At 44.4% G+C, this 125,884-nt stretch overlaps 1 protein-coding gene and 1 long non-coding RNA gene across 5 annotated transcripts; one reads left to right on the top strand and one right to left on the bottom strand.

The window, feature by feature from the left end:
• Positions 1–18,739: 18,739 nt before the first annotated feature.
• dacha (dachshund a) lies at positions 18,740–121,909 on the bottom strand. Of its 4 annotated transcripts, none has more exons than XM_028984622.1 (12): positions 121,260–121,909; positions 75,497–75,612; positions 57,821–57,952; positions 41,153–41,308; positions 39,900–40,072; positions 39,020–39,161; positions 38,838–38,912; positions 28,745–28,890; positions 28,376–28,523; positions 27,043–27,189; positions 24,732–24,797; positions 18,740–20,074 (listed from the first exon to the last, which is right to left on the bottom strand). In XM_028984622.1, the coding sequence occupies exons 1-12, from the start codon at positions 121,736–121,738 to the stop codon at positions 20,037–20,039; spliced, it is 1,818 nt and encodes a 605-aa protein (XP_028840455.1). In that variant the 5' UTR covers positions 121,739–121,909; the 3' UTR covers positions 18,740–20,036. The 4 variants fall into 4 exon arrangements, with proteins under 4 accessions (XP_028840455.1, XP_028840457.1, XP_028840458.1 ...); XM_028984624.1 differs by having other exon boundaries at positions 28,745–28,887; XM_028984625.1 differs by having other exon boundaries at positions 39,909–40,072.
• Positions 104,783–110,931, top strand: LOC114793030 (uncharacterized). The gene is made up of 3 exons (XR_003750187.1): positions 104,783–104,913; positions 107,804–107,909; positions 110,338–110,931. It is a non-coding gene; the product is annotated as an uncharacterized LOC114793030 (long non-coding RNA).
• Positions 121,910–125,884: the final 3,975 nt, after the last annotated feature.

Genomic DNA, 125,884 nt, shown 5'->3' with positions numbered 1-125,884 from the left:
CTGATGGCCCGTACAAGCCGTACGGTGGCCTGGCCCGTACAAGCCGTCTGATGGTCCTCATGCTGGAACTCTTAATACACGACCTCATAATGGATAACCTCCATATGCAGTCACTTCCTGGCACTTCCGCGCTGTATATATAAAAATTGATTGACGTGCAGGGAAAGATGAGAAATTGGCAGCGGAAGCTTCTGTTTTTATGTAACGAACATCTTCTGCTTAACGTGGCCAGCTGAATATGTTGAGCCAGTTTTCTGCATCTTCTAGCAGGAATGACTAATAAAGAGTGGCTCTAGCCAGTCCAAAATCAGTCCTGCTTTATCTTCTGTGTAACACTCGTAAGTAATGTATGTATTAAAACATTCTCGGCTGTTTCATGTTTCTTTTGTCTGTTCTAAGTGTTCCTTTTCTCCTAGTCTTCATGACTGCTCCTAGTCTTCATCTTTAGGAAGATAAGCAGCACAATGTCTAAGCCATGTGAGTAGAATGCTGTAATGGATCATTTTACCTACAACTCTTGGCTAATACGTGACTCATGTGGCTATGAAGGCTTCCAGGTCTTCTGCAACATGACCACAGTTTTCAGTTGACTAACTAACCATAGGTGAAGATCATCTAATTGCGGTTGAGGAAACCTTCCTGGTGGGCGGCAATATGGAGATCGTGCCTCCGCTTGTCTGAATGTGAGGTTTTATTAGCATGTTAATGTAATTCTGTAGGCACAGCTTTGTTGTGAGCCTGTGCTGTTTTCCGCTTCTCTTCTGCATGTGTATTGGAGTGGCATGTGTTTGTGCTGATGATATAGGAGGCATCCAGAGAACTAACAAGCTCTGTGAATACGGCTTCATTAATTAGACCTATTTGCATATCACACCAGTGCTTCCACATGTACCATATTTCGCTTAACTAATGTGAAAAGGGAGGCGTATGGTCTCATTAAAGATCAAAAATGATTATAAGTTTTGCACAACAACAGTTTCAACTCCCGCTGAACACTAATTTATTATGCCAAAAGTGAATTTGTTTTACATAAGCGACGAAGGTCTCAGTGTACCTGTCAGTGGCTCTTGTTCATACTCGCTGATTAAAGGGACATGTTTGTGTTAAAAATAAAACCGGTGTCTTTTGAATTAAGAAGATTTTTTTTTTTTTTATAGCAGGCTGGTGTTTGTCCGAACTGATTTGAAGGTTTCACGTCTCTCCACAAGGTGGAAGCAAAACACAAGAATAGTCCCAAAACCTCGAGACTGAACAACGAATGTTGTGCTGGGTAAAATTCAGATTAAATACATCTCCAAAATGTATGTTTAGAGCAATAGTTTCTATCTGTCTGCCTGTTTATTTATCTATCGCTCTGTTTTTTTTTATTTGAGTCAGTCTTATAAATAATATTCTTTTCTATGGCAAAAATAAACAAAACTTATTGCTTGTGAAAGTTTCTTCTAAGAAGACATAAAATTAAACATATTTTCTGCACCTGTCATGCGTGCTGTTAATTTGACTAATGGCAGAATCCGTTTTCTACTTGTTGGTAACAATCAGTTTCATTAATGAGTAGAGACACTAGTGATCAACTTGGGTTTGTTTTCATGAACCTGGTTTCCCTTTTTCCCTCTTGTAAGATCTGGCCTCTGCTGCTCTGCAGATTCAGTAGACTTTTGGCTATTCCGTAAATAAGGCCCATATATTTTTCTCTGTTGTTTTACTCCCATCTTCTCATTTCCGACAGCGGTAAATGGAACATTTACATTTTGATCCCGCTGAGTGAACCACTCTTTTCAACTCGGTCATAATGAACATCTGGCAACAAGGTGCTCTGTGAGGGTGTGTGTGGGGGTAGACAGAACAAAACTGAGCAAAAATGACCATTTTTAATCTGAATGTATTTGTATTTGTTTTGTTTTTTTATTCCTACAGACGATTTGAGATCTAAAATATGAGGTTTAATAATCGTGAAGCAGGAGGGGGAGGTGCCTTTAATAAATGATGTAGTTCAATTGTTAAATGGAGTGGAACATAATGTATTTATCATACAATTCATTTGCTTAATTAAAAGCGGCGCTTTGATCTTGGTTAAAAAGGTTTAATCATTAAGTTTATTGGGCGAAAGGGTTTGCGTTCTATTGCGTTAAGTCCTTCCTGAAGAGGGGAAACAAACAGTCCCTTTTTGCAGTGAAGGTCCACAATACTGAACAATTAAAATGGGCAAATTGCAAGATTTTTTTTATGTAAAAACACTGCCACATTGCTGCTCTACCATACAGTGTACAGGCCAGAGTACTGTCACAATATGATACCATTATAATCATATCAACTGAAATATGACAATGCAATGCAAACATCAGGAAGAATCCAAATTAAGTAAATAAAACATATCCTCATTTCATAGTGAAATTTCATGTACAAAGGATGTAATGCATTAATGAAATGTGACATACAATTCACAGGGAAAAAATTGCCAGACTAAACTATCTAGTTCAAAAAGATATATTTATATTTAATACATATATTTATATATATATATAAAAAAATATATATTTTAAAGATCTCCCCCTCATTCAATTATTTCATTGCAAATTTACAGATTAATAAGATAACATTTGTAATTGATTGATAGCCATGCCTTTCTTAATTGTGCAGTTCTTAGCCTCTTCTCTAGTTAGAATATTAGAATCTAGTTAGAATGGCTGCACAACATGAGTCAACCTGGAAAATGAAGCTTTCCATTCACTTCACATAGCTCTGCTGAGCCAGGCCATGGTGTGATCTTGTGTATTTGCCTAAAAGAATCGTGCTTCGGCTGTTTCCCATCCCCCCCTCACCTAGGCCTAATGGATAGTGAAACACCCGGGCACTCAATCCTTCTAATGAAAATACTGCGTTAATTTTATTTTGTGATGTGTCATTGTAATTCAAGAGATGTTTTTAATCTTCAGATGGTCTCAGTACAACAAGCCATTTCAAAAATATTTGGCAGCGGCCCATCTCTCCTGCTCGACCGACAGCAGCTTTTATTGAATGCCGTTTGTCAGACACGGACATTAAAAGCCCTTCTTTATTTGAATAAAGTATTCAGGTTTTTCATAAAGGCATGAAGCATGTAAATTGATACACAAGAAGCATGTCCATATTTAGTGGTTTTCCATCGCGGGAAGTGGTCCGTTTTAGCATGAATAAAAGCCCCCCGTTATCCCTGCACGCTGCCGCATCGTTTCTGGGCTCGTGTGCAGCTTAAAACTCGTAATATTCTTTATGTTCTCAGACAGGATTGGCTAAAAAGGCGAACAATGATGCAAAGCAGTTGCATTTTGAATCCTGCATTTCACTACTCAGCAAATATGACATATGTGCTTGTACACATGTCTTATTTCATGACTGCTTTGGCCAAAAAAAAAACGGCACAATGTGAATTTTGGGTTAAAGGGATAATACAGACTTATAATATACATAGCCAGACAGCACTGAGTAGATGTTACTCTAATGCCAGGCATTTCTTTTATTTCAGTTATGCTCACAATCAAGATTATGGATTGTTCAGTTTGACCTTTTCATGATGAGTCTGAACGATCCTGCAGGAAAAAATGGTGACCAGATCAAATTACCGAACGGTGTTTTCTGAAGCATGCTGTACTACGTTGTAAATTCTTGATAACACAAGACGTTCTCGGGTTTCAAGCTATGCAAGCTCTCCTGTGACTGGCACACCGTGAGAGGCTGGACATAGCGAAACATCGTTGCCATGGGTCAACACTTGGACATCCGCTGCACCGCAGGTGATGGGGCGTAATTTGAGTCCAGGCGGGCAGTGCTGGCGCACTCAGGAATTGTCGCTGCCTCTGTGATATTGAAGAGCTGCGGTCAGGATGAGAGTTGCCGGTGCTGGACCAGGGCCAGGCGGACGAGCTGGAGTTTATTTCACAGAGAGCTCGAGAGTCTCACTGCAGCTCCATCACCTGCTCGGCCACCTTCATCCACACCGTCTCCATGCACACTTCCTCTGGGGTTTCCAAGACCTCCGTGATTAAGATGTCGGATATGTTTCCTGGAGGACAGTGGACAGCGGGGCAGTTTACTGCATCGCATGGCTTTCATGTACCCGATTCAACCAATCAGCTAATTGTCAAACCAGCCATAAGCTAAATCAGGGGAGCCTGAGCGGAGACAACACTAAACTGCACCATCCATGCTGCAGCTCTCATGGGGATAGAGTTTGAGATTCTTGCTCTAAGAGAAGTGATGAATAATTTAGAAAAACAGCATCTGTAAGAAGAAAGCAAGAGGTACAACAATGTTATCTCCACTCAGAGAAGTAAAACAGGGTTTCTCTTAGTGAGGATTACGATGGCAGAAATAAAATAACTATACGCTCCTTTTATCAGGTTAAAATGAAACTGAGCAGAGTTTAAAAAGTGAACATGAAATGACATGTTGTTTTCAGAACACTCTTAAAGGGTAAAATTTTTTAACCCACGATCTCTAACCATTTTTTTCTTAATCAGGGTGGGGCTGCCAGAGTCCATCCTAGGACATTTGGTGCCATGCAACTCATTCGTACTATTATACACACTCACACTTATGGGCAAGTTTGCCTAGAACCAGAAACCGGAGGACCTGGAGGGATCCCTGGCAACATGGGGAGAGCATACACACACACACAAGCATAACTGACATGCAGATACCCATGCGTGTGTTTGTGGGGAAGTGGTGGCCTAGTGGGTAAGGAAGTGCACCCTATATTAGAAGTTTGTGGGTTCAAATCCTGAACCGCCCAGCTACCACTGAGATGCCACTGAACAATGTACCATCCTCACACACACCGCGCCTCGGGTGCCACTCAAACCGGCACCCTTCTGATTACGGGGCCGCTTCCTTAACCGCTAGGTCTCCACTGCCTCGATGTGGACCAATTCTCTTGACCCACACAGACACCCGAAAAACACACCCATGATCTCCTTTTTTTATATTGCATGCATCTGCGTGCACTTTTGCTCCAAGACATGAACCCTCCTCCAATCCTGCAGGAGTGCAGATGGAGTGTCGTCTGCAGGAGCTTTTTTTCCTTCTTTTTTTTTGGATGCTGAACAATATAACTTATTTAAGGTGAACTCATCAGTGCCATTTGGAGTTAACCTCCTGCCTCCTGCCGCTAGAGCCAGTGGCATGTGTTCCCGTTGCTTTTATCTTGTCCCCCAACTCGCTGCTGAACAGACAGTTTCTGAGCTGGCGCTGGTGAATTTTTTAAAAGAGCGCAGCGTCTCCTTTCCACAAAAACAAAGAGGTGGACTGAGGTAGAATGTCAAATGGAAATTGTGTGGGAATTTTATTTTGAGGTTGTAGAAAGTGAGCAAAACACAAAAAGCTCTTTATAGGAAGCATTGCAGACATGCATATTTCATTGAACGCTTCTGTTTTTCTTCTTCTTTCTTTCTCCTAATTCATGGACACTTTTTCATTGTTTTAAATTTAAGGATGTCAGTCTGTGTCTGTGATGTTTGACAAACTATTAGACCATGATGAAATTTAGGATCTGTGAACAATTTCTTTATTTAAAAACAAATGGCATTCTAATCAGTTTCAAGGTCACTAATAGCATTTAACAAATTAGTGACAGCGATAACATTATGCTCATTGGGGAAAAGGTCAGATTTTCACTTTCATAGTGCTTTTGTGTAACCAAATATAATTTTTTTCTTGTATCCTTTATTCATTCTTTCCATTTTGTTGAAAAACGGCCTTTTCCATTGAGGTTTTGACTTATAAACTTTGCTGTATATTCACTATTGTGATAGAAAGTAGAAGGCCCTCATAAACCCAAATGAGACAAAAACTTGTGTGAAACGAGGGCTTAGGATCATGTAATTAGCTGAAATGAGGAGGAGGCTGGCTGAGCTGTGACATAAAGCCTGTTTGGGGGTGGGACAGGCATGTGCCCCTGAGTCCCTCTTCTGGACTGTTATTAATGAATGACCTTTTCTGGTTTAAAGGGTCATCTGGTAAATGAACCGCCCTCCTTTCATTTGTTGCTGTCACTTTCTCTATAATACCAGGGCTGAAAGGCTTTTTTTTTCCTGTGAAGGAGTTTCCAGAACTTTATCAAATAAGGCATCAGCAGCATATGTGTTGGACTGGCATTTTTAGGACATTGACCTGATCCTGTATCATCCCTAATGGAAAACAGCACACACAAGTAATCAATAAGTACTTTTTGTGTGTGTGTGTGTGTGTGTGTGTGTGTGTGTGTGTGTGTGTAATTTGAAATTATTAAAATGCTTTAAACCAGAAATCATTTTTATTTTAACATCACGTCACTATACACAGTTAAAGTGCATGTAAGTGAATTTCTTGTGTGCAAATCTGCTCATGCAAGGCTGTTATGACAGATACATGGCAATAGCATATCTATATATATTTAACATGTATACACATATACACACATACACAAATATTTAAGTTTAATTTAAATAATGTGTAAAGTGGTGAATGAATCAGTGTCAGCCTGTGCCGACACATTGGACAGTGGCCGCCATTGGCTGCCATCATGATACTGTTTCAGTGTATATATATATATAAAATATGTGTGTTAGTTTAAGAGATATAGGCCCAAATGCTTATGTGGATATTGACTGGTGTTGTTTACAATGAGTTCTGAAAGGGTAAGCAAGTTAACCAACCCGCACAGAAGCCCCTGGACTGCATTCCGGACAGGCCTCACCCTACTCCCCACTTCAAAGGGTTTCAAAAAAATGAATAATTAAGAGGTTTAAACTGCATTTTCCTACGGAGCCTTGTTAAACTAGTGAGCGTGCTAGAAATGAACACTTCAAAGCGGCCGGTGGTGCTGACTGCTGGATTGTTCTGTTTCGCCGCCCTTACTCTGGCTTATTAAACCTCAACGCACCTCACTAAAACCTAATTAGTCTGGTGATTAGAAATGAGCCAAAACAAACCAACATCTTAAGTGTAATCTCATCAGAAAACTTGTTAAAATAACTGTGTGTGATGCCCGCTGGGTTTGGAGCTGCCAACGTCTGGCACCCGAGTTACAGACAGGAACATTTTCATTAAAACACACAATGGGCCTTTCAATGCTACCGTCTCTGTCTCTTGTTTTCTCAGTTAGAGCCAGGAATGCTGAAGCAGTGAAAATACTGACAAAGTCCCGCTTTTGGAATATTGGCGAACGGCTGATAAAGGAACACTTGCCTGTATTGATTTGTGTTTATCCCTCATTCAGTCTAACAATGTGCAAACACAACAAAAATATCATGGCACAGTCCTACTTTATACAACTGGTTCACTGCTTCTCCAATCCCTTCCTTTTAGGGTTCCTTCAAGAACGTGGTTAAACGGTCAAAAGATCTTGTTTTAGTGAGTTCCCTGTCATCACTACAGTGATAGTAGTTCACTTCCAGCACTCCTCAAGTTGGCTGAAGGAAGTGTGTTGAGCTTGTGTTCATCCGTCTGGAGTGACGTACTTGAGTGTGTCAAGACAGGAAAATAAACCGAATAAGTGACCAGTTTTAACTTGGAGAGGGGGGAGAGTAAATGTCTCTCATGCCTTTGGAAATGTAGTGGGAGTGAAACACAGTTACAGGGACTTTTTTTTTTATCTTAAGACAAACTATGCTTTTTTTTTTGGTTTCCTGTGCTGAACTGCTCGTGGAGGCTAACTGAGGGTGTGGAAAGGGCTTCTAAAACTGCCTGAGTGGGTGTGGCATCGCTACCAGTTTTCTGAATATAGATTCTGATGCTGCTTCATGGAAACATTTACGCTAATTTGATGTGGCCCCTGTTTATGGTCTCACTTGCTGGTTTTGTCCCATTTCATGGAATGCAACCTTCTATGGTCATGTTCTTTACAGAATCCCTGAATGCTTTGGGCAAACAGGATGCTTTTCTGTAATGTTCTTCATCTTTCTGCTGAGCCTTTTAAAACGAGACAGAATGAGTCACTAGTCAATAGTTCTTATTTTGTTCCAGTGAATATTCATTCAATTACAAATGTTATGCTAGCCACAAGGAAGCCTTTTATGTTGATGGAACAGTTTCATAAAAGGAGTAATATAAAAGCACAGAAATTTTTATATTTTAAAAATACAGTGCACCAAGAAACGCATCACTTTTCCCACATTTTGTTATGTTACAGCCTTATTCCAAAATTGATTAAATTTATTTCCCCCCCCCGAATTCTACACATAACCCTGCATAATGACAACCTGAGAAAGTTTTTGCCAAATTTATTTACAATAAAAAAAAAGAAATCTCATTCATAGGTTTCATAAGTACATACGTTTCAGGATATGGTCTGGAAGGAGTTACTGAGGGTCTGAGGTCAGACTCAGAAAGGGTGACAAGGTGGCCCCAAGAACAGCGAGGACCAAACTGTCTCGAGCCATTAGAGCAGAAAAGCATGTGACAGGGCATCCAGTCCGTCACAAACTACAGGACCAAAACCTCTGCCTGTGACAGTGACCTCTCCCTACCTGATGTACTTCCTGACTTAGAGACCTCAGTCTGTCTGGATCGAGAACAGCATCTCCAGCACCACCACACTGAGCACTGGAGCTCCTCAGGACTGTGTGCTCAGTCCAATGCTGTTCACTGAACATTGAAAGATCTTGTGTGGAGAACAGAAAGTTCCTCTGTGCTCATCTAGAGGAGAACCTCTCCTGGATGCTCAACACCAGCTCAACAGTCAAAAAAGCCAAGCAGCATCTCTACTTCCTGCGGAGGCAGAGGAAAGCCCATCTCCCACCACCCATCCTCACTACCTTCTATAGAGGGACTATTGAGAACATTTTGACCAGCTGTGTCACTTCCTGGTTTGGGAACCGCGTCAGACCGCAAGACCCTACAGCTGAGAGTGAGGACAGCTGAGAAAATCATCTGTCTCTCTTCCCTCCATAAAGGACATTTACAACACATGCTGCATCAGGAACACAACCAGCATTGTAAAGGACTCTACAAACCCCTCACAAGCATATGCACCCTCACTGCCAGACTATGCAGTAGCTTCTGTCCACAGGCCATCAGACAAATGAACATTCTGGGACTTTCCCCTTTGGACTGACACACATAGACACACACACACACACACACACACACACACACACACACTCACACTACCTCTGTTATATTGCGTAATGTTATAGGGATGGTATTAGCCTGGTGATGAGCATGCCTGGTCTCATCAGACCAGGGAATTTTGTTTCTCATGATCAGAGAGTCCTTCAGTCTTTTGGCAAACTGTGCCATGTGGCTTTTTTTCACTAAGGAGAGGCTTCTGTCTGGCCACTCTACCATACAGGTCTGATTGGTTGATTGCTGAAGAGATTTTTGTCCTTCTAGAAGGTTCTCCTCTGTCCACAGAGGACCTCTGGAGCTCTGACAGAGTAACCATCGGGTTCTTGGTCACCTGCCTGACTTAGTTTAGGTGGCTGGCCAGCTCTAGGAAGAGTCCTGCTTGTTTTGAACTTTTCATCCACTTACGGATGATGATGCCACTTTGATCATTGGGACTTTCAAAGCCGTAATCTTCCCCAGATGCCTGTCCTGGAGGTCTACAGACATTTCTTTTGATTTCATGCTTGGTTTGTGCTCTGACATGAATGGTCAACTGTGGGACCTTAAATAGATGGTGTGTGCCTTTCCAAATCTTATCCAATAAACAGTTTTTTATAGGGTGGTAGTAGCCTAGTGGGTAAAAGTGATGTTCTGTGAATACTTTCCAGATACACTGTATAAAATAACCAACATTCTGTGATTTTAATGATTAATATTGCCGTTTTATGGAACTACATCCTCATAAAACGTAGTGGGATTACTGTCCTTTTAACAAAACAAAAACAAAAACTGAGCTTTATGGGGGGAAAATATATATATATATATATATATGGGGGAAAAAAAGCTCTGTTTTTGTTTTGTGTGTGTGTGTGTGTGTGTGTGTGTGTATATATCTGCATTTGCACTGCGCACAATGGTTTCATACCCTTATTTCAGACAGGAAGTTTTCTTAATCCCAAATAAAACCAACATCACCCCCCCTTCCCCACTTACTAACATGTCTTTTAATATTGTCTCGTGGGAACACTGCTGCACCCGTAATGCCTTTTCCATTATTAGGTCGATGACAGGAAAAGTCTTTGGAAATAATTAAGCATTTGGATATGGAGGTCTAATAGGGAAATGATTATGTCAAACGGGACCAGCGGCTGGCGCAGTCCTGCTGCGGAGGGGGAGTCTTAACAAATGTGTTTGAAAAAGTGCCAGTAGACCAGACCTTTAACTGCAAACAGAAAGTTATCTCTTGAGAATTGTTTCCTCTGTAACAATTTTGTAAGAAAATTATACTAAATCACTTTAAAAATGCTTTTGAAATGCATGAGAACACTCGTTTTGAATGAAATTTGATAAAGCGCTGGCTGATAGGGCAAGGATAAAGCAGATTAATTTGCTGTGACTTTGTGCTGAACAGCTGATGGCTAAAACCCAGCCGAGTTCTCTCTGCTGCTAGATTTTCAATTCTGATGAAGGGAATATTGTGAATGAACGTGTGTCCCATTCTGGGGCCTGCTACCTTCTAAAGACATATTACTTGGCCACATTTGAAGGAACCTTTGAAACCTTACAAGAGTAATCTCTTGGGTATTGTTTACTCTGCACCATTTTGTCTCACATAACATAAAAGATTTGCTCCATTCCTTTGGTGACACTCAAGGTATGGCTTCTACAACAAACCTGTGGAGGGGTTCATAATGCCAGTTCTTCTGCTGCTAAAGATGTCATCTAAGAGCATTCAGCTAAACCAAGAAGGTGAGCTACTTTGACTCTGGAATGAGAGCTTATTGTGCTTTTACAGCACTGCATATTACATTTTGTGTTACATGAAGAATTGCTCCAATTCTGTGTGTAGCTTTAAATGCTAATGAGGAGGAGAGAGGATGGACGAGGAGGAGAGCGGCCTATAGAAGTGAGTGGGCATTCACGGAAATGACATCATCAACACAATGTACCAACCACATTGTTTGGTGCAAACAGGAAGTCATGACAGCGTTTTTACAGAAAAAAAAAATTCTTGTGTGTCTTGAGTGTCTTGTGTGACGGAAATAAAAAAACAAGTTGTTTTCATTTTTACATCCAATCACCAAGCATCTGCAATGCTTCACATGTTTTCAAGCCATGACAGTTGGTGGAGTTCATTTTTTAGGAGAGGGGTGGGAAACTCTCTAGGCGGACAAAGCATTAGAAAGGGGAGGTAACCTTTCCCCTTATTACAACATAAGGGGACAAATTCCACATCTGACCGTCTCAACTGCCATGCTCTGAACGGCAAAGCAGAATGACCAAAGCACTCTTTACAAATATCACCATTTTTAGCCACTACAGGACCATAGACAGGCAAGGGGAACACATATTAATATTAAATAATCTCACAAAGTTAAAATTTTCATAGTATGGGACCTTTAAATGTCACAATAAAAACCATCTCTGAATATAGTTCTCTCCGTGCACCTCCATCATCACATTACAAACATATTTAACAAGTTTACACAGGAGGCAGGAATATTCCTAATATAAATACTAGTTTATCACTGTCATCCAATGGCAACACTGCAGTTAAACACACAGTAAGTGAGGATATTAACTGTACCATTATAGGGAATCACAGTTTGAGAACCAAGGCTCCAAGGACTCAAATTCATTTTGAATTCACTTATTAATGGTTTAAACATGTCTGTCACGCTAGCTGGAAATGGCAGGGAAGACGGACGCATACGCACAACGTCACGCAATTTAATACATGTTGAACAGGACTGAGGAAACATCACCAAACAATGACCCGGTGCCGAACAGACACGAACACGGCAGCTTTATACAATCAGACACAGGTGAAAACAATCAGGAAACATAATAACACAGGAGCAACGTTAAGCTCCGGTCCAAAAATCGGATCCGGAGCAGCCCCTGCCGGACCGGATCATGACAATGTCATTTGGATTAACTAACTGTAACATTATAAGCTTGCTTTTGAGTCAATCTTTGACCTTGCACCAGAAACCCAATCAGCACTGCAGCACGGTAAGATCTACTGCATTTAAACATCTCCCACCAGCAAGTTTCCTCCAGCACTCGGCCATTAGAGGGATTTTCACTCATTTGCTCAATGATTTTTCCATTACGTGTGTGATTATGGACTCAGCTCCCACTGACAGTCTGCTGGGCTTTTCCCATTTCATCTCATTCAGCCGTACAGTGTCCATATTAGGTCATTAGATGTAGATTTGATTTTGTTAAGACTATTTTTCACTTCTACCTTATTACAAGACATGCTCACCTTTTAAAAAAATGTGTTCCAAAATGAAGTAAAAACATGATAAGAAAACTAACCAAAAAAAATATTAAATAAACAATGGCCTATGTACCTACATGTATTAGATATTACTGTCACTGCTAAGTCCCTGTAACCGTGTTTCACCCCCACTACATTGGCAATGTGATTGTGACACTTTTTTTCCCAGATGTGATTCTATTACGCTTGGGCCAAAAGTAAAACATTCAACACCAACAGCAGCTTTTGGAAACTGTGTACAGCTGTGTGTGCTGACTGGCCAGAAGCTCCCATCTCTCCGAGCTGGAGGTTCAGATGGGTGCCGACCAGAGCTTTTGGTAGGGCGGGGCTCCACCGCTGCATGGATGGCAGACGGCAGGGCCATGTTAGCGCACCACTGAAACTCTTCCTGACAGCTGTGGCATATGCCACCCGCTAATTAAGGTTCCAGCCCCCAGCTCTCCAGGCCTTTCTGTTTACTCGTCCTTCAGAGCATTTCTTTATTCCTCTCTGACGCCCCCTCCCCATACCCTCCACACCTCCATCTGCGAAGGCATAAACACTTTCATCCCTCCTTCACAAGGTGTTCATGCTTCTGCCCCACCTGGCCTAAATGGGGCTGAGCATTCTGTGAAACAGCAGCAAAATACTTCAAACGGGCCAGAAGTTTTCTTAAGAGACTTCACTTTGTGAATGATGTGATAGAGGTCGACTCCTAGGTTCAGATTTACAGTATACAGTACATTAAAGCACTGCAAGGAGGCAGGGATGTAGTGTGGACATGTGGTATAATATTGTTTCTTGCCATTATGATGCCATATTATATGATAAACCTAAATTCAGAAACTTTCATTAGCAAACAGAACCATTAAATAATATAAATATACATAGACTACTCACAATTAGTTAGGGATAGTCATACATATGGTGTTTGTTACACCAAGACATTTTTGGGATAGGGGGGCAGTTGTATTAGGGACACATCTCATTTTGTGTTTTTCATGCAATGGTCTCATTGTGTACATGTGTGCCTTATATTGGGGCCAATACCAAGAGACAACCTTTCTCAATGCGGCATCAGTTTCAACATTCTGTGGGTATAAAAAGCTGGTATTGTCAGTAAGTAATTTCAGTCACTCAAACAGCCATGAACACAAAACGTCACTTAACGGACGAGCAACGTCACCTGACCATGGTGTGCCTTCGGGTCGGAGACTGGCAGTCAGATGTTGATCGTGAACTCGTGTGTTTGAATGCCAGATGACCAGTGCAGGTGACTCCACGGACACCAAGACACCGCCATGAACGTTTGCAGTGGGCACCAGACAATTTGACCTGGACAATGCAGCAGTGGTCTACCGTCCTGTTAGCTGATGAGAGTCGGCTCACCTTGCACAGGGTTGCTGGAGAAGGCGAGGTGAGCGATATGCCATATCTCAACTTCTGGAAGTTGGAGTTCCTCATATGGTATGGCCATCAATGTCCCCTGACCTGAACCCCATAGAGCATGTCTGGGACCAATTGAAGCTAATAATGTTCAACAACTAATCAAACAGCCACTGTGAACATTAAAAACAGGATGAAACTGGAGGGTTAACAGCGGTTCACAGACCTTTCTGCATTTATTGAGATTTGGCTGATTTGCTCATCATGTTGAAGGTATGCTGGTTCTGAAATTCCACAATGCTGTTTGACTTTGCACAATGACTTTGTTGACACAATCACCTCCATATGCCAAGTGAGTCCACCACGGAGGCATATGCTGCTGCGAGTATCCTCTGTTGCCAGCTACCCCTTGCTGTTAATGTCCATCGACAGGCCTGTTGTTAGTGCCGCTTGATGAGAAGGTTTATTTGTTGCTCTGCCATTTTCAGTCCTTTCAGTTCTGCTTCACTTGGAATGGAAAACGAAGACGATCCATCAGTTGTCAAGGATTCAGCCGTTAAGGCAACAGCATTTTTTTGTCCCGTCACCCCCATTAGCCCAGTTGCATGCATTTTTGCATATTTATACTAAAATTACAAGTAGTATATTGTTGTCTGTAAGCAGACACGGTGAGAGCATTGATCATAAACACGTGCAACGTATTTAAAGTGAACTGTGTTTGCTGTCTACACAAATTTCTCTGTTCACAATAAAAACAGGCCAAACAATGAACCTGGGTCAGAAAACAAAGAAAGAAAAAAACAAGAGCAGATTTCTATTGTCTCCAGAGCTGCTGACCAGTGCGCAATCGGCAGATGACATTTGGGTCGGGGCACCCGGGATCGTTTTGCTGTTTACTGTGTTTACCGCGCGGCGGAGCAGAAATAAATAAATGTGTTAATATGGCGGGAAGGCTTGCTCGCGGAGTCGCGGCGCTGTTTGGTTTTGCCGTGATGATGCCATTCATCACTGAGTGACAGCCCAACTCAGAAAGTGCTGCTAGCGAGCCGATGGCCCCGGAGTCCAACTCACCAAGACGCAGGATCAGCAGCTCTGTGTGTGCAAATGCAGAGAGAGAGCGAGCGAGCGAGCGAGCGAGAGAGAAGATCAACACAGGGCCCCCTCTCTCTCTCCCAGGAGCTCTGCTCTAATATACTTGTAACTGAATGTTCCCGCTACCACAAACAGTGAGTAAATGCTTGAATATATATCCCAGCATTACAGGCAAATATATTCACCAGAGGCCCATCCAGCTGACATTTACACAGAAACACAGACGAAGGAGCCAAAGCGTATTTACATACAAACGGTGCGCCTGTCAGCTGCGGCTTCACCGCAGCTCCATTATGCACGCGCACTGAAACACACAAATACGTTAACACCCAGTGGTGTGTAACAGATTTAAACTATCTCATCTCTTACACGCTCAGAGGTAAAGCACCCCCCAGGTAAAGATGCAATGTGAAAAGGTCAAATTATTGCTAGTAATAATCCTACAATGTGCTCTTCCCAAAAGGTTGCAAGGTAGACTCAGATTTAAAAGGTTCATAAATCTTTATTTGTGTTTGTATACATTGATAATTGTTAACTATAATGGATATTTAGTGTGACTATACAGTATACAGTAAGTGTGCTTGTGTGTGTTTTGTATTGATGGGCCTACTTTTCATGGTGCTTATGCCACATGAAGTATATTTTTGAGAAAAAATTCTTGTTTCAGATGGAAACTGTGGACATCACAACCTTGATATCACACACTGTGCACAATCCATGGACATCACAAACATGATCTCTGTTCAGGACCTTTTGGGAACACACCCACTGTCAAATATGCTGATAGGTTATCACAATTTAATTTAAGTGTTCACATTGGTGAATGTGACGTGGCAGAAAAATTATTCCCCCATATCTTATTGGGTATAAAAAAATTGGTGGGCATATTTTGTTGTTTCCCCACCTACTATATAAGAGATAATGTAAGTTTTATGTAGAAGATTTATGTAAATATAATAAAAACTGGAAAGTTTGGTTAGGTCGTTGATGTTTAGTTTAGTTGTAGGGCTTCTTTACAGTCGTTACACATTCATTGGTCCCATATTTATTATCCCAGGTCCTGTGTGTGCGTATGTGCACCTACCTGTACGTTTCCAAGTGAAAGAGCAGCTGGTGATTTATGCGCTGGAGAGCAGCAGAAAGAGACTTGGCATTTTCCTGCTGTGCTGTAGCCCAGTTCCAGCGCCATGCTTCATTACGTGGCATTCCCAACACAATTCCCAATCCGGTAAAAATAACCGGGACTCTCCAGCACAGAGGGGTGCCCTTTGCTAATCTCAGCTCAAACCCCTTACACTCCCATTTTCCCATCGCAGCGGCTACACACACAGGGTTCCTTGTAGAGATGGGTAACTCGACTTTTCCTCGATGTGTGGTGTATGTGTGGGGTATGTCTGCACATTTCGGGGCGTCGCTCCTCTGCCCGATCTGCTCTTGAGGTGAGAAGCTGCTGCAGAGAAAGAACAGTCAAGATGAAAAACAGGAAATGCTGCACCTCCATTACATTTAAGAGAGAAATTTACTGATGTTTGTCAGACTTTTAATGGTGCCTGAAGGTGGCACCCCATCACGCCGTCCCAGACAGGCCAGGGAAAACCTTTAACAGCCCCTTCTTTTTATTTATCAGTTTATTCCTTTTACTGTCTTGTTTTGCACTTACAAACACAGCATCATTGTTTATTACAGAACGGTGAGGGCGTTGCCTTCTCAGGTACGGAGGAACATGGGAAATTCGTACAACCTGTGCACAAATAGAAGCAAAATGACTCTAAAAGGCAAACAGACAGATGCCAAGTTCTTTTAAGCCACATATAACATAAATCCAGGCTGTAAAGACCTCCATCTGGGAGTGATTTTGAGGATTTGGGGGATTAGCAGGAATACAGGATTATGAACAGGTTAATCTGTGTCCTTCTGAGGGGAGCAGTCACATCCATAAACGACATGTGGTCTGCCTCACCATCTTCATAGACTCAGGCTTATGTAAATGCACAATGTAATAGATGAATGTGTATTAAACAGGGTTGTCAAAATTATTGCTGTGATTAATTAATAAATATGTAACATTATATGTAACAAAACAAAGGATCACAGCCGTGTTTTATATACTTCCTATGACATGGATGCAAAATCCATCCTATCCCTACATAAAGATGGAGACAGACAGTGAAGGAGTTTTAGATGATTCAGATGAGGCATCTTTTGCATTGACCAATGGATCACACTTGTCTCTGTTAGTTTTAAATATGCAGTGTAGCAAGCTTTGGTTTTAAGGATTTATTTCAAAATGTCTGATTAATAAGTTATCTATTTAAATCAATTGAGAACCATAATACAATGTAAAAAAAAAAAAGATTTTCCATATTACTGCAGTCACAAACTACATAACATTATTTATATGTTTGTATTGACTAAGTGATTAAAAGCAAATCATATCTAATGCTGTACATTGAAGAATTTAGCAATGGCTGCTGGGTTTATGGATTTGATGCAGAGGACATCATAAAATCCCGTCTCGGATTGCAGATGCCTGATGAAGAGGAGTCCACAACCCCAGGACCTCGGCTGATGTCCAGTTGTGAGTATCAATGACTGAATCACCGAGATCCATGCTGGCATCTTCTGTCCAAACAATTCTGCAGCAAAGAGGTTTACTGACACCGACCCACCGCTCTGCTTATATTTCATATACAGCAATGATTTTTTTTAAACTGACAGGGATTCATCGTTACTGATAATGTTCTCAGGAACAAAGGAAAGTAAGAAAGAAAGGAAGGAAAAACCAACACCTGGCTTAAGTGTCAAGGTCGCAGCCCCTCCTTCCATCTACTCGCCGACCGATTCCTCCTCCCCTTATTAAATCTTAATCAAATTTGATTCTGCTTTTAATGAAAGTCATGCAAATTCAGGAGTTTTTAATTCCAGTGATCAAATAGTCCACCGCAACAATTGCCTCCTGAAAAAAAAAGAAAGGAAATTAACCATAAATGAGGGTGCTTTAGCTACTTTCCATGCAGCACGTAGATGAGGAGGGGCGGCCTGCACACATCAAACGGCTTCATCTTTAATTGAAGTGCAAAAATGCCCCTATGGCAGAGGGGCGGACGGCAGCTCTGCAGGCGTCTTCTCCGCCGCAGCAGACGGACTCTTCCTCTCGCATTTACTCCTACGCTACTCCTCTCGCATTTACTCCCACCGCAGTGCGGACAGCGCAGGGTGAGTTGTGTGTGTGACAGCGAATGGGTAGGAATCACTGTTGGGACCTCCTGCCTCATGCCTCAAAGCTTTCCAGAGGAAGTAATTAATTAGGTCACTTCCTCCGGGGGGCTCTTTTTGTGGCTGAGTGGAGATTTTCTGCGGAAGACCCTCTTCCCTCCCCCTGCAGCAAGGTCCTCCTCAGACTAGAGGAGAAGCTGAGATGATTGCAGCTGCCAGACTCCTCAAACATTTTACTCAGCTCCACCCTGAGCTTTTGTAAAAGCATCGGTCTAATAATAAGGGCCACTTATTAAATGACGGCACTAGACTAGACAAGTCTTGTTTTACGTTGTTTTCTGGTTCCAGCGATGTTCCGGCTAGTACCTGTTTCTGGAGGCAGGTCATTGTGGTTGGGCCCAACAGGAGGCTTTGTTTGATGTTGGCTGCTGATTGCAATGCAATCCCTACCAACAGCATTTACACAGATACATACAGCAATTATTAATATTAACAGAGCAAATTCCATAAAAATGGACATACATACATATTTTTGTTAATTCCTGCTCATTCCAATTGTCTCTGAGCCTTAAGTACCATTAGTTCCTGTTTATGCTTTCAAATGCATAGAAAATCACATACATACAAAAAGTTGGACAAAACAAAAACAGTTCTAAAAGTTTTATTATTAAAAAAAAAAAAAGACCTAAAATAAAATAAAGAAATCTAACAAAGATGCCCATAAAGTATTTTTATTTGAGTGGTATGTGCAGCACTGTGATCAGTGGTTACGTCATCATCTTTAAAACATCACAGATTAGCTGCCCAGATGTGATTTAGAGAGTAATGAGTTTCCCAAAAAATGTTTCAAAAATAGATTTAAACTGGCAGCTTTTTTTTTTTTTTTAAACCTGCATGTGATTTCATCGTCAGTGTCATATCTACAAGCATGCGCGCATCAGATGTGCATTAGGGTAAGTCTTTATCGTTTCTTTTATCCTGTTTTTTTTTTTTAGATTCTTTTTCAAATCTCACTAAAAATGTATTCACTTCGTTACGACATCAGAGTAGCAAACGCTAAAGCATTTTTACAAGTCTTTATAAACAAGGATAGAAACATGAGGACACTTACTGTAATACTGCAGTTAGCAACAACTCAACAGTGAGCGACAGAGGAAACGGGGTAATAAGGGGCCAATGAGGGTGGGGTGAGTGGGCGGGGCAGAAAGTTTGACCTCACTTCCAGCGCATCAATTCAAATACACAAAGAGAACAAATAAAACACTGGAATGAACAACAACGTAGTAGAAGAAGAAGAAGAAGAAGCCGACGACATCCGAATGATGCTGTGAGACGGTGAGTTTACTTTCTTTTTCTACGTTGATTTTGCCCCAAATAAAGATTGAGTCCACAGAAAAATGGTCCTTTGTCCTGTCCTGTAAAGATGGAACAGCAGCACTAATGCTGGCTGAGAGGGATCTGCAGTTGTGGAGTCATCATAAGTTTTTTTTTTTTTTTAATGTCCATTTCATCCATCCTTCATGTCCTCATGTTTAAGAGGACATTGTTTTGTAAGGAAGTTACAAACATGTTATTCAAATATGCTGATGCAATGGAGAGTCAATTCAAAATAATAATATTAATAATAATTATAATAACAATATAACAATAATAAATGTCAAATCAGTGTGAATAGAGAACTGCTTTATGTGCTTCACAGAGTCAAGAACAATCAGGGAAAGAAATGGTCCTTCTGGAAAATAAGGTACAGGAACGTTGTCTCAAGTTACGGGAAGTTTCTTGTTTTTCTTTTTAAGATGATGCACTTCCTCCATTGAATACATACTAGAACCTCTGTCATTCTCTCTCTCTCCAACACACACACACACACACACACATACACACTCTCTCTCTGGCCATATACGGAGTTTCGGGTAATGGTGGCTGACCCCACCGAGAAGCTCCATTCCTGCCCATTTCGGACCCGTCGTGTGATGTCCACCCTGGAGGACTCGCCCAGTCCAGGAAGTCCTCCTCAGTACATTATGGGAGGTTTGGAGTAGGTTCTGTTCTCTACAAAAAAAAAGGCACAGAGAGAAAGAGAGACAAAAAGAAAGTGTCAGCGACAATAATACAGCAAAGACGGGAACATGAGGAAGCTGCAGATAAAAGGAGCTCCGTAATACTTTAAAGTCGGAAAAATCGGAGCTACACACTTCAGTAAGGGCAGTGATGAGCATGGATAAGCACAGAGTGTTTTAATCAGACGTGTGGTGGAAACGATTTGGGGTTTAATCACCGTGTGGCGGCAGACTGAGGGAGGAGAGAATAAAACAGGAACAGCTGTCGACGGAGGAGAACACACACGGCAAAAAAAAAAACCTAGAGCTGAGCGCAGGAAGCAGTTCATTAGGGCACCGGTGCGTTCCTGTCCAACAATCTAAACAACGATACGGTTCTGATGCTTAATGCAAACAGATCAAGGCACTGGGGCCACAGCAGAGAGACTGCAGGCCTTTTTGATTTCATTTAAGATCAAAAATTATTAGTACCGTCTTGTTTTATATATTTTAGAGTGTTATTATCTTTGCAAATAATTATAAGAAGCACATTTCTTTTAGAGATGAACCAAAAGAGGGTTTTTGCTTTACTTTTCATAAACTTTGGGACTGGTGTTCACTGTTTGGTCATGAAAAGATTGTTTATTGCTGTAAAATGGGAGGGGCTTTCTATTTATACATTTGGAAGAATTTCTGCCGGAACAAATGTTAGACACACTCCAAGTGTGCTCACGATCAGAAGATCAGATGACATGTAAATATCCTTTAAAAATATTTGGGGTCAGTAAAGAAGGGCATAAGGCTGGAACAGTTCAGCAGCTTCTGAGATGTTTAAAAAAAACATAGTAGGGCTTCTAAAGCACCACTTAGATGGAATGAAAGCTTTTCAGTATCACAGTCAACTGCACAGAAAGCTCATTTAAAACTCGAGCACAGAGAGTTCATTCAAACATCATTTCACTAAAGTCAATGTAACAGGTCAAGGGGTTATTACTGCCCAATACAAAGAGCTTGCAATATCCTCAAACCCAGACAGCCTGGAACCCGGATCCCAGATCATGCCTGGAGACAGGATGCAGCACAACTGAAAGACCACCCTCACACACATGCACAGGGACTCACCACACAAACACACACAAGAGCACCAGTTCTGACAAAATCTAACCTGTTTAAATATAAATCAGTCGTTTTTTTCTCTCTTTATGTATTGCATGAAACAAAAATTGTCTGAATATTTTTGTTTTTCATTTTGCCTGCCTGACAGTCGTATGTCGTCATATTAATATGCCTGCCTCTGAGATTGGTGTCTCTGCATTATTGATCAGGCGCAGACTGGGCAGCCCTATTTAAGATTGAGGTGAGCAAGGGTCCCATCCCTCTGGGAGGCTTTCTTGCTCCGTATTTAGTTTCACCTTGCTCTCCACCCCCCGCACTCTCGTTTTTATTTATTTATCTTTCGCCTCGTGTGCCAATTAGTGTTGCCAAAAACTTTGGAAATGAACGGCACCCAGGGGTCTCATTTGGAGTTTGTGGGAGCAGCTTTCCAAGCAGGACTAGGTCACTTTTTTCCCCCCACAACACCATTTTTTCTTTAATCTCAGTTCTGTGTGTAATTACCTGCACTGTCGATGTTTGCAGGAGAGAAACAGGTGAAAGAAGCCAAGCCAACAAGCGTCAAAATAAGAGCGTCAGGGGGGAGAACTGACTAAAAAGTCCAGGATTCCTCTAAAAACACACATTTTTATTGTTATTATCATTATTACTCATAATTAACTCACTAACCCACCTTCCTTCCCTGTTTGTCTCACTCCCATCCCCTTGTAATTGGCCGGTAAAATGATGTCACCTTGTTGTGTTCAGCAGTTTCTGTTACCGCCACTTGTCTTGATTAATAAAAAAAGTGTGGATCTGCGTAATGGCTGCGTGCAGGAGGGAACCTGAGAAAGCGCAAAAAGCTTTTAGCTCCCGGAGCGGGATCTCAGCAAGGACAATCAAACCTAATGAAATCAGCTGTCAGTGCTAAGCTTGCAAAACTGTGAAGTTGCAATTGGGAGGTGAGTGCGGGGCTAATCACATTTCTCCCGATATAACAGATAACGGTGCCGAGGCGCAGGAGAGTGTCCGGAGCGATGGAAAAACTCCTGCCGGAATCTCTGCAGAGTGGTGAGGTGAGCTGCTAAATGGTCTCCTGCATTCAGTCACCTGCCTGAATTCAGCTCTCAATTCTGGGCCTGAAATCCGCTCCTTGGGATCCACAGGGACCAAGGGAATCTGATTGGTTCCAGTCACCAGATTTGAAACGGGCACAAGTGATACGAATGGTATCTGGCCAATTCTCCTCAGAATACATCATATTCATTCCAGCAGCTTGGAGTTAAACGGAATATCTTTATACAAACCGGGATTTCAACCTACCGACTTTGTCAACAAAAACAATATTTACTGTTTAACTGATTTTCATTCAAATTTTAACTTGTATTTTATTGCTGCCATAAATTAAGCACCAAAATGTTGGAAGAGGCTCTCTTCGGCATGTATATGATGGTTGCAATAAAACACATATGTTTAACTAATATAATTTTTTTTCGTCTTTTGAATTATTCTGCCTCTTCACTCTTCAAACACGATGCACGTGGTCAGTTCTTGAGTTTCATGACTTGATTTGTAATGATCATGTCACGGGCAAATGCATTTTTAAACCATAACTCACCAGTTGCTACCCCTTAAACATGCCCAACAGAGGAGGCCGCTGGATACGGTCATATGTCATTCTGCTTGGTACCCATGAACCCCGAAGCTGATATGACTGCTGACACCCGACCCCCCTGCAGTCTTTGGGGAAAGGCCTTATGCCGTAATGTGAGCCCTTTTTCTGCTGTCGCTGTGGTTGTAGCACAACTTCATGCCCATCAGCACTTTGTGTTTGTGTGAAACCTGAACGGGAAGGAAGCACAAGCGTCTCTCAACGACCGTAAGTCTGCGACAGAGGAGTGAAAGGCTCCTCTTTCTGATCTTACGGGTGGCTGTAGACAACAGTGAGACCCTGCTGAGATGTCTGGTCGTTGGGGAAGATGCGGGGATGACTGAACTGTTTTCCGAACGGTAACGGTTCTGGAATCTAATTGTCTGTGCCAAGCAGTTATAAATTACTCAATGACCTCACTTTTTTCAGCACGGGAAAATAAAACAATGAATCAACAGCAACTTCAGGTTTGAGTAACCTCAGAAACATCATACTGAAGGTGTAGATATCAAAGTTTCTGCTTATTATTACTTAAGTATTGGTATGTCTACATTTTACATTACTGCATTCATGTGTTACTCCATCTGAAGCAGAAAAGTCCCACACATTTGATTTTTTTTTTAATGTATTTATTGTTTGTCACTGAATAGCAACAGACAAAGGCTAATTCTATCAAATTAAAAATATTATCCCAAATGTGTCTTTTGATCATTAAAAACATAATTAATTAATTTTAAACAATTAAAATATATTATAAAGAAAGTTATGGAAGTAGTATTAATAAAATATAAACAATTCCTCTCCCTCAAATTGTGTTAATTACTTAAAACAAATACATTTATTTATCTGCTTCTGTAGATTGGAATTTTGGCCTGTCATCATGTTTGGGGGTTTTACAGGGAAATCTCAAGTTATGAGTGCGAAACATGAGAGTGCCTGACGATTTAGGAAATTCCACACTGTTTCCCCACTGATGGCCCCCTCACACAGAGCATGAACTCATGGGGTAAAAAAGAAAACCCCCCACCAGAAAACAGAAGAGCCCGAACAAAAAAGGATCTCTGGATACCTTGTCTCCTTGCTTGATGCTGCTGTCAGTGACAAGAAAAATGGCCAGTCCTTTATTTTCAGAGTGTGAAATTGGTTATGAGAAAACAATCTCCAACCCTTGCAGGAAAAGCGGGCCGTTTCCACCCCGCGCGCTCTAAACATATGTATTTATTCAGCCCTTCCATGCTAACAGTTCAATAAGAGATACGGGAGAGTGTGTCGGACTTGTCTTCGGATGTTCCTGATAATAAAGCCCATCTATCAAACAAACACAGCACGGCTTCAGGCCAGCTCCACGCAGGACAAAAGCAGAACAAGTGGAGTATCTAATGTGTGTGTTCGTGTGTTTATACAAGGCTGTGCTCAAACCCTTAAGAAGTTTGTAGGAGAAAAAAAAGAGGATTAAGGAAGGAAGCATCACAGAAGACACAGAGCAGCGAGGGCTGAGTTTAAGTCCAGGTCTGCATGTTCCCACTGTGCTCACATGTGTTTCCTGGTCGAACTAAACTGGCCATGGCTTGTGTGTAAGTAAGTAAGTAATTAAGTAAGTAGAGCTTTATTGTCATCTCATCAATACACAGTACGTATACAGTGAGGTGAAATATCGCTCTCCAAGGACCAATAAGTGCAACGTAGGACACAACAGCACGTGAGACAGATACATTGGGGATGGGGTAATAATTTACACTAAACCAGGATACACCAGGGACACAACAATGCAAGATTAAGTGTGTGTGTGTGTGTGTGTGTGGGCTCAGCCCTTATTGAGGGGTAGCTCCTGCATTACACTGTATGGCGCCCCAGCCACTTTGACCCCGTCACCAAGTGGCTACTTAGGTGTGTGTTGATCGGCTAAGTGTGTGTGTGTGAACCTCACCCTGTACAGTCGAGTTCTCCTGCTGGCTGCTGTTATGTTCAGACTCCACTTCTGGTATCACAGCCTCTGAAACCAAAACATTAACATGTCAACGGTACATTTACAATACAGAAATTAAAATATACAACAAATTATATACATGTACAGCTTAAAATGTCTTTCATATAAATGAGAAGCTCTACTCTGAGAAATCAGCACCACAGACAGCTCTTCATTATTCAACTGCTACTTTTTTTGCTTATTAAATGTAATTATGTGTTGTTGTGTGATAAATGTATTATTAATGTACATGGGAAAAAATTGAGGTATTGTTACAGGCTCTTTCCCACTCCTCCTCTTTATTACAAGAAATACTGTGTTAGGAAGCCCTCTTCTGCAGCCTTACCTGAAAACATCAAACTGCTGATGGCTTTAAATGTGCTAATGTACAGACTTAGAACAACACAACTACGACAAACAAACCAGGAAATAACACTTGGTTTTTGAAGTCATTTCAGTAAGAATTGTCAACTTTTTGATTATGAGTCTGCTTCCTTACCCGCTTGGACACCGCTGTATTTCTCACAAATGGTTTAATTTAAAACAGATTTGCCTTTAACTACTGATGTTAGATTTGTGGGTAGGGTTCCATTTCGGCTAACAACCATCTTGGTACACCAGTTATGCTTTTCTCTTATATAGATCTGTACAGCATTTAAGTTTTACTTTTACTTAGTATAGTTTAGTGTGTGTGTGTGTGTGTGTGTGTGTATATGTATATATATGTATATATGTGTGTGTGTGTATATATGTGTGTGTGTGTGTATGTGTTTTTATATACACACACACACACACACACACACACACACACACACACACACATATATATATATATATATATATATATATATATAAACATTATATCAATACACGGTATACGGTGTACTGACAATAAACCAATCTTGAATCTAGAGTATGACCTCATTTCAGCTTCCACCCATCTCCCCTCACCACCCTATGAAACAGGGAATAACTGAAAGTGCATATTTGTGTTAATAAATTTGTGCTGCCAGAACGCCCGAAACACTTGCAGATGTGTTCTGCCATCTTGACCAATCACTTTCATCTCCTGCTTCTTCCATTGTCCCACAGACTCAGAAGCCAAAGATGAAGGAAAAAAAACACACACACGTGGACAGTTATGAAAACAGCTTGTGCTGTAAGTGTGCGCATTTAAAGCCACCGTGATCCTATCTGTGTCCATTTCCTCTGCGGTTCAGCCACTAATGCAGGGATAAAAGAAACGGCCATGATGAGTACGGAAATGCCAATACTGCAGAACTGACCACTGATATGGAAATATGAGAAAGAGCTCTGTGTGTGTGTGTGTGTGTGTGTGTGTGTGTGTGGGTGTGTGGGTGTTATGTATATCTTATTGTGTAATATATCTGGGTGGGCACCTGAGATTTTGTGAAAGTGAAGCGATTTTGAATTGCTCTGCTGTGTATCACAGCGACAAAACAGAGTATCCTCTGCATTTAACCCATCACACTTAGTGAACAGTGGGCAGCTATGAAAGGCGCCCGGGGAGTGGTGTGTGAGAAGGGTACCTTGCTGAGGACCTCAGTGGCACATATGCAGTTATGAGTCCGCTTCCTTACCCGCTAGGCCACCGCTGTATTTCTCTCACAGTTAGTTAGTTTAATTTAAAACAGATTTGCCTTTAACTACTGATGTTAGATTTGTGGGTAGGGTTCCATTTTGGCTAATAAACAGTTTTGACCCTAGGTGTACAGACAAAATAAAACAAAAATAAATCAAACCAAATGTGTGTGTGCTTAGGGCTGATAAAAGGTCCATATTCACAATGTTCACACTTGAATCTGAAAAAATGCTAATGAATCTAATACGCTGATCACACCATCCTCACATACGTGTAGTGTGTGTTCTTTCACTGTAGTATGAAATTAGTGAAAAACAAGGCTGAAACAACTTAGGAGACGTCCCCTTGTGTGATTTGTGGCAAACAAAATGCATTTTGGTTAGCAGCTGGTCAGTATCACGGTTAGTGTACTGTTGTTATAGAGTTGTTTTGGTCCATTTTACAATTAAGAGGGGGGAACAAAGCTCAGAAAAGAATTGTATGTGTTAACAGGTCAACAGCACTTTTAAAATTAATTTCCCACAAAAACATCAGGCCATAAGACACTAAAGGGGTTGTGTGTGTGTGTGTGTTTGTGTATGTATACAGTATAAATGTGAAAGAATTGGCAGGTTTCTTTGAGTGACTGTGGGCTTGTGTAAATGTATCAGTGAGCCCGTGTATGCGTACCGTTGAGGCTCATCCGCAGGTTTTCAGGAGTGGTGGCCTGTTTGAGCGCCAGCTCCACCTGCTCCCGACGTTTGGACTCGAACTCCAGCGCTTCCTGCAGTTTTCTCTTCGCCTTCTTCTCCTTCTTCAGGCGCTTCTGAATGGTGGCTGAGAGACAGAAGGAAATCCTGTTTACAGATCAGACATTCCTGTCCAGTAAAATTCACTTCATTATGTCTCTTTAAGGGGGTTACATATGTTATTCCTAGATTACATATACATATTTCCTTATTATTTCTTGGATGTTTTTTCTTTGTTTAAACTGCCTTTTTTTTTATGGTCTGTTCTAAATCAGTAAAAAGCGGTTGATGGTGAAGGAAGCATAGCGGTTAAGGAAGCTGCCCGGTAATCAGAAGGTTGCCGGTTCGAATCCCGATACGCCAAGGTGCACACTGAGCAAAGCACTGTCCCCACACACTGCTCCCCGGGCGCCTGTCATGGCTGCCCACTGGTTAAAAGCAGAGGACACATTTTGTTGTGTCACTGTGTGCTGTGTATCACAATGACAATCACTTCAACAGAGGGAACCCCTCCTTCTCTGGTCAGTACATGTGCAAATGCATTCAGAAGATCAGTTTTAAGAAATAATACTTAAGAACTGTTTCCAATTCTGCCCATAAAATAACAGAGAGATATATTTACATATCTATAAGGGCCGTTCTGGTCTAGGGTATATGCTGTATGCATTAGTACCCTGTACTGTTATTATTCTGTCGGTTTCACATCGTCTCATACTTGCTTTAGCAATATAGAATGTAAAGCAGTTTTGCCAATAAAGCCCACTGAACTGAAGTGAATTGAGAGAGGGGGGAGGATTCTCCACTGCCACTGGTTTTCTCTCTCTCTCCATCTCTCTCACACGCACGCACGCACACACACACACACACACACACATCTCCATAACGCATCCAATTACTGCCGTTTGATTTGCCAAATCATTCCGTACTCCCCTCTATTAGAGAGAGCGAATTTGAATAAGATGCAGTGCACTAACAGCCATGGCTAATAAATTATTAAAGTGTTTGTACATACCGTCTGAGTTGTTACCCAAGCAGCTAATTGCCTTAATTTCTTGGCTGTGAGTAAGGAGAGGCAGGCTGGCTCCTAAATCCTGCTCTCGCGCACAGCGGCGTGTGCCAAACACTGAACAGCTCGCCGAGGCCGTTTCACTGAGAGCTTAGGCGCCCCTAATCATTCGTTCATTCATTCATCTGTTCCCTGCATACCTTTTAAACATTAATGTTAAAGAGTCATATGCTTAAACGCTCACGCACACTAAGACACGCACACACACCTCGGCTGTGTAGCTCGCTGGTCAGCTGTCTCTCCAGACTCTCCCTCAGTTCTCTCTCTCTGTAAAGCTCCATCTTCAGTTCCTTACGTTCCTGCTGGACCTGTTTATCCTGGACTCGAGTGTTATCCACTGCAACCTTCAGCAGACCCTACACACACACACACACACACACACTTTATAAATTTACCCATAAACATGCGTGGAAACATATTTCTCAGGTATGGATGAGCTTTATAGAGACACCAAACCATTTGAAAAATGAATTCATCTTTTACAAATTTATTTAAACAATTTAAAACTTTATATTTTATTAAACATAAAATCTTTCACACATGCATATAGCCTCAGAGACACACGGCTGTGTGGTACCTGTATGTTGGTGAGCAGAGTCTCCACAGATGAGAGGCCATCAGCAAACAGGAACGGGGCGGGGAAACCAGGGGGGAGGGTCTGCCCTCCTAGGGGCAACTTTTCAAAACCTGGTTTCATCATGGGCAAAACCAGCTGAGCCCCTTCTGAATCACACACATAGGACAGAGGAGAGAAAAGAGACAAAATTCAAAATCTCTCTCACACACACACTCCACACATGAAACGATAAAATCTCCAGTTACTTATTATTGATTTATCTTTGTGCAACGCTCTTGTTTAATGCACAGAGCAACAGCAGAAAACAGGCGTGGTGATTTAGAGTGTGCGCGCACACATACACACACACACAGTGTGGAATTAACACCAAAAGCAGAGAACATTTACTAGATGAGATCAGTCTGGAAAGTGTGACCTTCCTCACATGGAGCAGTTTAACATCAGCAGATCACTTAAATCACACAAACAGGCACACTGAATACAAGCAGATTCACTCCTACACTCAAGAGGATCAGGAGGATTTGCAAATGCACAATAGTTCACTTTTGATTGGTTATTTATTTAATTGAATAGATTCACATTAATTCACACCGGATGTGAATGCCCCCTCCATCTCTCCTCCGTCATGCTCATTCTCCATCCAAGACAGATGGGGTGGTGTAGAGGAGATGGCGGGGCGGGTGAAGACATTGATTTCCCTTCTGCTGGATCCAGAGCAGAGACACAATAACCTGCAGCCCCGATCAGCACATGCTTGTCCCACAGCTATATATCTGTTCACCCCCCTATCAGACACACAGTGAGAGAGACAGAGCGAGAGAGACAGAGGGGGGTAGAAATAACTCCTCTTCTAGCCTTCCTCTCTCTGCTCTAACAGCGTGTCACTGTGTGATTAAGTTTTTGTGGCGCCAGAAAGCGCTTTGCCGACCAAGGTCAGGCAGACGGAGCATGGAACTGTTATAGTGAGAAAACGAGGGAGGGAGAGAGAGAGAGAGAAGATAGGGGTGTGTGTGCACTGAAGGTGACAGATGGAGGGAGTGATAGGGTGAGAAAAGGGGTAGAGAGAGAAGTGCAAGGTGAGCTGTTAGATAAACATGGCATGAAAAGGCCACTTCGGTGTGTGTGCGGGTGTGTGTTTGCGCGTGTACTTTGCGTGCGCTTTTCATTGGCCTAATAAAAAGTAATCTCCTTCATTTCTACAGTGTGTATCTCCAGCACGTTCTGAACTACAAATCCGGGCTGAGGTTGAGTGGGAGGGGCTAATGCAGTCATGGGCCGCGCCTTTAAACCCCCCCACCTGCCCCATCCTCTCGGCTCCTTAATTGCGAGTCCATTTGAAAATGACAGATTTATCTTGCTGCTGGCGCAGATAGTGTGTACTTCAATTTATTTAGGGAGAGGAGAGAGAGAGAAAGAGAGAGAGGGGGGGGGGGGGGGGGATAAGAGGCTGCCCAGTGACATTTACAAAGTGCCCCCGTTCTGTCGACGGTCACCATAATGCACACAAGTAATGATACAGTGTCAGGCCTGGCTTTTGTGTGTGTGTGTGTATGCGCACAGCACAGTGTCTTCTGCTGCTTTCTAATTCTCAGTTATAGTTTACACCGCACACATGACCACCATGTAACATCACACGGCGTGCAGTTACCACTGCAACCCCCCAACACACACACACACACACACAGCCGAAAAATAAAGGACTGAGAGAGAAACGTAAATAAGTAATACAGAAACAAACAAAACATTGGGCCAAGGAAGTGGCTTTTCCCCCCTTTTATCCGGCCGTGAGACCCCATCAATAATTTATCCACCACACGTTTTTCTCGCTCCCCTAAAAATAAAGACAATAACCCATCTAGTGAAAAAATGTCAAATGTAAAAAACTTTTACATTTGAGTTTGCAACAAAACATGACTGGAGCGAGGGTCCATCAGCGCAGGCCGCAGAGCTCTCAGAGACCTCTGCTGTGTTTTAGCAGCAGCAGCCACTTGCCCTGTGTGACCCGCAGGGTGACACTGACTTGCAACGCTGCTGTGCATTTCTGTCACCGCTCTGACTGGACCGTGCTGTGAGCTATGATGGTCAGCACCACTTTAAATATAAAACAGTAAGGCAACGTAGAAAGGGTTTTAGAACACAGTTCTAAAAAACAATGTGTCTGGGTTTTATCAGCAGCTTCAGCCTGGTTGTGTGGGATCGTGATGGCGCCATTTCTCCAAATTCAAGTGTTTTTATGTCCCCCATTTTATCATGCGGTTCGCTGATGTCCAAACATGCACATGGGGATTAATCACTCTTTCACCCCAACTCTTGCTGGTAACCACTGAACCTCTGTCAATGTGCGTGACTTCACACCTTAAATTGGTACAATCATCATTGGTCACTGTGCAAAAGCAACGTGATCAGACTGCTGCTCGTCATATTGCTGAAAATGCTGTAGTTGGAAGTGAAGTTGATTAACTATTTCATTGTGGATCAGACGGGCTGGAGTGGGTTAGAATTGGGTAGATTCAGAACTCCACACCATTAAGAAAAACACCATCACTGATAAGAAACAGACCGTTACCCCACTGTACAGATTAATTTGTAACTTCTATAATAATCCCCGAGGGTCACACGTCTGCATCTCAAAGCCGGGCCCCTCAGTGTATGCATTAAAAACTAACCCCAAAAACATAATGAGCCTCAGTGAGTCGAGCTGTGGGACCGGGGTTCATTACGTTCCTTCAAGATGAAAGCATGATAATAAAAGAAAAAAGCTGGAAAAGGCGGTCCGTCAGAAGGAAGTGAACAGGGGGTCCATTTATTATATTTTAATGGCTGTGTTGGAAGGCATACGGTAACTGCTCTGAGACAGAAAACCTGAGGAATGTGGCTGATTGGGTTTTGTTAGGTTTTGTTTGGCTATTGGAATGTTAAAAGAAGCAAAATATGTGTATTCAAATAAAACTCCCTCCATCATCCACGTCAGTACTTATTATACTGACATACAGCGACCTTCATATCCTGACTGACTTATAAGTCCCAATTATGTTCAGTAATTACAGGGTCAGGCCCCGTGGTTAACGGCAGTAGTAGCACGATTTGAAAGAGCGTGCTTCACACTTCAACTTTGTCCCAATGTTGCCAGATGTTGTGAATTATAAAAGAAGGCAACCATTAAACAGGAACCTTTTCCCAGTATGTGTGTTTCTGTGTTGGTGATAGGGTTGCCAGGCAATTCAATTCATTCATTCATTTCATAAATTTACTTAGAAAAGTCTGAACTGGCAACATGCAATTGTAAGAGATGATAAAAATTTCAGCTCCTGGCTCATGGTCAGGTACTGTCTGTGTGTGTGTGTGTGTGTGCTCCTGGTAAAATGTGTAAAAAGTCTGACCTCACAGCTGAAAGTAATGAGGAGGCCCTGTCTTGTGGTTCAACAGATCTGGGGTGTGTGATCCTCTAATGGCCAAGCACTCGTACAAAACGAACGTGTTCCTCATCACACCTGGGAGCACCCTGAACACTAAGGAACCGTGGAAGTGAGTGATTTCATTCGTAAATAAGAAAGTGTATAATAAAGCACAAAACATCAGAGAAACAGGGAACAAAAAGAGGTGGGGCGAGAGGTGCAGAGGAGAGAGGGATGATGCTGCCTATTTGGCCCCTTTACTCTGGATACTAATGAATATGCGTGGATGAAATGAAGGCTAATGAGGTTTCCTTTCCCCCAATTAGGCTGCGAGTGATGATATGCGGAATATTAAACGCATGAAATACTGGGTCAACACTCATGCCCTCCACCTGGGCAGGGGAGGGGAGCAGCTGAATGATACAGGTCCCACCAGAGAGCGAGGGAGAGAATGGGAGGGAGGCAGCGTGGACGGCCAGTTTCATGCGAAGAGGTTGGAGGGTTTATAGCTCGTAAAATAAAGGCTTGTCTGAACCCTGCAAACTGACAGAGTGCTGGAGAGATGGACTGAAACTCCTGCAATACTGGGAATCAGAAAAGCTGCCTGTCTACGAAGAAACCAGCCACCAGCCACATCTATTTAGATAAGAATGAGCATGGAAGGCCACGTCATAACCCTGTCTGAGTCTATACTATATCATTATTATTGTCACGGCCATTGGTTGATCTGCCCCTGCAAGATTTCCCAACAGGCCTGACCTGGATAAGCAGGTTTAAGAAAACAAATGCTTGGGTTGTAGTCATGATAGTGTTCATTGTTACTATTAATTGTTAAAATCAAATATATATTTGCATAATAATGACAAAGTGTGATAGAGAAATACATAAAACAGTATAGTATAATAAAATATGTACTATATATGTAAAATGGAGGACCACAAGAAAAATAAAACCACAAACACTGGAATGGTGAATGCAATATTCCGTGCTGTAACACTGGAGAGAAGAAGCGAGACTTTCTGGGGTTTTCATTTATAAATGGTAGTAGATTTGGCCGGCATGGTCCTAAATGGGAAACTATACCATAACACGGGAGCAGCACATTCTCCCGAAGTACTTGATCTGTTGACCTTATTGAACAAGAGGTTTTAAAAGCAAATAAACCCTTAATAACTGACCCTAAAGTTCACCAGTAAGCAGTGTAGGGAGGTTAAAATAGGGGTAATGTGATGCGTGGCTCTTATTGAACTTCTATTCACAGCCATTGCATTCGTATTTATTCCATTTACCGAACTACATTTACAGTTTACAGCATTTACCAGACGCCCTTATCCTGAGTGACTTACAATCAGTAGTTACAGGGACAGTCCCCCCCCTGGAGCAACTTAGGGTCAAGTGTCTTGCTCAGGGACACAGTGGTAGTAAGTGGGGTTTGAACCCGGGTCTTCTGGTTCATAGGCGAGTGTGTCACCCACTAGACTACTACCACCCCTCTGTGCATCTGGGTGATACGTCGCAGCATCAGCAGTCCGGCAGCATCAGCAGTCCTCTGTCTGTCTGCGCCGCTCATGACGTCACCGCCGGTGCGGAGGGCGCGCGGGGGAAACGAGCACACGGACGAGCGAGAAATCATCCATCACCGACTTCTCCGTCCAAAAGTTCCGCCGCGCCGGGTGACTTTCAATCGCGGTAACCTTGCCCCAAATTCACCCACCTACTCCTTTACTAGTTTTTTTTTTTTTTTTACAAACGAAAGAGGAAAGACGTCGTGCACCAGATAAAGTGTCCTGAAATCTGCAGCCAGCGCGGACGCGTCGGTTCTGGGGGGTTTAATTAAACCATCAGAAAGGCGCTTAGAACAGCAATCAGGCTAATGATCAAAAACAGGGCGCTTCAAAGCGGCGCATTCGAGGGAGGCGAACAAACACGCAAACAAACAACGACGACGACGCAAAGTGGACGGAGCCCCTTCTCTCGCCGACCGGCCACATCTGTCGCCGTCGGTTGTGAACCGCGGCCAAGCACTCGCAGCGGGAAGGAAACGGCGGCTTTGTTTGGCCCGATTTACCCGCGCGCTTATCGCAAAGGGCGAAACAATGGCGCACATTTCTATCCGAAATCATTACGGCCCCATTTCAAACCATTTCCGCGCGGCTAATTTCATAATGGCGACGCGGAAACATTGATCGTAACCAGATGCCGCGCGTCTCGCAGCTACGAAGGGGCCGGCCGAGGAGCGTGCGCGCCTCCGCGAGGCGAGCGTGCGCGCCTCCGCCAGCGGGCCGTGCGCGCGCCCGGCCTTCGGGAAGAGTCGCGGTTCGCGCGCGTTACACGCCGAGGCCCTGCGCGCAATGTGCGTACTGGCACGCTGGCATTTAATGTTCCCACTGCATCTACATCTCTCAGATCTGCACAAATGTTTTAATCCGGCGAGTGTTGAAAATAAAAGTGTTATGCTGTATGGGCGGACCCACCTGAATTGGCCTTTGTGTACATTTCTATTCTTCACGTTTACATGTAGGTATGTTCCATGTAACATTTAGGTTTACACGCTAAATGTTACAAAATATCAAAATATTGCAATATTTTAAGTGCTGATATTTTATTGATACAGGGACATCAAATACAAATTTAGTCAGAAATTAAGTTCTGAATTATGTTTAACTATTAATGTAATATGATCCACACAGATTATACAAAGCACAAACAGGTTACTGACAATTGGAAGCCTGTAGAGGTGAAATGTAGGTGTAGGAGAAATGGTGTGATGATGATGTGGTTTGAGCTTCTTCATCAGTGAGGTCAGAGGTCACACCCTGGGCCAAAATGTTAGTCATCACTGTGTTCAATTTTCCATGACCTAAGATGTGTGTGTGGTCTTCTCAAGTTTATATTATTATTCTCTCACAGAAAAAAAACACCCCAGCAAAAACAGCGGCCTATTAATTACAGCAGCTTCCTGTACATTTATTCTTAGCGGGGCAAACTTCCTCTCATACACAGTAGGACTAATCTGAGGAGGCACAGCCAGGAGTGGCCAGACACACACACACACACACACACACACACACACACACACACTCACACACACTCACACACACACACGAGAACATGCAGTGCTTCTTTCTATGAACAGCCTCTTCATGGTGTATTACGAGCACATATATACCTCCACTACCTGGCCACCTGTCTAGGGGCTTTTCCTGGCACAGACTAGAGCTTGCCAACCACACTAACCTGCACAAGTGGGTGTAGAACGTGGATGGATATGTGCCATATATAATACATTAAAACAGTTTTAATGTATTATATTTTCAGTTTTACTGTGACCTGTAATTGACAGTAATAGTAATGCCAATAATAATTATAATTGGGAAGTAAATCCAATTAATTTTACTATGTAAATAACAGTATTATCATTTATTATACATTTAAATATTATTATTGTTATTTGGGCATATTTAGTGAAGGGAAATTTGAGAGTTGTAAGAATTGTGAAATAGCTTCAGTAAATTAATTTGTGAAATTGTGGTTACTGTCTGTTTTATTAGACATTATACCACAGTTAGTTCCAAGCTGGTATTTTGATTGGCTGAGAGGACTCCTGGGAGTGACAATATTCCATGATAGTGTCACTCTGACAGCGAATGCAGACTGTAGTAAACTGTCTGATATAACATTGCTTAAATAAACAGGCTGATTTCAAGTCTGAATTACAGTAGTCACAACCACTTACCATTTAATTGACTGCAACATGCCCATTCATAATGTAAACCACTCCGTGAAATATAAATGTGCTTACAATATTATATGAGAGATTCATAGGAACTTTTGTTGTAGTCATTACAGAAAGTTCGGTCCATCACACACATTACTGAATTACCGATTTTTGAAAAGAAAATCTGTGTAAATAATCTGCCGCTTGAACAAGGCCAGCAAAGGCATGAAATAGATCAATGAAGTTTTATGGTTCAAATATCTCTCTCTCTCTTCTGAAAGATCCAGCGAGCGAGGAACGGAGAAAGTGAGAACGAGGGGCCGAGAGGGAACGGCAGAGGAGACACCTTGCCATAAGCGGCCGGGCAGCACCGTTAGCTGGGGCTCTGGCCTCTTTACCGGCGGCTCGCGGGGGCAGGTGATTTATAGAGCAGGAGGGAGAGGGAGCGCTCTGGAGCCCCAGAAAAAAAAAAAGCAAAGGCGAGAGAGGAAAAAGAAAGGAGCTCCTCGCCCAGGGCACGGCCATTCATCAGCACGTCGCTCGTCACTTTGTTTATCGTCCAGACTGGGAGCCATGCAACACGAACCGCCCACCACGACACTAGTATAACAAGCACACACACCCAAATCTCTCACGCACACAAATATACTAAAGTTACGGTCATATAGAAGATTTCGGACAGATTCGCACTTTAAATGCATACACAGCCAGATACACACAAATCAATGTGATCGTACAAGGTTGGCACAGGAACATGGTACACACACACCGAGCTGAACTAGAGCGTGGAGTGTGTAGCACCAGATCCGCTCAAAGCACATTCAGGTGTGCAGGAGGCCCTCTGTGCCGCCCACAATCTGCCCACCTAATTTCACTCGAACCCACCGTGAGGTGCTGTGTGTGTGTTTCTCTAAGTAGGTCACTAAACCATGGGCCACTTCCATTGTTATAAGAAGGCTGTGTGTGACATGGTGACAATGTCATGGGTGTAAGAGAGGATAAATACACCTGCGTCAGCAAGGCTCCTCCCACTGCAAGAACAGAAGAAAACGGGACCTTAAGAAAGTTGTAAGGAACCCAGGGTTTGAATCTGCCCCCTGAAACTATTCCATACCCTAACTACAGGCTTCTCACATGCTAACTAAAACAATTCCAACCTGAAATAAGCTTCTAGTGTATTTCAACTCCCGTTCAGTCTGGCTGATATTTAAATCACAATTAAAATTGAATAATTTGATCTTGTTCCACTTACTGTGAACCAATCTGTTCATTTCAAAACTGCTTCAGTCTGTGCATTTCCATGCGCAGTTTAGTCAAGCTATGCCTACAGCTCGACTTTAAGTCAGACTACTGTCTCTGTCCAAGTATACATGAAAGGGAGGTGAATCGATTCACTGACTGATGTATCCCTGTTCAGTTATGACAGGCCACGATTTCAGTATTTCGAGGATTGTCCAGTTCACCAAAGACCAAAGCAACAAACAATTGACCTGAGGTCTGTAGGTGAAATTACAGAGTGTGTGCAGTCCAGTTTTGGGTCCCCTTGAATGTATACATGCTGAAATTGTCTGTGTGTTTAAGTCTAGCTCTGAAAAGTTTGATTTAGTTCAATTTCAGACTAACACAATTACATGTAGACTGGTTTTAGTTAATTCCAGTAATTCCATTTCCTTTAATTTCATGTAAGCATTTTAATAAGATATATTATTAAAAGTGGCTATTCATCTAAATCTTTACATTATAAATGGAAAGAATGAGATGAATGAAACCCACAAAACAGCGAGATATGGGCCTCATTGCATCTAATCATTATCATTGTTATATATGTAGTTTACAAATGATATAAATGACTCCTCACAAGCTACACTGACATAAGTCTGATGTATGGGGTTGTCTGTAATAGCAGGTTATTCTGTGGTCTGGGGACAAGTGACCTACATCCACAGACAGCCCTGCTTTCTTCTTCCAATCATGTGAAGGAATCAGCACATGGCTCTCTACTAAACAATAACACTGCAAGATGGTGTACGTGTGTGTCTGTGTGTGTGTGTATGCACACAGGCCGGATTATTTTCCACACACATTAATAAAATATGGTCACAGGCCAGGTGCACTGAATCTCTTCAGAAGAGCCTGGGGGCCTGAGAGCTCAGCTCCTCCCTGTGCTGCACTCTGCATCTCAACCCACCATCTGCCAAGGCGTACACACACTTACACACAAGCTCATTTACACTCACATTTACACGCAAACGTAGTCTCACACGTTCACTTACTCAGACTCACATTTACCCCTCACACGCACACTTGAACAAGACCAGAGTCTTAAGTGGAGTGGAACAGACCCCATCTCCACCTCACATTAAAATGCAGTTTGCGTTCAGGAAAATTATCTGAATAGTGGGAAATGAATGTTCATGCAAGTTGTAAATGGTAACACAAATCAAGAACTTGATTATGAAGGCAGTAATATTCTTGTAAATGTGTGTTCCTGTGATTATATTTTCATCTAAAGCATTATTTTCTGGTGATGCCATTATAGTCGTAACAGAGACATGGCGATTACACGCAGCCTCTCACTGATTATTGCAAAATTGCGAAAATGAGAATTCCACTTCAGCTCTGAAATTTGATACACCATGTGCCTGAGCATTCCTCGGTGCCGGTCACAAGCCCAGGTAAACAGGGACGGTTCCGGCAGGAAGGGCACCTGGCATAAAACTTTTGCCAAATCTATTGTGCGAACAACCAAACCAGTTTATCCACTGTGGCGACCCCGAACAGGAGCAGCCGAAGGCAGACGTTGACCAGTAATATTTATACAAGTGAAGTAATAAAGCAATAAACAGTAATAGACTGTGTATTTTTTACCTGTGTGTAAAATGGAAGTGACTCCTTTTCCAGAAACTTGGCACACAACACCAATGTTCACACAAACACACACACACACACACACTCTGCTATAAACACATACACTGCCCACCTTTCTCTTTGAGAATCTTCTTCATGTTGATGCCAGTGTCTCGTTCACCCAGGTCCCCATCAGCTGAGTTCAACACTGCAGGCATACACACAAGACATGGGTTAAGTAATATGTGTGTGTGTGTGTGTGTGTGTGTGTGTGTGTGTTTGTGCCAGCTCAGGAATATGAGTGTGCATGCTCACCAAGGCGCTGTGGGCTGTGTGTGTGTGGGTTGGGCGAGCTGGAAGCGGAGCTGCTGGGGTGTGAGTGTGAGGAGGGTTGAGAGGCTGGGCGAGGCGCTTCCTCCAAAGATGGAGCTGGAGACGGACTGTCCTGCACACACTCCTGTAATACACACACACACATAGTGAAAACCACTCAGTCTTCACAAACATATTCCTCAAGCATGAAAAATTAACATAGAGACAATTAAAAAATATCACACACTCATACAAATGTGTTCAACAACATCTTATTATCACAGACAACAAAATGAACAACCATGTAGACTTAAGAGACTCATCTACAGATCTAGGTTGCTTCTGTACACTCGGAGTTCTCCCACACGGAGAGCAATCACACTCCCATTCACCCTCTCTTGTCGCAGGGACTACACACATTAATGAGGAATTTGATAGCCACTGGGAGAACACACACACAAACACACACAAGCCAGTCCCCCATGTCAGCATTAGCAATTAATGTGAGACTCTAACCAAAGTGACTGTGTAGGCACTGCTGTGCAATGAGATTTGTGCTTAACACTCAAAGCGCTTGAATGATGCGCAAAAGGAGGTTAAATAGAATGAAGTGACTAAAAGGGAATTAAATGTCTTTAATACAGAAGTGACAGTAATGTTAAATATTCATAATACAGAGTCAGACATTTCTCCTGCAACAGAGCAGCATGCCTCTGAACACACTGTCTTTAAAATGGGATTAAACTGCTGCTGGGAAAGATCTGTGTATCTGTGCTTTGTCACAATGACAGAAATGCATCCACTGAAATGCATCATTGAGAAATAATGTGTGAGTGTGCCATCGAGTGGGGGCTGTGTGTGTGTGTGCATGTGTGTGTCCTACCTTGATTACCGATGCTCCTGCACGGGACAGGGGGCTATGCATCTGGGCAGCGGCAGCCATGTTGGCAATGGTGTTGAGATGGTTCATCTGGTTCATTGCCATGGCGACAGAGGCAGGAGGAAGGCTGACTGGCAGCAGGGGGTGGGGCATCATCATAAACGGCAGATCCAGACCTGAGAATAGGGAAAACAGAAGAGATAAGTGATTTCAATACATACTGATACCAATGCTGGTAATATACAGTAAACACACTTAAGTAAATCTTCATGATCACCTCTGTAATTTTGTGTGTGTTTAAGTGTAGCCCATCAAAAAACAAGCACAGAGTAGGACTGTGGTATCAGCCTAGTAGATGTACAGTACCAGTCAAAAGTTTGGACCCACCTGCTCTGGGGTGGTTATGGAGACTAAGATGAATCTGTTTTGAATCTGATAAGAAACATAAACCTTCAGAACTTTAGGAAAACTATCTTCATTGTCAAATGTGGTCATAAGACGTCAATAGTCTGAAATGCTGCAAAGCACAGCAAAAGCTCGCTGCTTTGGAGAGACTCAAATTTGACTGACTTTTTGCATTGTTTGCTTTTTTTGCATAGTCCCGTGTCTTCAGTTTTGTTCTATAATGTAAAAAAAATGCAAGACCCATAAATGGATCCAAACCTGGTGGTGATGATTCCACAGATTCCACAAATTCCACAGTTTCATGTTAGTATACATTATTTAACAATAAGATATTACATCAAAATAAATAAATAAAATAAAAATCAATATCAAAAGAATGTACAAAAGGATTCATATGCAGATACTATTAAAAATGATTAGTTTTTATTTATTCAAAGTAACTGAAGGCATTCCTACAGTCATATCTACATGACCAAAAAAATCGCCAAGAGACAGGATGAGAAATATGGATGCAGTGGAGAGGTTCAGGCAGAGAAAGCAGAAGTCTGTGTTTTGCAGCCATGCAATGATCCAACCGATTGGTTAATCAGTTTAACCTTCTGGCTACAGAATTGTACTAATTAGCAATTCCAGTTCTTAATGACAAAACATCTTTTTCTCTGAAGCAAAAATATATGAAGGATGAATGGCAGACTGCAAGAAACTAAAAGGTGGGTGGATCAACTGAGGGGTGTTGGAGAAGTTAATGAATTTACAGCAAGATGGGTGGATGGAAGGGTAGATGGATGAGTGGATGGATGGGTGGATGGATCAGTGGATGGATGGGTGGATGGATGGGTGGAGCGACTCACGGTTGGCCAACAGGTGGTTCTGCTGGAGGGAGCTGAGGTGGGACCCTGTCAGGCCATGTTGGGTGGAAAGACCAGTGTGACCCAGGCCTGGCTGCCCAGAGCCAGATGAGGGGGGGGACTGCAGCTTTTCCTTATCCCAGGAGGAGTCACTTCCACCTGAGGAGCAGAGACGGTCAGATGGATGGGTGAGTGATGGCTGTAGGCCTGATTAGAGTTAGTCTGTACTACTCTGTAGTACTCTGAATTCAAAGTGCAGACAGTGACACTGGAGGAGATATGTTACAAATTAAAGTTTAGGTTGGTATTTATGTTACAAACTGAAATATCAGTACATGGTATCACCGGTTAAAGCCTGACATTGGGTTTTAGTCAATATTTCTGGAATTATCTATGTAACAAAGAAAGTCTGTAAACAGCCACAATGCCGCGAACAAAGGGGGATATCCATACATAAATCTATAAAACATGGTGGTGGCCAAACAAGGGGTGTCTGTGAAGGCCTTGAATAGTGGTAAGAAGAGCTGGAGGAGGATGGGAGGGAGAGAAAAATCATGGAGGAGGAATGAAACCCATGGTATAATTCTGCTTAATAAGCAGGAGATGTCCTGGGAGGACAGTAACAGATGGTGTTTTTGTAACAGATTGCAGGGAGAGATTCTTTTAATAATAATGTGAATTAAATTCTTCCTCTGTAGAATCCCGACCTGTCCACTGGGGAGTCGTTTGAATGAGAGCAAAAAAACAGGTAGCTAAAGTAATGATGGAGTGCCGCACCTGAGGCTTGTGTGTGTTTCAGTATGCATGATACAGAATGTGTGTGTGCATGTGTGAAATACGGCTCTGTAAAACATACTGTGTTTGGGTCATACACAATATAATGTGTGTAGACTCATTACAATGTACAAAATCGTGCATTGATGGAGACTGCTGATACAGAGTTGACACAGGATGCAGATTTAGGGGCAAAAAACATAAATATTCACCTGCCAGACATTGTCTGGGTTTATCTTCCTCTTGATTAATGGCCAACCATTTACAGAACTGTTTCTCTGCGCTGCACATCAGAATGTTTCAGAAATAGATGAGGCACACCTCAACACCATATACTATAAATAATGCAGCACACTCTAATGTTTGAATCTTTAGGGCCATTTAGAAATGTTGTTGTTTTTTTAAACATTCTTGGGTTTTTTTTTGTTGTACATTAAAATACATCAAATTCATAAAAAAATATTTTGTTAATGTTGTACTGTAAATGACTATGGTAGCTGGATATAGCTGTTAATGAATTTAACATCTGCATAAAATAAAGAGAGGCCCATTATCAGCAAATATTTATGCAAATCTGTCACTATTATTCCTTTCGTACAATTATTGATGTTAGAAAACCCTTTTACAATGTTTGCAAATTTATATCACTTACTCTAACTTTTTAAGCAAATTAATGTTCCCTATGTTATACACTCTTCTACCTCTATAATCAATGATAATGATTAAAAAAAATCTTCCATTTATACTGCCTTATACTGTCTTCTCTCATGTCATTTTTGGACAAGCTGTCGTCAATGCTATATAAAAAGCTGAAAGCATCATATGAAGAATCAGATCCAAGCTTTAGCGACATATTTACAGCTTTAAAACATTGCCAAGCAACTACATTTGTCCACAAAGGCTTTTAATTCTCTTCCAAAATGTTTGCCATTGTGTTGGACTTAGAAACGGAAGCACTGTTAATCTGCGATTGGACAGAGTCCTGGCCGTGACTGAGAGAAACCTTATGGAGGCCGCTTTAAACGAAGCAAAAACCAACATGTCCATGGCGGTTCTGCTGTGTTTTATGGGAGGTCCAATAACTCAGCTGTGTGACCTTTTGCGGCTGGAACGACTGCGCCGGTACCCCCGCGTGCACTTTAGCGGCGTATATCAGCGCCAATGCAGCTAAATTCTCTCCAGTACTGAGACTGATGGCCCATTTGGGCTGGGGCCAGAGACTCCACCAGCCCTGCCTGGCAGCATAATTATCCAACGAGGGAGAAATTGGGGGGTAAGATCCAGAGAAAGGAAGAGACAGTGAGGAAAATAAAAGCAGCGATGTCCGTATCTTACCTATGTTTTAAAAATGTGGTCTGACCATGTGTTCCCTCTTTAATAAGCCCCACCCATCCTTTAACCCACACCTGATTTCAGCAATATATTTCCCCTGGAACCGAAGTGTCATCGTCCTGTTTTGTTCAAAATTAATAAATTAAAAGCCCATTGCAAAGGCTGCAAAAACTTTTCAACCTTACTGGTCTCTCTCTGTGACCTTTGAAGGTACATTAGAATCACTTTTTTGCCTCCAACACCTTGCATTGTTCAACAAATATTGACGCCACAAAATGCAAATGAGATAACAGAAGGTGAGGCCTAGGTATTTTTGTGAAAATTAAGTCATTGCGTTAAGAACCCAGAGGAATGCATCTAAACTCAGCGGAACATCTAAACCCAGAGCAATCATCTGATAATTTGATGATTCCACCAGCAGGAGCAGAAAAACAAAAGCGTGCAGGAAAAACACAGTAATTACAGTCGTTCATGGAGCAGCGTCCTTGATGATCAGCAGAACTGTGGTACTGTAAGGCATTGGCTACGTGTTGTTACCGACAGATATAGAAATAGCATCTTTATATGGTATAGCTCCATTTAGGGTGAAACAAAAAGTTTTTAATACATCCGCATTGACCTGATGAATATGAAAAGTGGTTCAAGGGAGGGGGGTGTAAACCTCACAGCATCCTGGCATCCTGCTCCACAGGGCTGCACCAAATAACAACAGAGGACACAGATGTGCCGCATCTATTGTTTTTTTATTGCATCATACGCACTCAATTTCCACTGCTAATTCGCCTAATTTGCTGTGGTTTAATAAGGCAGAGGAATACATTATAGGGGGGAGACTGCAGTACAGGTAGAAGGAGTGGGTGCGTGACACAACGACTGTTCTTCCACCTGTAGGAGGAGAAGAGGACAGTCTGCACGCAATCATTCTCTAGTTATTTGTCCATCTATGAATGCTCTAGAGATGAACCTGAATAAAGAATATAATGCCGAAATTGGATAAGTAAGCATCTAAACAGCATTCATCTTTAATATAGGGCCTTATTATATAAAAAATGGGGGGGAGTGGCCTGGTTCTCCTGCTGCAGGAGTAATTATATTTCTCATTCGGTAATGAAGAGGTCAAAAAGCTCATTTTACGAAGGCTGCATCTTCCAGCCTTTCCTCAGTGAATGAGGACTCATTCACTTTCAGCGCACTGCAGCACACACAGCTTGCCCTTTGTTTTATTGCAGCAGCACACATCTACCACACACTCTGACAAACAAACATGCACATACACCCAACAAACACAGTACTTAAAATTAGATGGCCACAGAAAAAGGGCGTGGTTCCTCAAAACACAATATAATAATGCATTTCACCCTCACACACACACAAGTACAACGTCAAATGAAAACATACATTCAGTATTTCTGATTCTCTCCTACTCTCTCACCCTCACACACACACACACACACACACACACACACACACACCCTGTCCGGGAGCGCATTAACAGCTTGTAGTGGTGCGGGTGGAGGCTGGCACACTGGCACTCTGTTTGTCATATTTCTTTTGGGCCTCGCCATCTGCCGGGGTGGCATTTTCATGGCTGTTTACCCCAGCTCCCGCCAAGGAATCATCTGCGGGGCATAATGCCGGCAGGCGCGGGGAGCAGGATTAAGTTGGTGCGGCAGCTGAGACTATCGCTAATTTGGTGTAATTGGGAAGAAATGAAGATAAATGAGGGCGAAGAAGGCGCAGGCAATCAGTGCGGAGCACTACAGCTGCGCTTTTGGCCAAACACCCCCCCAACACACACGCACACACCCTACACGAACACACACACACAACCACGCACAAATATGCAGCACACAGTTTTATATACACACACACACACACCTGCCAGACCCACTGCATGCAACACAGCAGATCGAACATGATGGGAGAAAAAAAACCTGTGGATTTCTGCACCCACTGGCCGTCCGTGCCGAGATGACCATGGGTGACCTTCAGGTCTGGAGCGCTAGCAGAGTTGCATTCAGAGCCCCGGCGAATCTGCTTTTCAGCGGGGACTGCAGAGAGATGTTGCGTCTGTCATATGGCCCTGCATATGCTCTCCCTGGGCTACCGAAATGCATTTCACCGTACACACTCACTGTGCTCGCCTTCATTTTGCCTTTCGCAAGCGCAGTCAAACTCTACAGCATGTCAGAGCTACGCAGCCTTACCAACTGTTACAAGTTTGATTCAAGTAAGTTTCAAGACGTCTCACTGAGCTTAACAGAGATGAGATTAAATTGATGTGTTGGATATATTTGTAACACTGCTGATATGCAACAAATGCAATACGTGCATATCGACTCACAGACCTGAAACTTGTATGTACTGTATGTACGTTGCTACATATCAATACATTTAATTAACTAGCTTACTACCTGACTATGCAATGAACTGAGGCTAAAATTATAACAGATGAGGTGTGTGTTTGTGTGTGTGTGTGTGTGTGTGTGTATGAGGGTGCAGCAGAACAGATCAAAAGCAACATCCCTGAATTTGACTGGAGAAGGTGATGCGCAAAATGCTGAGGCTCAAGTACCAGATGCCACCAGCAGCACAGGTTCCTCTGTAATCGACCACGGTGTGGACGCCTGGTGAGGTCGCCGATACACTAATTCAACTCTGCAAAGCCGCAACGGGTATGAAGGCAGCTCATTATGAAACACCTAATCCTCAACAGCAAACAGTAGCCAGGTGGCTTGCTTTAGCTGCCAGCAGCGTAAAATATTATTTCGGTACAGCGCGTCAGGTGTGAACATAACGCCTCTTTTTTTTTTTAAGTCAGGGAAGGATGCAGTGAGCACCAAGGATGCGCAGGCTTATGGCTTTTAAGAAATCACCTTGACTAAAGGTATCAAAGTTTCACAGCATGTGCAATAACAAACTAATGAAGAAAATGAAATTAATTCTTTTCCCAGAACAACATGTAAATGGTCAACAAGAGAGAAGAGTTTAAAACAGGATGCAAAAATGATTAAAAAGTGTTAATTGTTGTGTGAATATGCATGATCCAACCATCTCTGTTCCACATTCAGAGGGACTGGAGAGATAGAAAAGAAAACCAGACATTGAGCTCTACGGAGCTTGTGCTCAAAGAACAGCTGCAAAGAGCACTGGTCACATCTGCATCATTTCAAAAACCCAATTATTAAGTATGACAATCAATCAATCTAACTTTATTTGTAGCACTCTTTTCAATCTCATTTCATTGTGTGAGATATCTTGATGAACAAAAAAATTGCTTTTCAATTATGGGTATGGGCAAGCACAAAGAAATGTCTATTTACCTGTATGTACTGTTTTAATATCAGTATTAATTGATTTGATTTACATGGTTGCATTATGCTGTGCAGCTACACATAACTGATAAATCCCCATCATACGTAAGGCAGATATGTGAAATGTTTTTGCTTATGATACATGATAGAGGTATTTTTTTGTTCTTGAAGCCTATAATACTTCCAGTTAATGAACGGTACCTAAGATACCATTTAAATAAACTGAGCATCGAAGCATGAACTGATTATCACTGATTCCACTTGAAACTGCAGAATTTCAAAAGGCAATTCATTGTTAACAATCTAATAATCTCTGATTATCAGCAAATACTTGCTTCTGCATTACCCTTTTATAATGAGCCTCACTAGTTAAGCTGACATTTGCACAAAACAAGCAATAAGAGGGGGGAAATGGCTAAACAAGCCTTGCATAAATTCTTTTTTTTTATACGCGCACTCTGCACTAGAGCTACATGACTATATCGGAGAAGCTCTGCAAGGACATGTTATGCAGTAGTATAGCTAGGTAGTATAGTTTGTGCAACCCCTCACTTCTCTCTGTAGAGTGTGGCCAGATTGAATACAAAAAGTGAAGTAACTACATCTGATTTTCTAAAACCTGCTTGTCCCAATCAAAGTCAAAGGTATAGGAAGGACTAACCATTGGACAGGTCATTAATCTAACAAAAATATTTAAAACATATATCCATTTACAATCAGTACAGGAACAATTCCCATGGAGCCACTCAGGGTTAAGTGTCTTGATCAAGGACTGATTCAAGGTATTTTGAACCTGTGACTCTGTGGTCGTCTGGTTCATAGGTGAGTGTGTTACCCACTAGGCTACTACAACCATAGCCCATATTCTCCAGTGCAACAAAAAATCCTGGACCACAGGATGCCACAAAATCTTTTAGACTCAAAAACCGAGCCATTCATCTCGGCCCTTTTAGACCCATAACCTTCTCAGCAGGGGATTGAAAAACGAGCCCCTCCTAACAACTAAAACCAAGGACAGTGTCCAAAGCGGAACAGTGTTAACCTCATCTAATGGGGGCAGCACAGAGCACTTACCAACAGGCCCTGAGGCACGAAACGAACCGGCGAGGCCCCTCCAGTCAACCCCAACCAACACTCGTACCTCAGCCTTTTTTGGTAAATACAGAACTAGCCGCTTTGGCTGACGCTTCTCAATTAGCCAAGGCCTATTTAAGGAGCCTCCCACATTCAGCTTCTCATCACGGGCCTCCAAGTGCGTCTTACATTGTGCTGCTCGCTGGCTTTTGTGTCGCCCAAGACGGAGCAGTCTCTCACTTAGCCTCATCACAGGCACACATTAATGGCCATCAGAGAGCCGTGTTCCCTTTGAACGACATGCAGCAGCTCGTCTTTGATCATAAGTAGAGCTCGCTTCACAGACGGGGGAGGAAGATGTCTCTTTGATATTGGGCCCCGCGTTTACATATGAATGAGTGCCATGGAAGATCATCTGAGAGAGAGAAAAGGACGGGAGGAAGAACAGTGGATGGTCTTCTTTTCACACTAGTTGGCAGCACTTCCGCTCCACCTGGGCACTGGAGAACGTTCCGTCGTCCCGCGACCCGTAGGTCCGTCAGCCATTTATCCTTGACTGGCCACGGCTGTTAGGAAGTGGAAGTTCGGGGGCTTAACAGGTTTTCATTAGGCGTCGTTCTGAGGCTCATTTGGAATCAATCCCCTCTCGGACACTCACGCCGGGCCCCACTGTCAGTCCGGATGAAAAATGATCCAGGGCTGCAGGGGGCCCCGAGCGGACCCTGCCTGTTGTGCGTGCCCGGGTCCGTTAATACAGTATCATCTGGTCGGAAGAGCGGACAATTCCCACATCTCATTACCGCCAGGAACAGTCCCATTAACCAGGCCAAGGGTTTTAGACTAAATACAACGAGACACACACACACACATGTGTGCACATACACAAAATAATTTGCACTTTCTCGAGCATCTCAAACTTTTAGGAGGTGTGTGTTTCGTCTCACCCTCGACATGCTGCCCTGTGCAAGTGGTCAGTGAGTGGAACTCCAATCCCTTGGAGGCAGATGATTTATGGAACATTAATTCCTGACGACTGTAACTTGGGGAATATATTTCCGCCAAAGGACAAAAGATTGGGGAGATTTCTGATACGTCAGCAGCTCTGCTGCCTATCCTGTCTGCGGTGACAGCAGGTCTTTGATCCATAAACATTTTGTAAAGATTGAGCATGTCTTTACGAAACGTTTCCCACTGGAATCTATGCTGGAATCACATAAATTGAGCGATGTGATATTGACTGAGCTTCTGAGAGCAAACTGTGTCGTATTGTAGAGCACCTCTGAAGATCTGGCGTCTTACATTACTGCGCTTTCCCACATGGGGCACTGTTCACAGAGAACAGTAGAAGCGGTAAATTAACGCTGTGCACGTTCTCATATCCAGAGCCACATGTAAAAGTTGTGTGGGGGAGGAAAAAAAAAAAAACGCCAGAAAGCCGATACACCCGCCTCAGCACACAGGCTCAACACGGATTACCCCTCGCTCTCGACATGGTCAATATTTTACTGAAAACAAACCTCTCCCAGAGATCAAGTGACTGCAGAGATTAGTCAGACAACAGTGGAGGAGCGTCTCTGGTTACAGCGAGATTTGGGGAGAGAGGAGAAAAGAGAGGGAGTGAAGAGGAAGAGAGGGCCGCTGTGTTCTGAAGCACTTGTGCTCAACCAATGATATGAGCCTGGGGTTAGAGTGAATCTGCAGGTCAAATGTAAACTGCAGCCCTCGCCTCTGTTGAACATATCAAATTCAGTAGAGGATTTCAGTGTGAGCAAGAAAATAATGTCGCCATCAGCTTTAAGACATTTTGTTGCCAGGACAGAATCTGGAATCCTGTCTAAATAAAAATGTGCATTAAACCTTCATGTTTTTTTCTGATTGGCTGGTAGATTAGAACTATATAACGGCAAATGAGTTCCAATCAGATTTAATCAACATTCAAAATGAATATGCTAGTGACACAGTGATATAACTAAAAGCCTATTTTATTTTAAAAGCTTGCGATGAAAAACCTTAACTTTTTGCACAAATGAATCATATACGCAGATCCAAACATCCTCTCATAATTTCAGTGCATATTCTTTGCTATATAATTAGTTGCTATAACTGAATAGTGAGGTAAAAGAAATGCAAACTTATGCAACCTGCTTATTGATCAATTTAATTTGTATTTATTCACATTTGTTTGTTTTTCAATTTAATTTTTGAGCAATTTAATAATGTCCCATGTAGTTTAGGGACACAGAAGACAACAGTGCACATAACTGTTTTGCTTTGGTGTCAAATTGTAGAAGCCACTCTTTCCATATCAAGCATACAGTACAGGCCAAAAGTTTGGACACACCTTCTCATTCAATGTGTTTTCTTTATTTTCATGACCATTTACATGGTAGATTCTCACTGAAGGCATCAAAACTATGAATGAACACATGAGGAGTTATGTGCTTAACAAAAAAAGGTGAAATAACTGAAAACATGTTTTATATTCTAGTTTCTTCAAAATAGCCGCCCTTGTAGAGCCGCTCTGATTACTGCTTTGCACACTCACACTCTTGTTCCCAGAGGTGTTTAGCACTTGTTGGCCCCCTTTGCCTTCACTCTGCTGTCCTGCTCACCCCAAACCATCTCGATTGGGTTCAGGTCTGGTGACTGTGGAGGTCAGGTCTCCACTTTTTCTTAAGTACATAACTCCACATGTGTTCATTCATAGTTTTGATGCCTTCAGTGAGAATCTACCAACGTAAATGGTCATGAAAATAAAGAAAACACATTGAATGAGAAGGTGTGTCCAAAATTTTGGCCTGTATTGTATGTAACAATACTTGCAAAACCAGCTCTCGACAGAGAAGAAAACTAAATGTTTTAGTATCAGTGTGTACAAAATGAGTACTGTTCATTTACTCTGCTGACGTGATACAGATTTATGCTTTAAAGACCAAAGAACATCAAAAGCCGTTGTGCAGTAGTGTGTGGACAATGTGACTGGTGAACGCCTTGCTAAATACCATTAGTTCTATTGGCCATACGCCAAAGCCATAATGAAATTAGAGGCATTTGGTCAATGATCCTCTTGTGTGTGTCTTTATTAAACATCTTTATTTAAATACATTTTTTTCTGTGATATTGATCACTGTGTTCATCCACTGAGCCACTGCACCCACTTGAGCACTTACCAAATGCTCGGCAGTTTCACAAAATGTCCTTTGGATTGAAAATCGGTTAAATTATGTATTTGATTTGATTTGCATGATATAAAGTGATATTGATCATGAGTTACGTGTTACCAAGTGTCAAAATGCACAGCTGTCAACCGCCTTGTCTCCACATTGCCCTTTACAACACATACATTTGTGAAAAATTGCAAGTAAAATTATGCAACATTCCAGAATGTTTCCACGATGGACTACATGACTCGCATCAGAATGGCTTCAGTAATTCAGAACAATGACCCTTGGTGGGAGTCATCCTCTAAGCCGGCTAAATGAAGGAGACATTTGCCCTCCAATGACAAAACGGTTCAAAAGAGGAGGAGAGATCAAATGAGAGGTGAGATATAGACTGAAACAGAGAGAGAGAAGATGGAAGAAAAATGCTGCTTTCTCTCTCCCTTCTTCCCTCCCTTCCTCCCTACACCCACACCTGGTTTTTGCTAACTCGGCAAATCACATGTCTGACAGACTCCTGAGCGTCTTTAAATAATGCATGGCATTTCTCTTTTAACCTGTCAGTCGCTCCGAGTCCTCCTCTGATGTCATTTGTGAAGCTGATTTTCTCTGACAGGCCTCCATTAGGCCAATGCCCCCCCCTCCATTCTCCTGCTCCTGCCTCTACAAGAAACACATGTTCCTCTTTCACCTCTTCTTGTGTTTTATTTTTCTCTTACTCCACGTTCCATCTCTCCCCCCATTTCTGTCGCCCCCTTTCTACCTCTTGTTAACAGGGCCGTATTTATATTTAAAGACCCTTTCACAGGCAGTACTGGTGAACACAATTTCACATCTGTAAGCCGATGACAGCAAGTGACTGAACCCTCCACCCCCACTTTCTCCTGCCCCACTGACACCACTGAGGCCTCCAGTACTTTCATAGTACAAACACTTCATTCAACACCATAGGCTGCAATGCATGCTACTTCCTCTCCTGCCACTGCCATCGCTGCTTCCTCTCCTGCCGCTGCCATCGCTGCTTCCTCTCCTGCCGCTGCCATCGCTGCTTCCTCTCCTGCCGCTGCCATCGCTGCTTCCTCTCCTGCCGCTGCCATCGCTGCTTCCTCTCCTGCCGCTGCCACCGCTACTTCCTCTCCTGCCACCGCTACTTCCTCTCCTGCCACCGCTACTTCCTCTCCTGCCACCGCTACTTCCTCTCCTGCCGCTGCAATCGCTACTTCCTCTCCTGCCGCTGCAATCGCTACTTCCTCTCCTGCCGCTGCAATCGCTACTTCCTCTCCTGCCGCTGCAATCGCTACTTCCTCTCCTGCCACTGCCATCGCTGCTTCCTCTCCTGCCACTGCCATCGCTGCTTCCTCTCCTGCCGCTGCCATCGCTGCTTCCTCTCCTGCCGCTGCCATCGCTGCTTCCTCTCCTGCCGCTGCCATCGCTGCTTCCTCTCCTGCCGCTGCCATCGCTGCTTCCTCTCCTGCCACTGCCATCGCTGCTTCCTCTCCTGCCACTGCAATCGCTACTTCCTCTCCTGCCACTGCAATCGCTACTTCCTCTCCTGCCACTGCAATCGCTACTTCCTCTCCTGCCACTGCAATCGCTACTTCCTCTCCTGCCACTGCAATCGCTGCTTCCTCTCCTGCCACTGCAAACGCTGCTTCCTCTCCTGCCACTGCCATCGCTGCTTCCTCTCCTGCCACCGCTACTTCCTCTCCTGCCCCTGCCATCGCTACTTCCTCTCCTTGCCATCGCTACTTCCTCTCCTGCCCCTGCCATCGCTACTTCCTCTCCTGCCCCTGCCATCGCTACTTCCTCTCCTGCCCCTGCCATCGCTACTTCCTCTCCTGTCCTTGCCATCGCTACTTCCTCTCCTGCCCCTGCCATCGCTACTTCCTCTCCTTGCCATCGCTACTTCCTCTCCTGCCCCTGCCATCGCTACTTCCTCTCCTGCCCCTGCCATCGCTACTTCCTCTCCTGCCCCTGCCATCGCTACTTCCTCTCCTGCCCCTGCCATCGCTACTTCCTCTCCTGTCCTTGCCATCGCTACTTCCTCTCCTGCCCCTGCCATCGCTACTTCCTCTCCTTGCCATCGCTACTTCCTCTCCTGCCCCTGCCATCGCTACTTCCTCTCCTGCCACTGCCATCGCTACTTCCTCTCCTGCCACTGCCATCGCTACTTCCTCTCCTGCCACTGCCATCGCTACTTCCTCTCCTGCCATCACTGCTTCCTCTCCTGCCACAGTCACTACAACCCCTGCTACTGCACTCTGGGAAACTGTGTGGAAATGGATTGTCGACAAGCCAAGCTGATCCAAGCTCTGTAAAACTGTTTGGAGGAAATGAAACTGATGATCAAGAGCTTCTCTGTTCCCATCTGCAGTCCCCCTCCAAAAGAGAAAGTGTGCTTTCGAAGTAGGCTGATTTCTACTTATTTATGTTGTTTTAGAGCTGCCTGAAGTGAGTGTGCTGAGGTCAGCGCAGGGACAGAAGAAAAGGAGGCAGAGATTGAAACTGAGCCGATCTCCACAAACTGCCTCATGTAGATAGATGATGGTCTGTTTTCCATTTTTTTTCTTTCTTCTTTCTTGTGACCGATCCACAAGGGGGAGTGGGGGAAGAGATTAGCTGATTCTTTGATGTTCTTTATTTTAAAAAAGCTTGCCATCAGAGAGGGAGGGGACCTGAATAAAGAAAAAAAAAAAAAAAAAACAGCTCCCGGGAAGGAAAGAGAGAACAAGGAAAGATAGAGAGGTGGGAAAAGGGGTAGGAAAAAGAAAAAATTGAGACAGCAGCTGCTGTCTGGGGATCAATGTGCTGGCGACGTGAGAGCGGGTTAACACCGGCAGGAAACCTTCTGAACCTGTTTACTTAACTTAAGAGGGAAGTTGCAGACACAGACACACACACACACACACACACACACACACATGCACGCCCTTGATCTACACAGAGTGAAAAGCACCACAGCAGCGCGTTGGCACGGTGATAGAGGGATCTGGAAGCTGACTTCTAGGAACAATCACTGCTGTTAAGCTTCCAGCTCTAAATCCATCCAAAAGACAAGTTTGCCTAAACAGCGTGTTAAATGCTGCTGTTCACAAAGCATCTGGTGGGGGAAAAAGAGCTCGTCCCTCAAAATGTCTTAATCTGACCCTGTACTAGCCAGCAGGGCGACTGAACCCGTAACTGTGAAGTTAGTGTGGATTGGATTATCTGCAGGGTTAACGCAGGTTTCGACAGGTCACATTTAAAACATTGTAAGAGCTTTTTAAGAACATTATGAATGAAATACACCCACACTGATAAGAAAATGAAGGAAAGAAAAGACAATCAGAGTTCTACAGTCTCCTACAGTATCAGGCAATTGCTATTATAACTCTTTTTTTAAAGCTATGTAAGATCACCTCCAGTTTAAAAGTTGATCCAAGAGGTCACCTACATACCAGTTGTGCCAAAGTTGGATTCATTTTATGGGGTCTTTGAACTTTTGTGATTTGAAAGTGACTCCACTGACTTGCACCATGAACATTTAACTTTTGTGTCTTTTTGCAAAATGTGCAGTGGTCTTCTACTCCTTTAATACGTTAATAAAGGTATGTCATCCATGTCGGTGTATATTTAAAGCTACTTAAAGCAATAAATGCTAAGACTACCAGCAGAATTTCCAGCCTTTGGTCCTCAGAAGCAGCAGAACAATCATAAAAACTGGCAATGTCTGAACAGTCTTTCTGTGTTACTGAAATTTTAAACCAATGGCCATGAGCTTTAACTCACTCATTTTGTTCATAAAATTCAACTTGATTTAGCACGACCATATTTAGAATAGTGTACACACACGTAGATATCCCTCTAAACTGCAGAAATTCAGATTTTTAGGACTGGAAGAGCTAGGAAAGGTACTCTCTTTCAATGAAATACGTGACTATATGAGATTTGACATTTGGTACCCACTAAGGTATAGGTCCAAGGACAGAGACACACATTTGTCACTGATCAAAGGACATGGCCCTCACAAATGTCTGACATTTTGACCATAATTATCATTATGGTCATCACCGTGGTTACTCTGTGTGATGGTGTGTCTGGTCAGTGGGAACTGGGTCTCTGTCTCTCTCTCTCTCTCGCACACACACGTACCTACTGTCTGCTCAGTGACATTCACCGCTTATTAGTGCAGTCACTTCTGTCTGCACTTCCCTCGTCGCCCTGTTCCCGTGTCAGGTGATGTTCACCTCCTGCTTTGCGCCGGCGATTTGGTGACGTTCATGAGATCACATGATCAACTGAGTATTCATTGTTCAGAAATCCATCTGCTCCTCACCAGCTACTGCACCCCTTCTGAATATTCAGGCTCATGTGCAGTGTATGCGTGGATCTGTGTACTCGGTAGACAGTGATAAATGTGTGTGTGTTTGTGTGTGTGTTTCCTGCTGGCCTCACTGATAATAAACAATGCTCTGTGTGTGTGTGTGTGTGTGTGTGTGTGTGTGTGTGTGTGTTCTCATTGCTAACGCAACAATCTAAATGCACAGGCAGGTTGCGGCCATTAATCGTTCGACTCAATAAAACACACGGGCAGCGCCACTGCAACGCGTGGGCTAGGCCAATTACCTGCCCTCGCCTCATCGTGAGCACAAATACAGACACACACTCCCTCTCTCTCTCTCTCCCTCTTACTCACACACTGCACCCGGTCTCCTTCTGTCATTCCTTCATCTTCTTAAAAGTGCCTTTTAATCTGCACAGCCATTCTATCACAGCACTGTGTGTCTATGAATGATTAGTATGGCAACTGGTGATGCTTCCATACGGAGATGCCAATGTGCAGCTTTATTACAAACTGTGTTAAGGGGTGTGTGAGAATAAAAAAAAAACGCATCTGTGTCAGTCGGAGTAATAAGTGTAGTGAAATACGCACGCCTCCATCTGTGTGTACGTGTGTGTGAATGCATTAGTGCATTAACGTGCTTGAATGACTGTCGTCGTGTTGATGTTTGTTGAATGTGCCTCATTCCCTGACCCTGAGTATGTGTGTGTGAGTGTGTGTGTGTGATGTACAGAGAGAGAGAAAGGTGTATGTGCAAATGTACAGGGCATCTGGAAAGTTTTGACACTTTTTCCACATTTTGTTATGTTAAAGCCTTATTCCAAAATGGATTAAATTAATATTTTTCCTCAGAATTCTACACGCAACACGTCATAATGACAACATGAAAAGTTTACTTGAGGTGTTGGCAAAAACGAAAAAACAGAGAAAGCACATGTACACAGTAGATGAGTTATAAAATAAAATCGGGGGGGATAGTGAATTTTATTGTTTATCAGACATATTTTGTGCTGATGACAGTGCATATGGTGGGAGACCAACTGTGTACTGTTTTTTATTGTTGTTTAAGCAAAAACATAATTAATATATTCCACTATTCTAAAACAACATGTCATGTGTCAGATACTCATATTAAGTTCCAAAGTCTGGTAAATTCATGCGGTCTTGTACTTTTCATATTAAGACACATTAATACAAACTAGTTTTAAGAAATCCTTTTTTCATTCTTTCGTTTGTGGTGCCCTGAGCGGTTGGCCCTGTGTCACCTGCTATACTACTTACTGAGGTTAAAAAAAGCTCAGGTCCATCCTGTTTCTCCTGACCATCCTTGAGATGTTTCTGCAGCTTAATTGGAGTGCACCTTTGGAGAAACAGTTTATTGTCCATGATTTGGAAAGGCACACACCTGGCTATATAAGGTCCCACAGTTGAACTTTCTTGTCAGAGCACAAACCAAGTATGAAGTCAAAGGAAATGTCCGTAGACCTCGGAGACAGGATTTTTCTCAAGGCACAAATCTGAGGAAGGTTACAGAAAAAATTCTGCTGCTTTGAAGGTCCCAATGATAACAGTCATTGGGGCCTCAATCATTCATAAGTGGATGAAGTTCAAAACCACCAGGACTCTTTCTAGAGCTGGCCCGCTACCTACATTGAGCGATCAGGGACCTTAGTCAGAGAGGTGATCAAGAACCCAATGGTCCCTCTGTCAGAGCTTTAGGGGTTTAGAGAAATCAGGCCTGTATGGTAGAGCAGCCAGACAGAAGCCACTAAAAGGCACATGGCAGCCTGCCTGGAGTTTGCCAAAATGCACCTGAAGGTCTCTCAGGCCATGAAAATCGAAATTCTCTGGTCTGATAAGACAAAGATTGAACTCTTTGGTGTGAATGGCAGGCATCATGTTTGGAGGAATCCAGGCACCGCACATCACCAGGAGAATACCATCCCTACAGTGAAGCATGTTGGTGGCAGCATCATGCTGTGGAGACTCGTCAACATATAGGGAAAGACGACTGCAGCAACATACAGAGACATAATCGATGAAAACCTGCTCCAGAGCACTCTTAAACTGAGACTGTGGCGATGATTCATCTTTGAGCAGGACAATGACCCTAAGCTCACAGTCAAGGAGTGGCTTCAGGACAACTCTGTTAATATCCTTGAGTGGCCCAGCCAGAGCCCAGACTTGAATCCGATTGGACATCTCTGGATCTTAAAATGGCTGTGCACTGATGTTTCCCATCCAAACTGATAGGATATGTGTGGCAAGCTTGTAGTGTCATATTCAAAAAGACTTGAAGCTATAATTGCTGCCAAATGTGCTTTGACAAAGTATTGAGAATATGCTCTAAATACTTACGTACGAGTGATTTCTCAGTTTTTTTTAACCTTTAATAAATACCTTTGCCAAAACCTCAAATAATTTATTCCACATTGTCATTATGGGGTGTTGCATGTAGAAAAAATTCATTTAACCCATTTTGGAATCAGGCTAAAACCTAACAAAATGTGGAAAATGTGAGTGAATACTTTCTGGATGCAGTGTACATATATGCAGTTTTGAGCATGCATGTGACCTCTGCTGAACTGCTTGTTTTCAGTTGTAGCTACATTCTTTACATGCGTGTCAGTGAAATTGTGAGCCTGTGTTTGTGTGTGTGTGTGTGTGTGTAATTTGTACATGGTGGGTCTCTGACCTGTGTTAGAGTTGAGTTCCTCGTTCTCTGACTCTGTGCCATTTTGGCTGCTTGCCCCATGGATGCTGTTCATCGCCATCAACTTCATTTTCTGTAGCTTCATTGCTTCAGCCATCGCTGCAGCGGTCAGTCCTACACACACACACACACACACACAGAGAGAATCAGGACCTGTGTACCAGAGCATGCACTTGTTGGTAGATTTAATTCTCATACTGCAGTTTCACATTATTTCATGTGGACAGCGCAGTCTGTGATCCAGGGAGGATGAGGTTTCATATGTGTGGGTGTACAGATGGGCCAGATGAAACCATTTCAAGTGCATGCAACCAAACCCACAGAAACCAAGGAACAAACAGAAGCTTAAATTGCCCCACTCTGTTAAAGCCTTTAGTAAGAGAAATGGACAATCGTAAAAAGACAGAAATTGAAGGGTCTGTATACTTTAAAGAGTTCTGATGTAGAAAAAACGTTCCACTGGGTGGTCTGGTTCTGGCCTGTCTGTCATCCTGGCAAATTAAAAAGAGCTAAAGAGAGATGATGGAGGTGGCTTTTTTTTTTAAATATCAATTATTCTACTACGAGTACCATCACAACCTCTTCTTACAACGATAACTTATACCCTGGTCTTGGCCAGAGCAGAGATTGTGAAGCCCCTCAGTGTGTGTGTGTTACTGCTGTGTGAAGGTTGTGTATGTGTAACAGTATTGTTCTGCTACACTGGGTCCTAAAGTGACTCCCCTGGAGAGCCTCTAACACCAGAGAGTGTGGAGCCCCCAGGGCCTCACCACCGCCCCTCCACAGCCTGACCCCAGAGCCCCGGGGGGCCAACGAATCCCAGTGGACACATGCGTTCACTTCCCTTACTTTCACACACACACACACACACACACACACACACACACACACACACACACACACACTCAGACAAGCTCATCAAGGGCTTCCCAGCCCCGGAAGCCATCGTCACTCTGCCCAATTAGGCCTCTAATTAATTCAATTAAACACCGAAGTGATGCATTAAGTAATTCATTAACCAACGACGCAGTGCCGCCTTGGTCTATGTGATCTAAATTTCTTCACAAATCAGGACGAAAAAAAAAAAATTCTATTCCTCCCCAGGTCCAGGCAGCGTGTGTCACCTTGATCTAATTCATCAGGGATATCGCCTCCAACTCAGCGCGGAATGGAGAGAAAAGGGAGCGTCGGAGATGAGTTTTAACTCAGACCACGCTGGAGTCCATTAGTCTGCCTGGGTTATAAGTTCACGACAAATTCCGTTTTCATTTTCCACGAAAGAGCCGCGGATAAATATTAAAGCGTGGCCCGATTCCTCTTCTCACTAGACAAAAGGCAAACAAACAGGGCCAATTATTCAAGCAGGAATATTCGGGAACAAGAAGAATAATGACAGCCCCTCCGAGGGTTTACGTTTTAAAACCAGCCCCCGCTATTTTTACGCAGTCGGCCCTGTCTGCCACGCTTGCCCTGGGAAAGCAGCGAAAATGTTTTCAGTAGCTGAATTTAAACAGAACGTCACAATGATTGATTCATTTTATTACGACTTCATTTTGCTGCCTAATCCCACAGCCTCGTCACAGCGCAGTGGAAACTCAAGACTCTTGCTGAGCTCAGATATGTGTGTGTGGTTGTGTGTGTGTGTGTTTGTGTCCATGTTGGAAGGACTGGGAAAGTGTATCTAACTAACCCAACTCTCAGGAAAAAAGAAATATATATCTTTTCGTGTGCACCTACCTGGGGACCCAGTGTCAGGGCCAACCGGGTGCTCCGGTGACTCGAAAAATCAGCACCACAGACAGCTACCAACTATTATTCAACTACTACATGTTATTCATGTTTTAACTACATGGAATAAACACATGACTTGTCAGGCACCCACAGGCTCCCAGCAAGTTCAGAAAATCAATCGATGAATGAATTTTTGTAAAAACAAAAACGTTGAAGAAGTGAAAGTCTTGTTGACTGCACACACATCTGTGGAATGGTGTGTGTGTGTGTGTGTGTGTGTGTGTGTGTGTGTGTGTGTGTGTGTGTGTGTGACCCTGTTACACAAGCGATTGGAAGGAGTAGAACCCGACGAGAGAAGAGTTAAGCGGCACCCGCTCGGCGCGTTGTCCCCACGCCGTCTCTTCTCCGAGGACCAGACACGGTGGCGCGCATCAGATCAAACATAACTGATGTCTGAGCGAGGCGGCGACCTTGTGGAAATGGGACTCGGGGATAAAAGGGGGGCGGCGGTGTCACAGGGTGGGACGTCACGGCGTTCGCTGTTTGTCTTTCGGACGTGGACTCAGATGCGCACCGGGGACCTTTGAAGAATCCTGCGGGACCCCCGCGCGCCAAGCGGCGAGCGAATGAGGGAGGCAGCGAGGCACAACAGACGGGCGAGGCAGCCATCCGTCCCTCCATTCATTCCCGCCTCTGTCCCCCGGCCCGTCCTCCCCTCCCTCATCTGCAGTGATCTGACAGGCCAATCTCGCAGATAATGGTTAACTCAGGCCGCCGCGCCGCCGGGGTGAGACCCAGGTTACCGCTGAGCTTTTGTGGCCCCTGCATGGGGTCAGGGGCCGGCTGCTCCATCCTGGACCCGACAGCCCGTTCACGAGCAGGCGGCGACGGCCATTTGATTACAGTGGCGTATGAAAGACGGATTCCACAGCACCTTTATCCTTCTGTTAATGGCTGCTTCAGAGAATCGATTTCGTTTCATTTGCTGTTCTTGTAGGTTGGTCGACAGAATAAAATGTTACATATTTACATTATTTAAATATGTGTCTTCACCTACACAATGACTTTGATTTACTTTATTAATCTAATAATGACCTACGTTATTCAGTTAAAGTAATGCTTGTTGAAACCTGTTTTTTAAATTAGGTACAGTAAATATCAGTGGCACTGTGTGTATTTCAGTATATTCAGCAGTTTTGTGCATGTTTGGATTACTTTTTTTTTTATTCATTTTGTGAGGGTAAATAATATGAATCTGGCAACAGTGAGCAGGCTACTGGTTTTACTGGAGGCCCATTCTTGACGCATGCAAGATAAAATTCACATGAAGTTATTCTCTTATATTGAAGCCATTCTAAATATATTTCACTATGAAAACTGGGGTGGTCGTAGCCTAGTGGGTTAGACGCTCGCCTATGAGCCAGAAGACCAAAAAGGCACAGGTTCAAATCCCACTTACTACCATTGTGTCCCAGAGCAAGACACTTAACCCCGAGTGTCTCCAGGGGGACTGTCCCAGTAACTACTGATTAGGTCTCTCTGGACAAGGGTGTCTGCTAACTGCCATAAATGTACATTGTGCAAAATGGGGAAAAAAAAAACATGGAAGCTGATATTAAATCGCTTTTTAAACGCTCTCAATTGTTCTAAGGGTGTGCCGTCTGCAATATGATGATGTGCACTGATTATCATTCAGTTTTAGTTCAATCACCTTGACTACCTGACCCTCACCCACAAGTTCTGAGCTCAACAAGCGCAGATCTTTAACTACTAGAGAGTGAGATCCTGATTTCATGGTCACTCTCCTTCCTCAAATGAATTCAAGCCTTCTACTTTTCTCCTTTTCTTTCGGGGAAAAAAAAAAAAGGGGGAGCATCTTTTATTTCCCTCTGACAGCGTGTACCAGGAGCGGTATCGGGTGTGCCGAGAGGAGAAAAGAATGAGAAAACATTGCTGAGTGGGAGGGTCGACCTTTCCTTTGACTCGGCAAAGAGAAAATATTACTTTCTGATTCCAGGTCTGCTGGTAAACTGAGACGGCGGAAGAGCTGAGGCAGCGGGAAGGGGCGGGGGGCTTTACTGCGTCTAATTCAGCGATGGAATTTCCGAACGCCGCAGAGAGAAGACGAGCGCTCAACAAAAGCAGAGTCGTCGCAGGTGAAACCGGAGCTGACAACGTACGGAGCTGAATGTGTTCGCCGAGAGCCTGGCTGAAATGACTGGAAAAGGAGACTGCATCACCTGTGGGGTGTGCTGAAAGAAATGCAAGTGTGAAGTTTCAATCACTCACTCACTCACTCACTCACTCACTCACTCACACACACACTCACACACACACACACTTTAAACTATGAGAATTTGCCACAAATGTAGCCTATTGAACCCATAAATGAAATGGTAGATGAATTAATATTTTATCATGACACTGATTTGATTGCATTTTTTAATACCTGCTACTAGCTCAATGTATATTCAACACCAGCAAAACCACTGGCTTGTATTCTATTGTCGAATTTCATAATATATGGAACACTGACAAATATGGAGACAGACAATTGTAAATGTCACTCAGCCTTTGTGTTGCATTTACATTTACATTTACGGCATTTGGGAGACGCCCTTATCCAGAGCGACTTACAACGTGCTTTCAAGTTACCATTGATGATGAGATCAATTCCGGTTCACTAGGACCCCAGCAATTCTTTTACAGCATTTATCAGACGCCCTTATCCAGAGCGACTTACATTCAGTAGTTACAGGGACAGTCCCCCCTGGAGACACTCAGGGTTAAGTGTCTTGCTCAGGGACACAATTGTAGTAAGTGGGATTTGAACCCGGGTCTTCTGGTTCACAGGCGAGTGTGTTACCCACTAGGCTACTACCACACAAAGTTGCTTGTTTTTTAAATGTTTAATTCTGTGAAAGACCTCGCCTGAGTTGGGTATGTGAGGGTGTGTGTGAGTGTGTGTGTGTGGTTGCTGTCCGTTCACTAGACTGCTGGGACTCTAATTAGTTTTAATTATGTCAGATGCTGGAATCAAAGCACACATCACTAAACCAAGGGGAGGGTGCATTAACACACACACACACACACACACACACACACACTCACCGAATGCGACAATAGGCCATCGCTTCCTGTTAAGCCCTTGAACACAGCACACGTTCGCTTATCACCTCTGATGATCATGACATCATTACGTTCATAGAATCCTCTGCATGGTGCCTACAGCCGTTTGCTTCTGCTCTGCGTCCCTCGCTAATTCAATTCCCAAGCACTAAGAGTCCTTTATGATAAACATCTCCACCTCTCTGCACCTGATACCCTCACCTACACACACACACACACACTGGCAGGCTGATGACATTGGCCGGGAGGAATCCATGTACCAGACACTTTCAGCTTTTGACGCTCTCTGACTGATTTGGAGCTGTGGCTGTATTTGTGGGGTGATTTGAGGGTGTGAAAAGGTTTAAAGTCTCCCTGAGACTCTTGAATTATGAGACTACAGGGAGTCTCTATGTCTGTGTGTTCGTGAGTGAGAGGGAGAGAGCCCTGTTCCACTCCCCAAGAGGGAGAAAAAGGTATAACTGACACACACACACACACACACACACACACACACACACACACACACACACACACACACAAAGGCAGTAAGAACACCCTCATCACACAGATTGGTTTACAAAGACAGCTCTTCAAAGCTGTGGGAAACTCCCATGTAGTTACAGCCCAAATACAATGTAATTACAGAATATTAAAGTGGAGCTGTCTGTGGTGCTGAAACCAAACAATGACCAACAACAAAACTCATACTTTACCTTGTAAACATGGACAAACAAAAGAGCAGACTTACAAGACACATACCTGTACACAGAGGGAAAAAAAAGAGATTGACCCATCAGGTCATAGGGGTCATAGTGGGTTACTCCTCTATGAACCAGAGGACCACAAAATAACAGGTTCATACCCCATTTACTACCATTGTGTCCCTGAGGAAGACACCTGGGGGACTGTCCCTGTAGCTACTGATTGTAAGTCGTTCTGGATATATGTTGTAAATGTAAATGTATTTAGATGAAACACAACGAGTTTCACAGGGTGGTGGAAGCCTGGTGGGTAACACACTCGCCTATGAACCAGAAGACCCAGGTTCAAACCCCACATATTACCATTGTGTCCCTGAGCAAGACACTTAAACCCTAAGTTGCTCCAGGGGGGGACTGTCCCTGTAATTACTGATTGTAAGTCGCCCTGGATAAGGGCGTCTGATGAATGCTGTAAATGTAAATGTAATCACAATCAGGGTCAGAGGTTTGTGGGGTGTGGCCTGTACCCCATTCATTTCTCTGGGTCAAGAACAAAATAAAATGAACATTAATCAGTGTCTTTATGCCCATTCCACCTTTCCATCAAATGTAACAAGAAACTATTCCTGAATTTAATAATATATTGGATATTCTATAACTTTGATATGGCATTATATGGCAACTGAACAGTGGATATTTTAACAGAACGGTGTCTTTCAGGATGAAGCGGCCCTGTCTGACTCCAGAGGTCTGGACTGTAACAGCTAATGCACGAGTGATGCCTTTCCACAGGCAAACCCACTGCATTAGGGCAGCGCAAGTGGCCACAGCATCCATCCCATAATTAGCCGACACAGCAGTAGCAGCTTGCAGTTTTATATTACATCAAGGTAAAATTACACGGCTACAAGCGCAGATTACCGCTATCTGACGGGAATAAGCCGTTAATTAGCTCCCCACTGTAGCAATCACTTCCTCTGCGCTCCCCTTCTCCTCCTCGTGCTCTGTTTCACGGAGCTTTATGGCCGCCCGCCTCGCCCTCCCCTGTGTGTTTTTTCCGCGCAGGATGCTTGCATTATGATCGCAGCAAACGCTTGCTTCGGATACGAACGTGAATAAACGGTTTCATTAAAAGAGGGGAACGGCAACCTTGTGCACACACACTCAGGAAAGGAGATGCTAAGCAACTGCCTACACTGTTCAGAAATGGTGTGTGCGTGTGTGGGTGGTAGTAGCCTAGTGGGTAACACACTCGCCTGTGAACCAGGAGACCCAGGTTCAAATCCCATTTACTACCATTGTGTCCCTGAGCAAGACACTTAACCCTAAGTTGCTCCAGGGAGACTGTCCCTGTAACTACTGATTGTAAGTCGCTCTGGATAAGGGCGTCTGATAAATGCTGTAAATGTAAATGCTGTAAATGTGTGTGTGTGTGTAGTTGGACGTTTGTGTAAGCTATGAGCTGTGTGAGTGTGCTTTGGTAATTTTTTGTGTGCGCTTCATACATGCAACTGTATCGTGGATGGAGTGGGTGTGACCAGTAGGCGGAGCTCATTTCATCTGTTCCAGCCTATTCTGACCTGTGATTGGTACGTGGGAGTTGTGGGCGCATCGTCGACAGGTGCCCTGCTGTTGCAGGATGGGGTGGAGGCAGGAGAGGGCGGGCCAGAGATTAATTGCCTTGTGCGAGTGTGCACTGCGTGTCTTTGTGTGCGTCTGCTGAAAGTGTATGTGTTTTTAGGTGATATTTTCTATATATTTATATTTTTTGCTATTGTAGACATTGGCATCGTTCTGTGTTTAGATTCGTAGCTCCAGATGAGTACAGCTGTGTGTCCGCTATTGGCTTCATGCACGAGAGGAGGCAGATAGAGAATGTAGCGATGCAGGATCTTGCACTTCTTGTACGTGTGATATAAATTGTTTATAAAAATATCAATAAAGACCATATTTTAGGCTGGATGTGATGCTGGCGCCTCCTCTCCCAGATACAGCCCTGTCTTGCATGCATCTGTTTACTTCTGTAAAGCCTGAACACAATCATTGATGTGACATTAGTGAACAGTCCTCACTGTCACAGGGGAAGCCAGAGGGCACGTTTGCAGACATGACAGAAGATGCCAGAGGATTGGGGAAGGAGAGACATGGACGCTGGGGCTGGCTAGAGGAGAATGAGGAGTGGAGATGGCTTGAGAGGGAGAGCACAGTCACAGTGTTAAAGGAGTCTTCAGGTGTGGGTCGGCAATGGTGAGGTAAAGTTCCCAAAGTGGTTGAGCAGAGGCAGCGTTGTTGGACATGCAGGTGGACGAAAGCATCAGGACCAGAACAGGAGGCAGGCAAATTCAAAAGTCCCCACACACTGCTCCCCGGGCGCCTGTCATGGCTGCCCACTGCTCACTCAGAGTGATGGGTTAAATGCAGAGGACAAATTTCACTGTGTGCACCATGTGCTGTGCTGCTGTGTATCACAAGTGAGAATCACTTCACTTCCCTTTTTTTTTTTTAAGAGAAAAAAGGTTAGTAGCAAAAGGTTAAACCACAAAGATGCCCGCCGGGTATTTGTAGAGGGGCAGACGAGCTCTTCCACATCTACTTCCGGGTGGGCGTCCTTTTGGGTGACCTGGATATGCTGAAATATATCCCATATGCTGAAAAAAGTAAACCATAGCTGTTGTTTGTTTAATGTGTTTTATTCTCATTCCAGTAGTTAAAAAATATTTATTTGCTCTTTTAAACTAAGCTGTTATGAAATTATGATTATGGGTGAATACTATAATGCTGTTGACAGCAGGTTTGTTTGGTTAATTTACATTATGGCAATGCTAACCTATTATGTGTGATAGATTATTTCACTTTTTGATGTCGAGTGTTTATGAGTGTTTTGTAATCATATCTTCATGTGAACTGTAAGTTAGTCGTTCACAGTTATTAGCAAAGATCCTAAAAAATAGAGTGTGTAGTTCAGTGTGTTGACCTGTTTGTGTGTTTGTGCGTGTCTTGCACGACCTGGAAGGCGCTGTTGAGAGCCAATGCCTCGCTGTGTTCAGCAGTGATTTCGAGGCATAGCTACCACACACACACACACACACACACACACACACACAAACACACACACACACACACGGCAACTTGTTAATGTTTTATGGAAAAAGAGCCACTGGAGTCGAGCGTCCGACTCACAATCTCACGACTCTGCAGAAATAAATGGGGCAAGAGCTCAAAGAGTAACGAGAGTCTGCTCACTGGGCAGAAATCAAGTGCAGAGCACTTTCCTCCTCCGCTCACACACACACACACACACACACCTTACCGTATTCCTCTTCATAGTTCTTTTTTTTTTTTTTTTATACCCCAACGTTCTGCCCTTTACACTCACTGTCTCTTTTTTTTTTTCCACCACGGTCTCCCCTGTGTGTGGGGTTTTTTCCCTGTCCATCTCCAAAGATATTCTTTAATTATCTGGAACACGTCCTCGCTGGTTTTAAACTAATTTTTCGCTCCAGGGTAAAGTGAACAACAAACGAACTGCAACAGTTAATGACTTGTTTCTTTGAGGCAAACAGATTAATTATGAACAGCAAAGTTTCCAGAAGTTACCGTCAGTTCCACATCCTCGCTGATATTCCTGTACACACACACACACACACACACACTGATGAGTAAGCAGCTTTTTCTGTTTGTACCCTGTGTGTGTGGGTGTGTGTGATCGAGAAAGAGAGAGAGAACGATCTCGATGTGGCCCTCAGGGCTTCTCACACAACTACATCCCTCACAAGCGCTGCTAAATCACTCACCCTGTTTTTCCCACCAAACACACTGCTGCTGATCAGCTTTACTAAAAACAAACCTGCCCTGAGCAACAGAGAGAGAGAGAAAGCAGGAGGTTGGCTTTCACACACACACACACACACACACACACACACTCAAAGAATCAGGATTCACCAGTGCACAATAGATGCCAAGGATAAAGTGAAATGGGATTCCCCACTGGCTCAAGGTGAGAGGAAAGGGAGAAAGTGAGCAAGTATATATATATATGTGTGTGTGTGTGTGTGTGTGTGTGTGTGTGTGTGTGTGCGTGCGTGCGTCCACTTTTCTCAAAAGGGAAACTCATCTCAGTATTAAATGGAGAAACAGTGGATTCTATAACACACTGAACAGGCTTTTCTTTAAGTCACTCTCTCTCTCTCTCTCTCTCTCTCTCTCTCTCTCACACACACTTAAGTAAATAGCTTTATGAGGGTGAACGGTAATAATTACACAACAATTAGTTCTCACCAATGCAACATTATGAACACAGAGTCACCCACAACGTTTATTCTGACACAGAACCACCCCACTAAACACACACACATTTCCCGTAGTTTTTTTTTTTATGGCCTGCTGGCCCCTCCCTGGTCTGGAGGCTCCCGCTGCACCAACAGGCATCAGTGCAGGTAAACCACGGCTTCATTAGGACTCCTAATTACAGAAGAACAAAGGTTCCTCCTCTTGCCCACTTCAAAGATGAGGATCGTTAAAGCGGACCACCCAGCTCTCACGGGACAGGCCTGCATGTTCCCCCCCCGATATTAAACACACACTCGCGCACACATCCACAGCGCACTCCGTCTCCCTCGGCCTTTGTTGTTGTTGCCTGAGAAGCATCAGGTAGGGGGTGTGTGAGGACCAGGCCCTTGATGGGATGTGGAGGTACAGGGTTGGGTAAGTGGAGATTATTTCCAACAGCCATAATAAATGAAACAAGAGAGCGGAGTTAGACCAGCGCGCCTGACTGAAGCTCGGCATTATGGGAAGTGGCAGGCAGCAGCCCCCAGCCGCTGAATTAGTTTTGCCACTCGATAATTTGACTGATTCACTCGAGCGACTGGAGCGGCGCGGCTGGCAGAGCGACTCCCCGAAGCTGCGGCATTACGGCCCAACCGGCCAGACATTTACAGAGGGAGCGAGAGAGAGAGAGAGAGAGAGAGAGAGAGAGAGAGAGAGAGAGAGAGAGATGAACTCCAGGAACAGGAACCGGACGAGTCTCAGAAAGGAAAAACAGCGACGGGGGTGAGGAAGGCGGAGAGAAACACAGCAGGGCGAGAGAGACGGAGAAGTGGGCGTGCAGACGGACATGACAGACAGGCGGACGAAGAAAGGAACAGAAAGAGAGCATCAGCACACTGTACAGGGCAGGTGTGTGATGTTACCACCAGTTTAACATCACTCACTGCTCACAGCGTCACCTGACAGGGGACATCGCCAGTGAGAGAGAGAGAGAGAGAGAGAGAGTGTAAACCGGAAGAGAACTTTGTGCCACACCAGTATGTGGATTTCTGCCGGTGTGTGAGTGTTCACAGACACTGCCGAGGGAAATTTTATTTAAATTAATGTTATTAAAGGCTGAAAGAATCAATGGATTTGCCCTTTAAGTGGAGTTAAGTCTAGGTTTAAGGTGTGGCGGTTACACATTTAGGTGTTCATAAATATAGAAAAAGCACTGTGTGTGTGTGTGTGTGTGTGTGTGTGTGTGTAGGAACTGATGGCAATGAGGCAGAGACATAACTGTCATTAAAAGTGGCTCAGCTGTAGTGTGTGTGTGTGTGTGTGTTTGCGTGTGTAAAGACAGTAAATTGATCTGTCCTGTGTCTCAAGATCATGTGACATCAGAGGGGCCGACGCCCCCCTCTGCTTAACAAAGCTGGCCCACGGGGACCGCCGGTGGAGTCTGTCACTACTGCTGCAACAAACTACAGAGCAGAAGTGCGAGTTGGTGCTGGCGGAGGGGGGCGGAGGGGGGTCTCCTGTCCCTCATTCTGCAGTAGTTGAAGGCTAACCTTTGCTTAACCTTTTATCTGTTGAAAGCGCGTTTCACCACCGGCTCATTCATTCAGACAAGGTCACCTTTCTCCTGCGCTCTCATTTTAATGCCAGATTAGCGCGGCCGCATCGTCCAGCTTTGATGTGGGGAAAATTTCTGCAGATGCCGGCAACTCTCGGCGACGGCCGTGTAGAAATTAGCGCGACTTTATTGATGCGCTATCGATGTGATTTTTTTTTTTTTTTTTTTTAGGGTATGTGGAGGAGGGGTTGGTATAACAGCAGTATAAGCACTAATGCCCCATTTACATACTGCACCGTCAAAAACGCACGGCCACGTCCTGGACACTCAGCCTTTTTCCCTTCCTCCACGTGTCATACGCTAATGAACGAACAACAGATTGCAGTGTGTGTGTGTGTGTGTGTGCATGTATGTATGTGTGTGTGTGTGTGTGTGTGTGTGTGTGTGTGTGTGAGAGAGGTGGGGGCGTCCTTCAGACAGGACACGGGTCTATTTTGGGATTCGCTCTTAAACACAGTTGTGCTGCATGCAGGCACCTGTAAGGACGACACACAGTCAGCACAACATGCGGCGACCTCAGCGCTCTCCATGCTGGGCGGTAAATCTCAGGAGATTCAGAGCAGGTTTCAGACTAATACATTTTCCTATGAACTATTCCCTTTATCCTTGCAAATGTACAATTAAATTAGATATCATTTGCAATTAGTTACATAATTGCTGTCGTTATTTTCTAAAACAGGAATGTTTCTGCGCATACGCTTGGAGAATACAGACTTTTCTGTTTGAAGCGAATGATTAAAAAAAAAAAAAAAAAACTAAAATTATTGTGTCAGTCTGAATAAAACAGACTCTCACACCCAGAAAATGCGATTGGAAGTCAAGCTACCCCTGCATGAACACCGTAATGATAAGGGACAACACTCACCTCGTAAATTCACCACTCATCATGCTACCATCTAAACTAACTGTATATTGTTTTATCTTGTGAAGAACAGAATCAGGTCGCCACCTGTCATACTGGACTTGGACGTACATCAGTCAATAAATCTATCTTTCTACAATGATCAATCTAGGAGAACGGAAATCAAGGCCTGGATTTAGATTTGAGGTCCAGAGTTGAAGATCTGTGTTGGAGGCACATGTTGGGTTATAAACTCACCCCAAACACTGAACAAGACCATCTGATTCCACACCCCAACAATAGGGGAGCCATTGAGCCGCATAATGTCAGCTACACACTGTTCCGGAGACCAGGGTATGGGGGTTGTCAACTCAGCCCCAACACAGTGGAAGTCACAGTCGGAGGAGTGACAGTACATGTGAGCCCAGAGGCTGGACTGTAGGAGCAGATGAGATGACGCTAAACCACCCACAATAATGGTCCCATCCCATCATGCAATGGGAACGACGGAGGTGATTTTCATAAGAAGACTTTCTTCTTCTTGTCTTTTTTTTTTTTTTTCTTTTGACACATTTCATGCTGAACCGGTGGGGTAAATCAGTCTTCTGTCGCCTATGGCAAAGAAACACTCTTTCCTCCTCTCCGTCTCTCTCATACACACACACACACACACACACACGCACAAACACACACTAATTCACACTCACGTATATATATATAAAGATATGAAAAGTCCTGAACGTGAGTCACTGGCTTCAAACTGTCACTCATGTAAAAAAGCCACTAATTAAGTGGCTAATTATAGCGCTAATTCTGCCGACTGTAAGGCGTGATAAGGAGGCCACATCTGCACCGGACGGACAGATGGAGTGCGTGTGAGAGGTGGAGGACGCGGCCGGTTCGATACCTCCTCAGGAGCTGTCTAAAGAGATTAAACATCTCCCCGCATCACAGCCGTTTCATACGAAATCGCTGCCCCTCCCTGCCATGCAGCAGGAACACATACAGAGACGAGCACTCGGGGTCATTTTCAGGGTCAAATGAAAATCTAAGGCCAAACACACGATTCAAGGTTTACTTAAGTGGATTCAATATAATACACCTGCCAGCCAGTGCTACACACACAAGGCCTATTCCATTCCCTAATTCCAAATCAAATTGAACATTTTATTAACATTCAAACCATGTTGGTATGCTGAGCAGCTTGGAAATTCAGTCCAACATTGTCTTCACTTACATTGAAATATTGACATGGGTACTATGGTCAGGTATATTTATGCTTTTCTGACAATGGAAGACATTAATGTAAGTGAGACATACTGCTGGACAATAAGTAATGAAAGCACTTGGATAGAGTTCTCACATCCTGCAGCCTGAAGGAAATGAGGATTGTCCTCTTATGCACTCCACTCACAATTATGTCCTTTTTGTTTTAAGTCCATTCTATATTAATAGGGTTCATTCAGATGTCTTTTGAAATGGTCACGATGATGATGCTCATTTCTCCTCATCCTATTTTTCACTGACATCAAACTCAAACCTGTCCGGCTTCATTTCATTACGTCCACTGTGACTTTTCCAGTGCCCTACGTTGCTGACGCATCCATGATTCTAATAGTTCTGCTCGACACTGGAGGAAAAGCCAGCTGGTCTGGAAAGGAACAGTTCACATGCCTGCTCCATTTTTATCCATGAACATGGATGAGATGCCTCGCAGTGTTAACGTTATAGCATGAAATATACTGTGATATTTTTAGTTGAAAATATAATAAGCGTCACTTCATGATTCAGGCCTGAAATCACTTGTGGAATTGTGTACATGTCCAGACAAAATTTTAGATTTTTATTTATACATTACGGTTATACACGATAAACATGAATCTAAAGCTGTGTGTAGTAACATTACAAAATGCCTTTGAGTTTGTAAAAAGGCCTTAAAATTCTCAACTTTTAAGACTTCATCATGAGTCTTGCTGGCCCCATCATCAACAGGCTGCACTAATGTTTATTCAACCCGTGACCCTTCTGCCTCTTTGACGTGTCCTTGCTAATAAAGCCAGCAGATTTTACAGGAAAAGACAGGTCTGGGGTCTGGCCGACGGTAAATAAACAGAGGTAGTGCGCTTCCCTCGCTTCCTCGCGCCCGGCGTACTTGATATCTATATTCCTCTCCGGTTCCATGCCTGTCTGCTTCATTAGCATGTGTGAGGGCTCTGCCGGCCCATATGTCACTAAGCAGACCGCCATGTTTTATTTATTCCCTCTTACTTCAGCCCTGCGCTTAACCCTTTCAGGTGCAGGCCCGGGGCATGAAGCCGCGTGCAGGAATGAAAGGTCACTTTCGGACTTCTGTTTCAAAAATACCTGTTGCAGCTCAGTCACAAGGGTCCTGACTACAAGCTGAAAAACATTTAATAGACCCATCTATCACACAGACATCTACAAAAAAATGACTTCAAAACGACAGCAAAAGTAGTATAAAACGGAGTAACAATTAATACAGTGTTGGTTTTCAGTTCTTTATGTACGTTTGGTTGTGTATTAATTAATATATTAGTGAATAAGCCCAGTTTTCTGAGCTACATTTGCTCAGGAGCGCTCGTGAGACTGAGACTTAAACAGGTTCTTTTTCTTTTTTGGAAAGAACGAATGGGAGTGGGGGGAGCAGACAGGCTCTCCTCCCAGGTTTGGGGGGCGGGGCGGCGTGGGGTGGCGAGCAGATGGAGGAGGAGCCCCCGGTGGGACGTGTCATTCATCAAAGTCACCGACGAGGACCTGCGATTGTTTTCACCCACAGAGAGCGATAGAGAGAATAAGAGAGAGGGAAACTGAGAGTGGGAGCGAAAAAGAGGGATGGGAAGAAAGAGAGGAGCTGATAAGTGAGTACACAGAAAGTAAGGAGCTGAGGGGGGGGGAAAAGAGGAACTCAGCGGTTGAACAATGTCACGGTGGTGTAGAAAGTAACGTTAAGAATTGCACGCGTGTTTTAGAAAAGGAGAGAATATCGATAGGACATTTTCAGAGGAGAAGCATTTTCAGGGTGGAGATGGAAACGTGGATATCGGTGTGTGTGTGTGTGTGTGTGTGTGTGTGTGTGTGTGTGAGTCAGGGAAACAACAGAAAGCAGAACAAGTGGGGAAAAAAAGGGGGATAAGTTGAAACAGAGATGAATGAGCAGCGCTGGAGGTGAAAGACAGAACACACCCACCTCTAACACTCCTCTCAGGAGTAAGGGGCGTGAACTGAGCTTGAGAAACCCTCTCAGTCCCATCCCTTCTTCATTCCCCGCACCGGACAGAGCGACGGTGGGGCTTCCACGTGACCCCCCCTGGATTCTCCACCGTTTTAGTTAAGCCACTTTGAATGATTTTATGCCCCTCTTTTCTCCCTCTCACTTGTTCCCTGAGAGAAGGGGTGGAGTACAGCCATGCTTTACATGGTGTGTGTGTGTGTGTGTGTGTGTGTGTGTGTGCGCGTGTGTATCCTAATTCCTGCTGTTAGCTCCTCTCCCCTGAGCGCCGCTAACTTCTGATGTTTCTGTCAACAGCAATCCAGCAAACCAAACGGCAGCTCCCTTCATCTGGTTGCGAGCGTGGACTCGTTTAAAGGGGGGGGGGGGGTGGGACGCCCGCTCCCAAGCGAAGGATTCCCCATTTCCTCTCTGGGCCGCGGCGACGATCAGACGCCATTAAATCAGCAACGCTGCCTCCTCTGACTAATTGTAACATTAGATGGGAATAACAGGACAAATTGCTGGTAATAATTAAACGACAACTCAGATCAGAGTCGGTCGCGGTGCGGACGTGTTTTTAACATCGCCGATTAAAGTCCTCGTACAATAAAATATAACATTTCATTTTAGCATCAGAGATGTGTGAGCATGTGCCTGCACAGGAAGAAAGAAAGAACACTTTCTTTCTACAGACACACACACACTAAGTGTAATAATAGTAGTAATAATAGTACTAATAATAATAATAATAATAAGGGCTGTGATTAAATTGATTAAAAACCGGTGAGATCCATGGTACTGATTTCCACTCCGAAAGACGTAGAGACACCATAAGCGCGTTGCTCTCCTGTTTGAGCCTCAGCCGCGGTGCCTTTACATTTGAACACAATGTAAATACAGACCTGGAAGACATGTGGGGATTGGCTCTGCCTAGGATGAGTTGTGCATCCGTGTCATAGGTCAGACACTTAATACACGCAAAGCAGCAGAATTTACTGCATCAAATTATTTAGAGACTAATTCCAATTATGTATGCTTCAATTTTGACAGTCCTAATAATGATAATAATGCCACATGAATGCATTCACAAGTTACCGAACCTGTTTAATTGTTCAAATGAATTCAATTAAAAGTTAATTCATTTCAGTGTCACATTTTTTCCCTAGTTTATGGTTCTTCTAGTTGCCATTTATGGAAATGCAGTTTATTTTTATTTTATTTTCTACCTGAAAGACATTTGTTGACCTTTTTGGCAAATATTCAATCTGTTTCAACTAATTTGTTAATGAAAAGTGAATACAGAGCACTAATTATTTTAAACGACATACACTGGTTCAATCAATTTTGAATAATACGAATGTCCTTATTCATTTAAATAATTATAATTATATGTAAATTCTGTAACAGAGAGTACACTTTCATTTGCATATTTAAGCAAATGTTTTTGGGACTGGTGGCGGGGAGGGCGTGCTGTTTCGAATGGTCATGGCCCACAGCCAGGTGGGGTGGGTGGGGGTCACAGTAACTCGCGTCATCTGAAATCAATGAGTCCCATCTCTAACTGGCTACACTGGGCTCACGGGCTGCACAGATCAATACCCACTGTGACCACAGTAAGGCTGAACCACCACAACCATCAGCAATCTGCAGAGACAGGGGGACTTGAACCGGACAACTGGGGGCTTGAAGACAGCTGACGACACACACACACCAACGCAGCAGACGCAGGAACGAACACTGATGAAACAAGTTTGGAATTAAAAACTACACATGCAGGGAAAGAGGAGATGATGTCTAAAACAGAGAGAAAGAAAGAAAAAAAAAAAAAAAAAAAAAGAGGAGGAGGAGTGTGGAGGGGGGGGCGGAGAGCGCAACAGAAATCCAATAGTTTAACCTCTGTTTGAGGCGTGATGGGCGCCTCTGAAGGACAGAGGGAGAAAATCAATAAGAACTGATTCACAAGAGGGGGACCAGGAGGGGAGGACAGATTGAAAAAAAGTCAAAGAAAGACAGAACAAAAACAGAGAAAGCAAAAGACGGAAAAATAGTGGAGAATAATGGTCTGCAGTACGCATCTGTCGCCAGATCGTGCGAGTTTCATATTTTTGTTTCGTTTTATTGATCGTGTCTGGGGGAGATGAAAGAGCCTGGAGTTTACCTGTTGGCGACAGGAGGCCTGGTGAGAGCAGCCCATGTACACCGTGGGGGAGGAGTCTCGAGCTGTCCGTCATTGTCACGCCCAGGGAGCGCTTCGGTGGACGACCGGGTCTCGAGCTGCACAAAGACATTTCGCATTAAAATTGAATCGCTTTGCTTATAAAATTACAAGCAATGGAGCAGCAATCAACCATACACACACACACACACACACACACACACACACGGTTTAGGACGGATTCTACTGCACGGTGGCAGGCAGATGGGAGATCCGCAGAGGAGAGATAACGCGAGACGGTGAGGATAAAACTGCACCCCTCACCCCCGGAAAAACGCAGATTAAGATCAGCTCTCCAACAACACAGGCAGGCGAAACACACCTCCTATTCCCACCGGCCCCATCTGATAAGGCCTTTTTTGTTTTTTTTTGGGGGGGGGGGGGGGGGGGGGGGGGGGGGGGGGGGGTGCGCGTGTGACCCCGAGGGGACAGGAAGTGAGAAATAAGCAGAAACTTTCCTTAAGTTACGCAACGCCCCTAACTACAGGCACATACGCGCACACACACACAAACATCCTGCTTTAACACACACACACACACACACACACACACACCTTGTATGTATGAACCAGACGGAGGCTAAATACCTCCCCACACACACTTCAATCAGATAAAAGCAGCACACACGCACGGCCTCTTCCCATGTGGAAAAGTGGAGTCCTGTCCAGAGGGAGTGTGTGTGTGTGTGTGTGTGCGTGTGTGTGTGTTTTGACCAACAGCCAGTGACGGTTCCCGTGCAGAAACGGGAAACGGGGGGGACGTAAATATGCTAATTCTGCAGCACATGTCACATCTGCACGCTATCCTCGGAAAACAGAGGCCTGCTCGTCACCCCGCCTGACTTTCATCAATATTGCAGATGCAAACATACGGTAGATACGATCCCAGTCAACACACAAACACGCAGCGGCACAGCAGGACCGACCCGCCAGCACAGGGCTGCACGCCGCCAGAAAGACGGCCATCAAGGGCCGTCTAAAAACCACAGAGGAGCCGGTACGGCACCGGGACTGGCGGGGCTCCACGGAGAACAAAAGACGGAACATCAGGTGGAAAACACGGCAGGATATGAACACATGTTCCTCCATCAGTTCCAGTTTGATCAAACTGGTGATCAGGATCATGACTTTTATTCTTTCTTTTTTTTGGAGGTTTACTTGACAACTATATCAAACCTATTTCCAGCTGAAATTAACAGTGCGGGATAGTGATGGGCAATGAACAACGATATAAAAATTGATATAAAAATTGAACAATGCTTTTGAAAAGCAAAAACTATTGTTAGTCACTTTAGGTTTGTTAGTAAAAAATAAGTTCAAGCTCATTTTATTTTATTTTTTACACCTTCCTAAAACGCTGCTCATCCCACACTGTCTCTCCTCCTTTGCTTCCGCAGTTTTTTCCCCGGCCCCAACTAATCAACCTTGTTCACCATAATGCAAAGAGCAGGGTGAACTCAAACCACAATTACAAGGGCCGTTAATAAACTAGTACTTTTTTCTATATTACCCTTTTAAAATATTATAACTCATATGCATATGCGTGTATTTTTTTTCCATTGTGCAACGACTGATAACATAATGAGTGGTTTGGGTGGAATAAAGCCTGTCCAAGAAATCCAAATTAATTATACCAAACGGCTCATTTCAATAGTCAGGGCCTAGACCGGCACTACACAAACCATGAAAGGGGTATCTGCGTGGTGAAGCTGAGGTCCCCCCTGCGATGGGCCGGGCCACGTGACGTGACCTACCTGTGCTGCACATGGCGACGCACTGCAACAGCTCTGTTGCACCCTACGAAATGCTACGAAGTGGTGTGGCGCGCAATCGATGGTAAACTCGGCGTGAACCCGCTGCGTCTACTGGGCGCCCCCCCCTCTCGTTCTGGACTGTCGCTTCCACTAATCCAATTAAAACACCAACAGTCAACAGTCAAGCGCGCAAAGCGGGCGGCGGGACAATCACACACAATCAACATTAATCACTGTTACTGTAGGCAGCCTGCTGCTCTTCGTAAAATCGCTTTTACACTACAAGCACCAAATGGCAAGGAGTGATGCTTCCATCAAGTGTTACCCATATGATTAACACATGTACGATGAGATATTAACTTTTAATATTAAATACAGGGAAGCCACTTATTTCAATTATCACAATTGTCTGATTAAAGATAAATAATTAATCTCTGTGCCCAGTCTGAGAGACTGGGGTGGTGTGGCACTTTTGCCATTAGGCCATCTCAAGTCTATTCTCTTTGTGTGAGAGAGATTTTTTATTATATATATATATATATATATATATATATATATATATATACACACACACACACACACACACACACACACACACACACACACACACACACACACACACACACACACACACACACACACCTTTTTTTTCCTCCAGCGTGGCGCTGCGCATTGTTGATTTTCAAGCAGCCCTTTCCTCGCCAGGGACAGGTGCTTCCTTAAAATATTCCCTTCCAAAAAGGAATCTTTTCTATACAGACGATCACGCCCGATATGCTCAGTGCTTCATGTCATTGGTCGACCTCGACTTTTTGACTTATTATACGTTGAAGTAATCATTTATTAGGATTTATTAGGCCCTGCACTTCTTGATCTGATGTATGTGTCCCATGTTCCAATATTGCTGTGTATTAGCGATACAGTGCTGTGACAAATGACAGTGTCATGATGTATCCAGATCAAAATTATGAACTTTTCCTCCCGTTGTTTCTTTGAAAGCTGTCATGTCTACAACTTCAGATTCATGAATATTCAATTATTCAGTGCTGTTCTATAACAACGTGTTAGAAATAAAATGAGACACGTTGGCCTGATTTATGCCATTAAGCCGAGTTGCAGGTAGGTCTCTTTCCCCTTCAGCTGTGTTTTTCAGGGTTTCCAAGCTTTCTGAACACTCAGCTGTTCTGCTACGACTCCTGCTTGCCCTCTAGGTGTGTGTGTTTGTGTGTGTGTGTGTTTGTGTGTGTTGAGGTTTCTCAGAAATGGTGCATTTCTCCCCTTTTCCTTTTTGCCATTTACCAGCAGTGTGATGCCAGTTTATGTTTTACACTCCGGCCCCTCTACAGCCCAGACATAAGACTCTGCCCTCCTTCCAACACACACACACACACACACACACACACACACACACACACACACTCCCACTCTGTCAGTGGTCCCGTTGGGCAGGCAGAGCAGATGGCATTGAGAAGTCATTCACACGTTGCCGCACGTTCCTCTCGCCAGAGAGGAGAGAAGTCTGTCAATGCGCTCGTCTGCACCAATCACTCGCGGCAAATCCCCGGCGACAGCGCTGCCGGCAACGGAGGCGCGCTAAAGTGGGTTACTAAGCACTTTTCATTCCCTGCGAGTTTCACAAATGTGCCCTTGTCATCTTTTAAACGGGCCGCATTAAATATTCATACGCACCAGACACCTGCTCGTCTCCCTGGAAACAATGCCGCAGTGGGTTTTTCGGGGGGTGGGGTGTAGGGTGTGGCACTTTACCGAGCCCCTCCCACACTGAGAAGTCAAACCTCTGCAGAGCAGTCCAGCTGCGTTCAACGTGGAGCTGTTCTGAGATCAGTTCTCCACTATATAATAATAATAAAAAAAAAAAAAACTTTCTTTTTGGTGGATTAAAGGCAGGAGTGGCCAAGTCAAGAAAACTTTGGAGCAAGAGGGAGTCAGGGGCCACGTATGAGAGTGTGGGGGGGCTAATCTGATTCCAAAAATTTTAATGGGAAATGGTTTAAACAACAACAAAGTCAACAGCCTGGGCAAAAAAAAAAAAAAAAAGAGAGAGGGAGGGAGGAAAAAAGAAAATGTACGAGTCAGGGTGCCTTTGAAGATATTTAATTAAAATCTAATCCTGCATTCTTAAAGGCTCACATAAATTAAGCTGTCAGTCAGGAGATTTATGCATTCACATTTGCATATTGCATACAATTCATCAATTACTCATGTTTGAAAGGATCGCAAATCCCAGGGAGAAATGCTGCCTGTGTGCCAAAAGTGGTGTGGAAAGAGAGAGAGAGAGTGAGTGAGAGAGGGAGGGGGAGAGGTGGAGCTCGCTGTGCCCACTGATGCCCAGGAGATGCCAGTCTCCATATGCCTGCACATTCAACCAACGCTGCTGAGAGCGCCTCACTCCCCGTCTGCCGCAAGCCAGACGCTGGCTGGGCGCAGATCCCACCTGCTGTAGCCAGTCTCACAGTCCACAGCGCGCCGGACCAGGCCAGGGATCCGGGTCCTGGCCGTTCGGCGGGGGTATGTGGTCAGCAGATGCCACGCATGACTCTCTGGGTTCACGGCACCGTGGCATCAGGAAGGTGGTTTGGTGCTGTGGTGTGAAGTAGCAGCATGCAGCTTTTTCATTAAGTGTGAAATGTGATTCATTCTCACTTGAACATCGTGACCATGGACTGCAGGAGGGGCCGCACCTTCGACTACATGGCGAAAGAGAGAACAGCACAAGGCATTAAAGAAAAAGAAAAATATACAAGGCCGGTTTGGAGTATAGTAAAAAAGAAATCTAAAGATAAAATTATACAAAAGTGCAAATGTGCTCAGATTTGTAGTTAGTTGATAAATGTTTGAATTGCAATGACTGATATAAGAAATAAGTAAATATGACTATTGGAAAAAATCAGCTCACACTGATATCTGACAGTTCGTTCTGTACAAGGACAGGACAAGGTGTAGAGTCGCATCAAACTTGTAAGGTCTAGTTTGCAACCAAAATGTCTTTTTCTATTGTGTGTTTTTCTATTGTTCTAAACCAACAAAAAAAAACCCTGTCCTACTTCTGAGAAAAATGAGTCCAGGCTACACAAGTAGTTCCTGTCACAGAGTTTAGTCAGATACTCAGATACTTTGATTCAGAGATCTATGAAAGAAGATGGAGGAGAGCAGGGTGGACTTCCTCAAACTTCACACATTCCTGTAGGACAAAACCCAAAAAAGGCCAGGCTCCGGCAATCACATTTACTCTGATACCGAATCGGGAATACAGGAATTCAAACATCCTGACCTTCAGGCACATTTATCCAGCCATTAATCACTGGAGCAAATGAAATGGCCGTTTAATGTGTTCATAAAGAGGGACATTTAGTGAGAAAGTCGGTTTACGAAAGAGACGGACTAGAAAACAGGCAATGATGTGACCTGCTGTAGCCCGTCCCACAGTGCACCGTTTCTCGAAGACCCGTCAACCTCGCTCACACATTTCACACACACTCCGAATACAGCCGTTCTCTCTCTCTCTCTCTCTCTCTCTCTCTCACACACACAGACACACACGCTGGCATTACACCCCGGACACCTGCAGTCGCCTCGAATCAGGCCACCGGTGCTGACAGCGGCGCTAATGTCAGGGCGAGGGCCAGCGCCGAGGACAGACACAGCCGGCATTCAGAACAGTCCCCGGCCCTGACCAGCTTAGTAGGAAGGAAACATGCAGCGTTGTGGGTTTTTTTTTTTTTTTTCTTATGTATTTTTAAAGGTAATCTCTAGAACTAAATCAATTTCTCCTGCCATTCAAACAAATGTGCGACCCTGGTTCAGCACGGGAGGGAACAGGGTTTAGCTCACGCTAACGCCTGCATACCAACAGGACGATGTCTGAAAGGGGCCAAGGTCACTCGTCCCGCTAATGTGTACACACACACACAGACACACACACTGTTTTTTTTTATCATTTCATCAGCAAGTGTATTGAGTGTTTGAAGCAATTCAATATGTGTGGCATTAGGGCCATTTCCTCCACTCTTAATTTGAAGAGGGTGACTGGGTGGTGGTGATGTGTGTGTGTGTGTGTGTGTGTGTATGGAGGAGCTTTGGCTGCCTCAGCTATGGCCCATTATCTTGATTGCTGATTGTCCGACACACACCAACGTTGCATCTAACAGCTCTGCTACACAGCAGCAGCTTTGGTGAGGGGTGGAGAACCGGCAGAGGGCCAGACAAGACCCCCTCGTCACACATTGCACCACACTGGCACCTTCCAGAACCTTCCACAGGGATGATGTTGCTGAGGAGGACCTCCACTGACCAGGACCTTCATTCTGCTCCATTCCTTGGATTTCATTTAAAAGTGGTCTGATCCATCCGTCGTTTTGAAGAAAGACATGGAAGGAGGAGAAAACGGCAAGGAGAGCAGGATGGATGGATATGGATGGGTGGGGGTGGCTGGGACGGTGTATCTGCTGAGGAGAAATTTTTCACTCGCCTGGATTTGCTCTAAGTGCTGCCCAGCTTTTAGCTTAAGTAGCATGTGCTGATACCCGCCCCCCTCGCTGGTGGCACTCCGGGCCTCCTGATGGTATTGAGTAAATGTCAGGAGCTCTTCCTCCTGCTGTCCGCAGCCGTACCAGACGTGGGGGGACGTGCTGGGGGTTGGTGTAAGGGAGGTGTCAACCCATTCCCTCCTGCTCTTTATTTATAGAAGGAGCGGGGTGGAGTCTCTTTCTGCCCAGCTATCTCCATGTACCAATCAAAACAGAGGGGCACAACGTCTGACCCATGGTGCTACGATCATGATCCATCATTCCCAAAAAAACGTAACAGCGTGGGGCACATATTCTCTAATTGCTTTCCAACCTGCTGGAGGATATTCTGAATCCTCCGCTAGATCCAAACTCGGATAAGGGGTATCTGGTATGGCAGCATGGTTGGAATTTTTCACATGAACTGTCCTCAGACTGAGAAATTCGGAAAAGCGATGCAGAGTATAAAGGGCAGATTAAAGGCAGGGCCGACAGATATGAGGCAACATGTATGTGAGTGTGAGTCTGAGTGAGTGGGTGAGTGAGTGGGTGAGAGAGAGGTCTCAGTAGGTTTGCTGCCCCCATCTCCCCCCCCAACTGTGTCTGACCCTCATCACAGACAGAGGAATGTAACCCTTCACTCTCTCTCTCACTAACACACACACACACACACACACACACATTAAAAGCCTCCCTCAACACTCCTTTTCCACCTCACTTCCCCCTTTCATCTTCCTCTCTCTCCCTCCATCGCTCTCATCTCTCAGCATGCCTCCTCTCTCTCTGTATTGACTCGGTGTTGGTACAGCCGTTAGCTGCTGATTTACAGAGGCTCAGCTGAGCTGTCAGGGCGCAGAGATACACCGATGTCTGATTCCTCTATAAACAGAGCAGAGAACAGATAAACCTGCTGCTTCTGAGTCCTGGGGATGGTGAGCTGGGTCTGGGTTCGGATTAACCCTTCGGTGGTGTCAGTGGTGATCACTCTGTTCAGGGCAGAACGCTGGAGAAAGAGGCCACCTGACAGACCTGTGGAGGATTTACATATATATTATACACACACACACACACACTGATGCATGTGTCAATAGGTGTGTGTGTGTGAGAGACTGTAGTCTGTAGTCCACCACTCTACCTCTGATTTTTATTTCTGCTTTCTCAGTTCAGTGTGGCAGACTGAATGACCTCTGACCTTTATAAGTGCAACCGTGGCCACTCATTCAGCTAGAGTGGCCCAACCTGTCAAAGCCAACCCCCCTCTATTTCTACAGGGCCAACAGGGTCTAGAACAGAGTCTCCCTGAGGAGCACCCAGCAGAACAAATGCAGCTCTCTCTCCACAGAGCACAGCCCCATTTAAAAACTGCTGAAAAATGACATGACACTTTTGCTTATATCCATCACCTTATGAACCAGTGAATGATCACCCTAATAGAGGAGGTCCATCGAAACAAATGACATGCTCCAAAAGATCCAAATCCTTCAGAGTGAAGCCTGAGGGAACGTCATTAAATGTTTACATTACATGTGAACCCGACCCTGGCTCGTCTTCCCTACTACAGCAACTGACCCGGTAGCTGCACCGATGAGACCACCTCAACAATGATGCACAAATCAAAAACCAGCAATACGCACTTAGATTTAACTTAACAAAATTACAGCAATTAACGAACACTTAATTCATATAGTTTGAAATAGTTGATTCCAATGATCAAAGTATTTTTTAATATTAAATATTTAACAATGCATTTAAACACTTACGTTCAGCAACATAAGTTATGTTGCTGTTGAGCCCTCAAATAATGCATCATGCAGGGATCATTTTCACTAACGTCAAATCCAACAAGACTTTTGGGTTTTTGTTAGATGCAGCAAATTACCAAGTTTACTTTCCTGTTCAGTTGCCTTCATTTCTTATAATGCGGATGAGTTGGTGAGGTTCTGATAAGGAACGTTGTTTAGCAGCCTTAAAATGTCTGTCATTGTGTCTGCATCTCCATGGAAATGTTTGGAGGCGACTTTTAGTGCATATATTTTTAATGGTTCGCGACTGATTAATTAGGGCACCATCCTTGATCTACTCCTGCTCTGCATGGAAACCTGGCGGCAGACACTAACACAGACCAGGTAAAGCAAGTCTGTATTGTGTTCCCTTGATCTCTAAAATAGAAAATAAATTAATACATTAAATAAGTGAAATTACAGAAGTATTTATGAAGATATGCCATGTAGGTCACACCCTTTCCACCAGCTACCCCAAAAAGTATATTTCAATCTGTACAGTGTGTGTGTGTTTGAGAGAGAGAGAGAGAGAGAGAGAGAGAGAAAAGACAGTCAGACCCAACGGGCACTGACTCAGGGAAAAGGATTCCATCTGACACAAGTGGATTGGGAGTTCGCCTTCAGACAATACCGCGGCCGGTGCTCAACAGTCGGGATTAAATTCTCTGACATTATCAACCTGTCTGCCAATGTGCTCTGAGGGGCGGCAAACACGACACCCCCACCCGCCTCCCCTCCAATTCGAAGGCTTCTCAGCCAGGATTAGTGTCACTCCATGCAAAGGAGAGACCGGGGGGTGCAGTGGGAAAAGAGGGTGACACACTCTCTCTTATTCATTTAATATCATGCAGCCATAATCTCTTCAACAGAGGCACAACCACCCCCGCATACTTACCCCCATACTCCTGTACTTTCAAACAACTGATCCAAAGTTCATGTATGTAAAAAGTTATTAGACAATAATTCAATTTGTTCAGGAGACATTTTGAACACGGGTCACTTACGTACCAGCCTGGTTCTTTGGAGGAACTCGCTTGAAAAGAAAAAAGGAAGACAGATTGAGCGACGAGTATCGCTGCTTTGATCTGAATAGACCCCCATACGTCAGGTCCCACCTGCAGGCACACAAGGTCCACCCCCAAACCCATATCACCCCACACCTGCCAAAACTCTGCGCCTCCAGACAGGCCCAGATACGATCTCCACGGCGGCCGCTCACTTCAGCTAAAGGGCTGGATGGGGAATACGTTATGAAATTGTCAACTATTTACATGTATTTGGGGTTGAAGGGCAGAGGTTTTGCATCCTATTTGATTCCGAGACTGCAGTGTCGGTGAGCGTGCCCCTACAGTACAGCAGAAACAAGTAAACACCTTATTTAATCCCCCCACACCAAGCAGTTGAGCGGTGTGAGGGTCACACTGACCCCACAGTGTTTCAAGCAAATTGCAAACTGCCACAAGTTGATTAAACTCCTGCGATTCCTAAAATAGGTCATGCTTCCCACAACGTCCCTGCGAATTCTGCTACGTCCCGGCCAAACAGATCCAGAAGCTCCAAACACATTACTGAAATTTGATTACAGCTTCACATGTTTAATACGCTGGGAGGTTTAATACAGAAATTAAGATGAATTGTTCTTTCCACATGAAAAATAACCAATTTCAGGTGCGGCCTGTCATGGAGAATTAAACATTTCCATTAAGCATCTCAGAATGAATATCATACGGGCACGTCGTCTGGATGATGATGTCGCTCGGCTCTTCACTGTCAAGACACTATGGCTCTTATATATTAAAAAAAAAAAAAATGCGCACACACAAACAGACTCGCACGTCCTCGTTTCAGATAAGAGGTGTCACTGATCCCGACCTCCTTTAAGATCACCATGGCAACACCCATCAAATCAATTTCCTGTCATCACCTCTACTCCTCATCTAGCCATAAACATTCATTAGCGATGCATGAGCCCTGGCTGACGTGTTTGGTTAGCAGATCTGAGTAGATACTCAAACATGCAGACAGAATAGTGCAGACACGCGTGCACACACACACACACACACACACACACACACACGCGCAGTCGCGCCAGCCCACAGACAAGATTTCTGCTCGTAAAATTCGGAAAACCTGCTGCACGCAGGCATACAGTCAGGGAAGGACAGTGGAAAGCCTACTGAGCCCCACCCATCTGTCTGGGTCACAGGCGTTTCATTTCCTCCTCATGAGCGACACCTAACAAGACGCCACTAATTTAACCCCGTTAATTTAACCCCGTTAATATAATGCAACATGCCGCGAGGAGGAAGGAACCGTTCGTGGCTCCAGAAGCCCTGTTTATTACGCTTCCAAAAAAACAAGCCTAAAGAAATTGACAGACAAACAAAATGTTCAGGTAGACAAATGAATTACTTTACCTGACCTGACCAGGACCCTCTACCAGCGCACCCAGGTACTCCACAGTCTCATCAAAAATCCTACACAAATCTACAATGCTCAAAAAATAAAGAAAACACAAAAACATGATAGATCTAAAATAATGAAATAGTCTTATTAAATACAAGTACAAAAACACAAACTTACTATAGAATGCTTCAATGAGAAATGGGTGCATCAATCCAAAAATGCCCACAGATGAAAGTGAAAGTCATTGTGATACACTGCAGCACAGCACACGGTGACACAACGAAATGTGTCCTCTGCTTTTAACCATCACCCTTGGTGAGCAGTCGGCAGCCATGACAGGCGCCCGGGGAGCAGTGTGTGGGGACGGTGCTTTGCTCAGGGGGACCTCAGTAGCACCTTGACAATTCAGCTAGGCCCTGATACATACACTAAGGTAACTCAGGAGCTGATTTTTGATGCAACATCATAAATGAAAACAACATAAGCCATAACGTGTCATAGTTCATCTTGCTGGAACGCATGTGACAAACATTAGAAAACATATCATGTTCAAAATGTTTAAAAACTCACCAGGTTCCACCTCCAGTTAAAAAGAAAAATGATTTGATGGCTCATGACACACACCATCATTCTACTCAGCGAAAACATCTTACCACAAGACCATGAGAGTCACCACTTAGTGCAGCAATTAGCCAATCAGCACGCACGCACATAATTGACATGCAATGAACTACTGTGGGACGGCCGGTGGCTTAACTGCTTCTATTCTAGCCCCTTTTGCCTAAATGTGTCCAATCTGTTTCCCTGCGCAGGATGTTTGTTTTAGCGCTAGCCTCTGCCACACCACAGCATGTTCACTTCCATGTGGACCCTCGCCGGCACCATTATTTACTAAAGCTCCGGGCCAGAGCGGGGGGCCCGAGCAGTAAATACATGTATGTTCTGATTAGCCGCGCCACATGCTAGCGCTTAAGTAGGCCGGAGTAATGCAGACCAGACGAGGCAGATTCCTGCACGCTCCTAAATGGACACATGTTTGAGACGGGCGCGTTTGATGTCGCCAAACAATGTGCAATATCAGGAAGCAAGCTGCGGAGCACAGGGAAGGAATGCGGCGAGCACAGGGGGTGGGAGGGCGGTGGGCCTATGGGTATGAGCAACACGCACACACAAAAAAAGAATAAAAGAGACTGGCTCCCATTAAGAGTAGATTACAAGGAGTGTGCGTGTGTGTGTGTGTGTGTATGCTATGAACATGTTTCAAATTAAAACGAGCCTCACACACACCTTTCTTAATGTACATGAACAGTGTCCTTACTCTCTCTCTCTCTCCCCCCCCTCTTATCATTCCCCCAACTCACACAGCCCTCACCACCGGACCGTCTATTTATATATGTGTATACGGGCAGAGGGGGCTTCTTTAATCAGTGTGACATTGTTGTCTGAGGCAGGGCGGGACACACCGCAGCCTCCACGCAGCCATTACTCACCGTGGCCTCCTATCACTGGGCCGCCACTTGAAAAGCGTTGGGAAAGTTTCACTATTTCTCAGGTCGTCCCTTCGCCAGATCTAAAATGCAGAATGTACAACGACTATGTAACAATATCATGTGTTTAGGAACTATGGATTCTGGACAGTGTAGGGTTTGTTTTTATAATAACCCTCTCCTACATTTTCACTACATTAGATAATACATGGTACCTAGTCAAAGCTTCTCATTTAGGGGTTTTATACTGTGGAGCAGCAGGCCTTTGGAATAACAACCTTAAAAGTAGTGACCTTTACCATTTCACGCTCTAGGCATTCTTAGACAATGGGGACGTCATTTTTTTTTGTCACTTTGGCAACTCATGAAGGTGACAAGTGGATTCGGAGGAATCAGATTCATTCAACATCCGCCTCTCCGGTAAAGAATCGTCTTTATATTACGACCTGCTTTATGGTCGCGTTGAACGTGCAGCCTGCAGGATTAACCCCAACTCGAACCTTCCTCTTGGGGTGTTAAGGCCGCTCGGGCGCGCGCCATAAATAAGTAAAACGGCGGCGCCTCCCGAGAGCCGCGATGAAAACGCGGCGCGAGTTAACGTTCCCAAACGTTACAAAAAAAAAAAGAAACCATGAATAAATCTTTTTCATTAGCGCGGCCAACAGATCTTGCAAAGGCGCGCCCCCGCCCGCCTGTCAGGCGCGCGCTTTAAAGTCCGCGCGCGCCGCGGCCGCGCGCCATTTGAAGTCCCGGAACAATGGCGGAGCCGGGAAGCCGGGGAGCCGGGAGCCGGGAGCCGGGAGCCGGGAGCGGCCCGCGGCGGGGGGCCGGGATGAGTAAGTGAGCGGCGGTCAAGGTTGTGACATTGAGAGAGAGTGCGGATTAAATATACACACCTCCTCCATCTTGTTTTTTATGGGGGGGGGGGGTTCTAGTAAAGGTGTGCAGTGGCCTGTTTTCAGCGCCACACCTTTTTTCACTAGTGAAGTGAAGTGATTGTCACACGTGATACACAGCAGCACAGCACACGGTGCACACAGTGAAATTTGTCCTCTGCATTTAACCCATCACCCTCAGTGAGCAGTGGGCAGCCATGACAGGCGCCCGGGGAGCAGTGTGTGGGGACGGTGCTTTGCTCAGTGGCACCTTGGCGGATCGGGTTTCGAACCAGCAACCTTCTGATTACGGGGCCGCTTCCTTAACCGCTAGGCCACCACTGCCCCAAATAGGACCACACCATTACAGACGCCCACCTCGAACCTACAGCCACTGGCCTTTAAATGCGCCTTGTACCATAATAGGTCACCATTTAAAACTCTGCAGTATCTTTTGATATGATTGTATAGGGCTACCAGTGCATAAGATGCATTGAAGTTGTAACACTTTGTAGCTGCAGGGTGAATATCAACAAAAAAATGTGATATTTGTCCAATTTATCAATCAGAAGTTTGCTGGTTCGAATCCCGATCTGACAAGTTGCCACTGAGGTGCCACTGAGCAACGCACGGCTGCCCAGTGCTCACTAAGGGTGATGGTTAAAAGCAGAGGAAATTTTTCTTTAAAACTTTGTACATTTGCACATTCAAATCCATCTAGCTCACGTCCGCTCCATCTACTGGTGCTTCCTCTTATTTTTTTGTTTTTCAAATTGTTTGTTAGATGCTTTCTGAAATATTCAACATAGTAGTAGTAATAGTTAAAGTACATCTAAAAATGACCAACCGTGTAATGACCATGAAAAACACAGATTTTCTTTACACCAAAAACAAAACACCATCTGTATCTGGATTTAAAGATATGTGGATCTAAGGGCCAAAGAAGAGAAGTATGTGGCGTTGAAAAGTTTGGAGAGATATATTCAGCATAAACTGTAGCAATCCAATTTCTGCCAAAGCTGCATTCACGTGTATCTGGCAGAATTTCAGGTGATTTATAACATTTGTTCTAGCTAAAAGTGTTCTAATTCATGTAAAATCTACTCTACATGCATAATTGGTATAAACATAAGAGGCGGCATGATTTGGTTATTAAGCAAAAAATCCTTAGGTTGCTGCATAATTTATGGAATTATTAAATATTTCATTGATTACTTTTTTTCCTTCAAAGCCTCTGACTGTTTTGCAGACATGTCCCCACCAAGCTAGCCCCCTACCCCCCCCCTCTGTGCATGCCCCTGTGGACCCTATTCTGCTCATGGATCGATGGTCAGATCTGTAGTTAACGGAGCGCTGTAATGCAAATGATGCACCATTGATCGCCAGGTTCCTTCTTGCTGCTGTCCCGGCAAGGACACCGTCTCTCTTCGGCCAGCATTGAATCCGATAAACGCCCTGCAAAGAGCATCACGGGAGCCAAACTGCCGCTTCAGCATAACCAAGCAGCCTTTAGATGCCGTTCCGAGTCCTGCTGGCCCCTGACAAAATTTCACCGATGGGAGACGGGGAAAAAAAAACAAAAACACAGGAGACAGAAAAGGCGACAGAGAGGCGTGTAAAAACTTCCTCACAATTGCATACAAAGGCACAGTAAGCACAGCCTCGATAGTGAAGTCTAATTTCATAGCAATTAACCGCAATGGCTTATCATTAGTCCCATCTCCTCGCGCATCACTCTGAAGGGCGCTCCGCCCGGTACCGCTGCGAAAAGAGGGCAGACGCATCAGCACAATCTTCGCTGAACAACAATTTAAGGATGCAGTTAAAGGGAAGTCAGAGAATCCCCCCCAAAAAACCTGATCAAATACTGATATTAGTTAGTGTCTGACTTTCGTTGCAAATTTGCAATTACTATGAAATTTTTTCCATAGTATGCATAAGTAAAAAAAATATAAATAAAATGAATACACTGTGTAAAATGTGATAGCTGAGATTATATATTTATTATACTTTGGTTGACATTTTTTATGTTAAACCCACCAGTTGTTGGAATTAAATAAATAATGGATGGTATAATTGATATCATAATAAGTTTGATTAATGATTGGATGATATACTCTGCTAATAACTGGTCCTAAGTTCATAGTGAAAAATTGTTGGGTACCCCATACCCGTTTTATCAGTGTCACCCTAACCTCTCAATTTTTTGGTTATTCAACAACATGAATTGACTAGGAAGTGGGTAAAGTGGAAGCAGAACGTGAGTGAGAGGGCGAGATGCTGAGTAATGGTTCCATATGTCAAAGCGAGACCAGCTTGGTCCACCAAGGCTCCTGGCAGTCAGCTCTGCTGGCTCTTCTTAATTACTGCCAGCCCCCTATAGTGGTGAGGTGTTGCACCTATGGATGAGTCTACAATGATGCCAGCAGTATTAAGGAATTCTGATGTCCTTTGTAATGGACACCGGTCATTGATTTGTCCCCAGCCATAGACCTGCCTACAAAAGTTTTGCATAACTGTTTCAAATGTTCAAAACCAACATTTCAGAAATGCGGCCCTAAATGCCGCTTGCGTTTCTCCCATTTCAATGTGGATAAACCGATGCTGAAAATAAGCCTGCTTGTAATGAGCACTGCAGGATTTACAGATTACACATCAGCCTCTCTTTACATGTTTTTCAATTACGCTATTCACTGAACTATAGTCTACAGCTAATATATGAATTATTTTTTATTTTCCCCACATACCCGGAGTCAGGTATCTCTCTCTCTTTTATCCACCCTCTTGCTCTCTCTCTGCCACATAAACTCACCTGTGATAAGCAATGCAAGAAACGAGAGAGAGGGGTGGGGGTGGGGGGTGGGGGGTATGGAAATGGTCGCTCTCTGAGCAGCCGGACGCTGGGCGTAAAGACTGCGTAAACAGAATCACCACCTGCATTAACTCTGACCTCCTGAGAGGTGAACTCAAGGTCAGGGTGGAACAGGGGGAGGGCAAGTGTGTTGGGAAGGTGGGGGGGACGATGCATGCGTGCATGCGTATTGCATATAGTAACATGCTGCGTGTATTTGTTTGTCTTGTACTTTGTAATGAGCATTATGTCTGTGTAGTATGTATGTGTGTGAATATGCATGTTTGTGTGTGTACGTCTATTACCAAGCCCTGCAGCCTTTTCTCTCCTCACATGTGAGGACACACACGCACACACACACACACACACACACACACACACACACTGTACATAATCCATCTGTCACTCACTCACCTGAACACTCGTGTAAACACCATACCATATTCACTATATTGAAATCAGTGATGTACTGAAAAATTAGCCACTCTGTTTGGTTAGCGGGCTGTTGGTGTATGAAAACACCTGAAGGCTACTACGCTCCGTAGCTGTCATGACGACAAAGGGGACAGGAACAGGGTGTCATGAAAATGGGGGGGGTGCCTCCAATTAAACATCAATAATTTAACAAATCCGTTTACAGTGTCTGCGGCAGCTATCAACCACAACCTTGTCGTCCTCACAACATGTAGATACGCAGATATATGTAAAATAGGTGACAGAGCAATGGACATGAACACACTACATATAACATTAAACCCGGACAACAGCAGTGTGATTCTCTGGTGTTGTTTTGGGGTGTATCTTTTACTTAAAAAGAAAGAACAGACGCTGTACCAGCAGATTGGGCTTGAGATGTGTTTCATTAACACCAAGGCACTCTAATCAAGTTGTGGACCCGCCCCCCTGCTCTCTGGCCCATTGTTTTATACCTCACACTGAAGGCCAATATAACATAGTAAATAAAACTGAACACAGTGTCGTCTCACCAAATAATTATCTAAATCTCTACTCTCAGATTATATGATAAGAGAATTACCATTCAGAATACATTGTTAATTTATGACCATAATGGCTCAATCTATACTTGCTGTATATAAAAAGCTTTAAACTGCAATGAGAGCCCATCTGTCACTTTACTAGCATTGTTATACAGTTATCCAATTTACTCTGCATCTAACTCATCACAACGTTTTAATGAGGGGTCAGATATCCAACCCCACTTTAGAGAAACGTCCAACTAACCCTCAGCTCCTCCCTCTCAATGTGGGCGTGTCCCACGCCACAACCGTGACCCCCTGTAAGACTCATAGGAGTTAAAGGGGCATTTGCTGTTATGTCTAGAGAACATTGCAGGGGGGAAAAAAATATTGCCAGTTTTCTCTGCAAATAGAGGGTTAGAATTGGTACGTGTGGATTAGCAAAACAGACCCCCCCACCCAAAAAAAAAACAAAAAAAAAAAACAAAAAAACTCAATTCTACAGCTGGTCCTCACAGAGCAGATGAATAATATCTCCGGCCTCTCAGCTGAGGCAAAACAACACGCACGTCTCTGTTTAGCGAGATTGTGCGTTTAGTAGAGGGCGGTTTCTGTTTGGAAACGCGCACGGGTCAGCTCAGGAGTATCAGGGGTGCTCTTGTGCCGAGGAAAACAACAGATATATGAAAAGAAAATAGCACACAGGGAGATGGGGGGGGTGGGGCCGTGTAAAACACTGTTGTGCTTTTGCATAAAGCAATTAAGGCCATGTGTTTTTGTTGTAGGGGGGAAAAAAAAGGAAGAGAGAGAGGGAGAGAGAGAGGAAAGAAAGGATGTGGGGTGGAAAAAAGATGCAGTGGCTGCACAATCTAAACATTGACTAGTCAGTGTTTTTCTTACAAAGCCTGCTTTCAGAGAGATTTGAATTTAATTGATTCCTTTTTAAACAAATACATTGTTGGAATGCCAGTAATGAAAGAGGCCACGGCCAGGTCAGCGCTGGCCCCGGTGCAGGGGGGCGAGGCCCGGGCTCGGGGAGGGTCACACCAGCGGCCGGAGGGCCACTGGGCCTTTAACTTTTGCATTGTGGGCTCAAGAGCAGACAGCTGTGACTGTCACAGCCGGCACAAAACAGGGCCAGTTATCAAATCAGGGCCCAGCTTCCTGAAAGGGTGGGGATAACTGGGTCAAATGGCCGTTTAATGGTCTTAGCACCGCAACACATTCAGGAAGGTCAGATTAGAAACTGAGGACCTGAAATGAACCAGATATGTTTATTAGGAACTGTTAATATTTACACACAGACAATCCAGTCACGTTGTTACACGCTTTCCACTGGGGTTTTAAATACTAAAATGCAGTGGAACAGAAGTTAATGCTGTAATTTATTAATAAATGTTACTATTCTTTGCATTATTGGCCTTTTTATATTGCCATTTTTCTCAACAGAATGTAAACACAGTCTCATTACGGTACTGTTAGAGTTTTGCAATAGAGTATAGTGTTTTCTAAGCAGAGTACTTTTAATTTAAAAAAAAAAAAGTAACTTTATTTATTGCTCTTCTATTACTTCTAAGCATTTGTCAATTTGAACAGGGGAGCTTGGGAATGACTGCACAAAGCTGTACAAAGAAAACTGTAGTTCCAACCTGAATTTGTGGAAACAGAGAAATCCTCTTAAAAGGAACCATTAGCACAATAGCTGTGATCGAAAAGCTCACGGCTCTCGGTAATTCTCCCAGCGTCCCCAGGCCTTTCAGTAGCTGAGAACTGGCAAAAGCGTGTAACCTTGATCCCGCTGTTACACCTCACTGTCCAGCTATCCTGAGAATTCTGAAAATTGACAAAATTCCATGGAACTGAGCACATGGTGAGGAATCACAAATTGCCTTATTGATTTTTCTTTTCTTTTTTCTTTTGGACCGCTCCTTTAATGTGCAACCAGTCCCCGAAACACAGGCCACCTGTATCTTTCCTGCTGACGGCTCATGCATAAAGCCCCTGCCCTGGGCTACAGCGACTCATTTTGTTTTTTTGTCCCTGCCCATTTAGGTTCAAGGGCATCGCACAGCCCACTCGGCGATCCTACACCAGTGTAAAATAATACAACATACATTATTCATGCCAACATCGTCAAGCAGTTCCAAACAGTCTTGCAGACAGGCACCTATAAAACTGACGACCAAATATAGAGGGGATCCTGAATTATTAAACCTGCAATGAGCTGCGGACACGGGGTGTTTTCACAGAGTGGGTGGGATCACCTCCAGCACGCTGTGAGGCGGCAAGACACCTATTCTCTGGAATAAGAGACGCCAAAAGCTGGAACATCACTCTTCATCGCTCATTGACACATACAGCAATGGATTAACGCACATAGCATTCTGTTTCTATGGCAGAAGTAGTAGGTTTTTATTGTCATTTCTGTAGTAAAAAGAGTAGGACAGAACAAAAGTGGGACAGGCGCACAAGAGCCGTACAGAACAGGACAAAATGTTGCAAAAAAAGTGCAAACAGGAGAAAGAACTACAATTCTGGTTTGAATTTCACACCTTCAACATGGTGAGATGGTCTTTAATGAGCGCAACCAAATTTTACCCAACATGGGAAGAGTTTGAGAACCGATGCTGTGAATGTAACCCTCCAACTTCATCCTGTTCTGACTACTAAACAGCTCCATAGTTAATGCATTATTATTATTACTGTATGATTTAACAGTAGGTGTAAATGTGGAATTAATTATTAAGCATTACTTTTAAAAAACATTTTCTATTTTTGAGCAATTTCATGTAATAAAGGTTTAATAAAGGTAAAAAATTTTAGATATTTTAGACAGACACAAGGCCATCAATCGAGAAACACTTTCCAGTGCTCTATATAACTATCCTAAATATACCGACATGTTAACAAGTACACTTTGACGTGTTAACGTGAAGGAAGGTAACACATTTGGAACCAAATGCATGCTTTACATGGACAGTGTTTGATAAGGCTCAAAAATTGTCATTTGCTGCAATGACGGCGTCCTGGAGAGCTTCTGCACGTGTGAACAGCGGTGACACTGACGTTTTTATGATTTTTTTTTTTTGACAGCTTGGAATTATTCCACGCCGTTTTCCCTTTACTGGGCACATATTATGCTGTTAAACAAACAGCCGACGTGACTGCAGACCCGCCCGTATCGCAGTTCAGCAGAACGATCTCACTTCTTCTCTTTCTCTCTCTATCTATGGCAGAGGGCCTCTGTGTGGAAACCCTGCTGCCCTGCTGCCGCTGGGATGGCACGACACTGTATTCCTTTGGCCCTGGTACAGAGGTGAAGCCCCGGTGTTATTTATGGCCGGTGGTCTCGCTGGTGACACCAGAAGGGCTGCAAATCAGCCCGGCGCGAGCGAGAGCAGAAGAGGCCTGCAGCACCAGGCCTGCCGGGGGAAAACCAGGGAAGAGAGGGAGTTTAAAAGGAAAACGGGGAGGGAGAGCAAATCTCTCCCATTAATCCACCTTATTACATTAAGCAGATGGCCATGCTGTTCTTCAGAAGGAGCCTAAACGAATAAATAAACAAACGTATGAAGCATTGTTTTTGCTGAAAGTTAGCCAGAGGGGCTCGGAGCGAGCGCCGGCGACAAAAGAGCCGAACAGCCGGAGCATGAAATGGGACTGGGGGGCTGTGGGAAAGAGACAGGAGAGAGAGAAAGGCTCGCCCCTCATTGTTTTCATTGTCTGGGTCCGAGGCCTTTGGAATGAGACGGAGAATGGCGGCGGGGTGTGTGTGTGTGTGTGTGTGTGTGTGTGTGGGGGGGGGGTTATGAAAGAAGAGAAGCACTCTGAAATTGGTGTAAACTCTGGTGACACGCAGCACCAAGATGAATTGCAGGTATCCATTTAGAGCCAACAGCTGGGCCGTAAGGGAGAGATGGAGAATGACCGGATGGATGGAGACGCGCCCCCCCCCCACCCTCCCCAATGCTAAAACCCTCCCGACATCACACGCCTCAAATGATTCATTTTATGGGCCTGGAAATAGGATCTGACCCGAGCACACAGAGCAAATGAACAGCACATCATTTGGTTCACCCGTAATATTGATGGCCGTCTGCTGTGGGGATTGCAAAAATATATTCCAACCTTTGCACTTGGTGTTAGTATGAGGTGGTGGCCTACTGGGAGACCCAGGTACTACCATTGTGTCCCTGAGTGTCTCCAGGGCGATTGTCACTACGATTGGAAGTCGCTCTGTGCGAGAGCCACGAATGGAAATGTGAACGTGTCATTCGCTCTTTCCTCCTTCAACTCGTCCATTATGGAGTCACTAGAAGGAGCGGAGGTGAAGGCCGCACCTCGCCCCAACTCGCTGTGGGGCACCTGTTGAAGAGGAGTAGGGCCGCCGCCGCAGGATTTCTGACAGCTGATTTCTCCATCGAGACCCTGCGCTCTACTAAACTCAACCCTCATGCCAGCCCCCCCCCCCCCAAAAAAGTAAAAAAAATAGTGCGAGAGAAAAAAAGTGAATTATTAAATTTTACAGCTCATTACTCAAACAAAAGTGGAATGGAGCCCGGTGGGAAACGGATTAGGGGCAAAATGAATCCAGTGATATATTGTGCGGCTATTATCTAACCAGTTATCTGGATGGTGCGATAAGTAAATAAGCGTTGCAGAAACCCCCCCCGGGGACGCGGAATCAAAACGGGCCCGATTAACATAATCTCCCGCGTCTCTTCCTCTGAACTCTCCGGCAGAGGTTTTTTTTTTTTTTTTTTTCCACCCCCTTTCGGTTTTTGGCAACTTACTCTGGGAATTGCCTTCGCGGCGTTGAACATATCGTACGGGGTCCTTCTAGGATGCGGCTTCCAGGACAGGCAGCTCGCTCTTCGTTTCCCGGAGGAAGCCGATAGAAACGTGGAGGGGCGGGTGCTGGCCTTAATGACATTAACGAATCAGGCGTTAATGGTTAATACGTGTCCGTGCCCCCGCCCCCCCTCCCTTCCTTTGGAAATGATCTAAACGTGAGGCTATTTTTGGGAGGCCGAGGTATTGAAATAAATGCCTGTGACCTTTAGCGGCACGGTGCCGTGAAAAACGCCTCTTCCCCGCGCCGACGAGTAGATTCAGAGACGGGGGGGGGGGGGGGGGGGGGTAAAAACCTCCTCCCGGCTCATCGGGTAGTCCCCCCCGGCGCTGAGGACACCCACGCTGCAGAAGTAGCCCTTTTCCGTGGCCTGTGCCATATTTAATAAAGCGGCAACACCGGCGAGGGGGGGGGCTCGCAGGCTGGATTTCCTGCGCTGGGCCCTCCGTCACAAGGCTGCAGATTAGTGGATTGATTCAGCAGACATGTTTACTCAAGAGTGGAGAAATTTCCCCTCCGCCGCGCCGTCCTCTTATCTATATTATTCCAGTTTGTTTTTAACAAACACCAACCCCCCCACCCCCCCACCACCACCACCAATCCGGCAATAATCGCCCGCTTTACGTTTGGCGAATAAACGGCCGTAAAGCATTTAATTTCAGGACTTTTTAACCGTCCGGCAATAAATATTTTCAGACTATAACTGAAGGTGAAGTCGGCTTTACGGCGCCGTAAATTAGCCCGGCGTTTTATCAGCATATTCGCAAGCTGTTTAACTAGCACACAGATGTCATAAGAACCGTCCCGGAGAATAACCTTGTTGTTCCAGCGATTACGTTGCGCTCCTATCGCCCAGGGAGCCATCGGCCGCCCTCCCTCGCTCTCTTGTGAATCTTTAACTGTCCAATGGGCGGCAGACACTGGGGGTCATAAAAAAAAAAAAAAAAAAAACCTTTTTTTATTCTTCTTCTTTTTTTTTTTTTTGTAAATCCTAATTCACACACACGGCTCCTCCCATAGCCTCACCAACAATGGGAGTTTGTTTGGGGTTGAAACGTTCATATGCATAATGTGACAGACGCATAATATTCAGTCTGGTTCCCGCGTCATTTTGCCGTCCGTGCGATCGGCTTAGTGAAGACCTCCCTTGTCTCTGATGAATGCGAATGGACTCTTTCTCTCTTTCCCGTCGCCCCACTTCTGCCGCTGAAAGAGCCCCGGGTTTGGGCAGGAGGAGGTGGTGTGGTGATTACGGCCGCAAGTGAAGTGCACTCGGCCTAATCTCCCCCCCGAAATGCTCCACGCCGCTCTCGGGGCTCGCGTTTCGCCTCGCGCGACCCCGCCCGTGGCGAGAGGCTGTAATCGGGCCGCCTCTGTGCCGTGGCCGGAGACTGGCGGCCGTGCTCCGGTAGAGAACTTGTTCTCTGTTCCACCTGAAACTATAGGTGGCGCGTCCTGTTCACTATAGGGACTGTCAGACAGATGTAAACAGGGGTAACAGCCGGCAAACGAGACGTGTTTGACCTTGTTTATTAATGTGACACTGTGTGTCCTGCCGGTGCCAGGAAAAGGATCAGCATCAGAGACACGCAAATTAATTGTCATAATACTTCATGTATCTACATGTGTAATTTATACAAAAATGGCACATTAGCCGTACAATAGCTATGCGCAGTACACACACAGAGTATGTATCCCCAACAAGTCGGACACCGCCTCAGTGTCCACCGCGGGCGCAGGGCGTCGACACAGTCAACGTGGCAGGAGTGTTATTTGATTAATGCTGAGAGGTGCAGTGTGTGCAGACAGGGTCACGACCCGTGGGCATCCATTTAATCAAATCTCCCTTTTTCTTAGCTCACTCAGAGGAGGTCAAAACTAATACAGGCCTCACTACACACAAACACACACACACACACACACCTCCTGTGAGAGTAGAAGTCCTTATTCAGCTGGATTTAATTTAGTCTTTTTCTTCTTCCCAATGCCACTGCAAAAGTGACACTTCAGCGCAAAGGTCTCTCTCTCTCTCTCTCCCCCGCTCGCCCGCTTCACTCCCTTTCTCTCTCCTTTGTGAATATATTAGTGTTTGAAAGTAATACATGCTAACAATTCCCGTTAATAATCTGCTTATTTACCTACAAGCTGCCCCGGTTCCCCCCTTTTTTCAACAATTTCTCCCGCGTTTGTCTGCTGATGTAATCACATTTTGTATGCAGTAATGCAATATTAACATTTCTGCAGATGCACTCTGCTTACCTTTCCTCGCAAGCCAATTACCCTTACCGGACCGGACCAATTACACTCCTTTCAGTAATGTGCTCCCTCCATGAGCGCCTCGCTCGTTCTTTTCAACCATTTTAAAAGGGACGCTCAATTAAATAGTTTTATAACATATTAGTATACCACAAAATACATAGCGTCGTTCCTTAACATGGTGAAATATTTAGATCTTTATCATGTACTGAGACTCTTACATTCAACATTTATAAGCCTTACAGACAAAATGTGACCAATGGCAAAATAAAAATAGCCTATAACATTCTTAATGTCAGGAAAACACAAACCTATGACACCAGTCTCAGTTGACGCTACGTTGTCCTGCCACCTCGTAAAAAGTAAATGAACGTCCCATCTGAGAACGGCTACCGATCGTACGATATTTGATGCGATGACAGTTCTCCCCTTGAGTTGAAGTTAAAGGTGTTGTTGGCTGTTATTGTTTATTCAGCGGCTAAAGGCCGATTTAGCCCCGTTGCTCCCCCTGGCAGTCTGACATGGTGGAGGGAGTGCAGCAGGGGATTGTGGGAGATGTCCATCGTGGCATTTTTTATTAAGGTGCAGGTGCACAGCTGTCTCTGTTTCAATCTCACCTCCAACACAGACAGGCCTTTCACACAGTCACACGCACACACACACACACACACACACCCCAAGGCACTAAGACTTAAAGTCATGAGTGACATGGCTGAGGCCATGACACACACACACAAATAAAAAAAATCACAAATAACCCATTCAAACATGTCCACATACACATATTTAAGCTCAATGCTCTCTTGCTCTCTCTCACACACACACACACACACACACCAGGCACCAGATTAAATTCCTTTAAACGTGGGAGGTGAACTACACATATGACCCCTATTTAATTAAAATCAGCATATTTTTCATTTGAACAGCGCTGCATCAGTGACTGGCAAGAACAGAGCACAAAGAGCAAGAATGCAGCTCCTCCAGCCCCGGCAACACACTCCTGCTGAAGAGGTCACGCTGTGGACCACGGCAACACACACACGCCGCATTCACACAGACGTCACAGACTAATCAGCCTGCTACATTTTTTAATGGCACGTCATAGAAGTGGCCAAAAAAACCACACTGACCGGCAGCTCAGAGCCAAGGGGTCAACTTTTTAATAAACTTTTCTAGATCCTTCCTTTCAGAAATCTGAGTTTTGGCATTTCCATTGCCCAAACTGAGACAGGATGGCCTGATTAACTTTTATAAAGTAGCGAGCAAAAACAGGATGTTTTCAAAGGACATATTGTCAGAGCAAAGAAAGGCTATTGTTTCGCCGCGCAATTGTCTCATGTATGGATGACAAGAAGCAGGTAAATCGAATCCCACTGGGACTTTCCGATTCTTTTTCTCCTCTGACCTGGGATTAAAATCAGCCTTCGTCTCATTTTGGACGTTACCAACACCCTATTCAATCTCCATGCAATCTCCATTGATTCCACATGGAGAATGTGCTCAAATGTTCAAATGTTCTTGTTACATTGTTCATCCATATGTGTTCTTTTTAGTAACAATGAAGAAAATCCCATAAAACCAATTTAACACCAGTGCTGTATTTAATCTGATCCGGGATCAGTTGCCTGTGACCTGCAGCACAGCACTAAATGCACATGATTAGATTCACTAAAAGCAATTTCGTACGAACAGCTCTTCAGTGTTACTTATTGCTTTTATACACAGAATTAATTATGATCAAATAAGAGGGCAACCATCTCGCTAGAAAGTGCCGCTATTTAGCAGTGTGAGTGTGTGTGTGTGTGTGTGTGTGTGTGTTTTAATAAAGGTCTTGCGGTTCTCAGAGAGACAGGACAGTTTGGTGCAAGCTCTTAATTTGATTTGGTGTAATTAATTTGGCCTATACCGAGACAGACAGACAGAAGAGTGTATGTATGTGTGTGTGTGTGTGTGTGTGTGTGCGCATGCGTGCGTGAAAGAGATAAATCACTTTTGTCAGGTCTTCACTTTAATTAGCGGCGCGGTGTTCTACAGTAGATGATTATGTGGTGAATGGTGACAGAGAGGCGTATTAAAGTCGACCAGATGCCACAGAGATCGCGATCCGCTGATGGGAAAATAAACGGCCCGGCGTTCGGCTGATCCCCGGCCGCCGCGTTGTCCTGGCGCTCCGGAACGCCGGGCCCTACATGAGGAGCCCTAGACGGGCCTTTGTCCCGCAAACCCCCCATCGTCATCACCGACGGCCTGAGTGGACAAGCTTCCTCATGAAGTGCATGCAAAGTTTCGTTTCGATCAGATGCCTTTCATACGATTTTAGGCAGCGCAATGATCATCCGAGATCCGTTTTTACACTTTTACACTTATTATTTATGGATATTTTAGAACGTTCTTACCTGGAGAGACAAGACCAGCAGGATGCAGGAACAGGCAGGTCATGGAGGAGAGAGGAAGAGAAAAAGAGGCATTAAAATGAGCTGCTGTATGGTGTAAGGTAAGGAAACCTAACAAACCTCATTTTTGTTTAAGGGTGTTTTAATAAACAGAGTTTAAAATGGGAGGAGCCTGATGATTGACAGCTATCACACAGGCTCCTGCCTTGTTCACAATGGTTCAAAGCAGGTTCTTGTTCTATCTATTTATGCATCAGTTAAAAAATTTTTTTTTAAATGCGCCTATTGGCTTTTAATGTCACTGGATTCCGTGTTTAATCAGATGAATTGCTTTCCACACCACCTCAGACATTTTTTAATGCACAATAAACCAACGGCAGTGAGTGTCAAGCGTCGGACAACCGGCGGTTAAACTGCAGCTTTTATGGGATCAGCTACGCGGCCGATCCCAGACACTGAGTGCTTCTGAGCCGGCGAATATCCTTCAGCACAGTGGGAGCGTTGTCGCTTGCGTTCCAGAAAGTTCCAGATTAGCCCTCGCCATCCGCAAACACAAATCCCTCCAAGCCGACATGCTCCAGAACGGTGAGTGTGGAAGGAGGGATGAGAGCGAGGAAGGGAGGGAGGGAGGGAGGGAGCGAGGGATGAGAGCGAGGGAGGGAGGGAAATCGAGAAAAAAGTGGAAGGCGGCAAGAGGCACCAACCATTGCTGAGAGGAACAAGAGAAAACGAATGAGGCTAAAAACATAAATTCATGGAAGCAAGAGATTATACAACGGATGGTTCTGATCGCATCTTCTGGAAGGCTGAGAGGAGTGTATTGTGCGGTCTTTTTTAAAATGATCCATAAAATGATAAAAAGGCACGTATGAATCCGTTACGGTGGTGTTAGTTCAAGAAACAAATCCACAAAAGGTGAGATGTTATTGATTAGAGGTTTTTATTGATTAGAATTTTTTTTTTTTATTGTCAGGAACGGCGCAGGGTGGTAGTAGCCTAGCGGGTAACACGCTCGCCTGTGAACCAGAAGACCCGGGTTCGAATCCCACTTACCCCGTTGTGTCCCTGAGCAAGACACTTAACCTTAAGTTGCTCCGGGGGGGGGACTGTCCCTGTAACTACTGATTGTAAGTCGCTCTGGATAAGGGCGTCTGGTAAATGCTGTAAATGTAAATGTAGATGCTGGGTTTAAAGCGATGTTGCGACCTCTCCACCAATCACAATGCAAGGTCAGAACGAACAGCGTTTTGCTAACTGGTCACACTCATAAAGACTTTAGTGACAGAATTCGGAATTACAATCCATGAGTGACACGGGAGGAAATGTCCCGGTCATTGGATCAATGCAAAGTAAAACAGATAAGAAAAGTTTGAGAGCGGCACAAGGAAAAGAAGGGAATTGAAAGTGAAAATAGAGAAATGGCGCACGCCTGTGTGTGTGTGTGTGTGTGTGTGTGTGTGTGTGTGTGTGTGTGTATGATAGAGAATGAGAGAGAGAGGGAGGCAGGCAGGGAAAGACAGAGCAAACAGAGAAGAATAAGTCATATGTCAGGCCGGCGAGCACCGCTATTTATTTCCCGGCTACATAAATAAGGCGGTGTGATGGCCGTCTCCGCGGCGCTGACAGCCGGTCTGAGATTAGAGTGTCAACCCCAGCAAGCAGGATGGGCCTTTAAACAGGAGCCCTCGCCACACCACACCCCCTCCCACGCCACCCCACACTGCCGCTCGGGGTGGCGTCTCACGCGTCCCCGCAGCCCAAACCACCCGCCGACCACGAGCAGCGCCGCAAACTTAGATTTTCAAGTGACCGTACGAGCCATTGGTTAAAACCGCTTCCGGCGGATGCCGTGGGGGGGGCCCTCAGTGATGTGCTGCGGGGTAAAACCACGCCAGGTCCTGTTGAACGTGGTATTTTTCCGCACGTATTGCAGTTTCGCCGCGCTGTGGAAGTGCAACGGTCAATTAGTGCCGAGTGTGGCTCTGAGCCAGAGCAATATTGCGGAGGCCGCCGCTGTCACTCAACTCAAATTAACACATGCGCAAGTTGCATTCTGTCACGCAACAGAGTGACACATTTGTTTACTTTACAGGTTTGGTTTTTTTTTTTTCCTCATTTATTTCACTAAACCTCCTATTTCAACAGTTTCTTTGAGGTTCATTACAGGTAATAATGCAGCGTTGCTATCTGTACAATAAAACCGCCATTTGGTTTGTGATCTAATTGATCAATTAAAAGCACGTTTTAGGGGCACCACGGGGCAGCGGTGGCCTAGCCGTTAAGGAAGCGGCCCCGTAATCAGAAGGTTGCCGGTTCGAGTCCCGATCCACCGAGGTGCCACTGAGCAAAGCACCGTCCCCACACACTGCTCCCCGGGCGCTCACCAAGGGTGATGGGTTAAATGCAGAGGACAAATTTCACTGTGTGCACCGTGTGCTGTGCTGCTGTGTATCACAATGACAATCACTTCACTTTCAAGTTACAGGTATAATTGTCATTACGGTGACGCTCGTATTAACGCACACGTTCGTGCAACCTTGCGGTGACCTGACATAAGCTCCACAACCCAAGTGAGGATTGTGCGGAATGGAGGAGTAAGACTGTAATAGGTGACGATGATGTGATGTACAGTATGAACAGCGAGCAGAACAGGAGCTCAGTGCTGAACTAGTATCTGCTAATGCACGGAAGGAGCTGCCGGGTTTGGCCATAAGTTGAGGGGAAAAAAACGTGGCGTAAATAACTAAATAAAAGAGATGCAATCCCATGATGCACCCCCCCCCCGAATGACAGACTGCCACGCACCCCCCAAAAACTCTCGCCAAAAGCCTTTTTTGAAAAAAAAAAAAAAGTGCCTGCAGACTGTCACCAGGAACTTTTTTTCCAACCCTAAAATAATTCATCGCCACTTTTTTGTGAATGACACCTTCACAATGCTGGCGGGGAAATGAATCTCATAACTTTTTTCGGCGTTTTGACAACGCTGTTGCCTAACAGCGCCGTCTCGGGGGGGGACGACCGTCCAATTACGTGTCCGCGCTCGTCACTCCGCCAGCCATTGTCGCGGCACGGCGCGCGGAACAATGCGCCACGACGCCGCGTCCGCGACAGGGGGGCCGTGCCGCTGTCAGCGGGACCGCGGAGGTTCGCCGCGAGTCCCCCGTTCGGGGGAACAATGTCCGACGCCTCTTTTCTAAAAGGTAATAATTAAACATTCCCGACTCGTCGCTGACAAGGTGGTCAAGTGTTGACGATTCCTGCCAGCTTGTGCTGAGCTGTGGAAGCTGTTATTAGGGCGGGACTGACGGGACACACACGCACACACACACACACACACACACACACACACAGACACATGCACACACACACATGCACACACACACATGCACACACACACACACACGCACAAAAGCACCGCGTTGGTTATTTTTTTTTATGCATCTTTAAAGGATATCGTAGGCAGCCGGCATGTTATTTGTCAGTGGGTTGTTTTTTTTTATTTGTCTTTTTGAGGGATGACCTGAGAACAATTCCTTCTTTTGTCATCTGCGAGTGAGTTTTTTTTTTTTTTATTTATTCTCCGTCTTTCTTCTGTTGAACAAATGCAAAACTCTGCAGAGAGGCAGAAAGAATTTTAATGGCAGGAAAAAGCGCACAATCGGACTCCGACGCGGCTCTAAAAATAACGCCTGAATGCTTCACCAGGTGACATTCAAACACACACACACACACACAGTACAAATGCACAATACACAATGCAATACTGTGTCAGGAGTCAACAGTGCAACAAGTGAACGTCGGCTCCAGATGAAAAAGATCCCGTGGGTCCTAAATCACAGAGAGGTTGCACGTCCCTCCCGGGCCCCCCAAGGGGCCTTCCGGCGCGATGACACGAGGGGCTGAGTGAGTGGCGGTGGCCCATTACGGTCCTCCAACCGGCTCCATTATTTAACAGGTGTAATGAGCGGTGATTTGTGAGGGAAGGTAATGAAGGGCCGTCTCCTCCTGAGGGCCAGGCCCGAGGGCCCCGCGTCCGTCGCGTCGCTCTCGTTTCGGCTAATTACGCTAGCGCTGATGCAGGAGAGAGAGATCGCTGGTCCCGTCATGCACCTTTTAAAAGTTGGGGCTAGGAGCTGTCAGCTGCTTCACTATACCATATGTATCATAATCAGAGAGCAAAGCAGCAAGGATTGGACGGATTGGTCTGTAGTAGAACATTCAAGGTGTTAAAACTACTGTCGTTATAAAATAGATTGAGTTGTAATTGTAAATAGACAGTGGTGGCCTAGCGGTTAAGGAAGTGGCCCCGTAATCAGAAGGTTGCCAGATCGAATCCCGATCCGTCAAGGTGCCACTGAGCAAAGTACCGTCCCCACACACTGCTCCACGGGCGCCTGTCATGGCTGCCCACTGCTCACTCAGAGTGATGGGATTAATGCAAAGGACAAATTTCACTGTGTGCACCGTGCTGTGCTGCTTATCACATTTGACAATCACTTCACTTTATCACTTTTAAATGTATGTTTTTACACAATACATTATTACTTATCATCATCTTATTATTATTAAGAAGCAGAAGTGATCTGTGTACCAGCTGCTACCAGCAATACAAGACGAAAGTCAAGGTGTAATATTAGCGGAAGTTTAATAATGATAAGGGTCTGTGTCAAAAGTGACATTTACTTAACTCTATGACATTGCTACTAAAAATAATAAGACAACTGCATACTTTTTCTTTTTGGACCAGGGCAGTGGTGGTCTAGCGGGTTAGGAAGTGGACCCGTAATCTGAAGGTTGCCGATTCAAATCCCGATCCGCAAATGTGCCACTGAGCACACTGCTCCCCGGGCGCCTGTCATGGCTGCTCACTTCTCACCAAGGGTGATGGTTAAATGCAGGGGACACATTTCGTTGTGTCACCATGTGCTGTGCTTCACAATGACAAATCACTTTCACTAGCAACTGGAAACTCCTACTGGACTGTAGAAACACAATATTAAATTGGGGGAAAGAGCAGAGTACTAAAAAATAAATACACCGCTACAAGTGATATCACAATCTTTACATGTATAAATGCATACAAATAATTAATAGAGCAAATAGCAAGAACAATAATAAATTTAGTTCATGCATTAATCAAACCGATTCAAAGATTTTGTTAGAAAATTCCTTGTTTTTATTTGTTAACACACCTAGCCCTAACAAATAGAAAGACGTAAAGAGAACCAAGCACAGCAAGAGGGCTAGAGCGAGGGAGCGAGAGTTACTGCGGCTTTTTCAAAGGTGAACTCTATCTATATGGGTGAGGGGAGAGCGGGTGGCGGCCGGGTAATAAAGAACGCCGCCTGACAAGGAAGGTCTGGGCGCAGGTGTTAAATCAGGCAGTTCGCAGGGCAGCCATACGCTGCCCCTGATTTATAGGTCCATCCCAACCTGTGTGCTTTAATAGTGACCTTGCACACACACACACTAACCCTGACCCCCTTCCCCGATGCAAACCCGCCCCGCCCACCCGAAAACTCTGTACCTGGCTGCGTTGTGCGTGTGCCGGATGTGAATATGCGAGTCGTGTTATCGAGCAACAGCCTGAGCAGGGGTGGGGCGGGGCAGGAGGACCAGTGGAACACACACACACACACACAGCAGCCACAGACTGATTCTCTGCTTGCTGTGTGTGTGTGTGTGTGTGTGTGTGTGTGTGTGTGTGTGTGTGTGTGTGTGTGTGTGTGTGTGCAAATATGTAGATGTCCATGTCTGTCTGTCTGGGCGTGTAACTGTCCATATCAGTATTTGTGAGTCTCTGCGTGTCTAGATGTGTACATACAATTTGCGTGTATGCCGCATGTCTCTGTGTAAACTGTGTGTCGGGGTGTGTGTGTGTGTGTGTGTGTGCGTGTGCGCAGACCTGTGCTCCCCCAATGTCCATCTGAGCAGCTGAGATAACGTCTCCAGCAGATCTTATATGCAAACATCACATCAATTTTGTTTTGTCCTCTCTCTCTCTTTTCTTCTTCCCTTGTTCTGCTCTCTACTCTCTTTGCTCTCGACGCCTCTTTCATTCACTCCACTTTGTTCGCTCTGCGGCTGCAGCTCACAAAGAAACGCGACCAGACAAGACGCTCCAGATCGGAGTTCGTGTGAGCTTGTTCCTTCAAACCCGGCCTTCGTATTCCTACCCGGGAGACCTGACTCACAGGTAAAGGAAGAGCTCAGGCCTCCTGAAACCAGCCGCCCCACAGAAGCACTACACTCGCAAGCTCTTCCACAGGAGCAGGACGTCCTCTCGTCCTCTTACTTGTTAGGAAAGTGAGACGTGTGCAGAAGCTCGCTAAACTTAAATTTACTAAAGGATGACTTCTGAATTTTGGTAGCTGATCCCAGGTCAGTTGGAACATGTGAAGCTTCTCAGTGGGCTTTCACGCAGCCCTTCAAAGCCTCATAAACTTGAGAACCTTGTGTTATTGATTGTACAACAAAATGAAATGGCAATCAGCTACTTCATTTGTATTACAAATTGTTATAAGGTTCAGATTGGCCTTTTCACAAAGATGCACAAAGAATAAGGATGTTAGTATGGCATGAAGAAATTCCCCCTGTGCTCAGTCAATAGAGACAATTCACCATTTCAGATGAGCCAATCAAAAAACAGACAACACCAGTAGAGTAAAATGAATTAATCTGATGAAATTGGGTTTAATGAGGTCTTCACTGAGTCCTGAAGGAAACCTGATGGACCAGTGGACTGTAGTCCTCTTTACACTGTGTCGCATTATGGGGAAAAGGTCTGCTGTAATCACAGCAGTTTTAACAACATTAAAATAAGTCTGGACCATTGATGAGCTGATTGGTTGAATGATCAGGACGTTCCTGAAGAGTTTCTGCTCCACCGCCATCAAACTGCTGAATTCCCAGCACTCGCTTGCCTCATAGCTAATCCCAGGACTCACTGGACCTCTGAACAAGCACACATACACAACCCCGTACATGCACACACACTTTCTCTGTCATCATTAACATTATTTATGCTGTGATAAAAAAAAATGTCATGCACTTTATTCTATCTGTCCTTCCTCATTCTATGTGTAATAACTGTTCAGCACGATCACACCTCTTTACTTTTCTTGTTCAATCACCATCTTACCTGCACTTTAACCCACTGCTTGCTTTAAACTGTAAATATCCTAGACTTTATCTTTATTTAATTTTAGTTTGATTTATCTTTAACACTGACCTCATCTTGCTGTACTTGTAAAGTGAAGGCATATATCTATCTATCTATCTATCTATCTATCCATCCATCTATACAAGCTTCAGCACTTCCAAAAAAAGAGTGGGATACATGGGATACACACATACTAACGGACACACACACTACACTTCCCACTCTCGATTGCATGTGTCTCCCACACACAGACACGCGTCTCTAAATGACAGTATCTCACAGGCCTTTCAACAGCACCGTAAGCAAATAATTAAAGCCCGTTATTTACCGTTCTTCAGAAGAGGCAGATCTAGCTCAGCCCTCCGTACACACATCTCTCTCTCTCTCTCTGTATTTCTCTATCGCTGGCAGTGACATACTGATGTCACCAATAATAAATCATTCCAATTTGTTCCTTCGCCGCCAACGAGCACTTTAATCTTCATTTACAAGTTACAAAAGTCCGTTTGGCGAAAGGCTCTGATAAAATACTCAATTACCATTTTTTTTCACCACGGCTGCACAATCCAATTGTTATTCTGATAAATATATATTTATACATGAGGGCCTGTGAGGGAGGGGGAGTGGTTGACATTGCTCAGAGATAACATGCAAATCACTGCCCAGGTACCAAATGCCAGGGCGTCGCTGTCGCTCTGTAAAGAGGAGGTGGCAACGTCTCCGTAATCGTTCAGCCTCCCTGATATCTGACCAGCCAGGGCTCGTCACTCCATTGTTTTTACAAGTATTTGCATTAATCTGAACTTTTTAACACAGCCCTTTGTAAAGGTTCTATGTCCCTTTCTGCTGAGCATGAACTCTCAAGAATACCTTGAGGGAAGTTTGGTATGAGCATTCAAACATGAACTGATTAGAAACTGGTGGGCAAAAACCAAAGGTCACCCGAAGAACACGTTCAGGGTGATTCTCCTCATATTTGGTACAGATGTTCGCTTGGTCTCATACATGAACTGATTACAGTTCGCTTGTTGGTGAGAGGTGAAGGTCACGGCGGCCTCACGTTTTTCGAACATATCTGGAAGGCGTCAAGTGAATTTCATCAGATTTGGTACAAATGGTCACCTTGAGAGGTCAAAGGTCAGTGTGACTGTAAAATATGCTGTAGAGGATGGTTTTCATTTATGAGCAATAAGTTGTTCCTCTCAAATTCTTAACACAATCTATTATTCAAATAATTATTATGTATTCGTATTATATTGCCTCTTATTCATTAAATTGTGGTGTATTGAAATGGGCAATCAGAAAGTAAAAAAGAAAACTTGGACAGCAATAAAAAATATTTAGTCTAACTATTTTTGGAAAATGTGCCTACAGCCTGAGCAGATTATGTGATGCTTATGAGAGGACTTTTTATAAAAAGCCGTAAAATCTCCCAGTTTAATCACTCCATGTTAAACATCAGTCTTGTTAAGCTTCAGTCGGATCATCAGGACAGCTCTTGTTAAAGCGCCCCGAAGACAGGATTCCGAAACCAAGTTCCACCTCGCCGGTGTTAAGAGTGGGTTCTGTGGCCCCGCCCCGCCCCCCATCCCCAGTCCCATTCCCGCTCTCGTCTCTCTGGAACAGCTAACGGAGTGCAGCCGAGGGTGGAGAATGTGTCTCAATCATGCCTCAATTACGGCGCCGCGCACAGGGAAGATACCTCGGCTCAGTAGTGAACGCGCCAGTGCCGCCACCAATCACAGAGTCCCCGACCCCCAATTACGGCCCATTTCAGCACACCGATTATTACCCCATTATTAACGAGGCCCTCGCTCGCCGCGCTGGCCCACGGCCGCTATCGCAAGGCTGAAGGAAGCTCACGGAGCAAAGGAGAGAGGAAGAAAAGGAGGGAAAAAGGCAGAGTGGAGCGAGAAGTGCGGGGAGAGTAAAACATTCGAGACATAATGACGGAAGCAACACAGTTGAACAGCAATGAGTAGTTATTTCAAAAACATATTTCATTACAAATTCCATTTACTGAATCTTTTTGTTGAATTTATTGAGGTAACAAATGATATCCCAATTTCAATCGAACTTTCAAGCCTAATGTGAAACCTAGAAATAGCTTTTTCTTATTGGTTTGTACATATATATTATAATGCTACATGACATGTGCTATATGTTGTACCCATATATTGTTTTCATGAAAATATTAATTTACAGAGACAGTATAATTAAAAAGATCTGTTATATCTGTATATTGTGGGTGTTTCTGTTTTTCCAACTGTATGCAGGAACAGCAGAATCTCTCTCATTTCCACCTGGAACCGCATTCTATGTATATGTGATGTATGTTTTCTTTCTCATTTATATTCTTTATGTATCTTGCCGGCCTTATTAAGAAAGCACGTGTGAATGGAGCGAAATAGAAAGGAACATCAGTCTGAGGAAGAGATATGGCGCGAAAGAGAGATAAGAGTGAAATAGAGATAAAAGGGAGAAAAATAAAGAGAGAGAGAGAGAGAGACCCCAAAGGCTAAAGGGCGTGTAAAGGATCACAGAGTGTGTGAGAATGGGAAAGAGGGATAGAAGGAGGGAGAGGAGGAAGGAGGAGAAAGTGCTCGAGGAAATCGAAAGCACTCCACTCTGTCATGCTCGGTGAAGAGCGCAGTGGAGGAGAGGAGAGGAGAGAGGGATTAAAAACCTCTATATCCACATAAATCACTGATTAAATGAATCATGAAATTAATATGTAAATTGTGTGTTTAACCTCTATTTATACAGTACTGTCTGTCATCGTAGCGTAAATCTAAAACTAATTGCAATTTCTGCACATACTGTGGGGGGTGTTGGAGGAAGACACGCAGTGGAAGACAAGATGGAGAGTGAGAGAGAGAGAGAGAGAGAGAGAGAGAGCGATAGGGAGAAACAGAGGTAAGTCTGACATATTTATTAACTAAGTGTTCAACTACATCAACTCTCTCATTAACATGCGCTGAAGAGAGGCAGGGGAAAATGGAGGCAAATGTGCATCCTCAGCACTTTGGACAGTGTGTGTGTGTGTGTGTGTGTGTGTGTGTGTACAGTACAGTACAATGCCTACATGTTTAAAAAGACCACCACACACACACACAAATGAAGACAGATGCACTAACACAACACCAAAATCACCTACAATACTCAGCCCTTTTAACCTCACTAACACACACATATGTCTACAAGGCAGATAAAGAAGGGGAACTAGATGCTGGGATGATCGGCAGCAAAAAAGGGCAAAATTTTAATGCCACCAGATTGTCTGATACTGATCAAACCACATTTACTGATAGTTTGATTAAACTTTATTAAAAATGCTTCTCACCTTCATTCAAGATGCTTCAAGATGACCTCCTTAAAAACTTTAGCCCATGCAGTGGCAAAGAGCACTTTATAACTGCAGATTATAAGATGGTCTATAAAGAATTGCATCATTATAGCACGACCGCAATATTTACTACTAGGAAATGGGATGGTAATTGCAGAAGTTTTCCAGCATTCCATACAGAAAAGTCCAAGATCAAGGCATTTTTGTGGGGTAATATATACATGACATTTAATTAAAACAAAGATGACGAATGACAGCTAGAAGTCCTTGAACCCCTCAGGAACTGAAGTTCATTTTTAAAGAAGTAAAACAGACCATTGCTTCATCAGCAGAGCAAGTCAGATGATGTTCGCAAAAAGAAAAAAATTAAGTAAAATATTCTGCTCCTAAATGACAAACTGTCAGTCGTGTTTTTATTCTTGTTCTTTTATAGCATTGATTCACTCTTAACTTTGGCCACTAGAAACTTACAGCATTCCGGTTTAGGTTCAGTTTTATTTGTCACATACATGACACGTGCAACATGAAGTGAAATGTGTCCCAACCGCTCTATACAGACTGTGTCTTAGGGAAATAATATATATATAAAAAAAAAAAAACACACACATCTAAAAATGAAGATAAAAATATAAATGTACTGTTAACACTCCTTCTTACTTATTATACAAGTGTACAACAGGTGTGCAGTGTTAAATGGCTTGTGATGAAGGGTCTTGTGCACACCATGAAAGCGGGTGAAATTACACTTGAGGAACAGTGCAAGTAGTAGATGGGGTGAAAAACAGACATAGGATAGTAATACTGTGAGTAAAATTAGTAAATGGGTGGGTGGCATGTCCTCATTGAGGAGTCGAATGTCCTGAGAATAAAAACTCCTTTCAACCTTTCAGTTTTCGCCATGATGGTCCGAAACCTCCTGCCTGAGTGCAAAAGTTTTTGATAAAAGATCAATTAAATCACTGACAGTGTGCATGTGTGTTTATAATGTGTGTTGTGAGTGAGTGAGTGACTCTCTCTATCTCACTTAATTCCACTTAACTACCCGGAACAATTTGGTGAGACATTACCCAGTAATGGAACTTCACAAGGCCTGATTGCTTTCATAAGATGAGAGACACACACACACACACACACACACACACACAAAACACAGCCCCAGAATGTTTCTAACACACACAAGGTTCAATAAGATAAAAGAGGTGGGTCAAGTTTCAGTGTGTGGTAAGTGTATATGTGAATGTTTGTGTGTGTGTGTGTGTGTGTGTGTGTGTGTGTGAGTGTGTGGCCATGAAGCTTCAAAGAGAAGGGTGAGGGAATTTACATGAAACCACCTCAAACCACCTGAAACACCCATCAGTCACACAAGCCCAGAAATCCGTGGCTTCACACGGAATCGCAGCGCCACACACTCAAACACCCAAATATATGCAACCCACATGCAGTTCATTGCTGCTTGGCTTTAATAAACGATGAGTTTAATGGTCTACATTACTAATTCATGCTTTAGCATATTATTATAATGATATTATTCAGCCTTAAAGACATTGGTCATGTCAAACTGCTAGTTAACCCTAAGTGAACGGACTTGATTACAACATGCATACTAATGTGTGTAACGTGTGTCTGTGTGTGTGTGTGTGTGTGTGTGGGTGAAACTACAGCGAAAGATTACAGAGTCATGTCAGGGTCGTAAAGCAATTGTACTGTAGAGAATTCGCTCTACAGTTTGGTCCAGTCACACACACACACACACACAAAACACAGGACACACAGGCATTTCACACAAACACACACATCGCGGGTGCAACTATACAGCTTCAGACGTCACAGTGGGGCTAAATAACCTGCTCGCTCATTTGGTTCCCATTTACAGACCCAAACACATTTTGTTTATCGTGTTTGCAATCAGGCTGGGGTCACATTTTCCCTTCCATGTGAGACCTCATCCATGTGAGAATCTCACACTGAGACCAGGAGGGGGGTGGGGGAGGAAAAATAAAATAAATGAAATAAAACGAAACGCTCTGCGGGGAAGCAGGGAACGTAGGAACGCATCTGTGCGCGGACAAAAGGGAGGCCGTTAAAGCCAACGCAGACTTAGAAGCCGAGGGCCGCAGCTGCAGCGGGGACCCAAAACGTCCCAGAAAGTGACCCCACAGTCATCAGCAGGTCATTTTTTTTTAACTGTCAAAATTTATTGAATAAAAGAAAGAAGACAAAAAAAAAGAACAAAAATGCATTTTGAGTGATTACATGTGAATTACATGCTTTTTCGTATATACTTTTTTTTTTTTTTTTCATTTTATACTTTTATACTTATATTTAATGCGCCATGAGAAGCTATGCAAAATGGAGCGCCTAAAAGCCCATTAGCCATGAAAAAAAATCAGCGTTACACGTGCCCTCGAGTAGTTTATTGCTTTTTACAAAATTAACTTAATCCATACATTTCTTTATTAATTGATCAAAATTGATAGAAAACCATTTCTTCTGCCATGAAATTAAGTTCATAATGGGACTAAGGCTGCCTGGCACAGTGACAGGCACATGTTTCATCAGGTTAGAACCCGAAAAATAAAACATGGTCCAAATTGCTCATATTTTACCTACAGGTTTGGTAGATTCATATTAATATTTATATTTTCATTAAAAAAAAAAACTGACATCACACTTTAAGGGATTGGTAAAACTTGCAGGCTCGGTTCTTATACGAATGAAAGACGTGTATGAAGCCCAATTTCAGAAGTTCTATCCTATGCAACGCTCACCTAATAAGATGTCATGAACAAATAAAGACATATTAATATGTAAATATTAATCAAATATCAGTCAGACCACCTCGACAAGAGGTGGGCAGATGCACATCTGGACACCCAAACACAGAATTTATTTATTTTATTTTTTTTGAATGACCAACTTTCCAAGGTCACCTGTGCAGTTCTTACGGAAAGAAGACGTTTTTAAAAGGGGGGTCCCCGCCCTCCTAAATCAGCCAAACTCCTCCATCTGTAATTAAACGCACACTGCCGACTGAGCCCGTCCGTACCCCACCTCCAACCTGCTCATCCACAGTAACGGCAGCACATCTGCAGCCATTACCCCGCTACAGATAAATCAATCGCCTTTAAAGCCTGTCCTCGCCGGGCGGAGCCTGAGAGAGAGAGAGAGAGAGAGAGAAGAGGGGATAGGAGGAGGAGGGGAAGGTCTCAGCCCTGAAGTATTTATTCCTCTGCGACACCCCTGACAGTCTATTTACTGTAGGCAAATGGAAACTCACATGCTGGGCTATAATGGCCCGAGTGAGAGAAGAAAAGAAAGAGGGAGAGAGGGACGGAGGGATGAGGTGTCAGGAGGTGGATGTGCCGAAGATGAATGGCGTCTGTAAAAAAAAAAAAAAGGCGGGCGTAGCGCTTTAAGCCCGGCACACACTCCGCTAAACACTGCTTTAAATAAAACGCACTTCCCTAAACACGGCTTTAAATAAAACCAGGAAATATAAAAGGTAAATTGGGGGCGATGTTACCTTTCAGGAGGAGTTATAGGAATGGAGGGATGTGCTGGATGGAAGCACACACACACACACACACACACACACACAGGCCTTTTTCTGTCTGTGCGTCTCTCAGCGTGAAGAATTATCAGGCTCAAGAGAGATATCACTCACAGAGGCCGCGACCAATCAAAGGCGGGGCAGCAGAGTCCTGAACTCCAGAGAGGCGTGTGTGCTTCTCTCGCCAGCCACACACAAGCAGGGGGTTAGCAAGGGGTTAATCAGAGCCAGCAGGTTCCCCAGGGCACTGTGTGTGTGTGTGTGTGTGTGTGTGTGTGTGTGTGTGTGTCTCACTCATCCTGCAAGAACACCAAAGCTGGACATGATGTCATCACATGCCCAGGGCTCTGCTTGATCTAACACAGACAAGTCTGGGAATCACACACACGCGCACACACACACACACACACACACACACACACACACCTTTTCTCCCTCTGACGGTCTGACCTCTCATACCTTGAACGTGAGGTATACGGCGCACGTGAACTTTTTTTACAGTTCGCATTTCACCTCGACTCCTCCTTCACAAACAATTAGACAGATTGTAGATTTACTCCAAATGTACTCCATTTGTGACATTTATGATTGTATTGTAAAGTATTCACTAAACATTCTCACATTCAGCTGCGACGTCACGGATCCACATCCAGCAGCGGAAAAAAGGGACAAACTCAATACAAAGATATTCTGAAATTCATAGAAAAATTCGTATTTTTATTGGGGTATAAATTTATATAGGAAAAAAAAAATCAGAAAGGAACAGAAACTTCACTTTTACTCTCAGATCACTGCATTGTACACACACACACAACACACACACTCTCTCTCATACACACACAGGGATGTAGCTCATTGTCTCCAGATGTCAGAGCATCATGAGACAACAGTAAACACAGACTCACCCGGAGAAGCGCGCACACACACACACGCGCACAGTTTATCTCCGCGTGTGTGTGTGTGTGTGTGTGTGTGTGTGATGTCCTCCTCCGAACACGCAGCGGCCCAGCAGACCCGCCGCCTCGCCGTGCCGGGGACGCGCGCTCGCAGGCTGCGGCCCGGTTCATCAAACATTCATCTCCCTAATCGCGCCGCTCGTTAACATTCGCCTCCGTACGACCGGCTCGCAGCTGCTGCTAAAGCGCTAAACGCCCAGAGAGGCCGACATCAAACGTGGGGGGGGCAGAACGTGACGAGGGATTAACGGACGTTCTGCGGGTGCCACAAACACAGGAGGGGGGGGGCAGCTCCGTTCGGGTGTACTTTGCTGATCTTAGTGTCACTTTTAATTTTCTGCTGCCTGCTCTTCCCCCCGTACGCCCATCGGAAAACAAGCATTTAAAACATCGCTCCTAATTAGATGATTAGTGTTTGGAAGGGCAGGAGATGGGTCATTTGCATAATTCAATCATAAAAGTTAGAGATACACATTTCTACGTTCGTTTGTACAATTATCTTCGGCTGTCCTGGGGGCGACGATATTAATGTGATTAAACAATACTCCTGCGCGGGGCCTAGTGTCCTCCATTAAAGCACCGCTAGAGGCAAACCAAAAATTAATTTTAGGAGACAATCAATTTTATTCTACATGACGGTAATAAATATAGCCCAAGTGCGGCTCTCAGAAAGGAGATTTTCACAAAGTCAAAATGACACCACCCCCCACCCCCCCCACCCCCAATCACGGGATCAGCAGATGGGGGGGGGGGGGGGGGGGGGGGGGGGGGGGGGGCGAAGACGAAGTCATTTTTTGCCCTCTGAAAAGCCTGATTGGTCTCCTCCATCTGTCACCGGGGCCAAGTCATCGTATGTACTTCCCTACTGTGCACACACACACACACACACACACACACACACACACACACACACACACACACACGCATGCAAGTATCTGTGCACATTAATACACAAACGTACAAAACAAACGAATGTATACACACACACACATGCACACAACAGCTTTGACAGAGTGCGGCCATTGCGGCCCCTCCACAGCGCGGGAATGAAGACGTTCACCAGCGGTCGGGAGACAAATGAAAAGCAAACACGGCGGCCGGCTCGCGGAACGGGAGCGCGGGCCGACAGGCAGCGTGCCACTCGCGTCGCAGCCGCTCCGCGCCGGCCCTGTTCAAACAGACGCGCTCGGCCCCGTGCGTCGACGTGCAAGTAGCACATTTCCATCCCTAATTGACCACATGTGTCTCTGCGCCGCCTCTAATTCATTGGTTACGCCCGGGACCCGTTATTAAAGGGCTGCGGCTTGGAACAGGCCCTCGTCTGCATTAATGGCAGATCACATGGCCACAAGTTGTTTTACCAAAGAAAAAAAAAAAAAAAAAAAAACCTCGGGACATGAAGTATTCCAACTCCTTTTCTTTCTTTCTCTCTCTCTCTCGCTTCATGGTAGCACAAGCCATAAAAAAAATATCAGATCAAAAGTATTTCAACCTTTGCTTTTTTACAATCCAGGGTCATAAATATTACGTGGGAAAAGGTCAGAGGCATTCAAAAGTTCACTCATGGACACAAGAGACAAATAAATAAACTCCTATACTGGTGACGTGCGTTTTTTTTTTTTTTTTTTAAGACAGGAGGTGTCCCATGTCCCATGACAGCCTGTGTCGGATCCACAACGGGACACCCAGACAGGACCACCCTCAAACACGTTCTCCCAGACTAAGTGTTTTTCAGACGGTGGAGTTAGCAGTGCGGAGGAAGACCCTGGAAAAGCCCTCAGGAATTCTACACTGGCCTGTTAGGAAGGACCTGCAGGAGACTTTGGAAGAAAGAGGAAGTGAGCGCACACACACACACACACACACACACACACACAAATTGGCTTCATAAATAATGTTCCGTTAAACACACATCGTTCAGCCTGCATCTACACCCACCACACATGCGGGGTCAGGCTTTAAATGCCAACTAAAGAGGAAAACAAAAAGCTCTCCTTGACTATTTTATGAGGCCAGTGGCGAGGAAGACAGGGAGCGGGAGACTCCGAGTTGCGTAATTTATAATTTAAAGTAGGCGGTGTGGTGGGGGTGATCGGCCACATACAGGGGGATGTATAATTGATAGCTGACATTAAGGGGTGGCGATGTGGTGGGGGGGGGGGGGGGGGGGGGGGGGGGGGTGAAGGAGGGCGGTGCCAGTCTGTATCCAGCGGGCATTCCTGCCTCCGGCAGTGCTACCAGCGAGGAGCTGCCCATACGGACGGCCCACGCTGTCCGGAACACACACGAAAACACACACACACAGAGGCATATGCATACACACCCCCATGCACGCTGGCCGTAGGGCAGGGAGGGGTGTTCGGCCTGCACCACTTCACCAAATCCCATCAACTGCTCCATCAGCGGCTGACACTCGGTCCGAAGGCTTTACCCTCATTTGCATTAAAGATCTGACAACAAAACCATCATCGATAAAAAAAAAATCTACATAAATTACACACCAGATGAACATTAGAATGCTTTTGGGTATAGATTTTTTAACCTGCTGGACAGATTCCGTTCATCTGATGGAATAAGAATTGCACCCTATACATTAAAATTTTGATTTTTATGTGATAAAAAAATTCATTTGTTGTTATTTGTTCCATTTTTTTGGACTATTTATATGTGTGTGTGTGTGTGTGTGTGTGTGTGTGTGTGTATATATATATTCAACCATTACATTTTTCCCGAAAAAGCAAACTTGTCAGAAAAAGTGTGAAGTGTGGGAGAGCGTCCCGGTTGCATTCCTAATTCAATATTCCCGTGGAAGGAGGAACACTCTCCCACAGACACCACACTAGCGGGGAAAAGAGCAGCACAGATGTTCCCCTCTAATGCAATTCCCATTCAATCTCCTAAGTGCAGTCCCCAAGTGCAAACTAGTTTAGCGTTATGTTTAGCTTGCAAATTCCCTTTTTTAATAAATAATGAGCGCAATAAAGCGCCGGAGATCAATCGCGCGCTGAGAAATCATAAAATCGCTCCTAAGTGCCCCCGCGTTTGCTGATTTGGATATTTTGCGTGCGCGGCTCGAATTGCCCGGTTTGATTTTTTTTTTATTATTTTTTTGGAGGCGCTGTGATCACTTCTCTCTCCCGGCGAGAGACGGGCCGAGGCGGGACCCTGTCGGCCGCGTTCCGAATCGCGCCGCGGCGCCCTGCGCAGTGGCCTGCGGAGTGGACGAGGACAGTTTCCCGTCGTGCCTTGCGCCGACCTGCAACGCCAAAGACGAACGAGTGGAAGAGGTTTACGCGGGTCCGACGCGGGACCTGTTGCGGGACACCCCCCCCCCCCCCCATTACACCTTTAAACGGGGTTCAGACGGAATTTCTGACTTTCTCGGAGGACGTTACCGTGACCCCGATTTTGGGGGAAACTTTTTGCTTTTTTTGAAACAGCAGGTGACGAGAAGTCGCCAGGTTGTTTCAGCGCGACGCGGGAAATAAAAATTAAACGTCGAAATTTAAATAAATAACTAAATAAAATTACCTATACTCGTGCTGTTAATAATTAGCTACGCGAACTAGTGTAAAGGTTGAGTGACATTATTATTATTTTATTTTACTTTTTACCTTCACGGGCCTACAGGGTCAAAACAATGTCATCAAAGTCTTTACTGAACACGGAGGGGGACTTTGCGATCAGCACCCCTCCGGGTCCAGGAATGATAAAAGGTCCTGGAGGAAAAGGGGTCAAGTCCCCCCACCCCCACCCCCCTTTAACATTTGCGAGGGAGGGGGGCAGAAACACTAATGCATCTGTCACGATAACAAGCCAGGAATAACGCCAGGACACCGGCGCGGCATTGATTTATTTATCCGCGGGCTTCCTTTAAGACCTTCCCCATTAGCGGCGCCCTTAATAAAAGACTCGGGTTCCGCGCCGAGATCGCCCGTCCGTATGCAAAAAGTTCTTTCAAGTCCATTTGAAGCTTGAGCACATCGAAATGGACATAAAACGCGGCTGAGATTCCGGATGAAGGTTAACGGCGGGTCACGTACACTTTTTAACACACTGTTGGTGTACATTTACATAAACAGTATTTATCCGATGCCCGTATCCAGAGCGACCCTATCCTCAGTAGTTACAGGGGACAGTCCCCCCCTGGAGACACTCAGGGTTAAGTGTCTTGCTCAGGGACACAATGGAAGTAAGTGGGATTTGAACCTGTGTCTTCTGGTTCATAGACGAGTGTGTTACCCACTAGGCTCCTACCCACCCTAAAATGAAGAACTGAAAATTCTCTCAAGAGTGGAAAAAAAAAAAAAAAAGTTATTTTTGGTAAATGTAAAAAACCCACGTGTTGATGTGAGCGAGCCGTTTTTAATTATTGTCATGGTTTTAATTGAATGCGGAGCGCGCGCCGGTGGAGGGGGCGGGGCCTGGAGACAGGTGCCGCTCTTCGCCCGTGGGTTTTTTTTTTTTTTTTTTTTTTGAAGTTCCCGAGAAACTTTTCTCTCCTCTTTTCTTTTCGGCGGACGCGAACTTGCCTGGCGTTGGTGCAGTCGTTGTAGAGCGCCTCGAAGTCCTTGCGGGTGATGAGCTTGCAGCGGTTCACGCCGGGCTGAATGGCCCCGAGCCCGCGCAGGATGCGGACCTGCTCCACGGTGCAAACCACCGGACAAATATCCAGCCTCTTCAGCTTGGTGTAGACGGTGTGCAGCCCGCCGACCAGGTGCTTGAGGAAGAGGTCGAAGACCTGCGGCAGGCAGATCAGCTCCTGGCCGTCCACGCTGAACGAAGCCACCTTGACCCCGTGCACCTCCACCATTTTGCACTCGTTGTTGACGCCGGCGCCGTTCCCGTTCGCGCCCGCCGCGCCGCCGCCGCTGATGAAGGAGCTGATCATGCTGCTGGTCAGCCGGGGCGACTCGTCGGGGCTGGAGTACAGGGGGTCCGGGCGGAACAGGCTGCCGGAGCCCGGGGTGGAGGTCGGCGAGAGTACCGGAGGAGTTGCTGATACGGCCATAGTTACTTGAAGTGTCCCCGCTCGCTCGCTCGCTCTCTCTCTCTCTCTCTCTCTCTCTCTCTCTCTCTCCCCACGCGTGACGGTTCACATGCGCTCACGGTCGGTCGTCTGCTCGTCGCCGACAACGCGCAGGCACCTTCCTCGCGAGTGGGAAGTCCACAATGAGCGCCGCTGCGCGGAGCGCTCCAATTAGCCGGCCCCCCCGGAGGCTGAGCGGCGGCGCGGTCAGCCAATGAGGAGAGGGCGGACATGCGCCCGAGACGCCCATTGGTCCGCCGTCTTAGGGGGGCGGGTCTGTGAATTTACAGCGGCAGCGCCGAGAGAGAACTTTTTACGCGCCGCGGCGGCTCGTTTCGACTCCGAACTCCCGCGAACAGCAGTTATCGTACGACCGTCTTATTATTCCTCAGTAATCGCGATTCTGCTATTTTATCTGCAAAGTAACGTAACTTAGTTGTAAAATGAACGTTTATCTGCATTTTGCATGTGGACAGTGGATTTAACAGCATACAAACAGCATAGTTAGTGTGAAATGATGCAGATTTATTATGAGTTATGATGGTATAATTTGGATTTGTAGTCTTTCCCATGTCCAGCGCGTGTGATCGAGAGCTTGTTCATGTTTTATATGCGTCGAATAAACACTTTATTTTAAAACAACTTGTACTTTCAGACCCGTGGAATTCTGTGCAGTAACGTGTGTATTAGTAACGTATTACAGTCTGATAAAAACATATTTTAGCTATGACAGTGGTTCTCTGTGTTTGTGTTTATTTGTTCGATTTCCCGGCAGCCCTTGCAGGAGAACGGCGCGACGATGCAGGATGCTGAATTAATTGCAGTATCACACTCATCCTCAGAGAAACAACGAAGAGCTTCAGAATCACAGTAATTTTGTAGTTATGATGTAGTAATAATGTAGATGATAACTTTTCTTTTTAAGGTTTAAGACCCAAATAACAAACGACTATAATCCAAGATTATGGATCCCAAAGGCTCATAATGATTATGTTTGTGAATAATGAAAATACAAATACTACATTTTAATTGTCCTTGCAAGAGATCATATTTGAAGATTAGATAATGTGTTTAAATCCTCCATCAGACTGTGCGATTATTTTCAGTCTATCTCATGAAAATCTGCTCCGAAATGTTGTAGAGAAAAAAATGAGTGTCGGAATCGTACTTAACCTTTCAGCCTGTACAAGTGCTTGGGGAAGATTAATATTGTAATGAGGACGTAAAGGCCATGCAAATTTCTGTGAGCACCAGGTTAAATTAAAAAGCTCCATGGTAATCGGGAAATTAGATACATATTTTACCTGGGTTTCGGCTGCGTCTGGGTCCTTTGTCTTACATTTAATCTTAATGAAGGTCTGATTATTATACTTCAGCTGCCAGGAGATATAGGCGCCACCCACACCACCCACCCATTCAGTAACGCCCCCACAAGCGGCAACCCATTCTTCACCTGGCAAGGGTGTGTAATGGTGACCTCTTTATCTGCATTACAAAAAACAACGCATGTTTCTTAAGAAATACTTGATCATGGAGAATTTAAGCCTGCTGAATGTATCTTACCTGTTAACCTGTGTACATATTCTATATTCTATTCTAATATTCTAAGTATGGACTAAGCATAATAGATACACATTATCTTAATGAGTAAACTATGAGCAACTATAAACCATACAACCAAAGCCAGCAAGTAAAAACACATACAAATACCATCCAAAATTTTAGGGTAATTTAGAAATGCCTTTATTTCTCATAAGAAACAGTTGTTTGGTGTATTAATGGCTCACAACTTGCGTTCTAAATTACTCTAGTAGCTGGAAATGACTATTTATGTTGGAATATCTGCATACAAGGGAGGAACCTACTTTATCAGCAACCAGTAGTTTTGAGTTCCAATAGAATTCTGTGTTCATTCACCCAAGTGAGTCACTTTGAAAGCCTCACTGATTACTTACAACAGACCAAATTCACATTTGTACAGTGAAGTGATTAGCTGTCACATGTGACACACCACAACACCCAGTGAAATGTGGTCTCTGCATTTAACCCATCACCTGAGGAGCGGTATGCAGCCAGTGTGTTGGGATGACATGTTCTTCAGTGGCATCTTGGCAATTCAGGATTCAAAGCTTTCCAATCACCCACTAGGCCACCACTGCCCTGTACCACTGTATCTAGTGCATCAGAAAATGTGGGTTTAACTTCATCATAATTTAAAATTTGTCAATTACTATTATCCTTTTTTATCCTTTTCTCATGTTTTTTTTATGGAGAAAAGCAAATTTCTAAATGACCTTGAAATTGTAATAGTACACAATAGTATATATGTGAGTTTATTGAATTATTACTAGAAATTTGAGTGTAGTGTCTATCTGTCTACATATCTATCTATGTAAAATAATTTAAAATGCAACAGTCAATACAATACAATTTTTTTATGATTGCAGAAATTACACAGATCAATGGTGAAAGTAAATTATGTTGATTGTTATAGAGTGTTTTCCTACTTTTACTGTCACTGATGATAAATATGTGCTCCCATTATAATGATTTAAATTCATTATGCTTCCATGTCTTTCGCTTAATGAAATGTTACTTGTTCATCATTAGGCCAGCAATCCATTTCAGCCCTTGACATGCACCAAAAAATGTGTGGCGCGACAGCCAAGGTAAAATATCGCTCTTTAATACTGCTTAAAAGAGTCCAGGCTTGTTTCTTGTGTAAGCTCACTGTCGCAATTTGTTAAGAGACTCAGTGATGATTTAGGAACGTTTCCTCTGTTCCGACTGCCAAGTTTTGTGTGACGGGTTCAGTCAGAGAGAGTGAACTCCTTTGTAATGCTGAAGAACCATCATTCACATTTACATTTATGCATTTATCAGACGCCCTTATCCAGCGCAATTGACAATCAGGGACAGTCCCCCTGGAGACACTCAGGGGTAAGTGTCTTGCTCAGGGACACCATGGAATTTGGGCCTTCTGGTTCATAGGCGAGTGTGTTACCCACTAGGCTACTACCACCCTACTACCATCAATGGCCATCTGAGCCTCACTAACAGACAGATTCTGCTTTCTTTTAAATGCATTTCTTTTAACACACTCACACACACCTTTAGCCTACAGCCTAAAAGTCTTCCACACCCACTGGAGGGCAGACAGGATGTGTCAGTAAACGCTGGGTCTCGCTAGGTGCAGGGTTGGACATTGCGACTTGCAACTGGCAAATTAATTTGAACCAGAAATTCATAAGAAACCACAGTCACACTGATGTCAGTGGTGTTTTTTTTATACAGGCAAAAAGAAGACGGCCTCACCCAGTTCTCCATTCAGGCCACACAGTTTTTTTTTGGTATTTTTTGCTTTTCATAACCCCTAAATCCACATTATGGTCACGGGTGCTGGAGCCCATTGCAAGTCAGTCTGGGTGCGACATGCGGTCTTCAATACCAACTTCACGCTTACGGCAACTTTAGATTTGGCAGGGCACATAGCCTATGTGCCTTTTGGGAACCGAGAGGAAACCTATTCCAGCACGGGGACGGCATAATCTCCTCACACACTCGAAGCCAGAGGCGAGATTGCAACTTTGGAGGTGTGAGGTCAGCACTTCTCTCTGTGCAACAGTGTGTCCCGTCATACTTTCTTTATTCAGGAGAAAACAGATATTAAAAGAACGTGTTATTGCCTGTGTTTATTGAGCAAGACAGGTTTACAGGTTATATACTCTATGTATATACAGTACAGGTCAGATTGGGTAGTAGTAGCCTAGTGGGTAACACACTCGCCTATGAACTAGAAGACCCAGGTTCTTTTCATGACCCTTTACACTGAAGGCATCAAAACTATGAATGAACACATGTGGAGTTATGCACTTAACAAAAAGTGGAGACCTGGCCTCCACAGTCACCGGACCTGAACCCAGTAGAGATGGTTTGGGGTGAGCCGGACCACAGAGTGAAGGCAAAGGTGCCAACAAGTGCTAAACACCTCTGGGAACTCCTTCAAGACTGTTGGAAAACCATTTCAGGTGACGACCTCTTGAAGCTCATCGAGAGAATGCCAAGAGTGTGCAAAGCAGTAATCAGAGCAAAGAAACTAGAATATAAAACATGTTTTCAGATATTTCA

The sequence above is a fragment of the Denticeps clupeoides genome, chromosome 6, assembly GCF_900700375.1.
Source record: "Denticeps clupeoides chromosome 6, fDenClu1.1, whole genome shotgun sequence".
Taxonomy (NCBI): domain Eukaryota; kingdom Metazoa; phylum Chordata; class Actinopteri; order Clupeiformes; family Denticipitidae; genus Denticeps; species Denticeps clupeoides.
Note: the sequence above shows the minus strand (reverse complement) of the source record. Positions and strands in the feature narration are given on the sequence as shown.

Bases quoted from the DNA above. Each gene is read 5' to 3' on its own strand.
- dacha (XM_028984622.1), bottom strand. From the start codon at position 121,738: ATGGCCGTATCAGCAACTCCTCCGGTACTCTCGCCGACCTCCACCCCG. The intron at 24,798-27,042 runs GTACGCATACAC...TTTTGGTTTCAG, and splicing joins CCTGCGGATGAGCCTCAACG to AGGCTGTGATACCAGAAGTG. The intron at 20,075-24,731 runs GTGAGGTTCACA...TTTTTTTTGTAG, and splicing joins GGAGAACTCGACTGTACAGG to AGAACAGAACCTACTCCAAA.